Genomic DNA, 144,179 nt, shown 5'->3' with positions numbered 1-144,179 from the left:
AAAGAAGTTTAAAGTAGTTGTATTTATTAATAAAATAAAAATTCTGTTTCTTAGCCTCACCTCAATGTCTTTATTGAGAGTCTTAGGGATCTCCTCGAAGTTGAGCTCATAACAATTGGCACCCATCATCTTTAGCTCTTTACTGTAGGTGCATCGGCGGAATCCTGAGGCAGTCACCCATCCCTGCAGGGCTGCCACTACCAAATCTGCAACACAGAACATTCAGTAAATATAACATCTATTTCTGAGCAATAATCTTGAGTGTTTGTCAGGGGGGCAAGGGAGACAATAAGGAACAAAAAGTGGTTCATAACAAATCAAGAAAAAATAATAAGAGGTTGAGCTAAAGCCAAAGAGAAAGAATCAAAGGAATTTAAACTTAATGAGAAAGAAACAGAGAAGTTGGAAATACAGGAAAAAAGAACATAAATTTAATGATAAAACGGTTTAAAACAAGAAAGTAAGGAGATAGAGATATTAGACTATAATCAATATTAGACTGTAATTATAAGGACAGAGAAAGAGAAAAACATTAAAAAAACACAAGAAAAATTATAAAAAACACCTCTGCAACACAGATCATCTATGATCTTCCTAATCTTAAATGTGGTTGATCAAAAACGTACTTATCAATTGAGATGTGATTGTGCATTTAAATGTAACCTTATTTCATAGGAAATTATTAATAATAAATTAATAAACTGATATATTGCATGTGTTTTCCTTTTATTGTAGTTTAAAGCATAAAAACTTGAATTTATATACTATGAAAGAAATAAAAACTCTTAAGATTTTATAAATTTATAGATTTTTATTAATAAAGAATTGTATAATTATTAAAACGAAAGATCAGGGAGGAAAATAAACCATTTAGTTCTAACTTTCTCTACTTAAATAAAAAGTGATCATTATTATTAATTATTCAAACATGAACTGATAATTTCTTCAAACATCTAATTTATCATAATCATTGTAGGAATTTAATTACAAATCTCAGATTGGCAGATGGTTTGTTTGGATAAGAAATAGGAATTATTTGATTCTGCCTTCTTAAGGTACAGATGGCCGACATTGATCAGATGTTGTCATGTTCCAAGGCAAGCCTAGCACAGCACTGCGGCACGGATGATGTAATCAAACGACATCTGGCAGGATGAAGTGGACGGTCTACACACCACAGTTCCGACGTTCGAGCCAGGAACAGTCGCTTCATTCATTTTCACATCACATGTGTTGAAGTGATTAGCCCCTCTGACATCCAACTCTTAGACAAAATTAGACAGTATAAATTATACGACCCAACATTTCATTAGAGTCAATCTGAAATCTTCGCTGTAACAGAATCGGTGGATGCGGAATGATGTGATCCAGTCTTCCACGCATTTACCTGCATGAATAAATCTGGAACCTTCCATGGATGCTGATTTTGTAGTTCTAGACCATTGTGGAGCATGTGCCGGAACTACAGATACTTACAGTTATGTTACTTCCTCAAAGATTCACAGTGCACATTTGGTACCATATCCATTTTATTCAATAATCCGCGTTTAAACGAGATTATTCATGTTAGTTTTATGTTTATTAATAGGACGAGGAAATTGTTTTATATTCGAATTAAATAAATAAAATTTTTCTAGATTGACTACTTTAATGAACATTCCATAAACTTACAACTTAAATAACTGAAAACGCCGTTTGGACTGGCTGTCTAAAAGCATTCACAAAGTATAAAATTGTCCTGGGTACTTATGAATTCCGTTGTTTTCTTTTTACTTTTTAAGATTTTCAGAATCATGAAGACAAAAGATAGTATTGATAAAATGCTCAAAACATTCTTTTTGGTGAACAAACATTCCAGTAAGTAATAAGAATGTGCGTGAAAGTGTATGTAAGAGGATTTTACAGTAACTGCCGCAGTAAAATTAAAACATACTACAACGTATTTACATAGCCACCATTCTTCTGTCATTACTTCTTTTAACGTGTGAAGATAGATAATTAAAACATGAGTAATGTTATAATTAATGAATGAAAACTACTTTCTATTTTTAATTTAAAGGATAATGACCAACATTTTTAAGGAACAATCTTTTACTCCTGATCATTTGTTGGGATACACATGATGTTTTGTGAAGTACATACTCCTTTTAACAAATTCACATGTTCTATCTTTAGTTGTAAGCCTAACTCTCCGACTTTTGTCACCACCTCGAATTCACGAGTAGTCAGTCAGCTTTCGTTATATCAATACTCTTTGGTTTTTGTTTAGTTTTTATGTGCGTTTTGTAGTTTTTCTCAAATAGGCTACCAACATAATCCAAAGCCTTATTTCCATCAATTAACTGCGTTTAAATCGATTTATCCATATTTTTTATTGATTTCCATGCCAAAAACTGTTACGACAAATGTTATAATCCTGCAGACTTTTCTCTGTAGATTGGACTCATATTGTTTTCAAAATGGATATTCAATTTACTCTGAATATTTCAGATCAACAGTTAGCGTTCAATTTGTCTCACCAATAAATAAATTGCATTCAATTACTGCAGAAAATTTAATCGTTACAAACACGGTCAGGTCACCTTTGATTTAAGGCAGCAATTATCAAAATTAAGAGAATTTGTAAAGCAATGAAGAAGACTGCGGGTAACTGCCTTCTTTGAGAAGCCTGATTCATGTTGCCTGAAAATATTACACACTCAACGCTGCAGATGTGGTTAGCTCATTACGTCAGCAACGTCCTCAGCTCACTCCTGACGGGGAACAGTCAGCGTGGCCAGTCGCTCACGAGTAAACACTGCGCGTAAACAAACAATCGGATGGACTCCGGTTAAATTTAGTCCGGGAGACTTGAGCCAATTTGGATTGTACAACCTAGTTTTTCGTGATATCGATACAGGAGTTTCCTCTAAGAAATGAATAGCGTTTAGTAGGGTGGGTAGGTGTGGGAGGGAGTTTGAAATAGAAGGGACACACACAAGTGTTAACAATACAAATCGTTTTCTGGGCTCATATTTTTTAGCATAATACGCTTAAAAGTAACTACCAGACATACATATATATCGTAGTTAATCAATGTCAGTCAACGAAGATAAAAATTAACCTGAAGATCACAATTTAAACACGAGAACAGTTTTGTTCTACAATTTCAGAAATTTATTTTCGATATGAAGAAATAGTAAACACCAGAAATAATGTTGAAACATGGTACGATTCATTCTAATTTTGATTTTTAATTTAAATTTTTACAGAAAGTGTCATTCCATTTAATTGTTTGTGTTGTTGTTGTTAACCATTATTTTGGAAGAGGATTTTGAAACATCAGAACGGCATTCTTACATCAAAGTTTTCCCGTATTGCACAATCACTTGGGATTTGTTCGTCTCGGAGCGGGCGTATTTGGTAATTTTGGTGCTCACATACAAGTTTGGGAAAGTCACGAATACAGTTTTCCGAGATATCCTCATGAAACTCAACAAATGGAAGAATATGACACTGCGAGACCTGAGAAGGCTCATAATTTCGTCTACCCAACCGTACAAATCTTGTGAATTGATAAGGTAAACTTCAACATGGTGTATACCAGCCTTACCTGTACTCTCTGCCTTTCCTTATTTGTTCCTCATATTTTGTCTTCAAACATTGCAGTTTATATTACTGACTGTGTGTATTAAGTAAAATCAAATAAATTATTACCAAACCATAAAGACAATTTGTTACATATTTCATAATTTAAATGTTTCTTACAGCACAGTTGGGGAAAGATAGATTTCATGTAAGGCTGCCTTTTCGAAATATGAAACAGATGGTGGGTTGTTATATTAGAAGGTTAATTTATACGACTCTTTACAGGTCAATATAAAATTAATCTAATATTAATTTATATAATACTTCCAAATATTTAGAAACTTTATAATCTTGAATAGTAATAAGCATAGCCTGTCTTTTACAATGCACAAAAGTCTAATTAAACATTCACGAAATATATAAGTTCAGCTAACTGTTTCATGACCTCATTTGTGTAGATTGTACAATCAGTGGTTTCTAAAAATGGGGACATTTGATTGTTGCAATCAATTAGAAATTACGTTTGTGAACGTATTCATTTAAGAGCCTTAAGAGATATAAAAAATGTGTTATTGCAAAGGCTTTTTAAAATGGTTTAATGTCTAAAAAAACCATTCTTTCCTAATCGATAGGTTTTGAAAGAGTCGAGATAATGTTTTTGAAAACGTATAACGGGTCCCAAATTGAAACTTTTAGTTAGATGTTAATAGTTTCCGAACTTATTCAAGGCATACATTGAATAAGATTGTATCAATTAGATATATATCAATTATGGATCTTACCTTGCTCATAAACCCGTGATGGGTATATTGCATAAGAACATAGTACACGTATTTATTAATCATGGGGGTTTATGTTTTCGAAGCAGTGACCCGTGAAAATGGAAAACCTTTTCCTATTTTCGTTATGCAAGTGTTCGCATTATGCAGATTTCTATGAAATCTACCTTAAATGGGGATTATTCGAATAGGCTTTCAAAACATCTTTGCTTTCAACAAAAAGTCATGCATTGCAAAAATACTAAGTTCAAACAGTTTAGTATAATATGGACCGATTGTTGGGTCGTTGCTGATACTGTCTAATGTTATAATTTAAAACTATACAGGTATCTTTATATTATTGCTATAGAAGGTATTATTTTAAAGCACAAGGGGCAAAACCGTAGTTTTACCTGAGATGTACTTATGACAGGCTGTGTAGACTTCTAACAGTAGTTTCAACTATCTTTTTGAAAAAAGTCAAATACTTAAACCGGCTAGGCCTGCGCTGAATGGGGGTTTAGCTCAGATTATCTCTGTAATAGGATTACCGGTAAATCGTCGGCAACAGACATTTGACATAATGGATAACCACAGCTGTCGCTGCCCCATAACGAGGGTCTCTGCCCACAAAACACTCCGAGCAGTTCCACGCTTTTGTGACACATCAAACACCTAATTTACCGTCCCAGTTTTCTACAAATTTCTTGAAACAGTGTCCATCAATTACTCTTAGAATTCGTGAGACAGGTCAGGCAGGGATTCTCTTTGTTCTTGCAATATTGTTGCTTGAATCGACAAGTAATTCTAATATGCTAATTATATTCGTTTAGATACGCTTTCAACATAAAATCATGAAGTGTCGGATAAGTTTTATAGTCTCGCTATTTTAAAATACATTCATTCACTTGACACAAGGTGAAAGTGTTATTCACTCGCCCATTAGGTCTTAAAGAAAAATAACTGTATTGTCTACAATAAATCCTAAATAAATCTTATATATATATAAAAATCTTGAGTCACGATGTATGTTGCCAATAAACTCCAAAACGACTGAACCAATTTCAATCAAATTTCACATGTATCCGTAATTTAGTCTAACTTAGAAGATAGGATAGTTATTATCTGAATTATTCGCTTATGTCGTGAATATAAACGAATAAAATGAAGAAAAGTTTTCAAAGCGCCTGCACATTATAACCTGCAATTACGAGATAGATACGTATATTAAACAGTGAAACACTATTTGAAGGCGCTAAGTTATGATGTATAATTGTCTAAACTAAATTTTTGGTTGAACTTAAAGGTTGAGTGGTAGACCACTTTGTAATAAAATACATTATGCATGTACAATACATTTTTGACATATTTTCTTGATCGTGACATCAAGGTAAAATCTACATCGGGGTTGGAAATATAATTTACTTCAACCAGAAATGCTCATACGCGGGCAAAACTTACGAAAAGCGTGCGAAGCCGCGGGAAACAGCTAGTAGTGCTATATTTCAGGAAATCTTATTTTTATTCCAGGTATATGATTTTGGCTAGATTATTGTAATGTTTCAAAACATTTTAAAACAATAATCACAAACATAACAAAAAAAATTATCGTTTAAATTTCAAATATTCAAACGTAATCATATGTCACCCCCAGGTTCCTGTTGGGTTGATGAGATTAGACAGTCCCTAGTTAGACCTCATTAGCATCCAGTGTATTCACAATGATACCCACTTACACTGTGTATGTCCTCTTCAGTCCCAAAGAAGGGGATGTAATGATAACCAATATTAACCATATGTTCCTTTAGGGATGACCATTGCTGTTTTACAAAGTACAAGACTAGTGAAGCAGGCTCAGATCGAGCACGATAATTTCATTCTGAACTCTACAGAGTGTGGTAGACCTGCCGATCCTTGTATCCGTTTCAACAGGTAGCAATACCGTTCTCGCATTATAATTACAGACTGACAGGGTCTGAACAGAATATAAAACTGGTTGCCCTCACTCCCAACCGATCTCCCACTTCTGTCCAGACCTTTCTTGGTCCCCGTGTGAGCGCGCTTTAACCGGTTACTGGTAGTATCGTTGTTGCAACACTGCAACACTTGCGGAACCACTGCTGCGCACCACTTCAAGCCCAGACAACGAAGACTGGGTTTTCTATCTAAATTCCTATCTAGGATAACCAGTGATGGGATTTGTAATTTACTAAAAGTCCCTTATGCCACCCTTCCCTCTTATGCCTTGCAGTAAGGATATAAACTACATGTGAAATAAATGTATTGAATTCTTCAAAAAAGTTCCTTTAAAGTCGTTTTTAAAACTACCAGAGAAATGATTTGATTTTGGTTTTAGCGCTGCAATATATATGAAACTACAGGCTTTTGATAGAATATATGATTAATTTATAGACACACAAAATAAAACAATTAAAATTATTAGTTTATAAGCATCTGCCGTTACGTTTGGAAGGGTTGGAGAGAAAGCACAAAAGAGAGGATCAGGAAATGTTAGTAACCAAAACTAAGCGTCTTGCTATAGTGTATTAACAAAGAAATATTCCGGTCTAAGGATATATATGTCCATATTCAACATCCGGTGACTGGAACTAGGCAAAGACCGGAAGAGGATGCATATAATATCACAATCAATGTGGATATTAGTGTTGCAACGGTGTATGTTGTAAAACAAAATGTTGCTATCAATCTAACCGTTAGAAAGCCGTTATCTCTTGGAAAAATGAAGTTTGTAACACAATATTCTAGTGACAGTCATTTAATATTTACTTATTCCTGCTTAAATTGTTTTAATTAGTGAAATCAGCGTTTTAACAATAACTTTATAATATTTTATCAGTTAAAAATGTAAAGGCTTGAACATTTTATGACAGGGCAAGTGAAGAATTGGAGGCATCTTCTATAACTTAAACTCTTTAAGAACGAAACAGACATTAGGTAAGTTAATATTCAGAATAATAATAGTCATAATAATGTAAACTTTTATTGGTGTGATTTGTTATACTCAGTTCTCTAATCACAAGATCTCTACAATGGCTATGAAAAATGGCTGTTGCACTCGCAAATAGCGTTGCTGGTTTATTCTGTGGTGTGATTTTGTATTCCAGTTATTATATGGCCTATGCATACCTAAATAAACCCCACTCATTTGTGTGGTTAGTTAAAATCTCTGTTTATTCGTTCCAAAAATGAATTGCAGAAACATTTTGTCACAATTTCAAGCGTAGAACTGAAGTATATGAGGTTACACGCGCCACGTTTTAAGATAACCAAATCATTATGAGGCTATTCAATTACTGCAGTGGCGATACTGAGAGCACGTCTTTGTTGTGTTATGTCAGTTGGACATTAGACATTGCTTATTTCTGTCAACGACTGATAAGGTTGGTTACTGATCGTCGGTCAACTGACAAACGTTTGGTGGTCCTAGTGGTCGTTTGCTTCCACTCAACAAACTTACATAATTACATATGAATAATATTACAAGAAATATACTGTATACAGGCTTTTCGCTTCGTCTTTCCGACATAAACCGAAAGAGTCTTTTGTTACCAGTTCGTCTAGTTTATATTTACTATGACATCCAGATTCCAGCAGTTGTATCTATATTTGTAGACCTATACTGATAGACAAGTGAAATCCGGTTCCCGGCGCCGAATTCCATCCCTTCACCATTCAAAAGCGACCCCAATAATTTTACAACCCTCCAATTCTAAAACTAGTACAGTATCAAAATTCACTTAAGGGGATTACAACAGTACCCGCTATCCCAACCCCAGTCATTGTGATTATGAGAAATCAAACCACAATAAGAAGAGTTGAACGACAGAAATGCAAAAACTGGATAAACAATAATTGGATGCAGGGTAGTAGTAAACCCGCATGTAGTTATTTATATCAGGCTTCTTTGTATTGTCTTCCTCTGACGTTTTTCCATCTCACTAATAATTACATAATGTAGATGAAAGCTGATCCTAATCTTCCCTCATAAAACAACTAGAGTAATTAATTGATCTAAATCGGTTAGTTGATCACATAAACGTCTATCCTCAACCTCTAGTCTTCCAATCTTCAGATTAATATTTGTTATTTGTCTTAAAATGTTCGCCTATAAGCAAAGAAATAAGACTTGGAAATTCCCAACACATAAAACGTATCAGCTAAGAGGAAGTTAAGAATGCCACAAGAAGAAACTTCCATCCGTATCTTTACTGAAGTTGTTTGCGGTTTCAAAGTCGGTAACATCTGTGGTTCACACAATGAATAAGGAATATTTTTATATATTGTTGTTTTCAAGCTCTTCAAACTAAAATGAGACATGTAATTGACAATATTCATAGGCATACACAATAATCTGCTAATTATCATTACAACTGGCTTGACAACACATTACAAAACAAAGTTGTGACATTTACTTTGTGATTACGCAATTTTGAGGTTAGACAGACCTAACTTACAATTCAACACAAGATAAAATGTGCACGAGCACTCTCATCTCTAGATGTACTAAAGACAGTAATGATCTTGTCACCAGGCTTGTAGTGTTCTGTTATCTCTGATAATGAGATCTGTTCTGATCATTAAATTGGAATTACTTCAGTTTAGTTTCCTCTGATAACTACCATTGACTCACTTGTTGATTTCGAAACACTGGGAATTGTAAAGTCATGACATTTCAAGCCTCTAATGGTTTATTGAACAAGGTTAGGGAATTAACAGCAGTAAACCGCGGTATCGGACGTATTTTCCTGTCAAAAAATAAATTAAACATAGCTCAAACCAGTAACCAGTAATAATAATGGTAAACAAATAAAAATAATAAACAACAAATTCCCATCAGCTGTTATGTAAAATATTTGTAAGCTTCAACAAAAATTCAAATTTAAAAGGGTGAAAAATTATTCATCTTATATTTAGACCGTCAGCCTATCTAGATTTTAAAATTAGCCGATGTAAAATTTCAACATTCAATTTAACATATTATATCATGATTTGCTTCAAAATTATAAATTCTTTTACAGTTGAAGCAATTTTCGAAATTATTTTGGTTATGTTGAATACATACATGCATTAGGCTGAGAAGCCTACTACAATCAAAAACGTGCCGTAATTCAGGCGCCACTTATAAGGATAGATTGAAAGATCCTAACTTCCGGCTTTGCCTTCTCTCCAATAGACCTTTATTCTATTTGCCATGGCCACGTGGTCACTTCGCTCGCTTGTTTCTTAAATTGTACCCACGGAGTGAACATGTTGAATCATGTTAGTGCCCGATGGTTTCATTTTTGTTCCTTCATTTACTATAAGTATGCCGCCCCACAATATTTCGAGTACACTACATGTTTACGTTCATTATTTTGTTCAAGTAAAAATGGAGAATGGTCCACAATAAACTAATATTGATTTGAATTTAGTCACTGCTACCATTTACAATAACAATTATATCATTATTATTTCCATTACAGTACAACAGCTGATTGGTAATACTAAAATAATTAATTAATAACGCGTCATGTTCCGTTCTGTAATTGCGTCAGCTGTCAAACGTTTTGCCTACATTTACAGTAGGCCTACATATATTTTTTATTATATATAAAAAGCCCTCTTTTTTAAAAGGCCTCTTAAAAGCAATTTTATTTAAATTGCTTTTAAGAGTGTTTGTGGATGGTATTATGGAATAAAAATATGCCTATGTTTTACCTTATATAAGTAATGTACGTACCAAATTTTGTCCAAATCTGTCCTCTACGTTTTTTGCGAGTATCAAAACGTCCAAATATTCCTGACAAAATTTCGCATGTATAATATTAATATGATAGGCTATGTGTTTACGATTGACAAACCAACAATAATTGTCATACTATTGTGTTCGACTTATCAACGCTCCAACATATTTATGAGTCCCGAACCCGAACCTCAATTAATGTCAGTTTTTTGGGTATTGCAACTTCCGTAATTTTGCCTTAAAACTCTCAGTTGGTCGAACCCCTAATATTATATTTACTGTGAAACTAAGTAGATAAGTTAAACTAAAACTATAAGTTTAAAAATCTTAAATTGCATCTGCAGCCACAAAGGAACATCAATTCTCATTATATATACAGGTTGTATTGCTTTACTTGTGTTAAACTTACCATTAATGCTCATACATAGCAAAGTACGGGAATTAATGTATTTAATTGTATTGTATATTGACATTATTTGTCTTTCCTGATATGAATCATTTGACTGGAAATGAAGCAGTAATGTTTTATGGGGAAATCTATTTAGTCATGGAAACTTTGGTGAAGGCTGCGGGAGAGTGTGCATTTATTATTATGTTTCCTTATGTTAATGTCATACATATTACGTCTCAAAGCCAGTATTTATGTTTGTGGCTGACGGTAATTGTTACATAAATTTATATACCTTAATAGCTGCGTTTTGTAAATATAAAAACCCTTCTTAATGTGAAATAGAATATGATAGTTGCAAATTGTAGGATTATCGAGTAGTTATTACTATAAATTTTACATCATTTTCAGTATTTTAAATGGTACTCACGTAAGAAGTTTTTCCTACTGCTCATCACGCAAACAAAAACATGAATTTCAATTTTTTATAACTAATACTATCGTCCCATTTTTTAGTAGGCTAGTATTAACAATATATTGAGAAAGATTGATAATGGTTCTAATAACAAAAATAAATATGTTTTTATTATATATTTTTTTGTATAATTAGGAACCATTTAGTATACCAATAATCGAGTAGTCAGACATTGTACAGAAGGCGCCCATGTGGAGAGTATACCTACTGATTGTGATTGCCAAAGCTCGTAAACCACTTCATGAGCTACTGTGGCGAGCTCCACAAATATTGTCTTTAGAGGGCATCTGGCGAGTTAAAATTAGTTAATTACTTGCTAAAAGTTCTCCAAGAATGCATTTCAAAGTCTAACAAATCCCCAGACGTTTCGTGATGAAACCGTGCTATGTGAATTACACTGTTGAAAGAATTTAGAATTTTTCACTTATTTTAGAAAGGAATGATGCTTTAAAAAAATTGGAAAAGCTTTGTAATTCGATGAGAATGATCCAAAATGGAACAAAATAAAATAACATGTTTTATATAAATACACTTGCTTTCTTAAACTATCTAGGCTGTTTATATTAAAGTATAGTATATCTTCAATCTTTGTAAAGGCGGTTGTATTTATAGAGGCTCATGATTTAATATAGAATCTAAATGTTACTAATGGAATTACCCTAAAGATTAATTTTCCCACCGAATAAATATGATTTAATTATCAATGCGCCGTATTCCAGCGGAAAAGTTTGAGATTCGATACAATATGATGGCATAAGTGATATAACCACAAATTATTAAATTTTAGGAGTGGAGTATTTTTAGAAATACGAGAGTACGGAATATGTAGACAGTATAGAATATGGGAAATGTTATAGATTTCCAAATTGGAGGGAGGGGGGGTTATTATAACCCACGCATCGAACACGCCACTGAAGTGAATGGCTCTGGTGCGTAGGTTATACTGGATCTGAAAGAGGGAGTGAGTGACAGGAATGGAATGGCATGATCTTTTCTTTTTCTTTTTTTAAAAAAAGGAAAGGCCGATCCCCTTTTAAGCCTTATTCTGTCCGTCCTCATTGGCCACTGGCCTGTGCGAGGATATGATGATGTTATGCAATATGTAACTCAACACTGAAGGGGTCGGCGATCACTGGTAGCAATGCACTGGGGTAGACAAGTTTTTGCAACTCGTTTTTCCAATTAGAACGGGTTGAGGTAACTTAATATCTACAGGGCAGTCTCTTGCTAAAAGTTTAATAATTTTTCAATAGACGTAACTGAATACTACTACAGGGTAAATCCTGTAGATTTACCAAGAAGGAAGAAAAAGTCCATAATGTTAAAATCCACCACAGCAGAACTTTTCGTTAGTTTTTCTAATCGGTTGCCAAGAAATATGGACGTTGTACATATCGGACTTATTATTAATTAAATCAATTCAAATACCTAACTTTGTCGACATGAATGACTAACTTGTTATCAGTCAACACCCTAAATACGCTGAATAGACCACAAAATGTCAAGTAAAGTAGTAAAGTAATGATGTCAATTTATTTCACTGTGTAGCCTACTACAACGGAAGGCCTGCTTAGAATTGCATTTTATGTGTGCTTGAAAAAAATCATTTAAGCTGTTATAAATTCCATTCAGTCAAAATACATTTCACAACCTAAACATGTGATACCATATGATACTTTTAGCAACCGTTTTAAATCGAAGGCCAATATCACCCATCTTTTAGGTGCTACTATGTTGAAAAATGTATGTAACAGAACAATTACCCTCTGCACTTGTCAGAATACCCAAAAATTTACTACATTTGCAACGTTTGTCGATTAACTTCTCCGGAAAACCAACCTAAAATCCAAGAAACTACGTAAGGCCCAGTACTATCTACACCGATAATCACGTAAGATTGAGTTTCAACACAGGCAACAAGAACCATTTGAGATAAGACTTGTCTTGGCATGCTCTCCCTAATGGCAACTGATAAAAAAGCGATCTAAAGCCAATTTTGAGCGGACACGATAAACTTAATTGTTTTATCAGTCAGAATGGGTTTGTAATTGAAAGCGGGATGACCTTGAGATAGTGTTATCGGCAGGTGGCATCATCGCATCCAAGTTCTGTTCATGATCTGTTCTTGTCTCTAAGTTTCTTGTTGGGTCACGTTTGTCCATTTATAGTTACTAATTTAGTTTTTACTAAAACTACTACTATCTTTTACAATAGTTGTATATATTAAAAAAACTGTTTACCTCACTCTAAAAAAACAATAACATACAGTAGCAAAATACATCATCGTCCTGTTTCTTATATCACCATTGTGATACAAATTGTTAATGTAAATATCTCATTTCCATAACTGAACTGTAAAACTTGTAGTTTTCTAAACACATGATGAAAGAAAAACTTAATTTAATGTCACCATAATTTAGAATTAGGAAATCTTAATTTCTTACGTTACATTATTTCAAAGTAATCAGTGTGATGAATTTATGTAATTTTTTTAAGCAACGTTATCATATTTAGCTAGATTTGAATATTTTACAAATGTTACTCGATTTAATAACATGAGCCCATCTCATGAAAAACACATCTGTCCAGTCCATCCACTGAGGCTTCCTCGGACATTCATTTATTCGGCGCCTACTAAGCGTTAACAAAAGCATTCTGATTTTTCTTTTCAGATTCAAATAAATCTTAACTCAAGAGCACATTGACTCAATCAATGTCATATTCAATAACACAATTGATTATTTATGTTGAATCTATCAATAATTTTCTATCAATGCTTAGAGATGAAGAGCTCTCGCTGGGAACACGGCTCAAGTCTTACAAGTCCCAAGAGAGTACACGTAAATTATAAATCTTCCTTAGGACACGGTCTTTCATGATGGTTTGGACTGGTTGTCTGTATTTATATTTTATTAGGTGTATTGTATAAGAGTTTCGCCTCTAATTCATCCCAATAAAACTAGAAATCGTTGTTAGTTTTCCTTCACGACACTACATAGAGGTAAACATTGTTGAAGATTCTCATTGGCACCTACTTGGAACTTAAATGTGTTATTGACCTAAAATTATTCTACTTTAATCGGTTCTTACATACTTGAAAATCGTTACAGATTTGGTGTAGGATTTGTTATAAAGATTTATTTATTTGTTCTGAATTGATTATACTTTTGTTTGAATGGAGTTGTCTTTATGTATTTCATTAAAAAAGTCAGCTACATTGAAACGGGATGATATTAAAAACTCTGAAACTCACGTTATTTACAACGATTTAAGGAACAATCCTCCAAATTAGAAAAGATTGAACAAAATTGCTTAGTCGTGATTGCGTAATATATAACTGAATAAACAAAAGTAATTATGTACGATTAATTTAAATAACACCTCACCTCACTCAACCTATACATTTTAAATCATGTTTATGAATATTACTTTTATGGTAATTTAATCTACCCGCTAGTTGCAGCCATATTTAGATTTATGCCACTAATGTATCATGTACATATATATATAGTATAAATGGCCTTTACTGTAGTAAATGGCAGGCTTATATTTCCGAAAGGACTGAATGGGCTACCAAAGGGCACTTGTCGATCCTCCGAGGAACAATCGTGTCAGTGTCACTCAGTTCTCATCCATATGCATCGTGTTTATCGCGAATGGATGGCGGCTAATTTGTCTGTTAAGTACTCCATTGTCTTTTCATGGGTCAATTGATATTAAATAGTAAGTTATATTTACCGTTGCAATGTATCCAATATTTTGCATTTTATCGGGTTTTACACATTTAGTGAGAGAGAAAGAACTTCAAGTTTTAGCTTGAAAGGCAACTTGAAACCAAAATGTAAAGTGAATCTGGCCAATTGCTTTTATTTCAGGACTTTTAAAAGTGGAATACAGTACTGAGTTTGGTTTGCGCCAAGTAAATGATTTCTACTTTGTAATTAATTTAAAAACTGCGAGGCAGTCTTCTACTTACCCGATTATTAGTATAGGGAATAACGCGCAATGTAGCATTACATTATTATTATCATAGTATTAAACGGTCAGTACAAATCTATCTTATTAAACACTTTGATCCGTTAAGCTTTCAATTTTAAAGTTATTGTACTTCACCTGTTGCTGTGGCTACCTACAACAACATGGAATAAAAGTAGAATTCATTTCATATTTGTTATTTATTTGTATGCCTAAGGGTTTTAAGTTTCACTCTTACTCTATGATTTCATGCAATACTAATTTATTCGAGTGTTGTTGGTCCACGCCACAATACCATTGAAATACATCAACACGTGATAATGCGATTGTAACGCCTCGCAATTTCACAATAACCGTTATTGCAACCACAACACATTGTCATTGCATGGGAAGAGCCAAGCAAGTGAAGCCGGTAGGTGAACTATGAAAGCCCTACAACTATTGATTGGAGGGGAGAGTGTATTAGGTGTCCCTCGAATTTGCCGACTAGGGTTGAGCGGGGCGATTCAAAATGTGGACAGGATTCCTGCTCTGACTCTGATATGGTCTCCTGAATAGTTCCAAAATATCGAGGACACGGTGTGGCTGAAACGCTCGGCTGTCGAGAATACTCAAAGGCATTGCAAGCAGGAGATTTTATTTCTCCGTTAAAGTTACTTGAAAGTAATGTATAGTTACTAAATGTATTACGATTAATCTTAGGTGTTTTGCTGTAACATATTTGTTAGTCACACTGTTCCGAGAAAATCGGATCACGGACCAAGTCTGTTCTTGCAGCGAGTACTGTTTTGGGGAAGAAATTAAAAGCTTGCTTTATCTTCACTCTGTGTATAGTCAACAAAGCAGGATTTTTTATCAACAATGAAGTAGCTTACAATGTCAATTTACGTCACCATGATAAAAAATGATTAAATTTTTTTCCGTTTTACTGGTTATTATTTGAAAATTTCCATTACTAGGGCTACATAAATAATGCGAATATAGATCACTATCGTGGTATAATCTTCATTATCAGATCTGTTTCACTCCATTGCATTCATTTGGCGGAAGTATGAAGTTTGGATCAGGGGTGGAGCGGGGTATATAGATTAGGTGCGTACATAGATTAGGAGCATATATAGATTAGGTGCATATATGGATTAGGTGCATATATGGATTAGGTGCATACTTATAGTCTGGTACGAAAAGGCGCATTTATACTTAGTATGAGAACACAGCGTTAGTTTTTCGTGGTAAATAGAGCTATTTCCCGTAAAGAAGGAATTTTTATGCAATTCGTCATTTTAATTTTTTATAACGTTGGATGACACTGATATAAATAGGCCCTATTATTCTATGTCAGATGATTGATTTTAATTGTATAAATTTTTAAAGATTTACATAAGAAAACACTAAAACTTATCTTTTTGCATTTTATTCCTTTCGCAAATCTTTCATTTTACCCCATAAACGTTATTGCGGTTCCTTTCTTAAAGGAAATTCCTCTATCGATTTGACGAGTAACTAAGTTGTGTTTTCATTGGCTCTCGACTTCCGGACTATCTGAGACGCTTTGACTTACGTTTTGAGCAGGAGGATATCTCAAGATCTAATTGAGCTACAGGCTTGAAAGTTTGCATGGATCGAGTCCAATGATAATGATGATGAGCCTTCATGGAATTTTCCTTATTCTATTCTTCTTGAAGCTTGACACTTTGTCTAGCGTATTATTATAACCTGTAGTAACTCATTGATAAATCAACATGGAAGAAAAATTAATTTGTATATAATTAGAAATCCCTGTGCAACGTAACATTTAAGACAATTTAGAGTAAACAACATAGAATTGCCATTTCTGTTATCTGTACAATACTCACAAGGCTATCGATCTTTCGCCGTACCAGATATAAAAGGAAATGCTAACAAAAACGGAACGTGCAGAAACTCTGGAGTGGTTTTAATTTAACGGATCCTTGCACACATTATCAACCCAAGCATGTCTACAAATGAACGGATCATTCGATATGATAATCCAATTGGAGCTCGAAAGGTTGTTCACTGTAAATTGTTTCTGAACCAGTGAATCAAAACAACCTACGTTCTTTAGTAAAAGTAGGCGTTGTCACGTGTTATGGTTCTGATCTAAATAATATATATTTAGTTTACAGATGTGGGAGAACTAAAATGTTGAGACCAAAGATTAACTGTCATCCTGAGCATTTCGGTAACACCTGTCGCGGTCGCGTACTAAGGGAGGGTTCGAGCCCTAATAGTACTTTAGAAATATACAACTTCCCTTAAATGGATTGCGGCGTGATTTGATACGATTTGGTCCAATCGTTTACCCTAAATACGCATCTGATTGTGACGTCAGGTTTCCTCAGAGATAAAAAGTCCGATTTGCTAGGTTGGTACATTCAAAATGTTTACCAGCCTAAACTGTCTTCGAGTTTTCTTGTCGGCAGAAGTTAGCAAACCATCATCGAATTGAGCTACTTGATCGTCGACAGAAAGGCACTCTTTAACTTCAATTTGTCAACTCAAATTCTACAGTACAGTCTGGACAAATAAAACGTCCTCGAGTCTTGCAATATTGGAAACACTGTCCAGTATTCCACAGGGGAATTCCTCTTATCTTGATAAGATCAGTAAAGTTTCGTATCAGTCAGAACAGATATCAAGCCTTTTCTGAAAACGTCAAGATCTACATTTAAATTCTTAACGCGAGAAGTCCGAGAACAAATCTTTCAGCTCATATACTATAATCTTGGATACACAAAACCTCTAAAAAGAGGAAGTGGTAAAGAGAGAAAAGAGTAAAATATGTCAGGAAGTGGCTCTCACCTTTAATTCAACTTGATTTCCCAAATTCCTCGATTTAGATATGTGACCAGTTGTATGCCGAATAGCCAGTGATAAGCTAATATGCTGATATGCTAAATACGAGATGTCAAATCCAAGACTTGTGTACTAAAAAGATTCCTATCTAAGTTGTGCCTGGCAGACTAGAATATAACGTTATTGATCTTAACATGTATTATTATTATTGGAAATGATCACTGATCTCTAAAAATGAGTGACTAAGCGTAGGCTCTTGTTTTACAAAGTGTGTCAAGTGAGTGTCAAGTGAGCGCTAGCGAGTGTCAACAATAGAGATAAAATCGTTTTTCTTTGTTAGCAGACCAGTTTCAACATTATCGAATAGTTCATTTTTTAACATCCAGACAAGCACTTGTTACAACGGGAACATGTGTGCCATTGTTGTGATCGCTCCAATGGTTCGAGTTTAGATATAAGTTCCATATTCGTTTTGGTCGCGTATTCTCTTCCACGCATCTGATAAAACATTCTTAGGTCAGTACAACCCAGTGGTAACATAGAGACAGTAAAGCTTCAACTGTGAATGGGTCAAAACCATCCATCGGTTCTATTCCATCACTCCTTCGGGAACTCGGTAAATAGCCGTTCTGTGTTGTGTTTCCCGTGGACGAGCCGACACGACGCACTGGAATGCTCCGACCGTGATCGTGATCGGCGACCGGCTAGAGAGTGAAGAGGCCCGGGGCTCCAGGCCGGGTACCGGTTGGCCTTGTGGACCTCCCACTTCAGTCCGCTCTCAGTGGAAAGCGGCGAACGTTGAGGAACTATGCACGACCTCCTCAGGGATTTCCAGTCACCATTAGCCATTTCTCCGACCATGACACGACATAGGAAAACTTTTCCTCCACTGTGAGCACGAGCCACGAAATAAACTATAGCGTGTTGGTTAAAATTGTGTGTATTATATTAAGAACACATTATTTTAAGATTGTATGTGTAATATAAAAATGTAATACTAATATTTTTACGATTCTATTGCCATTTATATCTTGTACATACAATGTCTCTCTGTTACAGCGAGAGTTGTAATATTACTAGGATACTATAAAAGACGATCATGGGAAAATTATGTTGCCAGTGAATGCAGTAAATGCAGTGAACCCAGAAGGTATACACGGGACTAATCTCTGAAATACAGTTTTACTATATGTGTATTTTCAGTCAGATACAACTGAAACAATTAAAAATGTTAGCAATATATAAAATAAATATATATTAAAGTTCATAACATTTGTTACTGAACCTTATTTTTCATCGTAAACACTTGTATACTCATAAACCCCAGTGTAATCCCTAAGGGAGGGTATAAATAAATTCAATACTGACCCTGCTGTGCGTAACTGAAACTGGTACCAGCAATATAATTTAAAATATAATAAGATGTAAAAAGGCTGATTTCATTTTTTATATTATACCATGTTGGTATTGTATTTTTTGCAATACAAAAAGTATATCTGAAAAATTAAATGTAACTGAAGATCGGTAGTACATATTCACTCCAAGTTCACGTAGAAACGCTGATTTATTTACAATGAAGCGTAGAAATCACTACGTAATAGCTTCAAAACAATCTAATGTAATTTTATAAATATATATCCACGTAACTTAAAACTGTATTTTTCAGAAATTGTAAGATTTTGGTTAAAATAAGAGTTCACAATGAAGCGTAGAAATCACTACGTAATAGCTTCAAAACAATCCAATGCAATTTTATAAATATAAATCCACGTAACTTAAAACTATATTTTTCAGAAATTGTAAGATTTTGGTTAAAATAAGATTTCACAATGAAGAGTAGAAATCACTACGTAACAGCTTCAAAACAATCCAATGCAATTTTATAAATATATATCCACGTAACTTCAAACTATATTTTTCAGAAATTGTAAGATTTTGGTTAAAATATGAGTTCACAACTTCAACTTTTTGAGGATGGTAAAGTCATATTTTCCAAATAATAACTGACAACATGAAATTCCCACTTTAAGACTTTCTCAGCAGTACTTAAGCACTTAGGAGATATTAGGTGCCACTGTGAACCAGGCCTAAGACACTTAGAATTTGAAGAGCTGCTTAAACTTCACAATATTACATATTCGCTATTAAACACCTGATTTCCACAAACTTTAGAGTGCCCTTTCGAAGGAGTGTGTTTTAGAAAAATCATGACCGTTTTATGACAGAAAGTTTTATTTTTATAAAATGCTCCTGAACATTTCAGACATAACATTTTAAAATCCGATATAGTTCGAGGAAAGTCTATAAGGAAAACATATATTTGCTAAAAAATGTTTTTGAAACTAGAGTACTTTCTGAATCAAACTATGTATAATTTATATTTTTTAGTGTCCTTCATATACAAGATAACGTATAAAATGACCCCTTAGAGGCAGTTACTTTCAAGCAATACAACATTTTATAGAAAAGTACTTGCACTATAAATGATTTTTTACCAACTGCTGTATATTCTACAAGAATAATACTAAGTTTTTTTAAGTTAATATAATTTTATTTTTCTGAGTTATGATTTTCTGTATATATACCTACATATTTTGACAAAACCATCAATAAATAATGTGAGCAGATGGAATATAATTACATAGAAAAGAGAACACGTTGAAAGACTCAGTGGGTCATAAGAAATTATCATATAACTTAGATTTATTTGCATATCTTCACATTTTTCCGAAAGATGGAATCTTTATTGGAACATCGAACATGGATGGGAAAGTACTACAGCATCTGACCAAACTTTTTAAACATCATTCTTGTTAAAGTTGTAGAGGAGCTGAGTATTTTGGATGATGAGTTCGCACTTAAGTACCTATACAAAAATTACTAATACTAAAAACCAAATTTTTATCACACTCGGAAAATAACAGCTGTTTTTGATACTTAAGTTGGAAGTTTCTGTTATATCATAGTAGTTATTTTTCACTATTTTATAACAGGGATCTGAAAATTAGCTGGCGAATTGTTTTTTCAGGGCGCTAATATAAAACTTTGTAATTGTTTTAGTAGAAGTAAATGAAAAAAAAAACTGTTTTTTATATGTAAACTTGGCAGTATTAGTATGTTGAGTTATCAATTAATAAACGTTAAATAAAACGTGTTAGTTTTACTTTTGTTTCTCGTATGGTAAAAACCATTGTTCGCAACAGCAAAAGTTTGTTTAGATGCTAAATCGAATGTGCACAGAAAACAACTTCTTTGCTTCTAGTGATGAAAACTAATATTTAAAATATGTACCTAATAAAAAAATCATAACTCAAAATTATATTTAGCTGAAAAATCTCAGCACACGTCTAACACAATGTACAACAACTGGTAAACAATGCATACTGATACTGTTGGTACTTGGTATAGAGTACTTGGTATATAGCATAGAGTAACGAACTTCCCTTAAGAGTAAAACAACGTATTTTATTATATAACACAGATACAATTTTCTTAAAAACACAGCAGAACCGTTCTATTGGTTCCACCTCCAACAGGTGTATAGATGTCACAGTAACGGTTCCTGACGCTGCAGGAGATGTACGCGGCTGACCCATTCTGTTAACCGATTTTACGCTCTGGATTCTGATAGTTTCTTTCACTTACGGTTCTATAGAAAAGAACGCCTCAAGTATGGTTTTATTTACATGTTCAACGGCGTTTAAAAGATTCACAGGTGGAGTACATAGAATTAGTGATCTTACGATAACAAGTAAGATCCGTGAAAGAGGCAATGGGATGTCCTTCATACATGCTCGTACAAGTGATGTACCCTTCCACCAAGGGTTATAACCTAGCAAATGGATTTCATAGAACAATAAACCAGGAGCCAAGTGTGTGCAGACAATAAAGGGAAGTAACATACCGTAACGTAATGTTAGTGGCTGCGGCGCGGCGGCGAGACGTTGTGCGGAGAGATAGAGATGACGGACGGCAACACGAGAACCGAGAAGTGGAAGTGGGAAGCCATTGTAGCAGAGGAGACTGAACCGTGGCGTGGATAATGGTACGGAGCAACGCTCCTCCGGTGCCAGTCCGGGTGAGTGCTGGTCTCGTAACTGCAGTTTCCGCGTCCGATCCCTGTCAGACGCTACAAATTTTGAAAACTAATGTAGAACTCCAGATGCCACTTGATATTGGGTTGTTAAAAATTAAATAAAAAATATCATCCATTTTCTTTGCTGATTCGATTGACCGTGAAAGGTACTTAAGATGGAAGGATTAACAGTAGTCGGAATGTTACAATTACTAGATAACCATAGCTTTCTAGCACTTTAAATATAATGTAAGTGAAAAATTAATCAACTTAAGCAAAGTGAGTGAGAGGAGGAGATTCTCAGAATCGCGGAAGCTGCATGACAACAGTTATGAGACATGTCTCGTTTGCATGGGTACATTAGTTACAGTCGAATAAAAATATGCAGGTTAACAAACTGGAAATAATTCAATTAAAATTACACAAAAACAAGAGCCTCGCTCAAACCTAATGTGATGCAACTAACAACGCAATTTGGTTAACTTAAAAATCGGTTAATAATTATATACAAAAATCGCCCTTTGTATAGCGAAAACTTGTGTGCTTAAGTACGCCTGTAGATCTATAACATTACGTTGGAAAAACGTTAACGTTAGTTTTAGTCTACTTTTAATCAAGGGGTCGTTACATAAGTAAAACATTCATGATCTGTTATTCTAAATTGAATTGGTTAACCCAAACATTCGGCTCATCGTATTTTGAGTAATCGAGACTTTAGTGTACAATGAAGTATGAAAACGTGTACAAATACTTAAGACACAAAGCGAATGAACTAAATGTCCAACAGCAACAGTCTTGTGATACGTTTCGGGCCTATACGTGTCGCCCACACGTAGCTACAGACAAGAAATGCCGTATGTAGCGTATTCTGTACACAATTTTCATCTCGTCGTCCCTACCACTACAGACTTGGCGTAAAACATTTAAACTTCTTTTCTAGTCTAATATACTTAATACGATGCTAAAAATGTTGATTTTAAACCAGTCTTCAGTTTTATTTCAAAACTATAAAAACTGATGAACTGAAGCGGGTAGAACAGTCTGGAAGTGAATGTTTGTACGACTGCGTTATTTTTACAATCCGCCCCTCTCCCTTTCACTCCCCCTCGTCACTCGTTAACTGGCTAATTCCGTACTCGCTCTATAGTACAGTTAATATAGAACAGGAAACATTTTAAATTATTAAATGTTACAGTAAAGTCCTTTATCGACTTAAAACGTCTTTTTCTTATAACGTATTAGTGTTTTTTATTTGGTAAATTTAATATTTTGATTGGAATTCTTTTAAACCCCATTCACACAACTATGGTGTTTTTTTTTTTATTATTATTTATATATCATAATACTTTTATTATTCCGTCAGAAATCATTTTTACCACAATAATGTGTGTACGAGTACCATAGAAACCTGCAGGAATAAAATTAGATTTTACGTGGATATTACATTTTGTATTTTTTATACTTACGGATTGTTATTATAAATTGTATCCAATTCCGATACATCCGCAAAAAGTTCCGCATCTTTTAATATATTAGAAAAACTACATATGTTACCTACAGTAGTTATATCATACAGCAAAATACAACACCACCAGACTACGCATTAGTACGATCGATGTAGATAACGAGAAATATAAAATAATGATAAGAAAAAAACTGTTGTTTGATCATTTTTATCTAACCGTTCCTAATACTGTAGTTTTGAGCCACATGTTTTAGACCAATAGCGTGTGACATAAGTTACGCGCAATCAAGCTATGGCAAGTACCGGATATAATACTAACGGGCCTACTTCCGGAGATTACCTCCCACACAAGGCGCGAGAACATTATCTTCCGTGCCTTCTTAGAGGCTTCTAATACAATACTTATTTACCAACCAAATTCCATTCAAAATATAATCAATTATGTTAACACTGGTATTTATTTAATGAATTTCCTAAAATTAATAATATTTAATGACGTAACTTAAAATTTCCAAAATAGTTGCGGATAACATAGGTTGTATCGTTATAAAGAAGACAGGTCGCCATATGTGTTGTGCATGCGAAACTGTGACAAGAAGTAGCTGATACCATTATTTCACGTTCACAGCACATGCCGAAGAACATGCGCTAAACTTTTGTAATATCCCACCCAGGTTTTCCATCGCTTGTTTCCCGTCCAACTTGTTTCATATCTCTATTGGAAGTGTTACTCCCAATACACAACACTGTTCTTTAAAACAGGTATTATATGACGTGTTTTCACTATTGAAAAATACAGCCCAAAGTCGTACATTATTTAGTTTAAACACGCTTTGATAGCAGATTTCTGACATTGTCTATTGTTATGTGTTAACACAAATTGAAACACTACGTTTCAAGATCTGATCTGTCCTCTTCTTCAAGTGCCAAAAATGTTTTCTTTCATGCGTTTTTCCATAGGTATGAAATGACGTTAAGCATACGCGTAAATGACTTTCAACCCCAGGAACCTATATTAATTTGCATAAAATGTAATTATTTTGACCCACTATACTCTGAGAGAAAAGATAGGAAGAGTAGTTTTCAGAGTTTGCTAACACATAACGATCGAATGTCTCCAAAATCCTGCTATCCTTTGTAAATTATTCATTGTCAAAAATGAATTAACTTTAAACAAGGAATTTTCCTGAAGTTAAAATGAGGTAAAATTGATTAGGTCATTGTATGCTATTTTTTGATTCTCCTATATTACTTTAATGTTCTTAAAAATACTGGAGGAACGAATCATGAGTATTTATATATTAAAATGTAAATTCCACAATATAGAACAGTCACCATGGTTAGTGCGGAAAAGAATGTTGAATGTTTTTTAGATGCAATTGGAAATGTACCGCACACGTAGCATGAATTAATGTGAGGATGGTTAAAACCGAATCCTCATATTTTAGTAAATTTATAAAAGTATTATTTTCTATTTGTAATTTGAGTTCATTTTACTATAATATTCATTCTTGAACAAGTTGATATCACTTTATGGTATTGAGGAAGCTCAAGATGTTCTTCCCGGGGGCCCGAAACCCTCGATACGGCCCTTTTAGAAGACTAAGTGTTTGGGAGATTTGAGGTTTTTTGGTGTGACCACGATATGGTTACGGTTAGAATTCAACTTATATTTATAGGTCAATTTGAACACAAGTCTGGTATGTTAAAGTCGGCTGGAAGGAATCATTGAAGCCTCAGAGAACGTGATGAATGCAGTTCGGTAATATAAATGGCCGAACAATATCATTTATACCGTTATCTTTGGTACCAAAAACCCAAATGGTTTGGATGCCGTTGTAAATAAACTACTAAGAAAATAGTAGACTTACATATATTCTACACGTCATTAACCTTATAAAAATATTGAAATACTAACAAAATCTTTGGCTTTGAAACAAACTAAACTTTTATTGCTGAGAATTCAGTGTGCTAAGAGTGAATACTGAAACTCCAAGGTCAGCGATACCGACAAAACGGATTCGCGGCGGTGGAGGCGGCCAGAGAACGTGAGCGAGATAAAACGAACGAAACTACATCCAGCACATGGGAACGTGCCGAATCGCTTTGTGCGAATATTTACAACTAGCACACGAGCACACACACATTCGTCTTGGACTTGAAACAGCCAAAACAAGGTTTAGTGAATTTCCACAATAGTTCGTTAACTCCATTTCAATATGATTCCAAATGTATTAGTAACAATGAAAGAAATGCCCGTACTAAATCGTGTAGGCTGTGGATTACATGTAATAAAACAGGAATAAAATCTTTTATTGTTACCGTATGTTGAGCATCGAGATTGCATTTAAGAACTGTATTTAAGAAAAGCTGGCACGGTACGACTCGTGTTTGAAAAATCTCTTCTTACAGCGGATGGCCGCGGCTGCTGAGACCGATGGCGTGAACATGGTTGTAGCAGGCGGAATAAATGACTGAGTGAATGGGTTTTAACTATTTTTTAATTATATAACATGCATTATGCTTCAAATTAATATTTTAGTGTTAGTTTTTATTTTAATTATTAAAATACTCGACTTATCGGAATTCCGACTCGAGAAAGTCACACCCCGCGCCAAGTAATCGCCCGCGTAAAGAAGATTTTTCAGGCTTTAAAACCCACAGCCTACATAATGAGTATCTCGATATTTGAAAATTTAACTCCATTCAGTAAACACCTCAATAAATGTAATCAATTTATCCTCTGAATAGCAACGTGAATCGACGCTTTTTCGATGTATCACCGTTTTTTTTATATACCATATTCGAATACCTTATCAACGTTGAACAACAGGATTTTATAGGCTGATATGGTCCATGAGGCACAGCCCAGCATACAATGCCAAGACCATAGCAGATTTCTAAATCTTCTTTATACCTTCCCTACTATGGTCCTCTTTAGCGTTATTTTCTGACAGTAATTAGAAATAATGTGTTTTGACCACCAAATTCTGGTAGGTAGTTATCTCTACCTAGAAGTGCCTAAAATGTCTAGTTCATTAAAAAAAATAACCCCAAGACTTGAAAGAAAGTTACTGGCTCTCAGTACTTAGAAAACCTACGCTCTTACAAACTTAGCTGTTTCCCTTGCGATTCGATGGTCTTAAGGCGCCCTCTCATTCAGTATAGCTGTCACAAATCAAACCATCTGGTTATCTCAAACATTAAGCAGTCTAATTTGAACTGATACACTTTTACACTATTTGAAATCCATTTTCATAGATCCAGGATTATCCGTAAACGTTATTTCTATTCCAAACTATAAAAAAGACAAATTTGTCAAAGTTGTAGTAACTCAGCTGTTTTCTACACCGACTGAACAAAAGATACCGACTGAAGGGCAGACATAAAGACCTGCTTGTAAACCTGACGTGACAACAGGTGAACAAACACAGACGAGACGACACAGATAAGATCTTAGCCACCGACCGCCCTCCACGCTCTTCCGCTCTGACCGACCTTCCGTGTTGTTCTGGCAAACTGCTGCAAACTGGCTTATACTAGCGCTATACTCCCCTGCGCATGAATAAAGGTGCGGAAACAAGGCGGGAAGTGTGCGCTAGGCGATAATCGCCACCACTGTAATGTTTTCACAGACAATGTTGTTGAATGACTAGATTTTTGGTGCAGTGACTGATGTGTACGTGTAAAAGAGACAATATTGCTTAAGTAATATACAAGTAGAAGGACATATAGAGAGGTTAGATGTATTAATTATACCAAGATTAGAAAGAATCTATTATTTAAAAAATAACAATACTTCAAAGTTTTGATATTCAATGAATTATGAGGAAAGGAATTAAGTTTTCACAGTTTCCCGATTATATCTTCAGTTTTACGAGACTTAAAATATTATGACTGTGGTTATCATATTTCTGGTTCACACTGTGTCAATCACATCTACAATAGATCGCCCTCGTAGTGGAGAGCCATGTCAGCCCGGAGATTTTAAAGTGAAACTGAAAAATATAGCATTACCTCCACAAATCAAAATCTTTCACTGCAATTAAGAAACTTTTATTAATTGATCAAATATTGTGAACTTTGTACTCACGGGATTGTTGAAAAGATTTCCCATATGTATGTATTTTATTCGAATATAAAACGATATGGGAATTTTAAATTTGTTACATTTTCAAATATTAGCAAAATGATTAGGAATATTGACAAAAAAGCAAAAGTTTTTGTGAATCCTTTGTTTCTTAGTGCTGTAATTTCTTTCCCATGTCCTCTCAGGTATAAAAAATCGTCATAACTACCGAAAAGAATTGAATACGTACTACCCGAAAAGATCCTCAGCTCCCCATTTAGATATAGTATGAAAAATCAATGTAAGTTTAGTTAAAAAATAATTGTTTATTGAATTGCTTCTGTATTTAAACAATGCCCAATAGTCAAACCTTATAATGGTATATAATTGTTTTAAACTATTACACACTGGATCTTTAGTTTATGTAGAATACAATGAAACATTATATATTTTATTCTAAATGTTTATTCAAAATTTTTAATGTGAGTTCACAGGACTGACAGTTCTAACAATAATTAGTACTATATTTAGTGGCACAAAAAATTAACTACACTATCTCAAGTTATATTTACTAACGTAGTAAAGGTATAAAATTGGAATAAAGCGATATGAGCCTATATGTGTAATGGTATTTATAATTTTGCTATAGCTTTGGTTATACTCGTTACACAACTAATATAATCAAAGATTATAGATAAACGTTCAGGATATCCGTCTTCGTATCTGTACTGTGGTTAAGATAAGCAACTAAACCGACAAAGCAGTTACTGTAGTAAATTGTGGTTTCAAATTGGGTTGGTTTCCCTCTAACCAATTATATTTTTGACTTTAGCCTTACCGGTGCTTTATGATTTTGAAAATTATATATTTTGTTGTATATGAATATCTATCAAGGATTTGGAACACTACAAAACCCCATACCTTGTGATTGATTTATATACTATCCGGGCCCATCAATGGTTTGTTTATTGATACTAGGTATTTGTTGAGGTTATGCTCGTTGTTTGTCAGAAACAGATGTTTACAAACACAGCTGATCGACGCTCATCGGACTTGCCATTGCTGCCAACTCCACGCAGAGTAATACAAACAAACATCATAATGCATATCACCAATTTACATTCCCAGATGATTTATGTTTCCCTGTAATTCCTCCAAGTGATGGCTGAGCTGAGATTCAACCCCCTCCCCTCACTGCTCTGCGCTCTTACGTTTACCTCCCGAGAATAACACTTCACATCGTGAACTAATGTTACGGTTGTATCTAGCAATTTGAAACTCTGTAATTTGAAGAGATCAGAGTTTTAAATGCAAGGGAATGACAATGGTTAAAACTTTATTTGTTTTACTACAATGTAAAGACAAAAAGTTAATGGCTAAAACCTGTACGCTCACATCCCAAATAAAAAGCTCTATTTTTAATAACATATTGTTTATAATATTTTTTAAATATTTTTATTCATTCGAAAGTTGCGTAAATATCGTACTGTAGAGAGCCGATTTATAGTTAAGTTTGCCAGTTCTTACAGTCGGCAATAGTTAATTTTTATTTAAATCGATCTAGATAAATATACTATGTACGAAAATCTGGCACAATTAAAGTACTGTAACAATTCTACAATAGCACTTTCCTTTTTTCCACTAGAAGTGAAGAAATTCAGTAAAATGTAAGAATATACTACGAAAAGGTAGTATTAACGTATTCATGGACATTACTTGGAATTTGAAGGTGAACATTTGGAGTTTTTATACATTTTTGCTAAAACCATAGCAAAGCAAAAAGCCTTCAGACTTATTAAAACAATGTAGATATTATACACATTGTCGCCGATACATGGTTTCATATTGATATTTGAACATATAAGCAACAGCATCCTGGTGGCTTTGATTATGTACCAGTGTATGAAAAGATCGAATGTTAAAATCTTTTCCACTTGAAATATTGTGGTTGTGCGCTATCTGAAAGGAACAGATAGAAGTTGTTGGCAAGCGAAAGGAACAGATCATAAATATGTTACAGACTAAAATATTCAACTTCATAATTGCTTTATAATTTTCAACATCATACAGCACCGGTAAGGCTAAAGTCAAAAATACTCGTATCAGGTTAGAGGAAAACCAACATTAAGCACATGTTATATTGAGTAAACTCTGACAATTATACAATACTGAACATTTTAAATACGTACTTCATAAAAATTAGGTAATTACTGTAAGACTAAAACTCCGACCACAGATTTAATATAGTAGTGCTAGCCGAACTAGCTTTACAGAAAAACATTTTCTGACACAGAATACCCATATGGATTCAAGGTCTACTCTCTCTCTGGAAAAGCAAAGTTAGTGGTAGCAAATAGGTGGGCTACAATTGTGTCGATTAAATAAATGTCATTACGATGCTACTTAGAATGTGCTTCAATTATTTATTTGTATTGAATTTCATTTATTGTTTTCTGTAAATTTAATTTGAGTAAAGTAAAAGGCAAAACACGTTTATATGGAGCGTATAAATGAGAGTTGTGACAGAAAAGGTGACCACAGGCTCTGAAATTCCCAAACCGCTTATTCAGCAGTAGGCAGCAGTCGTTTAGACGGATAGTAGAACTGAAAATTTACTATCGCCGAGTACTACCACACTCTAACAGGCTGTGGCTGACCAGCAACGCTGAGCCAACAGAACACATCTCGGGCTGTCATTGGCTTGACGAGATCACATGACTTCCACGAACAGCTGACCCTGACACCGCACATTCTAGGTCTTGTAATTGATGCTGTTTTCCAGCTACTCTTTGTGCTCGGCAAGCAGCTTGAAGATTCATGGAAAAGTACGCAAAGTGCTGAATGAACCTATTTAGTTATCACTATTATCGAGCTGCACTATTCAATCATTGTTTGACAAACATTTTATATAATATTATTTTATAAATGATTACCATGTGACTAATTTTATATTTCTCCCCAAACAGTAAACAAATATTTTTGAACTTATTTAAATTGAGATTAAAGGTTAAAAGCAGGTGATTCACCTAAATCAGACCAATACATAAAACCTTCAGAATTACAATATGAATAATAAAACTTCACAATTACTATTGTCCATCGAACAAGTATCCTTTTGAGCAACAGAATCACTATTGTGTTAGGAATACAAATTCCATATTCAGGGTTTGAAGAATATAATTCCCTCATGCTGAAGATGCAATAAAAATCACTAAAACACAGTTTAGACAACATTTCTTATGGATCTTTAAGCGTTCAAACTCAGCTTTTACTGAAACTTCCCACCGAACTGGGGTACATAAATACAAATGGGTGAATTGCAAAGCCTCCATAGTTAATGACTAATACATAAAAAATGCACATGCTTACATTTTTCGAACAATCTGTTATGTTTAGTCTTTCTTTTGATGCTAACGGGGAAACCGACATTACTATCTATAGTCTAAATAAATAAGCAGGAAAAGTCTGTGAGCAAACAAAGTTGCATTTGACATGTGAAACAGCCATCTATCTAGTATGTAGTTATTGTCGACATCACGAGAACCTCCGTCGCTTACTCTGCCTTGCAGGAACTCTTAGGCCGGCCTCCACTTGCGATTTTTGTTGTCGCGCGATTGTTTAGTCGCAAAAATAGAACCTATTGTTTTAAATGCAGGCGCATCCACATGCGACAGAAATGCGACTGCGATTTAAAAAACGCAACTGGACCTATTTTGACCGCGACGGCGACTGTCGCGGAAATAAAATGAGTCACACGGACAGGCATTCGACATGCATCCACTGGCGATTATTTAGTCGCATTTTTTGACTGAGTACTGTCGAGCGGTGGCTGTTTTGTTAACTAAATAAATATGTCTGACAGTGAAACCTCTACTAGTAAATTAGTATTATCAGTCATTGATACTGATTTGCTAATTAGTGAAGTAGAAAAGAGACCGGCTCTTTATAATAAATAAACAATTAAAAGAGTACAGTGACCGAAATATAAAAGAAAAACTGTGGACTGAAGTGTGTGGTAAAGTGATAGAAAACTGGAATGACCTTACATCAAAAGAAAAGAAACATAAAGGTGAGTGATTTAAATATGATAGCATTAATTGGCTAAAAATACCCACCTACAGGATATCTAAAAAATGTAGCCTACACTAACTTATATTTATATCTTATCGGATTCATTGCAGTTCTATATGTTCCCGATTTAATCAATTTATTTTCGTCTTTGATATTGTATTATCTTATAAATCTATTATATTATCGTCTATTAAAATATTGTATGCTTTTTTAATTTATTCCCAACAGTTTTGTTTATTTTTTATTATTATTTCACAAGAAACATTTTTTCAATATTTCATTTTAATAGGGTCTACCTAATAGGTTTTCTGTAAATAAAACATCGTTCATAGTTTTATTAGCAATTTATTTAAACCAAAATGTAGTTTTGGCTAACAAGATATGGTTGTATAAATGATTAATAATGAAATTATTAAACTTTAGTTACTCTTAACATGTATTAAACAATTTTTTTAAACAGAGGTTTCTTCTGTAAATCACTTCCATGTATTATTATGCCAACTTCTTCTTATTGATTTAAACATGGTCGTATTGCCAAGGTAATGAGCCTTGAGGTGAAATGAAGTAATCTGCCAAGTAGTCTCTTGGCTTCGATACCTGAAGAGGTACCCCGTACACCCGACTTGTTGTATACATACCAGCGGACACTCATAGCATTCATCTTCAACTCGAATACCATCTTTCTTCTTACAAAGTTGTTGAGAACGCAGGATGATTTAATAATGTCATCCGCTAAGTTCGTTTGGACATTCAATGGCCGATGGAAAATTCGCCATTTGTTGGCTAAAATACCAAACGTGCATTCCACCATTCTTCGAGCACGGCACATTCTGTAGTTGTATACTCTTTGTTTCATGGATAAATTCTTCCTGGGATAAGGCCTCACTATATTTCTTGATGTAGCAAATGCTTCATCTCCAACTATAACAAATGGCATAGGTTTTCCATTTTTCGTCATTAGGAAGAGTTTGAGCTTGAGGGATGTTCAGTTTGCCATCAATCAACTTTGCACCTAGTGCGGAGTTTTTCAGAATATTTGAATCACTGTTACTACCGTAAGATTCCTAACATCGATTGCTGTAAAACAATAGTCTGCGTCTACTACAGCAAGTAACACAATCGAAAAGTAATTTTTATAATTGTAAAAAAAGAGATCCAGAGTGATTTGGCTTCTGAATTCTTATATGTTTGCCGTCAATGGCACCAATGCAATTTGGGAAGTTCGTTCGCAAGTAAAAATTGTTTTGCTATCTCCTTCCAATCTTCCTCTGATTTGGTAGGCATGTGTATTGGTTTGTAAACATGTCCACAAATTTTGAGCAGCAAGTATCTTTAATGATGTGACCAATTGTGCTGGCACCCAAATAAATATTCAAAGTGTAACGAAATGAAGCTGTTCCCAGTGCAAGGTACCTGAAAATAATAAATTCTGAAAATAAGGAGGGTACTTTATCAAAAGTGTTATGATGAAGTTATGGCATAGGTATTACATTTGAAATCAATAAAAAATATAATTTTTAATTATTCTAGGGGGGGTTAATACTAAAATTTGTTATTCCAGGTACAGGACGTTCAAAAAAAGTGGAAGAATTTAAAGGACTGCTTTTTGAGGGAAATTGCAGCACAACGAAAAACCACATCAGGCCAAGGAGCAACAAAAAAGAAGAAAGTATATCCATTTTGATGCGTTTGCTGTTTTTGGTTCCCTTTGTAAAAAGGAAGAGAAACTATTAGTAATATCTCCCTCAATTGAAACGGATGGATATGAACCAGAGCAACCACATGATACATCTGATGACATTCAAGAAGGTAATTCTACTGCAAGATGCTCACTTGGCATTAATGCACAGACCGAGCGTGAAAGGCGTAAAAATAGTAAGAAACAAAATGCAAACCTCATATGAGACATCTTTATTGAACATTTTGAAAGCAAGACAAAGTGACGAGGGTAATGAAGATAAACACTTCGCTTTAATGTTGGTTCCAATGTTAGGAAAATTAAATGAAGAGCAAAAGCATTATGCTAAGATAGAAATTTTAAAACGTCATGAGGCAAGGCTCGAAACATTAATCCACGCCCTGGTTACATCAGCTCTTCCCAACATACACAACAGCCACAGCATAGCCATTCTGCTTACGGACATAATTCTAACCAACCTGTGTATCCACAAAATACTGGGCCAATGCAGAATTTTACAACGATTTTGCAGGAAGTGTTTTGTCATCACCCTCTGCAAGTGGAAGTGATCTTTTTGATTTATCGTAACTCTTTTAATGGGTAAACTACTAACCCTTAGTTATTCCTATAACATTTGATTTTTATTTAATTTGTACTTGTGTTTTTTAAAATGTTTTTGATTTAATAAAGAGTTTTTTAATAGATAAAACAAATAAGATAATTTGATTTTTCTGTAATTATTACTCACCTCAAAAGTCACTGATAGACGTTCTTCTGGTGGTATAGACAATCTCCATTTTGTGTTTTTATATGTAATTGATGGACCAATTATTCTCAAAAGTTCATCAAAAACTATTTTTCGTCATTCGTAATACTGAAAGAATTTTATAGGATGTTCACTCAAATCTTCAAATAACTTGTGAAACTGCCCTTTTAGTAATCGCTGACTTGTTATTGGGTGAACCCCAGTAATTATGTTTTCGCCGTTTACGTCTAGCACGAAGTAAAAGCGCGATCACAACACTTGCTTCGATGTCATCCATGATCAAAATCTACAACGATTCTGTCGCAAGTGGATGCACCTCAATTAAGTTTGCGACTGCGACAAAACAATCGCGCGACAACAAATCGCAAGTGGAGGCCGGGCCTTACCGTACATAATTTTGTAGTAAATTAGTATAAAGCTCTCTCAGGTTCAAAGACGCCATTTAATTGGTTTAAATTTATTCTGTGACCAATTACAGAAAAAAGTTTATCTGGAACTTGCCAAATATCTATAGGTTGTGGTAGTACGGAATAGATACTCTCGTGCTCTAAGCATTTATAGAACAACATTAATAGAGTTCTACATTTTTAAGAACCAATACATTGGAGGGTTAACTTTGGAAAAAGTAATCAAATACAAACTCAATTGAAACAATAATTTGTGATATGGTTGATCACTTAAAAACTTACTCAGACAAAAAAGTGAAAACCTTTAAATTTGTTCCAATCACAAGATGTCCTAAAATCAATTAGTTATTCCTTTTTCCCTATATCTAATGAAATATAGTTTGTATACGGTTGTTCAAACGACCGGTGGCATACTACTTTTAGTGTTTAATGGTTCTTGCATCAAATGCGAACGGGATTAATCTACTTCATTCACAATGTCTCATATTTAATATTATCATCAAAATATAATATTATGAACAAATGTTAATTAAATGAAGAACTTTGCAACTCCATTCATTAAGTAATAAGAACAGTAATTTGGGCCCATCGATGTACAAACTAACAGTTAGCGTATACATCCATATTTTGGAAACCTTCAAATCCGACCCAAATGAAAATGGCTGAAGATAGGAATATAAATTTAACAGTATGTTAATACATTTTGACTGGAGGGAATTTATTTATGCTGAAAACACGTAATTTCCATTGGCGTTGGACTTCATTCAAAGATATACAATCCATTTTAAGTCATATTTCATAATACCAACTAAAAGTTATACTTGCTATCTTCAGGCATGTTTCCATATAATTTATTAAAACATTGCTCAGAATAGCATATTTAAATGATACTTAATAATGGAGATTGAAATAAACTAACTGTTTTGTCTGCCTCTAAGGAAAGTGTCTTAAAGACTTGTATATAAAAAACTTAAACCAACAACAAATTAATTGGACTATTTGAACTTGAGTACCTTGTCTCATAGAAAATGACCTTATATGGTAATATTCAGTAATGGAAAAAATGGCAACTCCTAAAAAACTGATACTATTATTCTTAATAATAAAACATATTCATTTCTTTTTTCAATAAGAAATACAAGTAGTTAATATAAAGTTTGCCGCGCATTGTCTAGACTAATTAACGCGATGGTTTGATATCAGTAAAGGAACACTGATAAGAGTTGGCAGGAAGTGAGTTGGACTCGACTGGTTACTATCACGTCTAGGTCCTACACGACACAGTCTACAGTGAGAGTGTCAATGTGATCTTTTTAATTGGTAGCACGCAGAGATGTTACTTTACGTATAAACTATCTTTTAATTCATTCATATTTCAATTAATAAAGTTGACAATGACTTACGAAAGAAAAGTTATTTTTGGAGAACAATACAAATTCACAGTAGGCCTATCATTCTCAAAACCTTATCGTTCTAATTGTCTGTTTTCTTTTGAAATTTCCTTTTTTAACGATTTTTTAACAGCCAAAGTGACCCAGACAAGCCAGCATATCCAAGAGCTGAGGCTTAAAAGAGGTATAAATAAGAAATAAATAAATTCACGTTCAAAAGTTTAGAAGTTGAATTTCAAGGATCGGTGAAGTGTAATTAAAACGTAATAGGAACCTTTGGAGATGTCTGATTTGGGCATGTAGGTACATTGTAGGCGATGACTTCGAAGAACCATCCATTATTTAAATTTTTAATATTCTTTGAAATCAAAATGAATTTGTTATTTATCTAAAATCATGTTTTGATACAAAGCATTTTTTTAAGTAATAATTTTAATTAAATTGTATGTACGTTAGTTCCTTAAATTGAGTGAAGTAGTATAAGTCACATTGGCATCAAAAGTAACTTAAAAATTGAAAAATATAAATAATACACCAGCTTTCCTAAAGTAATGTTGAAACGGAAAAATGATATATCTAAATATATAAAGCAAGAATTATTGCACAACACCCTTTTTATGAGAAAACATCCAGTGAAAGAAAATCTAGGAAGACATTTCAGGTGGGAAGTTCCAACAAAGAAATCCCTACATCTGGCCTCAATCTCCGACCTGTCCACTAATTACGTATTGTCCAGATCTCCTTCCTCCCCCCCCCCCCCACGGTACACAATACAGCTATACAACTGACTGTAGTGGAACGCTGGAAGAGAGGGGGGAACAACGAAGCGGTCGCGACTCTGCGAGGCTATCAGCATGACCCAGCGTTGTTGTCTCCGCGATCTGACGTGTGCGCTCTCCTCAGCAAGCCACACAAAACATCAATCATTCTATTCGCCACTTGAAAATGATTTGTCTTTAATTTTAAAAAGGTTCTCACCACTTCAGCAGCGATCACTGTTTCTTTTTCCAAGTTTACTTAGACCAACAGAACAATATACTCTGTGGTGAATTAAAGTCTGGATACTTGTAGCACAGGCACAGTCAGGATTTTCACAAGAGGAAGAGTTTACCGGAAGTCTATAAAAATACATAACGAAATAACACAACAAAGGCCCAGTGATAGAACGTCCCATTGTACAATGTTCTTTACTCTTTAAGACATCCCCATGTTACGGGACCTCATGGGTGGGGTGTACAACTCCCACAAACAATACCTACAAAATTACTAATTAAGCAGAAATAATTATTTAACTCCGTGAAGCATTGTCATTCTCTTGTATCTGATAACAATGCCTAACCCATCAGTAATTGGATTTTAAATCATGTGAACTATTCGTATTACAAATCTGATGACAGAACATTTTGATTCTGATCAATAAAGAGGAATATTCTGATCATGAGTGTTTGTTTTCACTTACAACGGTTCATTAGACTTCTTAATCAATTATGAAAGCTTATAGTAAGTAATCTAAGTTTAATTTATATTTTTTGTCTTGTTTTTACTCTTAACTTGATGTATATACGGCCTGTTCTTACTGTAAACCTCGACACGACGACCAAGTTTAAAGACCCCAACCGCACCATCAACAAGCATCCGCTTTTTAATCCTAACTTTACCTATACAACAAAGACATTTTTCATTTCGTTTCTCACAGGACAAATTATGTAAAACATGAACCATTTGACTCGTTTATATAATGTGGCAAAGTATTGGGATAATTAAAATTAAAAAACATGACTCAATAAACACTTCTAGTTTTGGTAATTTGTATAATGTGTAGACCTAAAGAATTTCCATGATTAATATGATCATAAATAAAAGCCTATGAAGTACAATATTAAATAATCATATAATGAAATGAAATCAAAACTCTCTCTACCACTAAATCTCACTCTAGGACTTCAATATGACAACTCCATGATTTCAATATTATAGATGGAAATCACATCTGATGGATGCGTAAGATCTTTAAAATTAACTGAGAAGTAGTTACATCGTATATAACTGCTAAATATAAACAAGTAAATCAGTTTTAAGTGTTACAGTAGAACCCCTCATATCCGGCCACCACGGGACCGAGCCCCTGGCCGGATAACGATTCGGCCGGATAAACCAACCTACAGTACACAGCACTTGACGAAACAAAACAATTGTACTGTACTGTACTAACCGCACTGGATATAATCAACGAACTGTTTACAGGTTAAACCTACTAGCTCAACTGAGGACAACACAGGAAAATGTAAACAAATAGATACACCAAAATAACGCAAGAGTCGTGGGAGATTAGTGCGTGCAACTGCGCGTCTGCAAGCCGTGGTAAATAAATTTCGATATTGGCTTCCGGGAAGTGGCCGGAAAAACCGAGGTGCGGTAAAACCGAGGCCGGATATGAGGGGTTCTACTGTACATTGTTCTCATGGAAGAATAATAGAGATAGGCTTCTCTACAAATAGATAGATTCCAACTAACTTCAAATAACACATATCCAAATATATAAAAAAGCTACGTTGGGGAAAGTAAATTCTAGCATATAAATCCCAAGTTCTTATGAATCGTTCGTTACAATCGCTAGAACCTGATGGCACGACGCGGAACTCCCGCCATTTCTGTTATCAGCTGATATCACCGGAAGTGCGTGTGTGAGTGAGTCAACTGCGGAAACACATTGTGTCAATAGAGACTAATGAAAGCAAAGCTGACGTCACTAAATGATTAAAAACAGGAGCATGACAAATGATTTTGTTTTCCTTATAGCTTAATGCAAGAAAGAAGAGGAAAGAGACTTAAAAAATCAAATTAATTTCACTGTATCATTGATTTATAAAGTATGTATAAGGATTTAAATCTACAGAAATCTAACCATTTACATAATTAGATATTTATTTTATATGTTTCAATCGTTTGATGAGTTAAACAAAAGTTCATTGGACCCATTGCTGAAGTAGGTATCCACCAAACTCGAAACTATACAAGAAAAGGACAGTTATTATTCCAAAAGAAGAGTGTATACACGATAGAAAAATTTATTTCGAGTATCAAGATATTTTGAACGGACTTTTAGACCCTTTAATTCCTACATTCGATTTGAAAACTTTCTTTTCAGTCCGTATAATATGCACAAAGAGACAACGAGATTATTAAGAAAATTAATATAATATTTTAATATATCCCAATCTGAAGGTTGGTAATTTACGTAGTGTCCTGAGGTTGATAGTCATAGAACATAAATGCTTTATTATGAATCTTTACATATGCAGTTTCTTCAAAAGTACCACACAGTAAAATTCTCTTAGCTGATGCTGGACACACGTATAGTTTGATTTTTATAAACCTGTGTTCACCGACACGTTTTGTTGATTTCTTAACTATTTTCGTGCATTCTTAATCTGATACCTTAGGCTCTCACACCTGAAGATAATTCCAGTTTTCAATACGTAGTGATGTATTATTTTTGTACCACAATGTTAAGAAATGCCCAAAGTCTGTTTATGTTTTAACTCATCGTCAATAAAGAAAGGTTATATAAAGAGTACCTACGTAAACTTTGATATTCCACTCACAAACATAACGAAAAGGTATATACAAGTATACAGTAGTTATGACAACTATAAATACGTACAGGTGGTAGAGAACAGTGATCTCCAGGAACTCACCACTGGTCATTTGTCATAAGAAACCTGAAGCCTGGCGCGGTTGCGGTCTACGAGACTGTGAGGGCGGTTGTTGTTTTTTTTTTTTTTTTTTTTTTTTTTTGCACAAAACGTAATTAGCATTATGTATCTAATTTCTTCGTAATGATCATTTTATCTAAACAGTTGCAAATCATCTCACTATAGAAAAATAATGTCCCTTAAGACTTGTAAACAATGCCTCTCTTACTGTCCTTGTGTTTTGCAAAAAAAATTAATAACAATACAGATGTCGAAGCCAACTAAATCCTGTTCTAATTTGAATAATCTGTCAAAAGTTTTGTATTGACCATAGATCATTCCAACATTTAGCTTATTCCTTTAATCAAGTTTCAAAGCAACTTAATTGAATATCAATTTTGAATCCACAAAATCCATTTACAATACAATTTGTACAACATATTAAAGCAAATTCAAAAATTGATATTATTTTCAGTCCACAAGTTACCAACGTTTGATTGTAAGGTGTTTAGGACTGTTGTAAAAAAGAGATAATATCTCAAAAATATATATAAACTTAATCAAATTTTTAGACCTTAACGTAATCCAAGAAGTTATATGTCGTCCTAAAGTTTGTAGACTGTATGAAATGTACAGATTAGGAAATCGATTTGGTTTCAATATATTTTAACTTTGTAAAATAGTTATACCATTGAATTAGAATAATTATATTGCACCATGGTACCAGTTGACGACTTTTCGGTACACGCTCAAATTTGGTACAATTCAGGGACATTCTGTATAAATACGAGAAAATATATAGTTCCTCGAGTCCCGGCGGAACAAGTACTTTTTGTGGATTCAATATTTATTAAGTAAATATCGCAAAGAATTGAAATCTGTTGAAAGTTGTGGTAAGAACTGGAGCCGTCCAACTAAGAAGCAATTGTTTCTAGTATGCAAGAGAATGTATCAAGTGTCATCCTGGGATCGTTAGGATTTTTTTAGTTCGATAAAAAGGTATACCTCTTAAACTATTTATTCCTTTCTTTATTGAATGCAGTGAAAACGATTTCACAATATCACAAACAGTTCTGTTAAAGGTACATTATAGCAGGAAACACATCACCCATCAGCAGTCTTGAGTCTGACTAAGCAGCAGCAGCGCAGGTGACCGCGACCGCGACCTACTCCTACACTTGCTCTGTTCGTGTGTTTGTATAGTGGTCAGGGTCTACAATCCTTCAGGACCATGGCTCGCTAGACCCACTACTATAAGTATACTAAGTAAAATCTTTTATAAAACGCAAAGCAATAATTTCGTAGTATCGATATAATTATAGATGAGGAAAAAATCACTATAATACTATAATAAGAATAGAGGGGGAATTGTGGAAGAAACAACTACCGCATCTCCTGTTATAAACTAGTGGCACTTTGACAGTTGCCTTCTCAGGCTTTTTGGCAAACTACACAATTGAAGCCCGAGCGTAGTTGTGAAGGCGAACGAAATGGCGAGAGACAAAGGCTGTTAACGTTAGGGTAGCGTGAGCCGCAATGACACTGAATGGATTTCCCGTCAGTCCGTCTGTCAGTGTGATGCGGGTCTGGGCCAACACCTGCCTCTCCTGCGGGTCGATAGTTGGGGGCCATAGGCTCGAGTAATTACAGGGAAAATTTCAAGTTTAAAATAAAAATAATGTTAACATGCACAATTGTTTAGGGACGAAAAGTAATGGAAACAAACAAGGACTTTGATGCAGCAGCAAGGAATGAATGCAACGTTTAACACCTTATCACCAATAAAATTGTTATTTCTTGAAATAACATCGAGTTTTCAAGAAATTTAAATTATAGTTGGAAAGGGTTAACAAAATCTGCCAACCATTTACTTGAAATGAAATGGAACGCTGCTTTTTTGTCAGCGATTTACAACTATGAAGTTCTTTCTTTCACTTAATCTCAATCTACGTACGTACTGATATGGAATATTTCCTGTTCAGCCAACTTTAACTTACAGTGCCTTCATAAAGTTTTAAACGCACTAAATGAATTGGAAATGTTTTTTTAGTTGTTTTTGAGTAATGATTGTGTGAATATTTTAATAAGTAAGGATATGCCAAATGGCATACAAAACTTTACTGGTCTTCATAAAACATGAAATGTTATTAAAAAGTGTGAAAATTGAACTATTAAACCCAATACCTTTAAAAATGGCAAACCTTTACATTTATGAGCCTTGAATATAATAACAGATTATTGCACAAAATGTTATTAACAAGAATTTAACTGGGGCGATCTTTGTCAAAAATTGAGTAGAAAATTATTTACCAAATAAACGAAAAACGTAGCTTATATGACTAAGGAGATATTTCTACTCACGTTTTATTAATTGGAATATTTCTACACTCCATATACTTTGTGTACATTGAATAATAAAACACTCTAGGCGTAATGAGTATACAAATCGGCTTTGTGACTATATTTTTATCTCTGAAAAATGTAGATGGGCGTTATTAAAAAACATGAACAATTTAGCTGATGAAGTCTTTGGATTCCACAAGTCATGGTCACAATATTTAATGGCCCATAGTGCTCACATAAAATCGAAATCGGAGCTGTAAAGTTAAGCCATAAAAGTAATTAGTGTTGTGGGGTGATTTTGCGTTGAAAATTACAGTACGTGATACTAAAATTCGAGCCAGCATGCAATGCTCATATGTGTTTTTAGATGTAATAAATTATCTCTAGTAACGTCATTGGGATTATAAAATTTTCCGAAAGTTCAAGAAAGTCAAGAAAGGAAACAATGAGAAAGTAACGAATATTTTAGGAGAAAGTTTCTTATTTTCGTGCACGACAGACTTGTCCACTTCAGTTTAGTAAAAGTAATTTCCACAATGCTCACTTCCTCCACCACCACTGTGTCGTATTTTACCGACACTCAAGTACAAGATGCCGCTTTTATGTCGACCGTCACTTAAAACAGACCGACCCCCTCCCCATGCTAATTTGTAGTCGGCTAGGGTCTAGGGCAACGCTCATTAGGGGACCACATCCTTTCCTAGGAAACCGTCGCCACAAGTCGTATTTTGGACACGTCTTCCTTTCACGACCATCCTATACTAACGGGCACATGTCTGGATATGACTGACACGTTCTCAGTTCTGTCTGTAACGGGAAGACACTAAAACAATGCAATTCAATAGATGGCACATATGTTGGTGTTTGTAAAAAATTAGATACTCAATACAATTAAATAGTAATACAACAGAATAGGTACATAGAGATCTTTCTATTTCATTCGCTCTGACAATAGAGTTGTAATGGAGTAATAATCTACAAACAGTAAAGATTGCAGCAAGTCGTACTTATCTTTAGGACAGAAAGTGAAATATTACATTAGCACACAGAACACAATTATACCGCATGTACGGTAGAAGACATCACAATCAGTGGTAGCTAAACGTGGCTTCAGTAATCTACTAACATTAAAGATTGCAGCAAGTCGTACTTATCTTTGGGACAGAAAGTGAAATATTATAGTACCACACAGTACACAATTATACCGCATGTACGGTAGAAGACATCACAATCAGTGGTAGCTAAACGTGGCTTCAGTAATCTACTAACATTAAAGATTGCAGCAAGTCGTACTTATCTTTGGGACAGAAAGTGAAATATTACAGTACCACACAGTACACAATTATACCGCATGTACGGTAGAAGACATCACAATCAGTGGTAGCTAAACGTGGCTTCAGTAATCTACTAACATTAAAGATTGCAGCAAGTCGTACTTATCTTTGGGACAGAAAGTGAAATATTACAGTACCACACAGTACACAATTATACCGCATGTACGGTAGAAGACATCACAATCAGTGGTAGCTAAACGTGGCTTCAGTAATCTACAAACAGTAAAGATTGCAGCAAGTCGTACTTATCTTTAGGACAGAAAGTGAAATATTACATTAGCACACAGAACACAATTATACCGCATGTACGGTAGAAGACATCACAACCAGTGGTAGCTAAACTTGGCTTCGTGGCTTCAGTAATCTACAAACAGTAAAGATTGCAGCAAGTCGTACTTATCTTTAGGACAGAAAGTGAAATATTACATTAGCACACAGAACACAATTAGACCGCATGTAAGGTAGAAGACATCACAACCAGTGGTAGCTAAACGTGGCTTCAGTAATCTAACATTAAAGATTGCAGCAAGTCGTACTTATCTTCGTTACAGAAAGCGATAACATTGCTTTGTAAATAAAAGTTTGAGTGATTTAGTTAAGGGCAGATATTTGTACAAAAATTGTACAGTACTTTTATGATTGCACGTGTTTGCAAATAATGACAACAGATTCAGCTGAATGCCATTTTTTTAAGTTCTCTTATTCATAAATCTGATGGAAATACGGATTCACTCTGCGTCGAAACCTTGCACAACATAAAGCACCACGACCAACATATCTCTTATATTGATAAATTATCCCAATACTCGCAGTAGACTACTTTAGTTAAACCCATTTTCACTTTCTACCTAAAAATTTGTAATTTATTATACTAATTTGGTTATTTAGGCACATACTAAACTTTGTTTGTTTGGCCCACGAAGACAATGGGATACGAATATCTTATTCTGTACATAACATAACTTGTATTAATAGCCATTAGTTTATTTTAAATAGGTATGAATAGTGACAAATATAAAATCATTTGTTATACAGTTTTACAAGTCTGTTTTACCTGGTTCTACAATGTAGTTGAACTATTCAAAAAAGTGTATTTAAAGTATAAAATTGGATTTAAAACGAATGTGTAACGAATTGTGTAATAAATTTGTAACAAGTATTGGATGTACGTAGTTATTGTTCTATTATTAGTTCGTTAATTGCTAATCACATTTTAGAACAATGAAATTCTAAAATGTTCAAAATATCATTGGTTTGGTCTATAAACCTTAAGAGACAACATAAGCAAAACTTCTTAGTAGAATCAAATCAGTTATTAGTAGAAATAATCCATTAATTACTGATGCTATAAAATAAAGAATATGCTCATATATTCGTATCTTAAGATAACATAAAATGCCTTCCTATCTATTCGCGCTTTTTAAGTGACCATGTTAAAAGCTAATAATTATTATTTTGAACCAGAAAATATTTTTAACAGTACTGGTAAGATATACTTTCCAACCAAAGCGACTTGTATTTAGCAGTCCATTATTTTATGGTGGACCTTTACTTTCCTTAAATTACATATTTTAAGAAACCTTATTCAACTACATTACGATTATTACTTTAATAATTTTTTGGTAATATTCAACAGTATTTACATTATTTTGTATAGTCAAATGATCTCAAGAAACTGTTTATACAGTTGTATATTCAAGCAATCATTGAAAACAAATGATAAATAATATTTGAATAATTACTCATTACTGATTAACGAATTTGAGAATACATTTACAACACGCAATCCAAAATATACATCCACAAAAACTGTTTACACAGCTTTATTTTCGTGTATTAAATAATAAACTCTCTCTTAATAACATACAACTAATTATAATCAGTTTAATTTTCCAAAGAAAGCCACGTACCCCTTTAGAAATGAAAGGATTTAAATTTATAAGAACATACAAAATTAATGTTTAACTCTGTAAGTGAATCAGCTGAGCGGCATGACTAATTATCAACTTAGTTTGTTGTCAATGGTTATGTTTTTGTTTTTATTATATACGAATGGTTAGAAAAGTAATAAAAATTATTCAAATTAATATTAATATATAGTCTATTATTCGGTTTTTACAGACACATGTCCCCTCCAACACCTTTATTTCAAATTATTTAGTTCCGTGCCTCACGTGGCACTATTTCAGGTAAACTTTCTATTGAAGTAGTACGAATAATATTATAATCTTCCGAAACAATTACACCAGCTACATCGTGTTCTTTATTATCTGACGATATTGTTTAGTAAAAAGTAAGATAAATAAAAATATAACCAACGCTTTAAGTTTTGTAATATTTGTTTGGTATTGCTTACATTCCTGTCAGTACAAGTTTGTTGTCATAGCTCTTGGTGACAACGATAAACAAATTACTCCTAAAATGTTATATTACTTACAGAGATAGTGTATATCCATTGTCACATTACGCGAAGTTGAGACACACACACATGAACACACGCGTATATCCTACCCCACCGCGCACTTGAATAACACTGACTGTCTCTCCATCTCTCTCACTCTTCCCCCCTCTCGTCACACCCCCCCCCTTCGCTCCGCAGCTCACCTCCCCTGCGTGGTTTGCATATAAACACCTTCTATAACAAACCGGTCCTGGACTCCTGCAGTCTTGCAGGCTGCAGTTCAAAGTTCCTGGCACAGATTTGCCGTTCTGCTGTTCCCTCTGTCGGCATGGCGGGGGATGCAGATGCCACCTCACCTGTTGTTTGGGTCCCAGAAAGATGTTGCTCTGCATCTGGCTGACACCGTGGCAAAACATAAATTTGTTCTATCTTTACAAGGAGACCCTTATTTTCATAGAAAATACATGTTTAGTGTGTACCATGTAAATTACAATTTTAAATTTATTCAATTAAATATTAAACTACTGTAGTTAAGAAATTTAACTCACCAAAATCCTAAAAAAGCAATATTTTTTACAACAATAACAATTTATAGCAAAGGCAATAACAAGTGTTACACTTCTTTTCGCAATAATTGATATTTAAGTTATACAAAATACATGTTAGAGTGCATATCGTAAATTACAATTTTTGTATTAATATTAATTATCTTAGTTATCAAAGTTAAATTGATAATTATTACAATAATACTTTATTTCCGTTATATTTGTTTTCAGACTGTGAAAGTTTTATACATTCATATACTACCAAACTACTGTATTTCAAAATCAAAAATAATAATTTTTCGTTCCTAAAATATTGGAATATATAGGTTGTATGTGTTTTGAAAATAATTTTTCTTTGTGTGTGAAAATCATACTCTTGAATTAAGTTAAACATGTAAGTCTTTTCTTCTTACCCTTTATGCAGTACTGCTGCTTTCCATAAAATAAGTAATTTAGTGAAATTATTAGTGATTTATTTGTTCAGTTGTGGATTTTATTTAATGACTTTGCATATTTTACTTCAATGTTCTGAGGAAGAACTAGGGCAAAGACAATGGTAAAAGTAGATAAGACTGCTAGATTGTCTTGTCTGTAATAAGCAGATAATCTACAAGTTATTTCAAAGTAACATATTTCAAATTATCAGTTGACAATACCATATAGACAATCTAATACCATTGTAAATCGAGAAAATAATTTTGGACTATGGACGTTAGAGCTTCAGAAATATTTCTTTTGATTTTATCTCTTAATTTGAACCGTCCCCCATAGGTAATTTAAAAAATTAAATTAGTCACATTCCTCTAAAATAATGGCCGGAGTTACCCTATACCCATAGTATACTGGACCACAAACCAAAAACATAAATTAGAAACTTATTGGGGAATTATACTTAAACCTAGTTTTTATTGTATTTTTATTTATCTTCGTCAAGATGTATTCAGTTAATTTCATTTTACAAACTTTCAAACCACATATTACGATTTATTACAAACCATTCTCTTATTTAATCAATACAGATCAAAAACTCTCTCTGGAAGTCACGTGCAAATGTCTATTGTCTGTAGAATATTTTCGGTGGATTTTTAAAGATATGTAGATATCATACATAAATATACACAAATTACTAGAAATTTAGACAATCATAAACGAGAAATTAATTATTTGCTATTACCTTAACGAAGCGGAAGGCAGCTGTCAATGAAAGAAATAAAACTTATTCGTTGCTCGTGTTTAACTGTTTTAAGCCAGTGCAATTAATTTTGGGTTACAAAAATATTGTTTTATGTTAAATTCGTCGCTCTTTAAGGATCTCTGAAGAAATGTACAAAAGTCTATTTTGGAATTAAAGTAACTTAAAGTAGGAAATATGGGCAGTTGTGTAATCAGTCCCAAATAAAAACTGCTGAAGATAAAGATGAGAAATTTTTACAATATGCAAACGAGTTTATATCTGCAAAGAGTAGAGTGTGATGTTTTTATTAATGTATTACTTAAGGAAATAAATTCTTTCTAAATACAAACATGTCACTCCCTCTAGTCATATTTCATATTTCATATTTCACTGACAGCTAGAATAGCCTCACGCTTTATATGTGCTGCAGTTAATGTGTTAAACTACTATTCACTACTTGTCTAGCTACAATACACATAGTTAACACCTTCACAGCGACTCTGTGTATACTGACAGCTGGAATAGCCTCACGCTTTATATGTGCTGCAGTTAATGTGTTAAACTACTATTCAGTACTTGTCTAGCTACAATACACATAGTTAACACCTTCAGCGACTCTTTGTATACTGACAGCTGGAATATCCTCATGCTTTATATGTGCTGCAGTTAATGTGTTAAACTACTATTCAGTACTTGTCTAGCTACAATACACATAGTTAACACCTTCAGCGACTCTTTGTATACTGACAGCTGGAATATCCTCATGCTTTATATGTGCTGCAGTTAATGTGTTAAACTACTATTCGGTACTTGTCTAGCTACAATACACATAGTTAACACCTTCAGCGACTCTTTGTATACTGACAGCTGGAATATCCTCATGCTTTATATGTGCTGCAGTTAATGTGTTAAACTACTATTCAGTACTTGTCTAGCTACAATACACATAGTTAACACCTTCAGCGACTCTTTGTATACTGACAGCTGGAATATCCTCATGCTTTATATGTGCTGCAGTTAATGTGTTAAACTACTATTCAGTACTTGTCTAGCTACAATACACATAGTTAACACCTTCAGCGACTCTTTGTATACTGACAGCTGGAATATCCTCATGCTTTATATGTGCTGCAGTTAATGTGTTAAACTACTATTCGGTACTTGTCTAGCTACAATACACATAGTTAACACCTTCAGCGACTCTTTGTATACTGACAGCTGGAATATCCTCATGCTTTATATGTGCTGCAATTAATGTGTTAAACTACTATTCAGTACTTGTCTAGCTACAATACACATAGTTAACACCTTCACAGCGACTCTTTGTATACTGACAGCTGGAATATCCTCATGCTTTATATGTGCTGCAGTTAATGTGTTAAACTACTATTCAGTACTTGTCTATCTATAATACACATAGTTAACACCTTCACAGCGACTCTTTGTATACTGACAGCTGGAATATCCTCATGCTTTATATGTGCTGCAGTTAATGTGTTAAACTACTATTCAGTACTTGTCTAGCTACAATACACATAGTTAACACCTTCAGCGACTCTTTGTATACTGACAGCTGGAATATCCTCATGCTTTATATGTGCTGCAGTTAATGTGTTAAACTACTATTCAGTACTTGTCTAGCTACAATACACATAGTTAACACCTTCAGCGACTCTTTGTATACTGACAGCTGGAATATCCTCATGCTTTATATGTGCTGCAGTTAATGTGTTAAACTACTATTCAGTACTTGTCTAGCTACAATACACATAGTTAACACCTTCAGCGACTCTTTGTATACTGACAGCTGGAATATCCTCATGCTTTATATGTGCTGCAGTTAATGTGTTAAACTACTATTCAGTACTTGTCTAGCTACAATACACATAGTTAACACCTTCAGCGACTCTTTGTATACTGTATACTGACAGCTGGAATATCCTCATGCTTTATATGTGCTGCAATTAATGTGTTAAACTACTATTCAGTACTTGTCTAGCTACAATACACATAGTTAACACCTTCAGCGACTCTTTGTATACTGACAGCTGGAATATCCTCATGCTTTATATGTGCTGCAGTTAATGTGTTAAACTACTATTCAGTACTTGTCTAGCTACAATACACATAGTTAACACCTTCACAGAGACTCTTTGTATACTGACAGCTGGAATAGCCTCACGCTTTATATGTGCAGCAGTTAATGTGTTACACTACTATTCGGTACTTGTATAGCTATAATACACATAGTTAACACCTTCACAGCGGCTCTATTGTATACCGACAGCTGGAATGGTCTCACGCTTTATATGTGCTGCAGTTAATGTGTTAAACTACTATTCAGTACTTGTCTAGCTATAATACACATAGTTAACACCTTCACAGCGGCTCTATTTTATATTGACAGGCTAATTACTTTACTTCTTATAAAAGATTGTTGATATTTTGAGACAAACAAGCGAACACTTCTGGCAACAAGATGGGTTAAGGTTAGTCCTATTATATTTTTCTATGCAATTTCCATGGATTCAAATATTACTAAACGTAACCTACAATTATTATTTTTTGTCGTATTGTACTACAAAGTAAATCCAAATTAACCCTTGATAATTTTACCTAAATGCCCTGTGTGATATCAAATGTCACACTAATACTGTATACAAATATTGTGTACACTTTCTTCAGGATTTATTTGTAAACGTAAATCTTTATATATATTTCTTGTGTTCATGTGTATGTGACAACTCCTCCTAAAAGACTGACCGATTTTGATGAAATTTTATGTGCGTCTTCAGGTAGATTCGAGAATGGTTTGGAATCACAATTTGGTCCACTGGAAAATGTTTTTTTAATTAATTTTTCATTAATTGTAAGTAGTTGTTGATTTTGGAGTGTTTTACATTGGATCCGGCAGACTGCGCTACGGCACATAATACAAAGTGAACTGATATTAAAAGCTGTTAATAATGTCAGCTGAAGATCGTCAAAGAGGCAGAAACATTTAATATTAAGAATTATTATTGTAAAGTGCTTGATCAGTAGTGTAATGCAGATTATATAAAAGAAGTTATTGCCTAATTTTCAGTTTAGATTGCTCCAATGGTCAATAAACTATATAATGCGATGAAAATACTATTAAACGCTGTTATAAAACACCTCATTGCACAAAGCCGTGAGTGTTTGCACATAAGGTAATCGAATTTGGTTAGATTTAAGGTAAATGAAAAGAGCCGCTTTATGATTAAAATTGGTTTTCTTTGATACATATTCTTGATCGGATCACAAGGCAAACTCCACAATAATACTATAAATGTCTTAGACAGAAAACTAATTTTAACATACCGAATTTTATTCTTTATAACCTAATTAGTGCATCGATGTTCATCTCTATAGATGAATTGTACTGAATAACTTATCAAAGCATAAACCACGAAAGATAGAGGCAGGGAATATGGTACATAATACGCCCAAGAGGCTCACGACTATCAATTATCAGCAATGTTTAGAATATAATAGAAAAATAATACGTGAATATAGTGTACTGGTTTTCAACAGGAAATTGCGTGCGAAGCCGCGGGCAACTGCTAGTATTCATATATTGTAAATACATGTTTTTATGTATATATACTGTGTGTATATATATATATATATATAAACATATATATAACGTATTTAATTTTGGAATAATCAATGTTTAACCAAACCTAGAGTAGTATTTTTACATTATAAGAAACTTGCATACAGCCAAAAAAAAACTTTTTACTGAATACAGAATTATATCATTTATAGATTAAATTTGTACAATACGCACTTTTTCTTGGCCACTGCAACACCGCTTTACTATAATTAAAAACCTTTCGCCAACTAACCCCACATTACCTTGGAGTTAACCAAATTTACTTACTTTAAATAATACTATCCTGTATTTTATAACTTTATACCACATTAGATGTACGCGTGATATTTTAGAAGTAGATATATCTTTATTTATTTCATCTGAATCGTTCTCCTGAATATACTATTACTAATCTACGAAAATAGTAGGGACTGTGAGCAAATATCTCTTTCTGTTTATTGATACCAGCTGCTCCGGAGATTAAACGAAATCTTCCCTATTTTAATGGTATTAGTTATGACCGGAGAAATACTTAAGTGTTTTAAGGGACCATATTTTACCCTGTCACGTTAAACACTATGCCAAAGGCAAGGTGCGGCCCGTGCAAGACAATATTTGGTGCTCCCTCCCCAATCACCGCCCCTTCAACCAGCCTTCAATTTCGCACATTTTTTTTAAATTTTTGAAATACATTCCTGTTCCGTAGCGACTACATCTCCAAACTTCCTAACGGCTTTACATAGTTTTAGTACACGTATTTATTAGGAATGTAAAGTTGAGGGATTTGATAGAGTATGCAATTACATCATGGATTAAGTTTTCAACTATATTATTTATGAGTATATGTAATATAATTTATATATGTATATTATTTTCAAACAATCACATTTATACATTACTTACTTGATAAAGTGTATGAAATCATGTCCCTTTTTACTATACAGAGCCGCATTTAAGCATAGGCGCACGCCTAGGGGCCCGCACTACAATTACGATCACAAAATAATGCCACTGGTCATGTTTTGTTATCGTAGGTAGAATTTTATATGGAGCGGGTTGGCGTGCGTTAGAAGCAGCGACCAATTGGTCGCTGGTTAGAAGTCTCTCACCGGTGCGAGGAGCGGGCAGCGGGTGTCGACCTGCCTGAGTGCGGGCAAGGGTACATGTTGGTGGCTGCTGTTGGAATTGACGTGAACACGGCCGTACCATTGTTGAAATATTTGAGGTTCAAGGTAAACGGAAAAGTTTCGAGGAGTATGAGCAGAAAGCTATAAAAGTAACTGAGTGTAGAATATGAAGTTGAATCAAAACTTAAATGAAAAAAAATGTAGAATACGTTTAGCTCCTCTTGATTGTGTACGAGCTCCGGAAGTTGATCTAACCCCATCTGATACATTCCGGCCCTAAAGCTTCATTACAGTTATAGATGAACTTGAAGGTGCATTGACAAAGAGGTCTAAATCATACGTACTTGTCGATACGAGGTTTGGGTTCCTTAACAAATTGGACATTCTCTTTAATGATGAGATGTATCAGCAAGCAAAACGTTGGTAGACAGCTACCATGAAGATCTAAATGAATAATGGGGCAATAAAGTTTTACAATTCAAGAACTCCAACCATTTTCAGAATGAATATGAGAAAAGTAAAAAGCACATTAGTAAAGAAAGGTGGACGTATCAACCTATGTTTGAAAACAACGTAAAAGATTGCTTTCCTAATGTAGAAGTGGCGTTAGGAATGTGGTGACGTACTGCTCTTAAAAAAGATCATTCTCTAAGCTGAAGATGATAAAGAACAGACTCTGAACCTCTAATCAGAACACAGGCTAACAATTTTGGCCCCGCTTAGTGTAGTAAACGAAATTCTGAGACAAGTCAACCATGAGGTCATCATAAACGGATTCCCTGCGGAGAAGCTTAGACAGTAACCAATGAGCAAGAGTGACTGAAGTGAATCATGATTTGCAGTACATTTAATTTATAGCTAAAGATATATTCATAACTACTTAATATTGACTTTAGCTATAAATACCTTTCTTGTTGACTTACCAATTTACACTAAAGTGTTAAAGCTAAGTTTATTTTTGTGACTTGTCTTTACCTAAAATAACCTGAGTTATAGAATTACGATAGTAAAGTTGTCTAATGTCTTAAATGTTCTCATCCATATGGGTACAAATATTATGTTATAACTAACGAAACATTAATATTTTCTGGCCAGACAATACAGATTATTTGGCGAAAATTTTCTTAAAAATCACATTTTGCATCTAATTTTTCAAAACCCCCTCAGACTTTCTTTTGTTTGGGGGTATTCCATACCCCCTACATCACAAGCCCAGGATCCGCATCACAGGTGGAGCCTAGGGGCCGTATTTTCTAAATCCGGACCTGTTACTATGTATTATGCATAAGGTGAACTAACGAACAAACATTCCGAATTATCATATCAGTGACAGTCGGCTCTGAAAATATTTCCGAATTGAGTTCTACCTATAACGTAATTCCCAACTTAGTTATTTTAACGAAACCAGGTAATGAATAATGCCAGACTTAGACTAATATCTAATTGTAAAACTAACAAACACGTTTATAACGATTTGAGCGATTTGAGTTGTAGTCATAAGTAGAAACCATTAGATTAATAATATTATCCGCTATCAAAACTCGTTATAAATGTACTTTTAAAGTGAAATCCACTATTACATTGTATATTTCTTTAGATTCAGTGCCCCTCCCTAAGAGCGCCCCGTTTAAAATCTTATACGAACCCCCCCCCCCTGTAACCCTTGTCAAAGGCATGACATCGTGCTAATCACATGTACATCGGTACTAGTTAATACAAGTATTCAAGTTAATTTGCGTGAATAGATTTCATTGTTCTTTTTAATAATTTCAAGTTGAATATTATTTAGATTTTTATCAAACAGCAAAATTTAAAAATCAATAAATATTACAATATTGAAATTTAAATTTTAGTCCTAATTTAAACTAAAAAGTCATACGAGATAAGAATTGAAGAAAAATCACAAAAACATACGGCCATAAATGTAAACATATTTTTTACATCAAATACCATAATGATTAATAATAACTCGGAAGGGCCATTACATTGAATATGAAGTAATGGTCAAGTTCTGTTTGGGGAAAACTTTTATTTTTCGGTCTGCCTTTGCAGCCAGCGACAATATTGTTTTTAGAGGCGATGGAACAATTCTCAGTTTCCCAACATCCATTCTAAAACAGACAAATGTTGCGACAATAACGCCAAACAGGGTTGTGGTGAGAAACATGTCGCAACAAATAAATCTGTAACAAACGTTTCCGCGGGCAGTTAAGAGTTTTATGTGTAGTGGTGCCAGATAACGACGTCTTATCTGATTTTATGTGACATAATGTTACATCACTGGAGACAGTGGCGTATCCAGTATTTATTTAAGGGGGGGGGCATCACCTCATATTTGTGGAAGAAAGATCTCTTTAATATACATGTTGTTTACAAAATGTGGACGAAAGTGAAGAAATAGTTAAAGTGATTAGGCTAAATATTAGTGTTTCTGCCATTTGTGGCAAATATCGCTTTGTTAACCGTATTTCTGACTTCAATATTTTGAAATTAAGTAACCTTAAGCCGTTTAAATCACGGTTAAACCGTTTTAAATTTGCATGTTCAACTAGACCCAATTTGTAATGCTAATAACTGACCTTTTGTATTTTATCAGATTTACAAACGTATGCTCGACAATTGCCAGACTGGGAGAGTTTTTCCTACACAGGGACAATGAAGAATTCTCTCTGTGTGTTAATGGAACCTGAACTATAGCCATCGTATTACTTACTTGCTCTAGGAAATCGTTACAGTGACTGTGCACTCCAGCACGATATCTGGTTAATTTATATCTAACAAACCATTTTAACTTAACCACTTAAGGTGTTTATATAAACAGATTTAATTAAGACTAATGATTTCTGAAATATTCTACAGAACACGTTTTTAATAAAAATAACACATTACTGAAGAAAGAAAACTAATGGCGAACACTGCGATTCTTTTGATATAGCTTTCGTTTCATCGTTTTATCGTTGGTCCATCGCACTCACTGCTGTACCCATCAAACCGTCTCGGGGGCTTTCAATTGGATTTCAAACAACGCAAATTCTTTCCTAAAGCAAAATATTTTAGGCAAGATATTTTAAAACTGAAAATACACGAAATGTTTAATTCTATTTCGTGATAAAACTATAAATAAAAACAAACTTGAGTCACACAACTGTATTACTATTCACTTAACTGCGGCTGTATACGAGTGATCTTGACTAGTGCACGAAAATAATGCTCTCTAGGGCGTATGTATGTTGCAACCAACGTGTTAAGGGTGGGACCTGAGGGGAGGTAATACCCTGAACATGGGGCGCATAGTGCTTCTTTTCCACCCCATCCTTTTGTCATAAGCCGTATAGTGTTTACACACAAAAATTTAAAAAAAAATACATCATTGGAACATTAAAATCTTTCTAAAATGTTCCATAAAATGATCAATGGACACAACATTTAAGCTTTGTTATAGCTTAATCCGTTTAATATTTTAAGTACAGGGTAAAAGCCACATTTATTTCAAGGTTGTCCTCTAAAGGTCACATTTCACTTATGACAGACATTCCTGCGGCAAGTGTAAGGTCGACAACCTCTCTCATCCGTGAGGAGTGACACTCATATAACCACTGTTTGTGGCAGTTAACCACATTTCAGTTCCGCACGGCCGCGGTCCAAATTGTGCGTTCAATCGACTGATTACTTTCATTTTTGTGCTCACGTTTATTTAAATTAATTTAACGTAATCTTTTCCTCAAGAGAGTTCACTTCTGGATGGCTTATACCTTCCAGTTAAACCTTCACGTGGTGCAGCAAAAACCGCTGTCATTTAAATCTAGGCAACACCATGAATGTTCACAAGCGGAACATCTCTAACTGCAAATATATATTTGGGTAAAAGGGATGATTGATATTTCTATTTTACTGCGAAGAATAAATTGTTGGAGTAGGTGAGCTCCCTTAGTGTTGTTGGAAGCCTAAACACGAGAGAGAACTGGGAGATGCTGGACTGAGCTGGAATGACTGAAATACAGTTCTATTCTCCTTTTGATGGATGCAACATGGGATCTCGACAGGAGACAGCTGTCCCCAATCTTACCTAGGGTATCCTGAATGTTCCGTTACTACCGACGTAAACACAAGGTTTTCTTAGACTAAATGCAATAAGAGGAACCCTCACATTTTCGACCTGAGTGAAGAAAACAAAAGTCGCAATTCTTACAACTATATATCACCTTCAGAAACACAGTTGGATACTTCTGAAATTTTAAGTAGCAGAAACTTTAATGAATAAAATACGACTATTCATTTAAAATTTCTCAGCAATCCAGAAGAATATTCAAGCAATATTGTTAGTAAACATTCTAGGTGAATGTAAAAAGTAGAATTTGTATTATTTAGGGAATAATAAAAATAAATTTATTTGCACATTCATTTTGAGGCTCCGTTTGAAAAAGTTTTATGAATGGTTGTGTACGAGTCCATAAGTACATCGTTAGTCTTCAAACTAAATTATTTCGACCTCATTTTGCAAGTGCCACAAGTGAATTCCTTATGAAGTAAATAAATAAACCATGTTTGTTCCTTTTTAATCTTAATTTTAAATAATTATTAAAAACATAAAATATTTTAAAAACCAATCAGTCGATTTCGATAAAAATTGTAATTTTGCTAGTCATAGGCCATTAGACGTTTAAGCGAGTATGTCTGACAGTACAAACTGCATATTTAAAAAATTTTTATTCAAACGATATACATAATTAATGGAAAAAATCAAATTAAAGCTGCGATTAGACCACACAAATAGTCTCATTTTGATACATTTTAATATGCTAAAATAACTTTATTTTTCTTCAAACAACTCCCTTGTGAAATTTTTCACTCTAGATCGAAATTTTACTTAAAATAATATTTTTAGTATCTTTATAATAAAAATGTTTGCACTGAGTAGCTTATGTTTGCATTTTATTTGTATTGAGTAGAGCAAATATAAATCAATAATGTTGTATTATTCGTAATATGTGATATGGAGAATCAGCGTTTAGTAAGGACAGACAGATCGGTATTCAGTATTCAGATATACAGGAGGAGCGGACTTCAGCTGGAATATTAGGCAGCAAATTCAGCATTGCTCCCCAAGCAAGTGGACTACGATCATCATCCATCTGACACCGATACTTAAAAGTCTTTTGACCTGATAATGGAATGGTAATTGATGATCTAATTCGAACTATTCTACAATCAAGACTTAAAATTAAGTGGTAATGAAGAGTTGCTACCAGTAACAAGAGTTGTAGCATTTGATCTAATCATGTTAACGTATCTAAGTGCCGAAACGAACTGTTTTATACCTGAAGAGTAGTGTATTCCCTAAAGTAAATGACGAGTCAATATCACAACATAACTTGCCACATTTGATACAATAATGTTAACGTATCTAAGCGCCGAAACGAACTGTTTTATACCTGAAGAGTAGTGTATTCCCTAAAGTAAATGACGAGTCAATATCACAACATAACTTGTCACATTTGATACAATAATGTTAATGTATCTAAGCGCCGAAACGAACTGTTTTATACCTGAAGAGTAGTGTATTCCCTAAGTAAATGACGAGCCAATATCACAACATAACTTATCACATTTGATACAATCATGTTAACGTATCTAAGCGCCGAAACGAACTGTTGTATGCCTGAAGAGTAGTCTATTCCCTAGAGCAAATGACGAGTCAATATCACAACATAAGTTGTGACATTTGATACAATCATGTTAACGTATCTAAGCGTCGAAACGAACTGTTGTATACCTGAAGAGTAGTCTATTCCCTAGAGCAAATGACGAGTCAATATCACAACATAATTTGTGACATTTGATACAATCATGTTAACGTATCTAAGCGCAGAAACGAACTGTTTTATACCTGAAGAGTAGTGTATTCCCTAAAGTAAATGACGAGTCAATATCACAACATAACTTGCCACATTTGATACAATAATGTTAACGTATCTAAGCGCCGAAACGAACTGTTTTATACCTGAAGAGTAGTGTATTCCCTAAAGTAAATGACGAGTCAATATCACAACATAACTTGTCACATTTGATACAATAATGTTAATGTATCTAAGGGCCGAAACGAACTGTTTTATACCTGAAGAGTAGTGTATTCCCTAAAGTAAATGACGAGTCAATATCACAACATAACTTGCCACATTTGATACAATAATGTTAACGTATCTAAGCGCCGAAACGAACTGTTTTATACCTGAAGAGTAGTGTATTCCCTAAAGTAAATGACGAGTCAATATCACAACATAACTTGTCACATTTGATACAATAATGTTAATGTATCTAAGCGCCGAAACGAACTGTTTTATACCTGAAGAGTAGTGTATTCCCTAAGTAAATGACGAGCCAATATCACAACATAACTTATCACATTTGATACAATCATGTTAACGTATCTAAGCGCCGAAACGAACTGTTGTATGCCTGAAGAGTAGTCTATTCCCTAGAGCAAATGACGAGTCAATATCACAACATAAGTTGTGACATTTGATACAATCATGTTAACGTATCTAAGCGCCGAAACGAACTGTTGTATACCTGAAGAGTAGTCTATTCCCTAGAGCAAATGACGAGTCAATATTACAACATAAGTTGTGACATTTGATACAATCATGTTAACGTATCTAAGCGCCGAAACGAACTGTTTTATACCTGAAGAGTAGTCTATTCTCTAAAGTAAATGACGAGTCAATATCACAACATAAGTTGTGACATTTGATACAATCATGTTTATATCGTGTTCAGCACTTGTTAAAACTTTCAAATTTTTTGAGAGCCAAACCACATTTACTATTATGGTGTGAGGAGACTAAAGTTTCACAAAATCTTGTAATTGTCAAAACGAATATCACGAACAAAACAAACGCGCACCATTTAAACCATTTTTAAATTTAAAACAATAACACAATCAACCTTAATAGTGAAAACAGGAAAAAAATTATATTCTTCCATTTAAAATGTGGGAGTAGTAGCAAACCGTAGCACTCAGCTAAAGACCATGACGCGGTAATTACCAGTACGTGGTACTAGTTGCTATTCTCATGTTTCACCACACTTACTCATGTTTTATTGTCGGAATACTTTCCCAGTTCGTATACTGGGTGCGGTGTTATTGCTAACATTTTTATCTTTTACAAGGGTTTGAGAATTTGCAAACATATTGTTTGCTGTTTATTGCTAACACACTTTACTTACTTGTAAGAGAAGATAATTATCGAAAAACTATATAATTTACACGATATTTTCGCATCATGAAGACGTTTAACGTATAAGAAACAATTACGGGCTTTGCTATTAGGTATTGATAAAAAAATTCGACGGTATATAAACAAGTGCGGAAATTAGCCATCGTCGTGAGCGTGTTAAAAAGTCTCATTGTATGGATTAATGCTGTGGACATTTCATCTTATCTTTGTCTTAACGATACGGTGACACAGAGAATTATACTTAGTTACCGCACGTTCCGACATGATTTTATTTCTATAAACATATAAAATAAAGAATACAAATATAATTTTGGAATAGTCACTGTCACATTTACAAGTACTGTGCCGATAAGTAACATTAATTTTAGACTCAGAGACTCAGCCGCTTTCTGTGTCGTCCGTCAGCTAACGAGAAAAACTGCAGGCCTATCTGTAATCACTGACACAGATTAGATAAGAAATATCTGACTCACAGAACAACAGGTGAGCCTCTAAATTGATGTTTAAACACTTATTAGTGTGTAATATATCTCAGCAAGTGCTATGCATGTGCTTTGAAACATTATACAGATATTTGATAGAATGGCTTCAATGACTTCAGAAACACTGTGCAGAAATAATCAAGTGTGTAGTCCTTTTAGTAGAAGCATATACATTGTAATGTAATATGATGAAGCTCTATGATATTAAATTGCGGAAGTAAGTACGTATCAAGTGGATATTATTACAGTGTACAGAGCAAACAGGATCAGAGATTAAGGAAACTTGCGACAGGCTCTCATTAATCAGGTTTTGAGAGTGTAGGACCACTTCCGGTTCTAGTTGAGTTTGTCTTCTTGTTCAAGAAATATAGTTCAGTTAAAAAGCCTACTTCGGTAATGTACTTTCGCAGTTCGCAGCATGTACTAAGATATAAGGGGTAGAGTGGAAAACAAACATTCCCGAAATGTCTTACTCTTCAGTATATCAACTGGCAACACTGATGGTAAATATCACCACTGTACGTTAAGCGAGTATCGGTGTAATGTACGAACACACGCACATACTCAGCAAGACTTTTTCTAACCGTCCCTATGTGCTAATAATATTTATGACTATTTTAATATCTCTGCAACAAAACACTTCGATAACTCATGCACCTATGCAGAAGATTATGATGAGCAAAGTTGTCATCAGTACGAATCTGGATGAAGGCTACCTATATACAATCGGGAGTGCCTCAGGGCTCGAGCTTAGGCCGGTCACTGTTCTCGGTGCCGTTGGACGGGTGTGACCAGACCGGACTGTCGCGGACCGCTGGTCGAGCCGACCGTGAGATTGCTGAGTCAGCTCAGATGTCGTCTCCGGTGTCAGGTTCCAGCTAAGCTCACATAATGTGTTCGTGCTGCCTTGCCCTTGCTCATACTCATTTATACGTCTTCCTACTTCCATAATGGGTTTTATAGGTACGACTTCTCCGATGACATGTGACACCAATAATTCTGAAGTAAACATTACTAGCACGTGCTGAAACTCCAAGCTAAAACCATGAATTAAGAGTTGTAGCCTAAATATACTAGTAAAACCAGAAAGAAAAAGTTGCTTGCACAGGTATTAATAGTACGTTTACAACACGTTACAAACTAGCGCTGTTATTCAATACAACTTACTGTTAACTGACATCTTAAAACGAAATGACCGTGTTTTTGATATTATAAATTGTATCTAGAATTAATCTATATAGTTAATTGTAATCTTCTCACAATTCTTACATAAGTTATTGCATATAAAAGGTTTTTGAGAATTCCTGGAAAGGTTTCATAGTTTTTAACAGTTCGATTAAAAAAGTAAAGTTTGCTTATAAATACATCGGCCAAATACTAATTTTTATTTCATAAAGTTTATGAATAAATATAAACGTAAACGTAGGCCAATTTGCTTATAACTTTAATGTTGTTAACGATACAAATAATGGCATAAAAGTATGAAATTCGAATGACCCAAAACAAAATGGAAGCTACGAGTATTTACGGTTTTTCAGCTTACAAACTAAGTACCGGTAGTCCGTATACTCGTAATTTAAACGAGAGATTTTTCATAAGACGAACTCTGCATTTAGGATGGAGAGAGGTGGAAATGTTATTTCTTACAATTAAATGTCCTTGAAACTATATTTTTACTTTCAGAGCTACGAAAAGTGTGTGACAAATTTGAGAGAACCTCCATAATATTAAATTCCGCGATAATGTGTGCTGAGCCGTACACAGCTCTAGCACATGCATACAGCATATGCACAAGATGGTGGATATAAGTTACAAGTTGCGGCATGATCAAAGTTTACACCAGGAATTCAAAAACATTAAAAAGGCTATGTTTTTTATTCACTAACTACTTTTTATATGGGGTTTCTCTCAGCTCAATAAGACTTTTTCTGCCCGAATTGCCATAACCCAACACTTGAAACAATACGAGATCTAAGATATAATATCCCTTCATAATTGGTTTGCTGTGAATCGTGTTAGAAAAATAAAGTTCTTCCCCAACCCATCCTCACTCACATAGTCACTCTACATATGTAAAATATGAAGTGTAGGATTGTGTAACATTGCCAACATAAGTAGAGGAAATAGTAGATAGCCATATTCCTTCAGGATAACAAAGCTACCTGTCTCAATATCCCATTCCCATGAGAGACAAGTGGTAATATTCGTTTCTCAATCTTCAAAAGTGTACTTGTCTCTGATACCAGAATGTCCCCAATCACACCCCTCCCCCACCCACCCTCCATATATTGAGCACGTGGAGACTCACCCCAAAAAACGGTAGCCTTCGAATTACTCATTAATTCTGATGGGGTGAGGGGCAATGCACTCTCCCCTTGTAAAGGGTTGGCACGCACATGTGCACATTTGCACATACTTGGCTAACATAACCAGTACACCAATACAATAAATGATCTATTTTTTATAATTTTGATACATTGATCTAATCTTTATAAACAGACATATTTCATCGGAGTTTCACCTTCGGGGGAACAAAACACTAAATCAGAATATAAAATATAACTATATATTTTCTTTTTAACTTTCAACTTGAGCAGTAGTTACGCAAAAAGGACCGTCACATTAGGCATGCCAAACGTCTAGTATACCTTATGCTACGAAGACAATACGGCCAGTTAAATTATTAGTTCGAGCGGTATCTGTAACAGTAACCGTCAGACGCCATATAATCTGGGGAAGATCAGCTGGCGGGATGTAAAAACAGCTGTTTGGCGTTTCCGGTCACGTGGCCATTTAATTACCTCTTTCCAGCAGATTCCTGTGATCTGCGGTCTGAGACAGTGTTTTACTTCTGGTTATATTTCATAATTAATTATGTTGTGCCCTTTGCGAACCCGGCATGCCTTGTTCGTTACAATTAAACAAAAAGTTACCCACACGAAAATCACATGATATTTGGGGGTCGTCCCTGGAGGGGGGCGTAACACCCAAAGGGAGAAAGGTGGAGATTTTCGGCTGCGGTATGTAACTCTTAAACTTCAATTATTAATTGCTTGAATTTTTTCATAAAATTTGCTTGGTTCCCCAAAAGAATATAAAGTTAGTATTATATTGTCCTCCCATACAAGCAAACGGAAAGAAGTTTGAACTCTCCCATATACATACCCCTTCAATGGTAAAGCACTTTGTTTAAATATCTTTTTTGGCTGTTTTTGGCCGAGTAAGAGGTTTTACCGTTTTAGCCAAACGATGACAGTGTTTCCTCACGTACGCGCTCAGTTGTAAGGGTAATCATATACAAACCCAAAAACGAAAGAAAGTCAACAGGAGAAAGCCTTGGCATTCAGGACCTATTTTATCTTTCGGTACATAGGATACGAACAGAAATTTGTATGCCGTCAGACGCGTTAATAAACGCCAAGCGACGGACGCCTTGATTCGTCGAGCTGAAATTCTAGCAGAACGTAGGCGCTCCATGCAGTTTTAGATCGAACCACAGGTCAAAATACAATAAGATGACGGTTATTGTTCTTTTGTATGGTTATGATGTAGTTTTAATATACATGTTACATCCAATACAGTTTATTGCGGAAGTGGAGCAACTCTAGCTGTATTACACTGTCAGCTGCAAAAAATATAGTAATACAAATAAAAGGACAGATGTTATGCAGATAAAACTTCACCACATCGTGCAGACAGTTCGTGCATCAACACTAACGATTTCCTCCTTGTCCATTTTGACACTTAAAATCAAAATGGATGAGCTTTCTGTCTGCCTAAAAAATAACTGTATAGTTTCACTCACCAAATTTGGGTGTCATATTGAGTACCGGAAACATCTGCTTCACGAGCACTTCTCTGCTTCTGAGTCACGGTAAATTCGGCCGGGTAGAATTGCGGTTTTCCTGTCTGTACAATATTGCCTTAACGGTGCGATTAGTCCCGTGTTGTGTGTAAGTGATTGTCTTACTATGTTATTGTTCCATTTAGATTTTAGTTGAAATATTAAATGAAAAGTCAAAACTGTTTCAATCATTGATTTTAACTTTCAAAAATGCACAAACCAAGAAGAAGCAGCAAACAGTGCAAAACTATGTTGTACAGTTAAGGAATACCAGTTGTATACAAATAAATCACGTTTTACTTTGGATCTTTGGTGTTATGTAATTATTGAGGGGGGATAGTATTACCGTAATGTCTGTTACAAGGGGGAAGGCAATCTGAAAAGTCCGATTTTATCGTAACGTAATTAAGGGATGGCCCCCTAGGTTCTGATTTGACTTTGAACAAAACTTGGTAAGCTCTAATCAAACCTGATTTCAGCCTATCAAGTTTGTTCTAGATCGATATGGATAATAAATCGTGATAACGTGGTAAATAAATGTTTTAAAAGTGTAATCTGGAACTTGGCCATGTTTTATATAAATCTTTATATAGCTTTTTCTGCTTTTATTAGATTTTTGCTTATAGAGCCACTTGTGGGTCAAATGTCAGAAAGGTGTGAAATTTATTAATGTATACTCTGCCATAGCTTCTTGGAAATATCACATGGCGTAAGCCATCAGTTGGCGCTATAGCATACATAATTCATTAAACCGAGATGATAATATGTAAATAAAGAATTTTGAATTCATCATATTCTCTTTGAGAAATAGTTTATATTCTAGTACTATGCTGTAACCCAGTTACCTAAGGGGTGAAGTGTTTAGGAAGCGATAATAGTCAACACCAAATATATCACAAGCATTGGTGGTATGCAAGTACTCAGCAGTACACGATCACACAGCAGCATAGGCTACGCTGCTCTCACATATCCCGCAAGTGGGGAGCCGGGGAGGGTGCCACTATGTTCGGGAGCTGGCTGTAGTTTTGGCCATCTTGATGTTAACTCAATTAGAACAAAGATAAAACACATACATTTTTACGATCTAATTTTTAGTAGTTAGAATCACAAGCATTGGTGGTATCCGAGTACACAGCAGTACACGATCACACAGCAGCATAGGCTACGCTGCTCTCACATATCCCGCAAGTGGGGAGCCGGGGAGGGTGCCACTATGTTCGGGAGCTGGCTGTAGTTTTGGCCATCTTGATGTTAACTCAATTAGAACAAAGATAAACCACATACACTTTTACGATATAATTTTTAGTAGTTAGAACCATGGGAGATGTATTTTTTAAGTTAATACGAATCCAAACGCTTCTATAGCTTTTCGATATCTACATTGGGTATTTAGGAAACAATCTCAAACCAAAAAAGTTTGAGCCTGTTCTGAATTTTGTATCTTTGCTAATGTAAGATACTAGCATACTGGACTGTCTCTGCCATCATAATAGCTGAGCAAAGACGTAGGCAGCGAGGGGTCCAACGGGTCCGGACTCTCCCCCCCCCCAAATTTTCAATCTTTTTCCGTTACTTTTTGAGCGAACAATTATTATTATTGAAATAATTCAGTATTACTGACATGTACTGCTGAAAGATCGTTCTCAACACTGAAACGGGTCAAGAACGGTTGACTGCAATTCTCTTACTTTCTGCCCACTACGAGAAAATATCAGTTTCTCCAGGGCAAGTACTAACTACGTTGGCTCAGAAGTCAAGAAGAACTTTTGTAAAAGATTTTTTTCATATTATCATTCCTCAATATAGATTTGTATACTATGTACTTTGTCTTGCAGACAATAGAAGCATATGTTTTGTAATTACACTAATAAATAAATCTAATCTATTTAAAGTATTGATCCTACATAGCCAACGAAAGCAGTGCAATGCCTCTAAAAACTTTAAGCAAATTTATATTTCCCTTCTTAAATTTGAAGGTTAAAAAAATGTGAATGTTTTCAGAGGAGGCCCTCCAATTTAGTCTTAACCCTCCTCCAATTTTATTCTGGCTACCTTCTTGACCAGGAGGTATGGTCAATTATAGTACAGATAAAAACGTGCTGTTTTTCCTTATTTATGACTATATTAGACAACTTTTTAGGTTCAAGTCCGAGGGAATTGGAGATTTGTGTTGTCAATTTAACCAATAGAGACTAGTAAAGAAATAATTTAGAGTTCTTATCTTATATTAGAAAGAATATGGAGAGATATAAGTTGAGGACATGTCCTGTGAGTACTCGCTTATCTAATGTAATTGCTATTGAGACTCCCATTTATTTCAAAGAGATAGGAAGGAAACAGTTTTGTTATTCAGGAATAAAATGTTTTAATGAATTCGTATCACATTTTTGAAATTATATATTAATGGAACGGAAACCTAAATTCAAAATGAAAGTTTTAGAATATATTAACATTGGATCATAATGGACAGTTTATATATATAATTTATATTTATTTATATAATATGATTTGTACTATCTAATAATTTTTTTATATTTGTTAAATATAGATTTATAGATTGTTAAATATGGATTGTTTTATAGATTTTTATATGGAATTAATATTAACAGAAAAGCACGTTTCCTGAATGTATTTATATAAATTTGTATGTGTTTTTCCTGTTTATTTATTTATTTAGACATGTGTTATTTATAATGTTGATTGTGTTGTTTATGTCCTTATAGATTTTTTCTGGTTTTGTTAAAGAAAGTATTTGTTGTTATTGTAATGGAATAGAAATCTGTTAGTATTAATAATATTCACTGTTATTTAGTTTGTAAGGTTGTAATTGTGGGATTGAGTTATGGAATGGTAGCTGCACCAGCAAATAAGTAACTGTAAAGGACTAATTGAGAACGATACGAAAGACAATATAAAATAAAATTAAACGATGTTTTTCATTTCGCACGTGCTGTACATAGGACATGAAATGTATGTATTGTACTGTAATTTAATACGAATAAAGAATTTTTGAACTTGAACTTGAACTTATATAACAATTCCCAGCACAAAATCCAAGCGATGTGGGGAAAGGTAAGAACGGGGTTAATAAAGCCATTGCGTTAGTGCCGATTAAAGTAGCACGTTTTTACTCAAATGACTCCAAATTCCTAGATATGTATATAGAGTGCAACCACTGCAGCTATAGATAATATCGTCTTGTTCCATCCAGTGAAGTTTACCCGGATTGTCGACGGATAATTGAAATACTAATCGATATTCTCTTAACAAGTCATATATAATGACTCATGCATGTAAGTGTCATGCACGAAAAGATTATATTGTGTAAGAAAAACATCCGCTTAGTTTCCCTTGCTACAGGGATATTGATTAATACATACATTTTTAGAGACTATTTGACCCTATATTATACAGGACCTTTGATTATGTATCAGCCTATGAGAAGATATTACATCCAATGGTAAAATATGTTGTGGTTGTGCGCTGTCTGGCGACAGACGAAGGAAACAGTGATTATATATTATTAAAACCATGTTATATTGATTAAATTCTAGCAATAATAAAAACGATCAATGTGTTTTTATTATTAAATTAGAATTAACATTACTACAATTTAGAATTTGATGTAAATACAATCTCCACGTGGATGCAAGGCTATTCTCTGTATAGTCAAAGACACAGTCATCTACACATAATTTCAGACATGAAATAAATCTCGGCATAACAAGATCGTAAAAAAAGAAAGATTGAAGTAAGCTTAGTGGAATTGTTATAAGAAATAAAGCATAATAAAATAAAAAGCAAGTACATGAACTAAATAGTAAACCTCATTTCCGATATCCCTTAATACCTCATTACCGAAAACCCATATAAATAATAAGGCACCTGAAACCATGTAGCCCAATTACTTCCTCGAATTTTATACAGGATTGCAAGCTCTTCAAGATAAGTGTATAAGTCAGATAAGTGTATGTCAGATAAGTGTGTGCACTCTATACTTAACATTGTATAGCATTGTAATAAATGAATTAGTTTATATAAATTCATAATTCTTTGCACACATTAACTAGTGCTATGTACTGTGCTACGATTATGATGTTAAATTTATAATTTATTAATTGTAGTAACAACCATTTCATTTTTGTAAGTTTTAAACAATAATGTTCAACTTACTACTAGAAGAACGTTTTGCAAGAAGCTCGTCACATCTCCAGTAGGGTGGGTAGCAGTCAAAGGTGCGGAACAGGTAAAATTCTAACCTATAAAATATAAAGAGCCGATCGACAAAGAACCTTTCACGTTTATAATGCCGTGCCGGTGCGTGGTTTTTTCCGCCTACTTTCGAGGGGAGACCCTCAGTTTTTTGCTCTTGTGGTCCATGTTTCTCCTCTCTGTAATAAAACTACGTCATGAAGTCGAACTGAGTGTGGTTCGGAGTTTCAAATTGCCACGTTTTCAACCTCGACCTAGTCTATTGCAGTAACCTCCTCTGTCCCAGACGACCCCCAGGTCTGTGAATAATCTATGCGCTCATTGATAATGCCCCCTGGAGGCGACACCGAGACTGAAGGGGTTATAGACTAATCGTTATACCACCAGCAAAGCACCTTGCAATACACGAATTGGACAGGCTCATTAGATTTTACTACACACACTAGGTGGAGTACCCAGATATTGAAGTGTTATTGTCAGTCTCATACCCTTGTTTGAATTTGTGCAGCCAAATCCAGGATCTCGTATGAAACAGAGGTTGGAGGGAGAGGAATAGAATTTTATTTTATGATTATATTTTAAGTATTAAATATGCACAGGGCCTGGAAAATGTGGTTCACAGCTTCCTGGAATATTAAAATAGATTAGATAGCAACAATATGTCTTCCTTGTCACCTACTTAGTAAGAGGTATACGCATATGTTCCCATTTAGTACATTACGAACAATCCGACCTATACCCGTGTAGTGTATTTACGTTATCTAATTTAAATTATACTTTGTAAACTCACGGTATGGGACTAAATGTTATTCAAATAACAAACATGGAATGTAATTTTACATTTATTTCAAACAAGTCACACAAAAATAATATTATAGAAAAAAACCACGGTCGATTTGAGACAAGCAGTCCATACCCAACGGAATTGATAATTCTATTGTGTTGAAGTAAGTTTAACTGTGGCCATGGCATAATTCACCGAAATACGTGTCAGTAAATGAAAATGATTTAATGGTACTGTGTTGCTTGTCTTAATATATTCTCTAACTATTAAGGAGTACTGTCTGGGGACTCACCCAATGACTAGTGCTAATAAAAATGTCCAAACTTCAACGCATGCAATGTTTTACAATTAATAAAACGCCAGATTTCATTCTGTCTATTATTTATGAGACTCGGAATATCGTGTTCGTAATAAGATAAACAGGATATTGGCCGATTAATTGAATGCGCTGTAATAATATAATTATAGCTCTTGTTTAATCTACGGCTATTCTGATGTCGGTTACCAAGTATACTGTATAGAATACCGATAGTTGTGCGAGGGAGCCCTTCTGCTGTTGAACTGTAGCTGCTTCTGTACACCCACTGATTTCAGGAGCCAGCCTAATGGTGGAGATCTTGATAAGAGAATCAGCGATAGAAGTACATAATTGAAAATTGCCTCTCATAAGTCAATACTTTTCATTATTTAAAATGTTTGTAATATCCAATTTGTATTTATTACTGAAGTTGTAATATAAAAAAAATTCTTTTCAAAGGATTAGGATTATTATTATTAAGGTTTAAGGGAAGAACCTGTTTTTATGGATTCCATTGATATTTATCATAACTGACTTGATTGTATGTACTCTACAACACGTTAAAACCGGGTGACATGTCGATTAGACAGTGCCTACTGACTGAATGCACTTGATAATACATGCTCTATTACAGTATCCAGTAAAATGTATATGACCTTCATAGAAGAGCTTAAATGCCCTCCAGAGATACAGGGGCTGCGCGTTCACCTTTTCTACGTGTGGAAGTTGGATAAATTACTCGTAAGCTGGGGTTAACATTATGAGTAGGTTCCCAGCTTCAGCCCTATTTTCATTCTCCTTTCCCGTTGTATTCTTACTCACCTTAGGTTTCGTTTATGCATGTTGTGTTAATAGGTAAAATAGAACATTGTAAATGAGTAAACACGTTAATAAGCAAGACATAAGTACTCCATATAAAGTGTCTGCTGCCCTACAAACCCACAGGACTCCTTCACGAAAACGTCGGTAGATTTTTCGCTTCTAACCGGCCTCACAATATTCTTAACTTTGTTTTGATCACAATGCACACTTCCAGTTTCTCGAACACGATCAACTGAGCTTCGAAATACCTTTCGAGTAGCGATATCTTTCAGGAAAACATTGAGCGTACAATGCAGCTGCTGCAGTGAAATTTTGATAACACTCACCCAAAACCATCAACATATCAAATGCCTCCGTACTTGAGTAAACCATTTTAAAATTTAAATAAATAAAATTACAAACTAAAAAGAATTACTGTAATTGTATGGAAAGTTTCAGAAACTGAGTATTAGAACTGTTTCTAGCTACCATTTGCTTGTTCGGCACTGAATTGGCTTTTTCAAAATTAGTACACCAGGTTATTTTGTAACAATAACAAAACCTGCAGTATTGTTATTATTTAACAGAAGAACAATGCACACCATATCAGCAGACAAAGTTTGACGGTCAAATTCCAGAGAAGGTAAATACATAAGAAAATGAAGATAAGGAAAACTGCCTTGTATCTTCATGAACAGACATTGAAATTGGGCCAGTGGACTCTGTATTAGAGCCAAGATAACTTCTCACGAAGTGAGATAGCTTTGTTCTTTGGAGGAAAAGGTTAACCAATGTTTTGAAGATTCTTACCCTTGTACTCATTCCTCTTGAATTCCACTTAAATCTTGAAGTTGTCTTGAGATGGATGCTGAAATCTGCATTCCATACTCTCCTGGTGAGATCATAATAAAACCGAAACCGCTATAAAACTTCTGTACCGTTATAAAACACTTGTCTATGACGAGGTGGTAATCCTTGACGGACCCAGGCTACTCAGCGAAACTTGCTGTGTAGAGCGCAGGTCTTGTGTCAATGACGAGTTGGATCTAGTGTTCACAACAAACACTGGTAACATATATTAACGATGGCGGAGAGCGACAAAGTAGACGCCATCTGTTAAATGGAGGAGTATGACCACATACTCCAAGCATTCGGCAATCTCATTGTCTCATCAGGTGCACAACTGAGGGCACTGCTATGTTTCTGACACGATCTCTAAGCACGGTGGAGCAATCGAATTTTCTACACATAACGTTGCAAAGGTAGGAAGGGTTGATTCAATTTGAATGTTAAATTTAATTCCAATTTTCCTTCCTTTTATTACCCGATGGACCTTCCAATTGTGCATCTGATGAAACAATTAGACTGCCACTTCACCAATTTATAGGTGTATCTGATGTCGAAACGATGTAAAGGTTCGTTTTGAGCTTCTTCGTTGCCGTCTTTCTTTGGATCTCTTCAGACGGTCATGACTCCAGATTCGAGCCGTCAAATCTAAGACAGCTTCAGATACCAGACGCTGCATTAAAAGGAAGGTGAACTGGAGCTAAAGCAGGTATTGTGATTGTGGATAGTAGTCTCGGTGAGAACGTGCATACACAACCACTTGCAGGAGATATTGCCTCGTCTGCGTCAGCATCCTCAGGCTTCGGGTTCTCGACAACGTCTGCATCTCCTTCAAGCATGGTATGTACTGCTCTCTCCTGCAAGACGAGTAGCATTTTTTCCAGCCAAGCCTACTTGCTGATATAAACCTCATGTACAATAAATTACACAAAAATTTATATATTTTGAGTTGGTGTGAATATCATATGAAACCGTAGTAACCTAAAGAACATGACACCACAGTATAGCTCTCTTGCTTATTTTATTTTATTGTAATGCGGGACGGCAAAATCAGCGTCATCAGTAAATGAAGTGTTCATGACAATTTTATACCATTTGTTTATACCAATGAGCCGCGTGCATGTTTCCTGTGTCGGAAGCGTTCTGTGTCCAATGTAACATCTGATACAAAAACCAGTTTCCGGTATGAGTTGTGAAACAATGAGTCTGATTATTCGGGGAAACAGAAAGCCGGAATGGTGAAATACTCTACAGCAGAACACGGTCAATACAGTGCCCAATAACATTCACGCGTTGGGTTTATCGTGTGTTGGCTGGGTCCACTCATGAAGCGGATTTTACGCGATGGAAAACGCGCGATATTGAATTTCTGCAGGCTTAGTGTCATGAGTTTGCAGAAGTCACGTAGAAACGCAGAGAAAGCTTGCTTGTCTTTGTTTGATTAGAAGAAAAAGGAGGAGACGGAATGGGAACTTTTGGATTGATCCAATTCTGGAGAGACGCTCTGAGTACGGATGTTTTAGTGCTCTATTTCAGGAACTTAGGGAAGATGTAGCAACATTTTTGTGACCTCTTTTGTTAAACTAAATGGATTCCTACGAAATTGGTTACAGCGTGAATCACAAAAACGGGAAATTGTATACAACACATGAAAATAATAGCTGTTGCAGTTTGGTTACATTTTTAATTTTGTTTAATGTAGTTCTAATAGTGAATCATTTTATGACCAAGTCTATTCTAAGATATGATAATCTAATATAAATAATCACGTTTTATTGCTTTAATCAACATACATTCTGTTCATAAACATCATTTGATTCCATTACAGGCAGCTGTGACATCATCGTCCCACACCACTGAAAGGCACCGAGGACTGTCAGCCGCGTATATAATTTCCCTCCCGTGTGAACACTCCAGTTACAATTTGCGCCTCGGAGATTTATCGGCCCCACTCGGAAACCGCTTGTTATTGAGAGTACGCGGTGTTCGAGTAAGACATCGCGCGGAGGTTCGTGTGGAAGCTCACATGCTCTCCAATGCCTAGTAACATTAAAGCGAGTTCTGCGTGGGGAAAATTCGCGTCGTGCGAAAGACGCCTAAAAAATTACATTAATTTACCAGGACGGTGATAACATTATTTTTCACATCTTATAAGTAAAAATGTATTGCTAAATGTGATGTTAAGCGCTGATCTCGGGAATGGCTGGACCGATTCGGCCTCTTCTTTTATTTGTCATTCATTAAAGTCCGAGGATGGTTTTTTATGGGAAAAAAAATAGGAAAAGTTTCCCGGATTATTTTAAAATTTTGAAAAAAAAAACGAAAATATTTACAAAAAATAGTAAAAATGTAAGTAATAGTAAATAATTGACAATTTCAGCTGAAATTTGCAAAAGTGACAGAAACATATGTTCACACTTAATGGTGCTCAGCTGATACATTAGATAACGAGACTGATAGTCTCTAGTTTAAGGTTCTATGGTTAGCTAACGCTGATCAAACATTTATTTATGTTTTTGACAGTTGGTTTTACATGTGAAGCCAAGAACAATATGATCTGAGAAAAAATTTCATATTTTTAACCCTTTTGATACCCTACCATTGTAACCTCCACCAAAACTAGAGTGGCTGTCTATTAGTTTCTTTCTAAGGGTAATTTTTCTATTGAAGAAAAACCAGATTGTACGCTTATACAATGTAAATTTGGCTTTTAGCTCCTGGACTGTTAAGGAATATGTCTATAGACGAGAGCTTAGCTGTTGAGAGCTGTGCTATCGAGACTTGTAGCTTATAATCATTGCATGAACAGACAGATGGAGGTAAACTGTTGTGTATACATAAGTTGTGTTCTTCAAAATTGGAAAACGCGCTATAAAGGATTTCGTGTTCACGAAAACACTCATGCTCATAGAGAAGTGGTAACCAAACAAACTGTGAGTATTGTTAGAACAGCTGGGCAATGAGCAGAAAACTGCACGCAATATATAGTACTGAGGTGCCATTTTTACAGAAGTCAAATGTTTTCATCATCAAGTTTTAGCTATTCAAGGTTATTGTGATATCTCAAAAAACTTCTGGGTACTATTAAATGTACAAAGGCTCGAACTGAACGTTCAGGTTATAAATGGACACAACGTGATGTTCAAAAGAAGTGACTGATGTATTAGGTAAATCTCTCTTGTGCTCTGTGATTAATTCAATTTCAATCCTAAACTAGGATAACTTTGCTCTTATGGTTGATGACATGTGATATTCATCCAAGAACAAATAGCTTTTTTGTATTCAAACAACGAACAATAATTTTCACAGTTACTAAAAAAAACTCCTTAGAGTTTTAGTGTTTAACACAAAAGCTAAAACCCTGATCAGTATTATAAAAAAATATAATACATAAATAAGTTATTAATTGGTACAGTTTGCAGTGAATAAAACTAAACTTTTCTTTGATGTGATGCACATTTCTTTCCTAAGACCACATTTCGGACATAATGGTAAAGGGTTTGTATGCCTGGTACTACCTTTTGAACCAGCTGTCAACTACGCTCCGTAATTTAATTTAATTCAATACCGTCTTTAACATATTAAGAACAGTTCTACATAAGAAACTCTAATTTCAGTACATAGAGCGAAATATAAGTGAAGTTTGACAACGCTATATTCTTCCTAAGTAAGTACTTATGCTAAAGTTAACCATCCATCTAACAACGTTACACTAGCAGTACAATCTTGCACTTGGATTAACTATTTTATTTTTATTAGTTATTTTAAGATAAAACACACATCCATTCCTAGTCAGAATGTATCTTTCGCATACAACTAGTAAAAATCCTTTATCCTTTTTACTTCGAGCCGAATTATAAGACAATGCATAGCCTCGTCGATTGATCAATTTATAAATTTTTTTTTTTTTTTTTTTTTTTTTTTTTTTTTTTTTATTTTCCTGCCTCTACATTTATATATAGATAATTTATTGATTAGACTGTTAGACTGTTTATTCTAACCTGACTGATTACAATTAGAGTAGTTTTTCTTTTTATGTTATGTCATCGGAGAAAACGATATTTTTCATTATTCTTTTACATTACCGAAAAGAAAAAAGAATGCAACATTTTAAAACATGTATCCCAAGTCGCGTAATGCGCCCTTGTTGTCAAGAGTTGTTCTTTCAATCCACTGTAATTTTCACATTTAACGATGTTTTGAATGGTTTACTTATTTGAAACGTATTAGTATAATATTATATACATTTTCATGTATTTTAATTCAGAATGTAATTAAATAAGTGTGCTCAGCTTAACACAAACAAGACTCATAGAGATTGATTAGCCTTGTTGTAAAACTATTTGTTTGGGTATGATAGAGCCGCGAACTGAGACATCAAGTGCAGAGCAAAAGTAGACAGAAACTAATTGAGGGCGGGCTGAGGGAGATGTCAGTAAAAGGACTGCCTTTTGATGGGGAAGGGCGAGTGCGCTCCTGCTCGTGCATCCACGAGCAGTGCGGCAAGAAGCAGACTGTAAATCCGAAGACGCGCGCGGTATCTTTTTAAGACAGACTATACGAATGCGTTTTTTTACAAAATTAAAAACTCCAAATTTTAGACATCATTTTCCCCGAGGGAGTAACACATTTTTAATTATAAAATATATCAAATTAATATTTTTTCCGTAACATTAAACATAGTTGCAAAATTAACTCATGTCATATCAAAAATATATCAATCCCTCCGATCATATTTCACATACTTACTGTAAAAAATTAAAATCCTTATCCTCAGACGTTCTCCATTGGGCCTGATTATAAAGATACCCAAAATGATTACTTTAAATGTCTATAATTTCTCGTGACGTAACCCAAAATTTCGATGTTCTTTTTCTGTCTTCACGAAAGGTATCTTGAAGGATTGAGACTAATATTTTTTTAAATGTTACTTAACCCAAAATTGATTGCACCACCTTAAAAATCTAAAATCATCTGGTTAAAAATGAATGTTTCAATGAAATTCAGGAAATTGATTGAATAATATCTGCAAGATTGACATACTGGACGTTTTATTTCCAATGTTTTTGTTGACAAACATTGGAATATTACACGGCCCCTTCAATACGACAATAAGCAATACAACTACTGTTATGCATTACTAAATTGCATCAACCAATTCTTGAGGGCGTTAATAATCGTTTATCTGCCAAAATAAACCAATTTTGAGATGACGTAAGTAACTGTATAAATTTACTGAACAAATCAGGGATGTCAAGGTGACGGAACCCTTCACAGTGAAGCATTTACAAACGTGGGCAAAAAGGAAAACTTAAGGAAAAAATACAAGTCAGCTGTTTAAGTTTTGAACCTGTTTATAAGGAATACTTACTTGACACATCTCTTGGTTCACTCTATAAGTTATTTATAATTTTGATAATATCCTGAAATATAGCAAATCTTTAAGGTTGAATGGAAATTCTCCTACATTATTTTAAGCCTTATGTAGGATTGCCAGACATTGTTGGACTTCAACTGGCATGGCATTGTAATATTTAACAGGGCTAAAACAGTAGCAAATAATATTTTCCACTATTTCCACCTTACTTTACAAAATATTTTCAAACTATAATGGTTTAAAATATATCTAATCAAAATATGCAATGTGGTATAATGTACATGTTATTTTTTTACCCCTAGAAAGAGGCATATGAAGAAGCATAGAAGTACATGTAAATAATGATATATGTCTAAGACAAGAAAATAACTATTAAATAATTTTTGTACATAACTTAAGTTTATTAGGGGCTGCTGAAGCAAAGTAAAGACTGTATGGGTTGTGTAAATTATCCTCAGAACTTGGTTTTTGTTGTTTGTTTGTGTAATTTTTATCCCCAGTTAACACGTTTACTGCCATGTGTATTATACCAGGTGTACCACGAAGAGGTTTAAAACATTTGATTTTATATTAACTTATTACTGCACCGAACATTTTCAAAATTCCACAAAATTCATTAAATAGGTTTTAAAAATATTCTGTGAAATTTTCATCTCTCTAGTAGTTGTTGAAACAAAATGCGGGCATTTTGAAAAAGTATACTTTAAAAACAGTAAAAAAACAGTATTTTTGGTTTTGTAAAATTATTATTGTCATATTCTAGAGAAATAAAGCACTTCAATGAGAAAATTAGAACATAGCCTATTAAAGCACCCTACAATACAGCCTACAATTATTTGAACTGTAATCTATCCACAGCGAAAAACACTGATAACAGTGCTTAACAATTGAATCATAAGCTCTTACAAAGAAATTCTGTAGTATCTGGAGAAGTTACAATTCAATTAATTGTTTTAATTCCTTATCATTATTGAAGCTACAAGTAACCCCATCGAAAGAAATCACAAATCTGGGGATCGGGGTGGTCAATCTAAAAAATCACTTCCACGACCAATCCAACGGCCATGAAGGTTGTAATTTAGTAATCATTTGACAGGATTTGCGAAATGAGGAGGAGCACCATCTTGTTGGAAGATTGCTTGATCCATTTCTGGAACTGTAAAATGAGGCAAGGTTCATTTAAAACCTGTTCATACTTATTCCCAGTCATTGTACTGTCTGAAATGTCATAAGATAAGCACCCCATTACAACTGACAGCTGCCCAAACAGTCATTCCTTTTGATTTGGGTAGAGTCTGTTCAAGAATGTGTGGATTGCCGGTGTTGTAATACTTACAATTATGCCTATCTACAGCTAACAGCACCATTGCAGTAGAAAGTGGACTCTGCTGAAACATCAATTTGAGTATGCCAATTAGGATATAGCTCATGAAACTCAATGATATGAGAACAAAGTTCCACTCTCCAATTGTAAAATTTAATTTCCTTTTTATTAGTTATTCTCTGTACTGAAAACTTTGGAACACCAGTTTGAAGTTCAACCTTCCTTAGTGATTTCGGTTTACCTGGAGAGCGGAGCAGTGATGCACATACTAGTACTTTTCTTTCCTCATTTGACCGTCTAGACTACTTTTTTACGTCACTTCCAGTTCCTAACAAAAGATTTTTCCACTTAGTTATTGTTGGATTGCTAGGTCGTTCAACTCCTGGGTAGACAACCTGCAATTGTCTAATTGCTTCTGTAATGTTGCCAAAGCAATAGCCCATGCACAACACTTCACTTTTTCTTCAAAATTAAAAGCCATTTTTCGAACTTCAATATCAGTAAAACTGTAATGGAGGAGGTTAGGTTATGTTTTTATAGCACAAGCAATATGTTTAAACCAAACAGCTGTTTTCAACAATGAGCGTTGTTAAACATCTGTTCTTTAAAACTGCAATGCAGTAATAAAATCAAGTAATTCAAGAAATACATTTTTATAGGAAGCAAATGTTAAAATTTTCAATATGTCACCATTTTGTTTCTACAATTGTTAGAGAGCTTTAATTTTCACATAATATTTTTAAACCCTACTTTATTAATTGTGCAGAGTTTGAAAATGTTTGGTGCATAAATGGGCAAGTAATATAAAATCAAACGTTTAAACCTCTTCATGGGACACTCTGTATATGATATACTAGTGGATTGCTACTGGAGCCTTGTGCATCATGTATATAAAAAATTCACTCATATAGGTGGGATTTAGCTTTGAAAACATATTGCTATGGTCAGGGGCTATAAAAAAAATACCACGAATTTCTGCCCCAGCTGTATAAATTGGGCTATAACTTTTTTATGCTGTAAAAAACTAAATTTTTAAACTTACACATTTCATTACTACAATCTAAAATAATGGCAATACAAAATTGTATACTGTTAGTACTAAATATGTCAAACAATACAATTGCATAAAATGAACTAAGAATTGTCGTTTGTATGTTATTTTGTTCTCAATTTGCTTGTTGAAGCAAGTGCAGGACATAAATGGTCTAACTTCACAGTTATCGCAAATTGTGAAGACCTGCTTTGCCATTGACTTTTTCCCATCAGGGCCAGGTACAACTCATTTTCCTTTGGCATCATAGCAGCTTCGGCATTGGTGCTAGTGTTCTGTACCACTTCATTCTCCGATGCAATGCAATGCCGTAAATGACAATTTCTTCATTGTAGAGCAAGACATATTTTGGGTTTTCTGTAACTTTTCCCTTTCCAAAGTGACTTCTATGTATTCATTGATATGCATAGAAGAGAGCAGAGACACTTCGCATTTGTCCTTCTATTTCAAAAATACAATACCCTCTGCTGTTTCTCTGTGTGAAAAAATTATACACATGGTCTCAGAAGCAAAATTAGAAAAGTTGGCATCTGCAGGGTCACATGTATTATTTTTGTACACATCAATAAAACTATAATAACAAGAGAAACTTGTATATTTATGTTTGAAATGACTTGTTAGACCTATTTGAACAAAAATCACACTTGGCCTTGTGAGATTAAAAAAAAATGTTTTACATCATGGAAGTCGATGTGTTGTTTGTGTGTTTTCATAACTGTAACTTCGTCTAATAAAATAAGTAGGTAGAACACAATTGTTCAAAACATCTATGGTTCATGCAAAAACACTTAAATTATGTTTTATTTGAAGCAAACTCAATAAATGAATAAGTTACATGATTGCTTATCATTTTCGTTAGGGCTTCTTTTGTAAATAAGTCTGATATTATGTTTAGGGTGCTGAATGGGAATTCCAAGTTTGCTGCAGGCTAGATGATCTTATATGCAACAAGCATATAAAATAATATGAATTCCAATTTAAAACAAAACTAGAGAAGGTGAGATTTTTTACTTGTATATCAATTTCAACTCTGGGTATATTACACGATGTTGAACTTGGCTCGCAAGCGTCATAGTGCCCATATTGTACTGAACATAAAGTTTGCTTGTGTAAGCTTTGGGAGTACATGGGCAAATGTTCTAAACTTTTTCAGTTTTATCACTTTTATTGAAGAAATATACTCATCTTTGCATTCCATCCCTCATAACACAAAGCTAGGTGATATTAACCAAATACAGAGGTTAAAAAAATCCTCTAGCCGTTCTGGTTGTTACAACTATCTTTTAAAAAGGATGGCAGCCTGATGGTTGCAAGTGGCATTACTAGAGTAACTAATATAATCAAAGGTATCACTCTGTCAACATGTTAAAATTTGACAGCTTCAAATTGATTGCCAACAATGCCTTTTAAATATATGGATAAGTAACAGGTGATTTTAAGATCCTTCACCCTGTTGCTGATTGATATTACTTCGGAGAATTTATAAGGAAAAGGGGATGTAGAAAGTAATTTGATGCTGGGAAATGTCTCTCACTTTGTTTAATGGGTAGTACAGACAAGGTGCCTTGTTATATTCTTTGAAGAAATTAGCAAGTCACATATTACTGATGATTGTACCCTCAAAACAACTAACAATAGCAACCCATAGGGCAAAATATGCAGATTACAGGCAAATGCATTGACTCCCACCTACATTGACATTAAAATAGGGAAAACATAATTTCATTTTAGGAAGGAAAAGGTAATGTAATTTTATATGGCATAGGAGTTTTTATTCATAACTTTTATACTTCTCGATTTGCAGGTGGTGAAAATGAATGTTTTAACATTTTATTTGCAGAAGTACCGTATTGAAAGAGATGATTTAGATTTTTGCTTTCGAAGACATAATGATTTGCAATCGAAAGCGTACACAAAAAAATAACCTATTACTTGTTTATGTTGCAAATCCACACATCAAATGGCAATGGTCTTTAGGATACTTTTTTTGATTATTCTGGTGGAACAGGGGCACAAATGTTTCTCGAGCCCCATAGCGTGTCAAGTGCTAACCACGGCCCTGAATAAAATCTGCCAAAAATTATTAAAAGTTAATTTCTACTACATCTAAATTATTAAGAGTCTTTGCATATCTAATTATCAGATCACAGACTCTAAAATAAGGGACTAGTAAATGTATCTTTCACAGAAAATAAATATCTCAAAAGTCTTAATTAGACAAATATTTTACTACTGTATTTAATAACCATATGGAACTCTATAGAAAAACACCATGTCTACCACAGCATGGCCAGCTGAAAAAGCAGTTGAAGCTCCTTGTAAATTCCCTACCAGAGAACTTTTGAATCTTCCATCAAAGTAAGTTGTTTGAACAATTTGATTGATATACCTGTGTAACCTCTGTTATTACCCACAGAGAAAGGTAGAGTAGTCAATATAGCTTCTGATCCAATAATTGTAAGCATCAAGCAAAAATTTTGAAAAATCAGGAAATCCGCATCACAAGACCCTAATTCCTCTAGCTCACCCTAGAAATTTTCTTGCAGACAAAATCAATATGGGTTACCCAATTCAGTTTTGAATCATTGTGAATTCCTAATAGAAAACTGATCTATTTTCTATGCTTTTTGATAAACCTATTAAAATTGATTGAGTTTTTTGTGGTTACAAAGAAGGTTATTGGCCAAGAACCAATTTAATGCCACTATCAAGAACTGATTTCAAAATAATCTGTAAAGTTGTAATATCTTGGTGCTTGGAAAGTAATGTTTTGTCATCAGCATAACAAACAACTGCATCAGCCATGACACTGGATGAAAGATCATTGGCAGCCACAATAAAGAAAACGGTCAAAGAGCTGAGCCCTGCAGAACACCCATCTTAACATTAATATTCATTTCGTCAAAGCAACAGGGATGTATATGACTTCTTTTGCATGTTTTTTTGTTACTTACAGCGTATTAACTAAAAAACTGATTTAATTTAGCACATAGAAGTAACCAATTCTGTTAGCAACTTTTGATTGGATGGATGATGTACTACCAAGCTAAAAAATGTTTACTACCAAGTGTTTACTTACCACTTCTAACTCAAATGCACCAAAAACATCACATACTTCTCTCAGATCAAAAATATTAGATAGTACCCAAATTTGAAAGTTAACCTCATACTAAATAGTAAAGCTACAATAACAGGAGTTACAATACATTTTGCTTGTTTCCTTATCCGTTTAGACAAATAATAACATGCAGTTGTATATCAATAAAACAACGACAAAGAGTTTTGGTGCTTTTCAACCAAATTGCAACTTTCTAAATTCATAACTGTGAAACTTGTGATTCAATTAACACCACAAGGCATTTGTTTATAAAGATAGGTACGAGTATGTGGTATTAGAATTTTAGAATTATATGAAACATTATTATTACCATATTAACTTTTATTCTTGACAGGGCGGTTTATAAACTTTGTTATTGGTCATGTTGTGAAGTCCTTAAAAATCATTGTCTCGGTTATATAGTTCTGTAAACCACTTAAAAAATTAAATTTTGAATACAGATTGAATTGAATAAGTTTTGTAATTTACAGAAACCAGTGCTTGCTCGTTTGAATGTGCAAACCACCAGATAGCACAGGGTGGTGTTGCCAAGGGAGAATTACTTTATCGTGATGCTGTAAATCCCCAGCTGTGTCACAACCCTTTGCTTTTAATGATTATTGTATTTCATATGGAAAGACATCTTCCGATTTCGAATTTAAGAATTGAATCAGTAAATTAGAAGAAAATCCGCTAATAATCGAATTAAACATACATAATATATGTGACAATTCGTGTGGCTCCATGCCAAGGCCTAGTCGGACTGGTGGTAAACCCAGTACTGGAGACATTGTACTTGAAATAACTCATGTTTTTCCTAAGGTTATGTCATTGTACACTTACACAAACTCCTGGTAAAACGTTCTCTTTTAACTAAACCTAACAGATTTATAGTTATAAGTACATTTCAGGTTTTCCAGAAGTGAAGAGTAATGAAGAAACTTTAGCTTTCTATAAGTGGGTTCATAACCTAGATAAAAATTAATATAAAATCACACTATTTAAATGTATTAATCTTTATTGTCAAATAACCGAGAAAAATGTTCTATAATTTAATGGGTAAGGTTGCCTAACTGAAAATTTCAGTGAACAAATCAGATTTAGTTGCTATAATAAGTAAGAAATTGCATTTTCACACACACCTAAATACAAAATATATGTATACAAACTTACACAAAATATGCACAGTACATGCGTACTTGTTTTGCTTTTTTTGTGATGATGGTGAAAAAGCTAATGCACAATACAACAATACAGAGGCTTTGATTATGCACCTGTATTGTGTACCTTGTACCCTTATAATACATCATGTGCAAATAAAGAATGACTAATGACTACAGAGTGGGACTTGCACCCACTGAAAACTTCATTGTTTTCCACATTACTTGAAGAGGAAATGGAAGTTTTGGATTCTAGAGAAGTAACTGGTTAAAATTTAGCAAGTCTTTTGGAATTTCTGTCATGTGGGTGGTTACAAATTACAATTTCAAAGATTTCTTATTAAATCTATCACCTTCTATTAACAAACATAACAGAAAACAAATATTTGTTTATACTTATTTTAGTTTATAAGATTTCAAAAGTTTTTTTATTTAGGTGTGTTGCTAACAAGCTTTTTTATATATAAAAACTAAAAAAATACTTTAAAATGAAAAGTTCTTTTGTGAAAAGGGGAGTCAGATAACCCTATGGTAACAATTAATCTTTTTTTTTAAATTAGTTTTCAAATCTTTAGTTTTATTTTAAGATTAATATTATGCAATTTTGATGACTAGAACTGTATATAAATTATTTAGTGAAGCACTACACACTAATTTAATTTCTGTATGAGTTAAATGCTACGGGTGCTACAGAACTACTATAGTAGTTTACATGGTGTTACTTACAAGCTGTGAATGGAATTATTTTATTTTATTCTGTTGGTTAAACTAAGCCAAATATAATTAAATCTACATTTAAGAAATTATCTGCAACAGAACTATTACAAAAGGTGTTTTATAGAAGAACCCAAAACCAAAATTAGTCACTAAATAATATGATTCGAACTTGTTTACCCAAACTCACTCTTGTAATGAAAACCACTCTGCAAGTGGGAGTGCATGACACCATTGGTTGGTTTCACAAAAGATATGAGATGAAAATTTGTATAGCATATGGGAATTGATTTTCCTGCAGTAATCAATGTGAAATAGTTGGAACAATCTGACAGGTTGAGAGTAACAAAAGCTCAACAGCCCATCCAAGATATTGTAAAGAAATTATAAAAAAGGCAAAATTAAGAGCAAGGCAACTGGAGTTGAATATAAAGTGGCCCTGATAAGCCATGTTATGAGGTATATACTAAAGTATGAAAATGTAAAAATATTGAGTGGGTGGTGAAAAGATTGTTGACTTTAAATGACATTTTCTGAAAACTGTTTTTTGCAAAAATGTACATGTTTCTCAGAACCTAAAATATATATCGTAACACTCTTTATGTTATAGGTAGAGTTAAGGAGTATTTTTGAGATCAACCACCAAACCATTTTTGAGAGATATATTTTAAGCTCTAACAAATTTAATACGTGTTTAAAAAAAATATTTCATAGAGGTAAATTAAAATTGATTAGATATTAGATAAGGGCAACATACTTCCCTTTTTAAAAAAGCTGTGTAAAAAAAAAACAAATAATTCACCAGCCTTATTTCCAAATTAAAGCGTATTTTCAGAGTAAACAGTTGAAACTTAACAGTTTTTCCTCAAAATCAAAATGTTCAAAACATAACATTTTATGGCTTAAGTATACTTTTTTATTATATTTTTATAACTGTCTTTAAGAAAACAACAAACAAACGTGCAAATGAGTGGCAAGGAGCATAATACCATAATAGGGAGATCAGGAAAATCTACAACAGTGCAATGGCGTGTTGAATAATCCGATGGGTAGAACATTTACTGAAGAGAGGAGATATATTGATTAAAAAATATTATGAAATTTAATTTAGAAAGAAGATGATTCTATGGAAGACTGAGACTGAGAAGATGGAACAATCTGAAGGCCGATATGGAGAGGATTAGAGCTGCTAAAGAAGATACAGAAAAACATTCAAGAGCAGATATGGTTTGGTTACATTTTATCTTCAATATATTATGGCCTTGGGAGCCAAAGTATGAGTATCATTTTTATAATTACTTATGCATTGTCTTCTTTTTACCCTCTAAATAGAGTTCCAAAGACCAAATATAGCACAATCTGGTATCATCTCTAAACAGAATAAAACAAATGTAAATAGGTGTCTAGTATTGGAGCTGAGATCCAATTTGCATGTATAATCACACAACCTGATTTTTCTCGAAAATTATAGAGACATTTTTCCTAAGAAAGAAATCAATCATCAACCAAGCTAATTTTGTTATATGTTGAAATAAGACTGGAAGGGTATTGGAGGGTTAAGGATATGAAAGAATAATGTTTTCTCAGTTATTATCCTATTATCTCAGATTGACACTTAAAACAATGCATCAGATACATTAATAATAGTTATATTATCCCCAGATAACTAGATAAAGAGACTGAAAGTCATTACATTAAGGATCTGTTAATAGTTAGCTGATGCTAATTTAACATCAGATACATTAATAACAGTTATATTATCCTCAGATAACTAGATAAAGAGACTGAAAGTCATTACATTACATTAAGGATCTGTTAATAGTTAGCTGATGCTTAACATCAGATACATTAATAACATGTTATATTATCCTCAGATAACTAGATAAAGAGACTGAAAGTCATTACATTAAGGATCTGTTAATAGTTAGCTGATGCTAATTTAACATCAGATACATTAATAACAGTTATATTATCCTCAGATAACTAGATAAAGAGACTGAAAGTCATTACATTAAGGATCTGTTAATAGTTAGCTGATGCTAATTTAACATCAGATACATTAATAACAGTTATATTATCCTCAGATAACTAGATAAAGAGACTGAAAGTCATTACATTAAGGATCTGTTAATAGTTAGCTGATTCTAATTTAACATCAGATACATTAATAACAGTTATATTATCCTCAGATAACTAGATAAAGAGACTGAAAGTCATTACATTAAGGATCTGTTAATAGTTAGCTGATTCTAATTTAACATCAGATACATTAATAATAGTTATATTATCCTCAGATAACTAGATAAAGAGACTGAAAGTCATTACATTAAGGATCTGTTAATAGTTAGCTGATGCTAATTTAACATCAGATGGTTGTTTTTAAGTGTGTCAAGTTAAGAAGAAAAAAAAGATATATATATATATATATATATTTCTATATATATATATATATATATATATATATATATATATAATCTGAAACAAAAATGATAATTTTATCTTTATAACCTTTCTGATATCTTCTCATTTCGATCCCTACCAAAGCTATTATGGGATCGATTTCTTTCTTAGAAGAAATTTCTCTGTTGATTTGAAAATAATCCAGGTTGTTGTTCTCGGCTCCTGGACTACAAACAACAACCAAAAGATTGTAGTACAGCGTTGGGGCCATTTTGATTTTATCCCATAAGAACAATGTTAAAACTCAAAACACTTTTATAATCTTATTTTTGTTGTAGAATTGTAGGTGATGTCTCATGTTAAAGGTGCAATCCAAACTTGTCTAAGCGCATTTAGTTTTTCGATATCTTTATTAGTTATTCAGAAACAATTTTCAAACTTTTTAATACTTTGTTGTTTAGGTATAGACGAAAGTAATGAGTTTGGATGTGTATTTATAATAAGACATCTTTCATAATTCTATGTAAAAGTGTTTGAAGTTCTTTGTTAGGAACACCGCTCTTATGGGATGAAACTGAGGGCTGTATCAATTCAGCCAGCTTTTAACAACTGCATGGTGGCTAGTAGCAGTGGGCTGTGTTACAAGTAAATACCCTATGAGGAGTTGGGATAATCTGCACAGTAACATTTTGTATCCTTCCAACATTGCTAATTCTATAGTTAGCAAGGGGAGGGGGTGAAGGATGAGATCTTACATTATACAAATGTTTAGGAAAACAGAAATATACATTGAAATTTAAACAGGTGTCTACAGATCTCATTAGTTCTTTTGTAGAGGACGCCTGTGCCTGAATTTCCAGCCAACATTTATGTATTATAAATCTACAATTAGACTACATCAAATGTTTTGGTAGATTTGTTACAACCTATCTTTTTTTTGTGAAATGGAAATGAAAAAGTGCGTTCATTATTTGTATAAAAATTCTTTATTGTTAAATAACTTATGCACAAGCTAAATACAAGTCTGGAATCATCACACTCCTATAAGAGGACAAACATAAGTACAAGTAGACTTAATAAACTAAATATCTAGACCACTACAATAGATCCATGAATGTTACAATAGTTTGATTGTGAGGTTAGAGTCTGGAGATGAGGAGGAATGCTGCGACAAGAGGTAGCACTGCTGTCTGCAGAGAAACTGCAGCACTTTTCATGCACTCGCTGGGCTTCACTCCGGAGATCTTGCTGCAAAGTGCTTTCCTAAAGTCGGAGACGGCCATCTTGCTGTCTGCCTCCACAAATTTCTGTAGAAAATCATTCATTTTTTTATGTCCTCATTTTTGAGTTTATTTCAGACTAAAAAATTATTACATGTGAAAATTATATACTCATTGTGTCATAAATTTCCTAATAGTGCAAATTAGACAATGTTTTGTAACATTTTAGAAAAAAGATGAAAACCTAATTGCTTAAAGTCTAAATTATAGTACGGATGAATTTTGAACTAAACAACAATCATCTTTTAATTACAATAATTAATGGTAGGAATATTCCTGTTTGGTATAAATTACTTCTATATTTAACCTTTGGTGAATAATGTTTGGTATTTTATATTGTATTTATTACAAATGCTGTATAATTGTTTTATATTTTAAATTATTAGACTAGATGTTTTAACATACTGCCATGTCATCTAACACAGTTTTCTAATAATATTGTGTTATGTGACAACATGTAAAATAAAATCCAAGAACACCAAACCGTGATTGGAATTGAGGTGATAAAATAATCAGTAAACATCCATTAGCACAATGACGACTGCATGAGATGCCTTACGGCTCAGAGACAGAGTGGTGGTACTAAGATCATTCTGCAGAGTTGCAGTGAAGGTGTTCATCACATCACTGCACTACAGATTTCTGTTCTATAGAAATATCTATACTCTGTGATTGCATGTACAAGTATTACAGCCATGTATACAAATTGGCCATTTTTGTGGAAGTATATTTAAAAACCTTAAAGATAAATAAAAATAACTTAAAACACAGGAAACGCATCATTTACGTTAATCTGGAGAGAAGAAGATGATTAAAATATGAAAGAGATTCAGTGTAAGTGAAAGTGGGAGAGTAGTAGTGGTAGGAGATATTAAATAACGAGATGGATGTTTACACTTCTTGTCCCACGTTGCAAATCCTAAAATTCCACTACCTTTTAACACCCTGTCCATCTTATATAAATAACTATCCTTTTCTATTTAGACAAAATTAAAATATTGAACTTTGTTCAGAAATTATTATTGCCCTTTGTACATCTTATTTAAATAAGTTTGCTTACCCTCCAGTACTAGTTCATTGTGGTATTGTAATTGTGATGTGAAATGTGTGTGCAGCATTATGTAAAATATGAAAAAAGTATAAAATGAAGATTATTATTATTATTTAATTCAAAATGAAATCCTTTAAAAAGTTTATCAGCCTACTTAAACAGTTCTGTGGCAAGCCATATGTTGCATTGTTAAATATACATAATTATCACTATAAACAAATTATATCCATATTAAAACTGAAAAGATAAGCTGTCATTGTTAATTTTGAATAAAAAAAGCTCCTCAACTTTAATTTGTCTATTGTTTTCTTAACAAACACAATGGAACTGAGATACCAAGGGATGGTCAATTGTCCTTCGCTTTCCGTTCAGAATCTCAAAATGTGTATTACTGCAAAATTTTACGCTGATGTTCATTTTGAAATGGTAAAGGTGCACAATCCAGCCTCTCGTAGATTAGGAGTTTGGAGTGATGAAGCATAATCTCACTGACTCAAACTCTAGGTTGGCTATGGCAATCATTTGAACTTTTAAAAATGTGATGGTTGAGGTTTATCTTAGTAAATTACTGAATTAAGAATTCAGTCAACCAATATGTAGGTACTGGTTTTAAATCCTTTTACGTTTTCTCCTTACTTGTGTATGGGAACAAAGTAGTGTGAATAAAATTGTTGTTTTCATTCATTTTTAAAAATCTTTCCCAATATTAAAAAAATCCATCCATATGTGCACATACAGTTGCATAATATACAGACCAATTTAGATCTATTTTGACATATAGATATGGTTAATACGTCCTCAAATAAGTTTGTTAGTTGTTATTAGTAAGTTGTTAGTAATGAACCAAAATTTAAAAAAAGTTACAAGCATATTGAAATCTACACAGCTTAAGTTGCATGGGAAAAGTAGTTTGTAGTAACAAGAGCAAGAATTCTAGACAAATACAGTAAGTTAATATCAATTCACTTGGCAATAGACTTATACAAACCTCGCCCAAAACTACAGTTGGCACTGAGGTTAAGGGAGGAGTCAGTTCACTGGTTCTGTTTCCGTACTCATCCAAATATTCAGTACCGTTCACGCGCCTTCCATACACATCTGAATATCATTGGCCTTGAAGATGCTTCCAGCCGCACACTGCACAATATAAGTGTACAAACTTTACACAAACATTTGTGGAAAAATTACAAACTAAATTCATACAAAATGATTTTTTTGAGGTGATAACTTATTATTTCATTAATAAATTGTTTGTATCAAGATTTCTTGAAAGTTTGTCACTAACAGGTCTTAAAATATCACAAAATCTCAAACCTGTCATCAATAAGAGATTTTTCAATTTTTATATAAGTTATTTATTTTAACCTAAATTAGTATGTATTATCTATAATACAATATCTTGTTACATATAATCAATGTGTAGGCCACACTAATATAAAGTACATTTCCATACATGTTAATGGTTTTATTAAAAAATGTGTTTTAGCATTGATGATCTAAAGACTTTAGTTTTAATATAGTTGATATATGAGAGGGATATAAACATTTCTCCGCAATAAACCGTTCCACATGATTGGGACATTATGACTAAACGTAAAATAACAGATTCATAAAGTTAAACCAATCAAATTTATTACTTTTATTCATTTTATTATTAATTAAATAACTTAATTAATTGTTAAAATGATTTAAAATGAAGAATGTTTATTTTTCAATCTTAAAGGTAGCTTAAACACTTTTTTTAACAAGAACACAATAAGTATAGGTAATATTATTTGTTCATTTAGTTTCTAAACTCATAGATCATTTTTATATAAATATTACAAAGATAAGCAAGATGTACATAAAATAGTATTTCTTTAATAGGCAATAATACGTCTTTTAAATGTTTTGGAACTATTAATTAAAATATATTTGCCAAAGTACTTGATAAATTAAGACTAACTTGAGATTTCTTGAAAATAGAATTTTATTTTAAGTAGAAATAAAATATTTTGTTCTTAGCTGTAAAACTTGTGAGTACCTATAATAGATACAACATGGAATTTTAAATAGCTTAATATACAGTCTTTATGTTCTAGCAATGTGATACACTAATAAATTTGAACATGGTATTATGACTGATTATTATATTCAGAAAACATACTTTAGATATTAAAGATTTTTTAGACATCAGGCCACCAAGATTGGTGTATACCCAATTACTGACAAAGCTGGTGTATTCCTAATACCACCTTCTGGCTAGTGAGATATGGATGAATCTGTTACATTCTCAGTAGAGTTTTGAGATTGGTGTATTGCTAATACCACCTTCTGGCTAGTGAGATACGGATGAATCTGTTACATTCTCAGTAGAGTTTTGAGATTGGTGTATTGCTAATACCACCTTCTGGCTAGTGAGATACGGATGAATCTGTTACATTCTCAGTAGAGTTTTGAGATTGGTGTATTGCTAATACCACCTTCTGGCTAGTGAGATATGGATGAATCTGTTACATTCTCAGTAGAGTTTTGAGATTGGTGTATTGCTAATACCACCTTCTGGCTAGTGAGATATGGATGAATCTGTTACATTCTCAGTAGAGTTTTGAGATTGGTGTATTGCTAATACCACCTTCTGGCTAGTGAGATATGGATGAATCTGTTACATTCTCAGTAGAGTTTTGAGATTGGTGTATTGCTAATACCACCTTCTGGCTAGTGAGATACGGATGAATCTGTTACATTCTCAGTAGAGTTTTGAGATTGGTGTATTGCTAATACCACCTTCTGGCTAGTGAGATATGGATGAATCTGTTACATTCTCAGTAGAGTTTTGCGATTGGTATATTGCTAATGCCACCTTCTGGCTAGTGAGATATGGATGAATCTGTTACATTCTCAGTAGAGTTTTGCGATTGGTATATTGCTAATGCCACCTTCTGGCTAGTGAGATATGGATGAATCTGTTACATTCTCAGTAGAGTTTTGAGATTGGTGTATTGCTAATACCACCTTCTGGCTAGTGAGATACGGATGAATCTGTTACATTCTCAGTAGAGTTTTGCGATTGGTATATTGCTAATGCCACCTTCTGGCTAGTGAGATATGGATGAATCTGTTACATTCTCAGTAGAGTTTTGAGATTGGTGTATTGCTAATACCACCTTCTGGCTAGTGAGATATGGATGAATCTGTTACATTCTCAGTAGAGTTTTGAGATTGGTGTATTGCTAATACCACCTTCTGGCTAGTGAGATATGGATGAATCTGTTACATTCTCAGTAGAGTTTTGAGATTGGTGTATTGCTAATACCACCTTCTGGCTAGTGAGATATGGATGAATCTGTTACATTCTCAGTAGAGTTTTGAGATTGGTGTATTGCTAATACCACCTTCTGGCTAGTGAGATATGGATGAATCTGTTACATTCTCAGTAGAGTTTTGAGATTGGTGTATTGCTAATACCACCTTCTGGCTAGTGAGATATGGATGAATCTGTTACATTCTCAGTAGAGTTTTGAGATTGGTGTATTGCTAATACCACCTTCTGGCTAGTGAGATATGGATGAATCTGTTACATTCTCAGTAGAGTTTTGCGATTGGTATATTGCTAATGCCACCTTCTGGCTAGTGAGATACGGATGAATCTGTTACATTCTCAGTAGAGTTTTGAGATTGGTGTATTGCTAATACCACCTTCTGGCTAGTGAGATATGGATGAATCTGTTACATTCTCAGTAGAGTTTTGAGATTGGTGTATTGCTAATACCACCTTCTGGCTAGTGAGATATGGATGAATCTGTTACATTCTCAGTAGAGTTTTGAGATTGGTGTATTGCTAATACCACCTTCTGGCTAGTGAGATATGGATGAATCTGTTACATTCTCAGTAGAGTTTTGAGATTGGTGTATTGCTAATACCACCTTCTGGCTAGTGAGATATGGATGAATCTGTTACATTCTCAGTAGAGTTTTGAGATTGGTGTATTGCTAATACCACCTTCTGGCTAGTGAGATATGGATGAATCTGTTACATTCTCAGTAGAGTTTTGAGATTGGTGTATTGCTAATACCACCTTCTGGCTAGTGAGATATGGATGAATCTGTTACATTCTCAGTAGAGTTTTGAGATTGGTGTATTGCTAATACCACCTTCTGGCTAGTGAGATATGGATGAATCTGTTACATTCTCAGTAGAGTTTTGAGATTGGTGTATTGCTAATACCACCTTCTGGCTAGTGAGATATGGATGAATCTGTTACATTCTCAGTAGAGTTTTGAGATTGGTGTATTGCTAATACCACCTTCTGGCTAGTGAGATATGGATGAATCTGTTACATTCTCAGTAGAGTTTTGAGATTGGTGTATTGCTAATACCACCTTCTGGCTAGTGAGATATGGATGAATCTGTTACATTCTCAGTAGAGTTTTGAGATTGGTGTATTGCTAATACCACCTTCTGGCTAGTGAGACGGCTCTGTTACTTCTCAGTAGAGTTTTGAGATTGGTGTATTGCTAATACCACCTTCTGGCTAGTGAGATACGGATGAATCTGTTACATTCTCAGTAGAGTTTTGAGATTGGTATATTGCTAATACCACCTTCTGGCTAGTGAGATACGGATGAATCTGTTACATTCTCAGTAGAGTTTTGAGATTGGTGTATTGCTAATACCACCTTCTGGCTAGTGAGATACGGATGAATCTGTTACATTCTCAGTAGAGTTTTGAGATTGGTGTATTGCTAATACCACCTTCTGGCTAGTGAGATACGGATGAATCTGTTACATTCTCAGTAGAGTTTTGAGATTGGTGTATTGCTAATACCACCTTCTGGCTAGTGAGATATGGATGAATCTGTTACATTCTCAGTAGAGTTTTGAGATTGGTGTATTGCTAATACCACCTTCTGGCTAGTGAGATATGGATGAATCTGTTACATTCTCAGTAGAGTTTTGAGATTGGTGTATTGCTAATACCACCTTCTGGCTAGTGAGATATGGATGAATCTGTTACATTCTCAGTAGAGTTTTGAGATTGGTGTATTGCTAATACCACCTTCTGGCTAGTGAGATATGGATGAATCTGTTACATTCTCAGTAGAGTTTTGCGATTGGTATATTGCTAATGCCACCTTCTGGCTAGTGAGATATGGATGAATCTGTTACATTCTCAGTAGACTTTTGCGATTGGTATATTGCTAATGCCACCTTCTGGATAGTGAGATATGTATGGATGAATCTGTTACATTCTCAGTAGAGTTTTGAGATTGGTGTATTGGTAATACCACCTTCTGGCTAGTGAGATATTGATGAATCTGTTACTTTCTCAGTAGAGTTTTGACGTAGGTGTATTGTTAATACCACCTTCTGGCTAGTGAGATATTGATGAATCTGTTACATTCTTAGTAGAGTCTTGAGGCTAGAGAGTTAGAATTGCTGGTGAAACCGTTATATTTCCAATATCACCATTGAAGTGCCAATTAGGATTGCTCTCTAATTTGGTGTTCCAAATACGGCCTTGGTCTATTCTCAATAAGCACGCCGAGAGGGTGGAGATATCGGATTACTAAGAAAGCCAGTCATTTTACACAGTGTACAATGTAAAATATTTGACAAATAAACCTGATTTTCAAAATAATGCCTTGTAAGTGGTGCGATAAGGTTGCCATTACATGTATATTCGTAATCACATCTTAAAGCTGACAATATAAGTTTGATAATAAAACTGGTAAGTTTTCTATACTGCCTTGAGGTTGGTAAGATTGGTTGCTTATTGAGGGAGTTGTGTTCCTAATATCACTTTAAGGCTGATGAGGTAATGTTCTAGGTAAACCTCAATATGTTCCTAACACAACCCTAATAATGGTAAGGTATAACTCAAAACGCGTAGATATTCTTCCAGTGCATAGAATTGTCTGGTCACCAGTTCAGTGCCATCTTTAGGTTCTTCCCCTACTGAGTCTTTATCTCGGGTGACAGCAGGTTGTAAAGCGTGCGTTCCATGTATGACAGCTTCCTCCCATACAGTGATGGATGGTGTGACAACTACGTCCTGCCAGCATATTGAGTGTTGTACTGGTGTACATCAGTTCCCCAAGAGAATTATTCGTATCGGCAAACATTATTATTTCCTGGATGTAGAGGGCAATGCCTTTCAAGATGCAAAGATCCTTGAAGTCTTCATGACAGCTGCATACTTTATGGCTAAGCCAAGGTATAGAGATTATTTCTTGGAAAAATCAGTGTGTAAATTAGAGAATGCTGAGATGTTTTCTTGGCAAAGCCAGTAGGAATTGCTTTTCTTGGATGAATTTCTTAGTGCATAGTTTATAGGCTGGCGAGATAACTTTTTAGTTATGCCAGTATTAAGAGCCTAAGAGGCTGGCAAGATGATATTTTGACAAAGCCAGTAGGTATTATCTTCAGGCTGAGTCTGGTTGGACTGTGACTTATGAGCAGATGTTCAACATGAGTGATTCACTTACTGCAAAAGTGGCCAATATGACAAGAGCCCCTACACAGCATATGGAGCTCTAGTGGTCATTGTATTTCACTTAAAGACTGCCTTGCAGAATCCTAGGTATGGTTTCTCTCAGCAACAAAGATGTGGCACTCAAATATAATAATAATCATTGTGCTCTGATACTATCAGATTTTGTGTCAAATGACTGTACTTGATGACAAGATGATTGTATATGATTACTTATTCTGTAATTTCAACAGAAATCGAAAACTGGTCATAGTAATAGTTTGCTAATTTTGTGGTATAAGAAGTGTTGTAAACCACTCAATATAAGAACACCACTACCTAAATCTGAATGTCAGTAGCACTTATATAACCTCTTTTGAAGCCTAATCTTATCAGATCCTCTGGTGCCATAGTCCAGCCAGTAGTCCAGGATAAAGGTGAAGCCTCCTGTCACATACAGAATCATGACATGTAATGCAACTACACATGTTCTGTGACAACTTATTATCACAAGCACAGCATTTTCTGATACAAGGCAACAGGCATAGCACTGAATAACTGAGTGTCCTTATAATGCATACTATGAGACTTGATTCAAACAAAGACAAACTAACGTAATCCTGAGCTAATACTTATAAGGAAGCAAAGTCCATCAAGGCTATTGAAGATATGATAAGTGGCATTTTGACTCTGAAAGTTTGTTTCCACTATGGCTTTTTTCATGCGACTTGCTAGTTATGTTTAGATGGATGAGACACACACAATGTAGCATGTGCTCTCCATGGCTGATGGGGAGCATTTTGCAAAACTTATCTCTGTCTAGCAGTTTAGTGTATCTGGTATTCCTTTTCGCCTGTTCATGTAGTATTTTTTTGTATCAATCAATTGGTTTTTTTTTACTTTTTAATTGATAACAGGGATTGAAGTATATAAAAAACCCATAATAATCATCAGAAAAGGTCTTAGTTATAGAGAGTATAGCACGTTGATTATAAAAATTGCATGAAATGCCAAGATGCTGGAACTTGCTTTGTTGTATACATTAAATTATCAAGAAATATTCACCAAAATCAAAAGTCTAAGAAAATATTTCCAGATCAAACTACCTTAAAGAAAAAACAAATCATGGGTTATCTGATGATTGAACTTGAAGTCTATGTCGAGATAATACCAATCTTCAATCCAGAAACAGACTAAGGAATAAACACACCTTTTCCTTAGTTGAATGTAAGGGCTGTAACTTCTTTGATTTTGATTACTATTGAAATTAGTGGCCTTAAAATTAAATAACATTTATTAAAATTCTTGTTGGCCTAAGCTACTCCAAATTAAAATGTTGAATTTCCCATTGACTGGGATCAGATCTAAATTTCCTCTACACATATCTACTTTGCATTATCTATAAAGTTTACTAATAGTCTTCAGATTACTGTTTATACCATACATACATCATTTATGGGGTATTGCTCCATATTTATATTTGCTGCTATGATCGAACTGGTACAGTTGATGAACTTGAACTGGTCCTCAAAAGTCGATGATGGGCTCTTGAGAGTACAGGCTATCGCTTTGTTGCCTCGACACTCCTTCTCCCCGTGATGGCAAGAAAATGTGACGTCACCTGATTCTGCCCTTTGGGTCTGTAACAAGTGTTAACATTTGCAAATAATTATGCCAGTGTTTACAGTTACATGATAGAGGAATTTGAAAATGTGTATAATTTCCATCAATTCGTAAAGTTGATCAGTACCATAACACATTAATAATATCATCACCAAGAATTCTCTACAATTTTATTGATGGAAACCAAACCATTACAGGACGTTTTACAGGACTGTTATAGCCAATGAAAAAAGATGAGCCAACATTACAAAGTTATTAATTGAAAAAATATCTTAAATCTTTTTGAGAATACGATCTTTCTAAACAGAAAGTCAATATTTTGCTTTTCCCCCTTATAAATGTCAAATTTTAAACAGAATTTGTGATGAATTAAATACTTACTCATCAGAGAGAATTATTATCCAATAAAAACTATACTACAATTCTCAGAGAAATGGATGAAATCTCTTGTATATCTAATAATTTTGTTAGAAGCTAACACTTGTTGTATGGTTCACAAAATATTAAAACAGAATAGGCATTAAAAGCGAGATGGAAAAAATTAAACTCAAAAGTTTAAGGCTAACATATTTTAGTCCCTATTATAAAAATAGAGAAGGTTATACAATCGCAATTTAAATAGTTTATTTAATGTTATTTCTTGTAATTGCTATGGACAAAACAGCAATCAAATAATACTTGGGCTTACTACATTGATCACTTGAATATAAGAATGAAATTCAAAATAAGAATTTAAATTAAATCTTAAGAAACAGTGTTACAAATATCCATAGTTATAAGAAATAATACGAGAAATTCCAAAAATATGTATGTTAGATTTATACTTTATTTTACTTAATGATCAAAACTAAAATTACAATGTTAGATTAAAATAGTGATTGCTATCTAAAGATAATAATTTGATATGCATAGATTAAAAGTGCTGTTATATGTAACCAAAGCACTATAGAAGAAAGGGGGTCTGGGAACTTATACTCACCTTAGCTTTGCCATAGGGTATCAGGGAAACCGTCATGTACTGGCCAAGAGGTGTCAGGAAGGTAGGGTAGAGTTGCTTGGTGAGGAACTTGACACTGTCCGGGCAGTACGACTCGAAGTACACTGTCACAGGGATCTTCTCCTGAGGAAAGGACAAAAAGTTAGGTCAGACTCCGGAACTAAAGAATTTATCATTAAAAAGCAATGATCAATTTTTGAGCTGATAGCACACCCACCCCACACACATATAAAGTTATGGTATTAATTAATTGGTAATAAAAGTAAATAATTATCATATTCCACTGGAACTAACACATGTTTGGACGAATATGTCATCTTCACAGCATGCAAATATCATCTTCGATAAAATAAAAATCAAATAGATAAATATTTTATAATGGAACTATTTGAAGTGTATGTTACACATGTATTTTAGTTGCATAGTTATCATTAATATTTTTTTCTACATAATTTTTCATATAGGGTTTATGTTAACTTTTAGATTTGCATTCAGAATCTTTTGAAGTTTTTTACTGTAGTTGAAACAATATGTAGGCTAATCCTTCTTTCATATTTATTTTTCACTTAAATTTCTATAATTTATATGTTTTTAAATTTGGATACAACTATAATTAGTTTCTAATACATTTTCAGCAAATTTGGTGTTTGTATGTAGGCATGTTATTTGTTTTCAATGCTTGTGTTATATAAATTTTGTTCTATAATTTTAACTGATACTTCCAATATAATACGAGTAGCTGTTACAGTCACTGCAGTTACTTTTGTGTACTCCAGTCCTCTTATATAATATTCATAATAATCATTTTGGATCACTTTGCTTTAAATTAATTTAATCTATTATCTTCTTGTTCTGTTAGAAAATCATAAACTTCTAAACTTTTTTGGAAAGTCTTGTTTAATTTAATATTAAATTCCACACATACATATATTTGACTTTCAATCAATGTGGGGTTTGGCTTGTTTAATTTGAATTTATTTATTTTTAATTTTTTCTTTTTAATAATTTTATCTAATAACTTTAATCTAATGATATCCAGTTTTTATTTCTAAACTACTCCCATGTATCTAATTTTTATTCTCATCACTCATTGGTATGCCTCATTTAATTGGTAAGTGACTATTTGCTAAGGTTATATTCTGTTTCTTTGTCAAGCTCAATGACCTGTGTTAACCTAGGAGTATTACAGATTTATGTGAAGTGTTAATAATTGATGTTCCAGTCTTGATCATACTGATAACCTTTTAAATCCATTTCCCCCATTCATTTATAGAGTTGTGTATCATGTGGCAAAGGAAACCAACTCTAGTACAGCATAACTTCAAATTAACCATCCTCAAAATCTGATTTGCCAATATTTAGAATACAGGACTACTCTACTAGTATAGTCTCCAGTTATTATAGTCTACAACTTGTACTACTATCCTGGATTATGGAACCTTCTGGGTTACTTAATTGAGGCTAGTATCAGATGAACTTTTACTAAGATAAAATAAAAATTAATAGATTACAAGATTCATGTGTGTTGTTACTTCAGATAAAAATTATATGAAAGTGGTTTTAAACGAGGATAATGTTTTCATAGCCAACTAGACTTTGCATACTTAAAGGATAAAGAATTTGTAAACAATTATACAGTTCGATCTATACACACGAAAATTATGACATATGTTGTTTATATACATATAAATGCTGTAAAAACAATACTTACTCAATCATATAGTTCCTTATTTAAATTTGATGATAGTGGAATGTAAATACCATTTCATTACCATTAAATACCATTGCACAACTGAAATTTTGAAAACTTTAATATGGAAAATGAGAATTGTAAACAAGTAAATGTTTTGGAACTTTGTACCTACAATGCTTTTCTATTATATTCTTATTCCAAATAGATAATTAGCTATGATGGTTAGGAACAGAAGTTTCAACAACCACTTTAAGCAAAAAACCAAATTTTAATATATTTGATACACCCTCTTCTAAACGAGACATGAATCTTCCTGAAAGATCTGCTTCCTCAATAAAACACAGAGATTTGGGTTGCTGCATAATGTATGTTGTATAGATTTTATTCTGTACTGTAAGTAAATATGAAAGAGGTGATTGATATACTATGCTTGTTGTACTAAAAATGAATCACTTATTTTTATAAAACTCTGTTTATGATGTAGGTATTCGGGTGAAGTAAATGTTCTTAGTATTAACATTTACTCCTCATAAATTCTGTTACTTGTACATGATGGCGTTTCTAATATTTTCAAAAGGTTTCACATAGTTGTAATGCATGTTTGAGTAGCCAGTTTGATTAGTTCATATCTGACTAAAATTATTTGCACATATTCAGTAGTCATTTCCTAATCAAATGTTTAACCTCTAGTTGACAAAATAGAATATTTTTACACAGGTCTAATTCTGTGGTACAAATCACAACATTTAATTTGAAATATCATCGACATATGTAAATGAATATTATTTTAATCCTGGTTAACTCATGTCAAATGTTAAATAAACTTACTGGAACTTATAACAATACTCGCTAAGTTTTAAACTAAAAAAATTATAAAAATCTGCTAAACATGGCTGCATTGTTTTATTCCCTACTACATTTATTATCAACAAACAATATAGCATGACAAAACGATCTAAATTTGTAAAAAATGTTTGTTAAATCTTTTCTTTATCAAGACATATTTTAAAGTATGTTATGGAAAATAAAATATTTAAAACCTTACGTTGATATAAGATTTTGTATTTATTACAATTTCAGCTTGTTGAAGTGGTATTATTAAATTATTATTTACTGATATAAATCATAATTACTGATTCCATTTAATAATCTACTGGTACAATATTATCGTGGACAGACTTGACCATGTATTATTAGTTCTTAGTAGGAATAATACTTGTTAAGGAATCCAAACCAGAGATAAATATGAACATTTATTGTTTTATAGGGTACTCAGGTGACAATGGCAGAAAACAATAGTTGTTTAAAATAGTACTTTAAAGTTCTACAATCATCTTTCCTAGGCCATATTTTTTACTATAATATAATGTTAATAGTATTTTTTTAAACCGAATTAAGAGCAATAAAACTTGAGAATACCAGTGCAATGTGAGCAAATGAAACTAACTAGTAATTAAATAAATTATCGCAACTACAAATTGTTACTTTTATAATGTAATTTTACGGATATTATGATCTCCCACGAGTGTGCGAAAATGAGGTTTGGCTTGGAGAATCAGATTGCCTACATTCAGGAATTCCAGTTGCGTTCATTTCAGACACAAACATTGGCCAATCTGGCAGTTTCCGGTTGTCCGGTGCGTGTCCGGCTACGAGTGCGTGAGCTGTTGTTTGTTGGCTTAGCTTGGCTATATTCCAGAGTCAATGACTCTTCAGTTCGAGGTCGAGGTGGCCGTGGATGAGCCGCTGGCGCAGCTTCTAAAATAACGACACGACGCTGTTGGATTCGAAACAGAGTATCGATACTTTTATTCAATATTGCTTTCCCGTGTTGGTAGAATTTTACAAGTTATTTTGTTCCTACTTGCCACATTAAATAGTCAACGTTCCGTACTAGCTGGGTTAGCATCACACAATGAAACCGGCCGTTTGAACACGGTGTTTTTACACTGGTTACAAATAAAAAATCGATAGCGAAGAGATACCGAATGGACGTGGATGGGACGAGACGAGACCACTTTTAGCTACTTCTGCACTACGACTACGTGGCAACGCCCTTATTGGCTCTACTTTCCTTTCCACGAACTGATCGCTTCACTCCACTACTGCCGCAAGAGAAAGGCAGAGGGTACACGCCTCGCCTCCTTCACTGATCTTTCTAGGAGATACAGCTTTAGTAAATTTGGGGTTCATTTATGGCTTGTTGTATTGTACAGAAACGCAGAACTCCAGTTGATAATTATTGAGATAAGCTCACAAACCTTTCTTGAAAGAGACATCAATGTTCGGTTTTAAGGATTCCCTTACACAAACCCACCGAGAAGAAGGCTAACTACGTCGATATATAAACCAGTATCGATGTTGATTATATATCGATGGAAGGCTACAGACTAATCTCTTATTGCAGTATACCAATTATTCTGTTAAGACTAGTTGTATAAATCAAAGTTTATATAAAAACCTGAAAATTATTATTTATTAGCCCAGCTTTTTTGATTGCACTGTTAACATTACCAACACTATCTAGCAACTGTATCTTCTCTCAAAGCATCCAATAAGGTTCTAGTTATAATTCCATATATGTTTTTCTATTCATATTCAATATTGACTTTTTATACTGAGCATATCATTCAGTACGTAATTTTACATAAATGAAGAATGAACATTCATGTAACAGCTACTACTAAAAACTAAGATAGCCAACTTTATCACACTATTGTTGTTTGTTTCCGCATCTATAAAGAAAGTGTAGATACAATTTATATACATTTTATCTTTTTTACCGCAGGTTTCCATAATATTAACTTCAAATATAACAATGCACTGAGTGAAATAACTATAAGATAATATTATCAAGTTTTTAACTCTTCAAGGATTTTAGCAGCTGGGGCCTGCAGTAAGATGGTTGCTATATATTTTCAACGCCTTATTTACCAACAGGCGATCAATACACATATTGGCTATTAAATAACTTCTAATGGGCGGGGCGGCTTTCAGAACATTTGGTTTTTGTGTTAATTAATTGTTTTATACACTACCAAATAAAAATTTGGTTTTTGCAAAGCAAGACAACAAAAAAATCAAGTTTTAAATTACAATCCATAAATAATTTTTATAACCATCTACAATGATTTATTTTACAGCACCCAACGGTATTTACCATTCTAGAGTTGGAACCGCTATGTAGAGTAGCATACGATACTATTTAACTATCTCTTCAGCTATGCTTTTGTTGCTGAGCCATTTTTAGTACTTAATTTAGCATTCTCGAGTTTGCGGTTTAGCTTTGCTTTCGTCTTTAAACTGTAACTTGTTTTAGCGTATCATGTTAATCGTTCCACAAAAGACAGTACTTTCAATGCTAACTATCCATGCTGTTTGTTTTTGTATTTGTAAGATTTAAGTAAAGAGTTCAAATAGTAATAACAACAGTGCTCAACAAAAACTACCTCAACACCAATGTAATAATATAGAAAATAAAATTGTTAAATTTTCTTAATACTCGTATGGTTTCCAGAAACGAAACAAAGGCGAGCTTTCGAGTTTTAAAGCTATATTTTGTTTAGTAGTAAATTGATAACAGTCTTCTTTTTACTACTTGTCTTAGTTTTAAACAATCTTGTTTTTGTGTTCTGTTTGTCTGTTATATGGTGTAATATAATCTTATTCTAGTCACAATAATATATATTTGTATTATTTGTCGTACATTCTGTTAAAACTTTCTAAACTGTCACTTGTGTTTGTTTCGATGATTTTTTTCTGTTTAAATTAAGGCATACCATGAATAATATACAGAATGCGTGTACATATCATGTGTACTCTTGTTAATATATTAAAAAATTATAGGGTCCAAAAATAAATCATTAGTTAATGGAGCAGTTAACATACGATATGAAGGGATAAGGAACATTGTGAAAGTCCATAGACACCAACCACTTATATTTATCCCTCTTAAGATAATTTTTCTGATAACAGGGATAATATTAAAACGCGTTTGATTGTTCCATGATTAGTTTTACAAATTTAATTATCGTATCTTGTAATCGAGCCCTCATAAAACGTCTGAAGATAAGGATGTACATTTTTAATACAGTAGATGTTTACATTTTGTACATTTGGGAGTGAGATGTTTATTATTGTAAACAAAGCAATAATCCAAAGGTATGTTAAAAAATGTCATATTCTTAAATTCTATTTTTAAAAGCATAATTTACTTGTCATAAATCATTACCAAACATATCATTCTCTGAAGTGTTGACATGGTTAATATATCATTAAAATTTTGCATTTTTATATTCATCGCTGTTTTATGGTCATAACATTGTTAAAAATCCTACATTCACTATAATTCGTCGTGGAATGATAAACAAATTTATACTTTTTAATATATTCAGGAAAGTGATATAAAAAGTTATGGCTCTAAACCTTATTTAAAAATGCATCCAACCAAAAACCAACTGCACCACAACATCAAAAGTCAGTTTATACGTCTCCAGGCGTCTAATTGTTTTATGTATTATTATTGTGAACTTCAAATGTTTCACTTTAGCTGTAAATCGAGTGTGTTTACTGTTAAACGTTTTTACTCATCGTATGAGGACACAATTAACATACTTCGTCTTACAAACTCGTTTTGGAATTTAATCACATTTTACTTACCCACTAAAGTATGTTTACATGTAATTATTTATTAGAGGAATATACAGTAGAATACTGGAAGACTGCCTTATAACCGTGGTCTTGAAATTACTAGGTTGAGGCAGTTGGAATGCCAGGAGGGGAGAAATAGGTGTTTTAATCAATGTTACAGATAATACCAAGACTGATACTTGCATATTTTTGTTCTCTGTACACCTAATGAAATTTCGCAAAGTCAATAAGATGAACGCCATCGCTTGGCTGATCACGGAAGCGCCGCAACTGCGTTATTTCGCCATCCTTGGGAAACTAAAACCACACTTGTAACGTAATTTCACTTTCCGCGCATAAACTCCCGCGGTCCACTTTTTCTCATTGCCCAATATTTACTTCATAGATAGTGCACACGTTTAAACGTCATATCAATTTCTTCTTCCTCCTCACTTATATTGATAAACTCTTAAAATATTTCTGTAAGATTACTTGTATGAATAAACAGTAGCTATACAGGTTTATAAACAAACAGCCGGTTTACTATCACGCGCCTGTTGATAGTTATGTATCGCATGGTTTAGATATGTAAGTTGATAATTACTCAGTGAGATTATTGTATAAACGAACTGGTTTAAATAGATTCCGTGTTACGAAATGTACTCGTCCTGCCTATAATCGCCATAATTAAGTCCTTAGATAATATATAACAGAGATAAGATTGAAACTAAAACAAGCACAAAAATTAATTTTTAAACCAACGTAAATTGATCAATGCCTGTTCATTGCGTTTCTTGAAGTTGTTCATCGGAGTGCGTGTTTCGTCCAAATAAAAAATAAACTTAAACTACAATTTATTGAGAACATCTTTTCTTATTAAAAATCACTTTGATCAACTTGGAACGCTGATAAATGAAAAATAACTAAATGATAAATGAGAATGTGCTTTCAAAGCATCACAAAATTTAAGACATAACCAGAACATGTAAATATGTTTTTACATAAGTTGTCTAAAAATGATCTTTTAATTCAATACGATGGTTAATTTCAACGTATACAATATGTTTCACCACAAAGAATAACATGTTTTTCTAAATTTGTCCTAGATAATGTACATGTACATCAAATTAATATATATTTTCTTTTGCAATTATCCTAGTTTTCCGTTTACACGTCGTCGAAACTTTGTTAACACAGTTTAATTCTTGAAATATTTCGTCCTTACTAAGGAGGGGAATCTGTTTACTGAAGACGAATCTCCGCAGTGATGTCCACACATTTCTGTTTTAAGTGTGTTAACAATGTTATTTAATTTAAATTTTAAATAATTGTATACATCATTACTGACATCAGCTAGTGTAAATTTCTAAGACGTGATTAAGTTTAAGGTTATACTGAACATAATTGCGATTTAATGTTTCACCTAAACATTAAAGAATTTGAAATATATTTACCTATTTAACCTGTCAGTATTATCCTTACAAAGTATGTGGGAGAGATCGTATTGATTGTGCGTAAATTTAATTTGCGAGTTGTGAATTTTGTTGCTACGATTAAATTTCCGAAATAATTTGATGTACAATATTGTGTGTGTGAATCGACAAAGGTGTGACATGAATGATATGTGTAACGGCTAGGTCAGTTTTCCTCAGATTTAGCATGCGTGTGGTAAAATCCTAATATTCCCAAACAATATTATCGAGGTAGAGGAAATACGCCACACCACGTGTCGTAACAGGCTTTGCTGAGGTTGCATGCAAAATTTAAATCTAATTTAATTGAATCTCATTTAATCAATTTAAATAGCTCATTTCTTTCTCGAGCTGTACTGCAGATAGGTAGACACACAGACAATCATACTAAAAAGAGGTTAACACGAAAATTACGCATCATAGAACCCATTATAGTAAGAAATAAAGTTATATCCAAAATTTAAAGTCTACATATGACATCGTTCTCGACATATCTTGCCATATAATACATTGGGCTTCATCTCAGCGTTTAAATAATAAGTCTACACACCGAGTCACAATAAAATGATGTATGTATTGGGATAGTTAGGCGTATGTTAATATATCACAATTTTGAATCTCTTTGTGGGTGTATTGAGTTTGTTACTAATTTATTTATTCTAATATTTCCTCGTTGCCATCATGATCACCCATAAGACCGATGTAAAAATATCCGCTAATACTCAGCCCAATCCCTTGGAGTGACATGGACCATCATCTAAAACAGTGTTCCTCGTATATAAATGAAGATATATAGCACAATTTCAAGTCTATGGGTCAGTTAGTGTTTCAAGGTATCGTGCGGACAGACAGATAAAAATTAAAACTTTTCAGCCCCACAAATGACAGGCTTCGCTAAATCTCAGCCAATTATTAATCATACACAACTCGTTTTCTTATAAATAAGCCAGAATAGATCTACTACTCTATTTAAAGAAAGACCACTGATGCCATATTTTGCACTATTTATTTTAAAGAGATTGCTTTAGAATTTTCCATAACTGACGCTAAAGGTAGTCGATTCCTAGCCAACAAATAGTATTACTGACTATCTCAGATAAGCTTGACATAGGTATGTCTTACTACGGCACTGATTATTTTAAATGTCATACCCTTCATATAATTTTAATCAACGTAGTTTCTTAATACTTACTACTTCGTGGTTACCATGAATTATCAAGAGAAAGTAAATAATTTTAATTCAACAAAATCTATTGTAACTCTCAGATTTATTTTTCGAGATGGTAAAATTACAGTTCTCAGATTTAAATTTGTTTTGGTGATATTTTAACTCTAATGCTCTAAGCAAGCTCTTTCAACGTATGGCATCATAATGGGAATACGATCGAACGTTTTGGACTAAGGTATGTAGGAATATGCGAGAAGAGTTTAGATTGAACTTTAGTCTGTGGCCAGATGGAAAGGTGGTTTTGTGGGTTTTTGAAGCCAGTCACCTCACCTCACACATCGCACAGGCCGGCGTATCTTCAAGAGTCGTTCAAAAACCGGATTTTGCTTGGGTATGCACGAAACCTGGAGGCCGGTAAATTAGTGAGGTGCCTGCCGACCCCGACCAATAAGTTCTAGCAGCTTACCAGTCCAGGGCCGTTGTCGTTTTCTTCCCAATAGAATTAAGAATTTAAAAAAGGTGAAGAAAAACGTAGAAATGGTTGAGCAATAAAATTATTAGATGAGAAAAGTTTTGGTGACATCCCACATTTAGTCACGTTTCACCCCACTTACAACTCCTATAATAGTGAGAATATATCGATATCATGTACTGTCTGTACCCCCGCTAGCATTACAGTGACTGCCTCGAAGCTCGGAGAACACTGGTAAACACCATGTGTTTAACCACGATAAAGAACCAGAGACGTGAACAATTAAAACGCTAGAGTTGCACAATTTAGTGACAAAGCTCGCTTGTAACATCGTACTTGATATCTTACGTAGAACTCTTACTACCCGAGTGCCAGTGAGACTTGGACCAAATCTCGCTTGCAAAATGCATCGGCTTTACTCTACAGCATGAAAATTCCAGTGTCTCTTTGGATAAAACCAGTGATAAAGCAGCAACCCTGTGAACTGTAGCATATTTTATTGCATAAGTGACCGACTGCAAGATAGTTGATGTGATGACGAATCTAACAACTGTAACATCCACTCAGATCGTGGAGGCAGTGACATTGAGACTTGCCCGGGGAACAAACCTGTCAGTCTAATTATACAGCTGTTAAAACCCAATTCTTCAGCAGAAGATTCGTAGTTTATCTCCTTCACGAGGAGATCAAAATGAATACAAACCCATAGTACTTAGTTTGAGCACAATATTAGGAGATTTCGGTAAAGTTAAATTCTCGAAGTTGCAACTGTTTCAGCGTACCCAATTCTTAGCTCCGGCCTTACGCTACGGCCAGATTTTATAATGAACTGATAGCAAATTAAGCAACTTAAAAAGAGTACCCCATGTGAGTTTTATTATGTTCTATTCAGCTGTCAACATACTGTCAGCATTGGTATTGTGGACAGTCTGACAGGTTCGGCCTTGTGTTGGCGCAGTGTCTCTCCCCTCCCCCCACCCATCTACCATCTGTGCTCAGGTTGTGGTATGAAGACACACGAACACGTCCGAGTTTTCGTTTACCGTTAAAAGTTAATGTACTCGTTAGCTCCATACTCGTTGGCTGTTCTCATGGAAATGCGCGTGACCTTTGTTTGTCTTAAAGTGCATTTTTTTTGCCCATTTTAGTCAATTTGTTATGGAAAACTTGATAGATATTTCATTTCAAGCTAAATCTTAGTTTTTCATCCGACATAAACATAAATTTTGGGAGTGGGGGAAATTCAATTGAATAGGCACACAACATTTTCAAACATGAACATACCACGTTTAGTTTAAGCAGGGCAGCCAATCGTTTTGATGCCGAGAGCAAAGAGGTTCTATAGGTGTAAAAATAGAACCTCTTTGCATCGGCCCATCTTTCTATCAGCGGCCACTTTCTCGCAAGTAAACAACATAACCTCAATAAACAGGGACACTGTTCGTGAGCGACCCGAACCTCACTTCCGCCGAGTCGTGGAATCGTGAACTTTCTGATCGTTCATTGTGGATGTGGGGTGCGTGAGACGGCAGACATTTTTATTGCCAGAACTGGAATTTTATTCTATCTATATTCGATTAAAATAAAATTGATAAACATATTTATTAAATTAAATATATTAAACTCTTTTACCACCAGGTCGTAAGCCTCATGTTGGTGTGTTAACCGCCAAGGTCATACGCGCAGGTAGATGAATACAGGCACCGTCGTTTTTCCGGTTACGTAAACTTTGTTTAGGATACCTGGTATCTAGCCATTTATGGTAATTTATATTGAATCAGATTGTGAGTTCTACATAAAGGAAAAAGTAAAATAATCCAGTCCAATTATTTTTGTATTCTATGTCCATCCATAGGGCCCCTTCAGAATTTTCCAGAACTCATTACCAAAATGTATAAAACATTGTTTCTGGACCAAATGCAAATCTAAATATTGAAATCGTCCGAAAGTTTCCAATTAATCGTAAAGGCGTAAATTTATTTTCCCCTTTTATTGTAGTTAAAAAAACATCATATAATTTTGTATACATCTTATTAACAAAAGTTAGGAAAACCTAAGACAAAATGGTCAACATTTTTCTAAATCCAAAACCATTCTTATTGAAATCTATTGACAACTCATTAAAAAGATTGGTCAAAAACTAAACGAGTTTCGCCACGTTTATGCTGTGCGGCTGTCGGCAGTAGATTGCAGATACGCCGATGTTATCCTCTATAACAATGCAACTATCACCTATCGCTTACAACGGTTTCAAAAGAAATGCAAAATTGTTTTTCTCCTAAAATTAAAAATAACAGAATATGCCTTTCTTGGTTTTCTGCAATTATTGTTACAGCTATAAAAAGCATTTTCATCAGTTAGTTTGTCAATTTAAATACCATTTATAACAGAGCTAATACATTTATAAGTGTTTTATTCTTGTAACCTCAGTAGGTGAGGGGGCGGGCGCACGGTACAGTAACTTTAATATACTGAGTACTCGAGTAGGCTACACACTCGACCTGTATTGACAGACCTTGTGCTGCATGCGTGTCCAGAGAGTCTAGCTATGATAACGATCTAAATGCCACTCCTTGTTAAATTATCTGTTGTAAGTTGACGCATAATTCACAGCACTCAACTTTATTAGCTTTAGTAGTTTACTTCTGCAAAGTGACCTATTTAAAGGTTTTAATGCTAAAATAAACGTATAGTCCAGAAGCAAAGAGCAAATTTGCATTGATTAGTTCACAATATAGTTTTCTTGAGATCGATAGAGGAATTTTTCCTAAGAACGAAATCGAACCTCAGCCGCGCCAGTTTTGGTGGAAATCGAAGTAAGGTTATTTTATTTTCAGCTCATATTTTTAGGCTTGAAACACTTAAAACTAACGTAACGTAAGTAAAAGTAAGAATCAACGTCAGCCATCCACATCGACTATTTTGCAAAAAATGGCGACTTTAAATCATTCCATTCCGTTGGCTGGTGATATAACTATTGTTACGTGTCTAACGAATGCTTTTAACTTTTAACTGGAAACTAAAAAATATGATCGAGATAAAAATTAGTTTTTATACTTTTAACCCTTTTGATACCTACAGCTAACTTTTGAGTTCCTTCTGAGGGGAAATCCCTCAACCATTTTCACGAAACACCAGGCTGTGCTAATACAACGCAGATTGGCAGTCAGCTACTAGACTAGTAACACAAGATTCTCTTGTACAGGGTTATATCCAATTGTACAGTTCCAAAATTAACTATGAAATAAGTTGTTGAAACTTACAAATTTACCAGCTATTCTTTTTTTAAGAATTACTACCACGGTTTGATTTGCTTTCTGGGACGTTTATCTTAACTAGTCTTTAGATATTAATAAACGTGACCTAAACGAAACGGGTTGATCACAAACGAAAGGAAAATAATTACTCATTGATTAAAAAGGGAAATCTCTGATAACTTAGATAAATTTAGCATATCTGAATACAAGAAAATAATATTCCCATTATTGCTATACCTATTCCATACAAGTAAATACTTATTTTTAATGCCGCATTGAAACTGTGATTCTGATACTAAGGTTTTAGTTTAATTTGAAACACGGTTTTAAAACAATGGACATATTGAATGGAAGAATTTTATAATTGTATTCTTAACTAGATAATACTAAAATCAAACAATCAATCTATGATAACAATTCCCATAGAGTTTTGATAATATTTTTTGTAATTCTAGAATAGCGGTAATATTATATTTAACACTTCAGCATTATTTCTAATTTTGAGGTCGGATTTCAATTGTTGGGCTTGAGCAAAGGTTTTTATTGTGCTTTACATTCTTGTTGTTCTCGAATAGAACAGTTCTCAATACACTGTGTAATATGTCTCGAAACTATCGTGAAACTAGCTAGCCACCGTGTTGGCTATGGCCAACAGTAGCCTACACAGTATACTGTACTAGTCGAGCGCAACGTTCATGTCGTTCAAATAATCCTTTGTAGATTATCAACTTTACATGTAAAAATATATGTTATTGTACCAGCAGTATGGCTACCCATAATACAATGTAATCATTTGAAAAAATTATACTAGTTGTTTGATTGAATATGAATTTTATTACAATATATCCTAATCCTAATATCATAAATGTGAAAGTGCCTTTGCTTATTTTGCTTTTACGCATAAACTATTCAACGGATTGAACTGAAATTTTACATGGGCATTCTTAAGCTCTCTGGGATGAATGTAGGCGTATTCTTATTTCGAAAACCCTTCCAGGCTGCGCCCCACTGGTCTTTAAAGCAGTAATAATTCCATCTCTGTAAGTTGTGTGATTGTACTCTTAAACTACGACTGTTTATTTAATTTAACCACTATTTTCAATTTGTTTAAATTTATAATGTGAAACCTTAACAAGAACAACAGCAGTTCTTATTTGAACATTGTGCCAACAAGGCAAACCAATTAATATATTCTAGATTTTATCTAATGAACTAGATTGTGAATCCGTACGAGTAAGGTATTGAATATTTTTTCTTTACATATTGTGGGACGGTATACTTACAATGCTGAAGGAATAAAACACGGAGGAAACTTCAAGGAAACAAGCGAGCGCAGTGAGTCTGTGGCTGTATCAAGTAGAATCACAAAGCAACACACGAAACACTAAATGCAATTTTTATGACAGAAAATAGTCGAGGGGGACATCGCATCCATTTTTCACTGATAAAATATTGAAGGCTGATTAGGTATGCTGATGTAATTCATATATATACTGGACTAAGGTGTATGATATAACAAAATATAGATTGGGAAGGAAGAACATGTACTTTACTGAATCATATATCATCTTTCATATGGATGACAACTGTCTTATTGTAAGTATTAAAATGTGTTAGTATTATTGATTTTTATTTCAGTTTTTAATTTTAATAACAATACCAATATCCATACCATGTAGAAAATTACTGTTTAGAACCCAACGCCATTACAAAATGTGCCTATACTAACTAAAACTTTTCTTAACCTCTGGTCTTCTTAATCATGAACACTGAAAAATGGGTACCTGATGCATGGCATATGACTAATTTCATTTGGAAATATCATAGGACCTTATCTTATTACATCATAAGAGCTCTCACTAAGAAAGCTATGATCTTCGACTTTGGAGTTTGTCTAGATTGATCTAAAATAATTCTAGAGTTACTGAAAATCGTGGGAGCTAATCAATAAAATTCACGGAATGTTGCATAGAAGTTGCAGGTACAGCCGCGGGGATGTAAAGCGTTATAAAGGCAGATTCCATAGTTTAGTCGAGAACTGAAGGATAACATTATCATTGTAGAATGTTATGATGGAGTCTACTAAGTGATATACTTATGCTCTATATCCAACTGTTTGTTTTTAAGATGTCTTAACAACTGCTGGATAGTACAATTAGTCACAGGAATATCGGTAACATCCTAATAGCCTATCGTCAATCGTTCGTTATCATCCATCGTATCATCCTAGAAATCAGTGATTATGGCTGATTGCATCACAAAATATTAGGCACTTTTTATTGAGATAGAAACTAAAATAAAGATAAAAACTATTTTCTTAACTAATTGTAATCGAGAAAAACACATTAAAAAGTAAAATTTGTTTGACATTATCTTTAAACTTAGTCCTCGCCTACCGGTCTTCATGTATGACATTTACAATAAACAAATTATATATAACTAATACTGTACAGACGACAATGTCTACAATTTACAATGTTCCAGCGCTGTATCAATTATACAGTTCAGACAACAATAATAGTAAGGATAACATGATTACGGACATTTGCCATCGTATTATAGTAAAAAGGTATTATAGTAAAGGACATTTGCCTGTTATAGTAACACCTTTCAATAACAGTAACTTACAACGTTGTATCAGTAATACAGTTCTGTCAACATTGCAAATAACGTACAGAGGTTTACAATGGTACAATCAAAACTACAGTGACTACAATTTATAATGCTCCAATGCTCTCAGTCAATATTGCCAATAACTTACAGAGTTGCACAATGATACAGTCCAGATGACAGTGACTACAATGTACAATGTTCCAGTGCTCTATTTATTTTGCAGTTATAACAACAACGACAATAACAATGTTGTATCAGTGATACAGTTCAGTCAACATTGCCAATAACTTACAGAGTTGCACAATGATACAGTCCAGATGACAGTGACTACAATGTACAATGTTCCAGTGCTCTATCTATTTTGCAGTTATAACAACAACGACAATAACAATGTTGTATCAGTGATACAGTTCAGTCAACATTGCCAATAACTTACAGAGATCCACAATGATACAGTCCAGATGACAGTGACTACAATTTACAATGCTCTATCAGTGCTGGTGCAGTTCAGACAACGACGATTTTAAATGTATAGAATTGTAATAATGTAGCAGTTGAGAGAACAATATTTGTGAAATGCTCTATCGATGCTATAGTTCTGATAACAATGGCAGTAATTTACCGTGTTGATCAATTATACAGTTCGAAAACCAGTGCCAGTTATTTATGTATCAAATCAATGGAACTGTCTAGACAATAATGACAGTTTTGTCAGTACCGTGGTCGTGCATAAATCAGCTGACTGCTGTAGCATCGATAGCGTGTTCTACATAGGATAAGAGCTGGCTAATGCATTAGTAATTGCGACCTGAATTGCCCCACACCTAGCTGTTACATTTTTAGTCTCTCCTATCTTTCCTATCGCACTTCCTCAAATTTTCGTTGGAATAACACATCTCTGTTAAACGTGATATCGTGTTTCAGTATAATCTACTTTTAGTTTGAATTGAATTGTAATGTCGATATGTGATTAATCACATCAGATACCTAATACATGTTTATATTATTCAAAGATCAGTTGTTTCACCGGTTGATGAAACAACTGATTAGTTAACACTCCATACATCTTATGACTTGCATTTTGTTAGATATCATCAAAATACAGACATTACACAGCGTGATTTCCAAGCATACTATGATCGAGATGCCAGCTCTGTAATTTCCTTTTTACATGGGTAGCTCAGATATTATTTCTGTGTTCGGAGTCAAATTTTAGAAGGAATTACAAGAGACATAGGAGGTTTTAAGTTCATATAGTGTTCGAAGATTAATACGACTAATACAATAATTATATCTAATTATAAAATACGGAATCATGGAATCCGGTGGAACACATCTTTATCAAGAATTTGTACCGTAAATTAGTTAATAAAATTTCATACAATGTAAATTTCGCAACCTAATCAGCCAGTATAATATAATATTATTTTACATCCAATGTTCCGGAACTAAATTATTGGGCGGAGTAACTACCTAATTGGCACGCGTATGAATTTTTTTCTTCTAACCCTTTGTAGCAGCCCAACTACGTAACCGATCAGGCCTCGCGCGCTTTGTCCGTAAGTAAAATTTATCTTTTCGTATTATTAAATTAGCCCTTTGATGCCAAACGTATAAAATGAATGTAACGTAAAGTAAAGATGTGAATAGTAAAGTAACTTACCCTTGAAGATCTTTTATTTGCTTGATGGAGATAGATAAAGGTTGTGGCGTCGTCCTTATGGCGACGAGCACGTTGTTATAAATAGTAATTTGTATCATTAAATGGCTAATACCGTCGCGAATTTGTTTTAGGCGAGTTTACGTAGCTGATGTATCTCACGTGTTGTTTGAATAGATGGCTACCACTTCTCAACTTCTACTCCTCTTCTAGAAATAACCGTTCTTAGACTACAGGGTTGTGAGTCTACCTATTGTGAAGGGAAGTGAAATATTATTGTTCTGTAAAGTAAAACGTCGTACGCATAATCCAATAGAACATTGGATATTTTAGGCCCACCTAGAAGATATACTTTTTAGTTATTATATTCTAATTGGCAGCAACGTGGCAGTACATAACTTTTCCTTTACCATCTAAAAGTGGTGCTTTTAAGTTTTCGTAATTAAACTGAACTTATAAGTACACTTTGTATTTCTAGTATTTATTACTACGACCTCAGAAGTCACCACCCCCTTGTGTTATCGTCATACGGTACAAATTAAAAATTTGAACATTTTTATATACTAGTAATTTACTGTGTGCTGTCTTCAGTGTAACCATTAGCTTGTAGCTCGCCCGCACGCACGCACGCGCGCGCGCTGTCCACGAGTGGGTCAGCAATAAGCGGGAATATATTTTGTTATAGCTGAATAAGGATGTTCCCTTTTGAATTACGTGTTTTATTTAGAATATAGACTACTGCAGTCGACCATAGATTATTGCGAAATATTGCATAACATGTTTGCTCAATGTTACAAAACTTGCTATCTTAAGAATGCTTACTTTCAATTATCACGTATTTTTTTAAATATTTGTCTAGATTTTGAATCCCTTCATCTTTGTACCTGCAAATGTGTGCAAATTCCACAAACAAACCACGCCTAAAGTTGTTATAACTATTTATTATCTTGTAAAAAACGATTGTGTATTATTGGATTAATAGGTCACAACAATTAAATTCGTCTTGCAAACTCGTCAATTAGCAATTAGCAAAACGAAATTGCGATCTAAATTAGTTTACTTCAACTAATTTTTAATTGACGTATAAGTAAATTCCAACTAACAACACAATTTCCTTCATGTTCATATAGTGACAATCTTTCTATTAATAGAAACATTAAGTGAAAGAATGTTAGAGTGTTTAGATCTAGTAACTTAGGTAAAGTTTAAATAAATAAGAGACACATATCAGTGTTGAGATTGTCCATGGTAGTAAACTAATCGTATTCTTTTTTACTGGATGTAAAAGGAAATCGCGAAAGAAATTGTTGACTTGGGTTGCAAGTAGGTGACGTAATATTCTGCTTATATAATCTTAATCTGTTTTCGTTGTGTTAAACCAAAGAGAACGCAGGAGACCGATATATAATCGATATCTTGAGCTTAAATATTCAATATATAATTTAAAACAAAAATATTGAGTAAAAATATATTACATATTTTCAAAGATCTACAAATAGTGTTGAAAATTACAAGAGTTTAAGTTTGATTTATTATTAATAACAACAAAAATATTTTTTTGTAATAAAATAATATTACATATTATATACATATATCTAGTTCCACAAGATTGGTATAAAATAGTTCGTGTTATTGAAATGGTGGGAGCTAATCAATAAAATTCACAGAATTTAGAATAGAAATTGCAGGTATGTGATATATTATATGTATATATATAAATATATATATATATATATACGAGGTGTGTTAGAAAAAGTAATGAGATTGGTAACACTGCGGGAGATCTGGCAACGTTGTGTCTACCGGCTGACGCTAAACCTGTTTATTTATCCCTTCCACTTCCTCAGTCCGAGTTACAACTCCGTACAGTTAACACATTAGTTTTGACAGCGCCATTAGTAAAGTTGTGTTTTAATTGTGCGTCACAGAAATGGAGCATCGAAATTTAGAGCAACGTTGTGCAATAAAGTTTTGTGCTAAACTTGGTGAATCCGCGAGTGTGACTTTTGAAAAGTTGAAACAGGTCTATGGGAAACAGTGCTTATCGAGAGCACAAGTTTTCCGCTGGCACAAATCATTTTTGGAAGGCCGAGAACACGTTGAAGATGAACCTCGCTCAGGGAGACCTTTGACTTCAAGAACGGACGAAAACATGGATCGTGTGAGGGCGCTTGTGAGATCAGACCGTCGTTTAACAATAAAGATGATCAGTGAACAGCTAAATTTAAACACTTTCACCGTGCATCAAATTGTGACAGATGATTTGAACATGCGAAAGGTTTGTGCCAAATTGGTGCCGAAAAATCTCACAACTGAACAGAAGGACAATCGAAAAAATGTGTGCGTTGATCTTCTTGAGAGGATTGCTAATGACCAAGAATTCTTCAATTGTGTGATCACTGGTGATGAATCCTGGATATTTGAGTACGATCCTGAAACAAAGCGGCAAAGTAAAGAATGGCACACTTCGTCATCTCCTCGGCCGAAGAAATGTCGAATGAGCAAATCAAAGATCAAGACCATGCTAATTTGTTTTTTTTGACAGGAAAGGTATCGTACACAAAGAATTTGTTCCACCAGGACAAACTGTCAACCAAGTGTTTTATAAAAGTGTCCTTGAAAATTTGAGGAAAAGAGTGATCCGTGTGAGACCGGAAATTGCAGACAAGTGGATGCTTCATCATGACAATGCTCCATGTCACACGGCCATTTCCATCTGTGAATTTTTGAACTCAAAACGCATTACTGTTGTTCCTCAACCCCCCTATTCACCTGATTTAAGTCCTTGTGACTTTTTCCTCTTCACGAAATTGAAACATGTCCTAAAAGGACGTCATTTTGGAACTCTGGAGAACATTCAAAAGACTGTGACCGACCAGTTAAAAGCCATACCAATTGAAGACTTCCAGCGCTGCTACCAAGAGTGGGAACGACGACTCCGCCGATGTATAGCTGCCCAAGGAAACTACTTTGAAGGGGATAACATTGTTGTTTGAAAATAATAAAAACTTTGGTTAGTATGAAATCAGTCTCATTATTTTTCTAACACACCTCGTATATATATATATATATATATATATATATATATATATATATGTATATAACTGCAGTGATTGACGGTTATTAATGTCAAAGATTATGTAGAAATAACAATTTATAAGACAGGCAATTCAAAGTGTCGTTAGAAGGGTGTCTGTAAAAACTTTTACAATATATGTTTCATATGAACTGATCACATCTCACACAGAGACTCAGAAAGAATTGACATGATTGACGTCATAATCATCCCCTTACAAGAAGGGTAAAAATCTAAATTCGGTTAAAAACTTCAAAAACAATTAGATGTTGAAAATCTGGAAAAACGAAATCTATGGTTATTTCATACCTTGCAATGGAAAGAAAATACCACAATATATATATATGCTTGGGAAATAATTTGGAAAATTTCTGGCAAAATAATTTCAACTTCACAAATAATTAATTCTAGAAAATATTGATGTATAATTGCGTAGTACAGAGGAAATACAAAAGGATAAATACACTCAATGGTTACTATGTTATAACATACATTTCTAAAATAAACTTTTCAAAAATATTTTATAACTACACAAAATTTTATTTTTTTAGACAGACATTAAATTTACTATCAAAATGGATTTTATTTCAATAATAACTAGCAAGAACTACACTACTAATAAATGGAATAAGCATTTTTCACTTTATGAAAAAAAAAACTATTAAAATAGTTTTTATTTGTATGTAAAATAGTTAATAGCAATTCTAATGGACAACTAATGGTAATTATTCATATTTGCACTGAATGAGCTAATTATTGGACCAATCATTGTATATATAATTGTAATAATACTTATTCTCCGATCATAATCAAATTTAGGTCCATAAAATGCCGAATTCTTAAACATAATTATCTCCAAATGAAAAAAACACAAACGTTTTAAACCACTAATATTACAACCATGCTACAACTGTCTATGCTTATAAGTTATATTGTCTGCGACACACATAACTTAATTAATTGGACATAAAAATGTGTCTTTATCTGAGAAATAAGTAACACAGTTGAGTATTATCAGACTTAAATGTTATTTACTGGGACTGTGTATTAATACCTCCATCAGCTTATATGAGGAATTACGATCAGATACGATGGTGATCTGAATAATCGTTAAAAGTGAGTCGCTCCGCGTAATTTCTTTATGGTAATACAGGGTGGCGCCGCGACGGGCTTCGATTTTCGCCGAGATGCAGACGTATAGAGAGGGCAAGGGTTGTATTTGTTCGCCACACCTGACGTAACGATTGTCCAAGCATGAAACAGGTGACGGTGAGTCACAGGTGAGTCAGCACAATGGGGCGTGGTACATGCGTGCAAGCCCCACGACAATATTAATGATCCAACGCCACAATTATTACACACTAAATTATTACCAGGTCGATTTTTACGAGTAATCTCAGATATAGTTTAGCCGCGATAAAAACGCAAAGAAAATAAATTCTTAAATTAGGTCCGATAAGTATTTAAACACATGGGGAATGGTGGTTGTTCGTAATAAGACAAGTTGTATAAAAGTTTGAATATTCTCTTTACGTTAAAGTTTGTGAAACTACACAAACCAGAATGGGGTAGAACAAACATATTGAGTAGGATTCCTTGAGGAAATTCGATGAGGAAAGAGGTTCAACTGTTATGTCTAATATGTTGTGGTCTGCGTCAGATCATGGATGAGGAAAAGTGGAGGTTCATTATACATCACATTCACAATCCCGGAAAACAAATCTTCTTCTCAGAAATATTTTCCATGACAAAAATATAATCGCTGGATCAATTTCCTTCCTCACTTTTACATTACTTACAAACTACAAGTTCTGTCGATTAAATTAAATTGATTCAAAAAACTATTTTTACAAACGTATACAATGAAAAGATTACAGAAGTTACTTTCGCATAGACTATAGAGAGGAAATCATTCCCTTTCTTCACACATTTATTATTAACCCTCCAACTGTTGTTCATCAAAATTTTGATAAATATAACCCATTGATGATTGTTGTTCATCAAAGTTTTGATAAACAAACATTCCCTTGCATAATCACTCATTACAGTATATTCCGGCAACGTATCGATTCGATTCATGTACCATTGGATTCGGGATAAAAAAAGCCTAAGGAATACTATAGTTTTAAATATGAAATATAACATGTATTGAAGTAAAACTGTATTAGTAAAACTTTTATTAGCAAACTCTTACATATACACCCTATTTTCACAATTTATGCGCATCGCTGCTTTTTGTTATATAGTGTTATTATAGTTTCATAAATTTGTATAATGCTTATGGTTTCTGAAACTAGAATAAATTTGACACAAAATGGTAATCTCACTTTTGTAGTTTTCTTACTATAACTTGGTTTTGCTAGGTATGGTCCCCCCCAAATTAAAAAAAAGAAAATGTAAATTTTGAATTTCATGTAAAAAAAATTTTAGTAAACATTTTTTTAAGGCCAAATTTAAATACTAATATTATTATATGTTTACTTCTGAACACAAATATATATACTTCTATATATATTACTTTTAATTTATATTTTTAATAAATTTTTAAAAAAACCCTTGCACGAGGCTCGAAAACATGCCGCCACTACAGGAAAAAATGACCGCCAGTTGGAGGGTTAAGATATATCGAGTTGTGTGTCACGAATATTAGAATTGCCAAGATCACTCCAAATACAGACCACAACCAAATAATGTAAATAAAATACGATAGTAACAACAACATTAATAAAACTATTAAAGAATAAAACGAATACGCAGGCACAATACATATTAGATTATGTGTGAGGTAGATTGACGAAATAAAAGTTAGGCAAAAGTAAAGTGTACAAACTTACCAGTACTTTCGTTAAAAGATTTGACTTATTCAATGTTTTAAGTATACGAATAAAGAGAAATTTTTAATCTGCTTGAGACCAAGACGCACCCCTCTTCCGAAAAGCACCAACTTTGAATATATATTACGAGAAACATTTGTAATTTCACAAATAATTTTAATTCTTTAGTATACATACACTGATACTTGTAGCACAAGTTCTAAGACCTTATTAGAATTTGCATCTTATAACAACTGAGGGTTCCGGAAACACTTGCAATTTAATTTTTAACTTCCTTATCCACTATTCGAAGCTAACGGATCTACGACGATCTTTTAATCTTCAATCACTTATAAGATTAAAAATTACACGATTGAAAGGTCCATTATTAGCAATTGGATTATCAATTATTTTTATTTCCTTGACCATTCAAGGAATAGAGTGTTAGAGTTCTGTGTACATTTTAGGTAAAAAAATTGAAATAACTTTGTTTTTCATTTTCATCACTTTAATAATATGGAAGAGTTGTAAAATATTAGAGATGGTATGGTTATTTTGTATCAAGAGAGATCAATATTTGTGTCACACCTAAGTAGACAGCACGTCACTTAAATAATTAGCAAAGCGCCATTTTTAATGACACAGGTGCAACTGGGAACATCTGCCTAACGACTTGCACAACGCCGTTAAGGCGGGAAATGTGAACTCTCAGCATTGAAACTGTAACTGGAACTACTCGTATTGTATATTTCTGCGATCCTGTTACAGATCTAGCTCGAGTCCGCACCGACTGCACACATCACACAAAATGGTACACAAAAAATACTAATTATTACTTTCCACCATAATTGTAACACAACGCAAAACTTATATTAGTTTTGTTCTAGGTCTACTACTTTTCTATGTAAAACTTGCGATTAACTCCCACATTGTAGCTTAATAAGCTCAACTTTGTGTGTTCGGTGTAGTAGAAGGCATGTATCATGAGCGAGTAATTTGACTTTTGTTTGGCATTCTTCCAAATTGTGACATTGGAATTCTTATTCAGATATGAACATATAAAATTTAATTTGTGAAATGTTACCTACTCTTAAAGGCCAGGGCGTTTTAGTTTTCCTTGTGTATAAAAAGGTCGAAAATGAGTATAAATAGATAAATAAAGGAAATCAGCAACTTTTAAAGTCAAGTTTCATACAGAGGCTAATAGTACAATTAAATGCCAATAAGACCAAGACCGAAAATAATATGGTTCGGACTCCACGAGATACTTATGTTAATTTATCCTTCCACAGTTCATTAAGGCAAGGACTAGAAACATAAGCATAATGTATTAATTATACTCCATAGTCCGTGTCTAAATATATTGTTCTTTAACATGAATATTTTCAGGTTTGGATTACATTTTTGAAGAACTTCTGGAGCAACCCCTTCAGTGCTGGCATTCTTTTTGCCGTAGAATACAATCGCTAATAAACATAAACAATTTAATCCAGACAAAAGATTAAACACTGATGTAAATATGAAAGAACACTACGAACAGACAAAATGGACGATAGTCGATGTGAATTCCCTGAGATTTGGAACAGTGATCAACAACTATATTCAGATACTCCTCTTCAGTTAAACAATCCTTCAAATTGAGTTTGCCCGTCAAGGATAGAAGATAAGACGTTAAGGAGGTGACCATGATTTTTTATTCTGACGTAACCAGTATTGATCTGTTGACATAAACTTGTTTGCCGTTATGTCAACCCTGAAATCATCTACTGTCCATTGGAGCATTTCTTTTTGCAACGTCACAGAAAGTGTTATAGTGACACAGATTTTAACAATTATTACATTTCGAAAACCAACCATTACGTATAAACCAATTTTATTGGGCACCTAACAAGTCATACTATTGAAATATTATCAAAATTTTCAATCTTTAAAACTAATTGTAAACGAAATCATCAAAGCTCCTATCCGTGTATCAGGATTGAGGAAATTAAAAGAAAAAACTTGACTCGGTACGTTTTAATTTAACGCTTTAAATATTGTTATGATTTAGTTTCAGAAAATTAAAGAGCATAAACAATAGGGTAATTTTAGCGTTATCGTTTGATTTTTAACTATCTGTATAGTATGTACCTGTATAGGGTCTCAAATATATGTATCTACATAATTATATATACAGGTACATGAGAAAGTAACGTCTATAAAATACCATAACTGCTCTAACTTTGCTTGAGATTTGAGATCAAAATTTAGAAGCCATGTGATCAAACTACGCACAACCTGACCAGGCCTATTGCATGTGTTATTTTTTATAATTGTAACTTATACACTTGAGACCTAAGGCAAGCTCGCCACCTCAAGTGTTGCCTAGTACACCTCCTCCCCCAGAGCTGGCTAGTGGTGTCTTCTCCTTCATAGCTAGACTATGATTTTCGGGCTCTCTATGTTTCAACTGTAACCTTTATGTGAGCTTAATACTGAAATTAGATTGCAGTCTTCAGCCAGTGTTGCCAAATAGTACGTGTATCCTTTAAAGGTCGCCTATTATCACAATTATTTGACAATATTATCTGGGGACTGCGAAATCCACCTGAGGTCACACTCAAGCAGGTGACAGCTTAGACACATAGTCTCTTCCTATGTGCCAGTAGTCTCTTTCAAATTCACTCATTATATAATAGGGAGATTAGAAGAAAATGCGGGCATTACAGTATTGCTAAAAGAAACATATTTAGAAATCTTATACAGAAATAACTTTAGATGGAATGGATCTTCTCCACTTAAGATATAATTCTTATACTCGACAATTAATTAAAAATTTCTCATTTGAACTTTACAGGCCATGATACCATACAAAACCTATTTTATTCTACCCCGGTTAAATAAATACAAGAGTATATTTTCTAAAAACATTCTACCGCATTTCTGTTTACTTAGAAACAGTTTGGCGTCTGTGGTTAAATTAAATAACACAATAATAATATAGAAAGCACTTTCTAAAGTATTCATACTTAAATGACTCAGTTAATCGTGATGGATCTAGTCAGCTGGTTATAAAATACTAACTCAATGCACTTCTTGTTGATGGTAACACCTTCACTACTAAGTGAGTGATCATGACTAGTTCTAACAAGTAACACACACTGTGGCGCATGCCGCAGTCAGCATGTTAAAAAGCATGTTCATTATTAACAAATGATTTTAAATCATTATATGGTGTCACAAATTCTAATAAACGTCTGGTTTGGTCTATGCAATAATCTTCATATTATTTTTAAACAAATTGTCCATCAAGGCATATTTTTTAACTGTCAGTGTTCACTGTCTAAAACCTTACTTTGTATAAAAAAAGCATAAACTTCAATCAACTAGGCGTGAAATTGAATCAAGTACTTGTGAAGAACACATGCTGCACTCAAGTCCTTGAACAGTGAGTGCATCTCACGCTGTTGCCTGGCAGCCTGTTTTTGAACGAAAGCCAAGATTCAAGACTGTCTGAGCAATTTCAAGGAAGTCACTTACTTGGCCGCTCGGTAGAATACGAACACTGACATTACACAGGTGTTACGCAATCGACGATCGGGTAACTGGGACTTGTTCCTCCAGAGCTGGTCGAGTGAAACCAGAGAGGAAAGCTGGAGGAGGAAAATATTTACTCCACAAAGTATATAATAATGACATATGTTCAAATTCCAAAAGAGATTATTCAAAATTCTATTATGATTAAGCATAAGCAATCGATAGTTGAATACCTAGATGTAGTAATTTTCCCGTATTTAAGACTGTTATAATAACTCAATAATCAATATCCCACTGGCATACATTGACAATTTCAGTCATACTTTGGATAGAACGAATTCATGAAAGCAAACAAAACCGAAATATAAAGCTCACAAGAACGTTCCTGAAGAATGCTAGATCCACAAGTGCTGACCACAAAAGTACTACAACGAGATATTGGTTAGTTTAAGTAGTACAAAATATTAATAATAAGTTTGTACTCTTAGACTAGTTAGAAACCCCAAAATCACAAAGCGGATCTATGGCAGATGACCCCATTATAGTACACGTATATGAACTCCCTATGATTACAAACCTGCAGTATACCCACAGTTACTCTGAGGTTATTTTTATTAAAAAGGCTTCTTCGAAATTTAGGAAGCCATGATCTTAGACCAACCCCTACCACTAGGAAATACAAACTTAGTTCATCACTGAGTTGAGGGGTGGATGTTCGTGTTGTTTTCTTGCAGGGTTTTAAGGTCTCTACCGTGAAAAACTGTAAAAAAGCTTTAGTCGTTTTTCTGTAAATTTACATATTCAAAATTAAATTAGTAAACATTTCTTTAACATTAGATTTTCCATGAAACGACGATCCAGGGGTGTAGGCAAATAAATATATCAGGATGTGTACCCCTTTTCTAAAGTGTTCAAAGCACATTTCGTAATGTTTTCCACCCCTAATGTAAAAGGTGTACTACTTCATATTTCACTCTTCAAACAAAACTTTGAACATCATTATCCATTAGTTCTGTCAGTGTACAAACACTATCAGTCCTCCTCAAAACGTTTCTCCGGCATGCCACGTCACTGTCACATGGGAACTGATGTGATAGCCGCGACAGATACAAGATGGGAACACGGCTGTTAAGATAAGCAACGGGTGCTGGAGATAAGCTATCGAATGACAAGTACAGACGTATAGTCCACTCCAGACAAGTGGCGCGGGAGATTTAGGGTCCGGAAGTTTAGATATCAGTCGACAGACACTTGAGTCACTGGACCCTATTGTTTGTTTGGACAAAACTAATTGAGTGACAATTGGACTGATGGTAAAGTCTTTTGATCCAGTACCGTGCATAGCTCTAAAATTTTGAAAGCGTCCACTCATAGAGTAACATATTGTAGACAATATACTAACACGTTACTCTGTGCTCCAACCTTCATGGTGTATGGATGGATTATCCTTAGTGCAGAGAAGAGTACCAAGGAATAATTTGTTGTAATCAAATATTTAAATAAATATCAGTTGAAAGAAAATATAAAATCTATAAGCCTACTCGTTTGAAGCTCTCATAAACCTCGTAATCAAACTAAATTTGACTAACTGATCGATTAAATAAGATCAATCGGACCCGAATATGACAAGCGATAGTCCGCTCTTCAATCAGACTATACGGATATGCCTGTGCCAAAGTGTTACGAAGTCAACGTTAAGTCCCTTAGTTTCACAGATACAATTAATAACAGTTACTTAAGATCTGTCTATCTTTGTAACAAGATTAAAATAACCACATTTTGAAGTTCATACCATCATACGATTCTGGTATAGCTTACGTCAATTCAGGATAAAGAATAGTAGGTAAGTAGTTTGTGCATTTATATCCTTGTTTTGGGTTCCTATGCACAAAACCAGAATTTGAACGTATAAAAAATTAAAATAAACACTAAAGTCTGGAAAGTTTTAATTCATATTAAAAACTAGTTGATGGATTACCGGTCGGATCATGAGTCTAACCTAAGTTTTTTCATTATTATATGACCAAACAGCGATTAATATTGCTTTTTATTACAGCCTATCAGCTTTTTTATCATTTTCCTGATTATTTATAACGTTTCTCCATTGACCTTAGATAATAGCAATTAACTCATTAATCTATTAAGCAAAGGTCATATCCCTTCTTTAAGTCATCCTGTATTAGCAATGTTTTATTGACAGCATTGACTAAAGATGGTTCTACTATCGAGTTAAAAAATGTCAGGTACCGTACTTGATGTTGACTACGTTTAGGGGGAAATGTTGTACTTTACAGTTAAACGATAGTAACGTTAAAATTAACGACCGTATTAAATAAATAAGAGAATACATCACTCACAGACAACCTACGTAAACAAAATGTATAATTAAAAACGTTATGTACAAAGTTCGGATTTTGTTATAAATTATGTAATGTTTTGTATGCACATTCTCAAAATGATACTGTACAATTATCAGTGTTCCAGGTCGATCAAAATTACTGTTAACAACACATTTTAATAAATATTGTTATTAAGTTTCCTAACAGCCGAATCAAAAACCACCAAACACCTGAGTAACTGTCACGTCGATGAAACCTATGTATTGATTGCACGGACTTGGGTTATTTTTGCGTTTTTTTAGTTTAAATCTTATCTAGTGACATAATTATAGCGGCAGTGACAGTAGCCTACATTTCGTGATACGGAATTAAAATCAGTTCATTTTTCAACTAATCTCACGATGTAATTAACAACCAGAATACATATCTTAATCCTTACGATAGCTAACTACCTACCTTAACTTATGCGACAAACTTCTAAAGGTCAAATAATTAATTTTTTCTTACATTTTATTCTCAAAAATATTTCCTTAGGAACTAGAAAACCCTTAAAACATGAAAAATAAATTAATGTTTCAACGTATTTAGTACTAATTTTGAGGCGCTAATCCGGAAAATTTGAATACAAAAAATAAGTAAGAATATTACGCCACTTATATTTGATCAAGCACCGCAACCATAATTTATTGTTTACTTTGATGTAGAACCTAATTTAGTCCTTATTCAACTTTTAACTTAATTTATAAACATAACATCTGGAAGTTTAGTGGGAAGATTCAGAACTTGTAAATTAGTAGACTATTGGTTTGACCCTAAGGTTACACACGCTTAACTAGTACAAACGTAAAGATATGGACGAAATAGTAATGCAATATAGACTATGTTCATTCTCATGCAGGTGTAATTCAATTCATCTATAACCATAAGACGTGCAGAATAAGATAGTACGAACAACGTTCTTGGCCCGAATCTCCACCCTTCGGCTAATGAGTGCTAATATTGTCCTGCAGTTACATTTATTCCAGAAACAAGCGTACCAATTTTAGTTCAATTCGTGTATACATGAAACGCAGGCGAGTAGTATAGGAAATGAATTTGTAACCTGAGGCAATAAAGACTGGTCTCTGTTACAAGTTGTAACCATATAAATATGATGTCCATCTATGCTAATTTTAAGGATAATCCATTCTAATATATTATGGATTATTCTACACAATGTGGAAGAAGAAATTGGCTCCTGCTTTGCAGCTTCCAAACACGGACTAACAATTCATTGTTCACATAATTGAAGTATTATATTCACAAGAAAGAATTTACACGTACTTCACTCTATAACCGAACATATTTACACATTTATATAATACGATAAATAATTTTATAAACTGGATCAAATTTATCAAAAGGATTTCAGGTGTTAAGGTGAAGGAAAGTCAACAATAACAACAAAGACGCCATTAGCTGTTCTAGTTAGCGATGGTAACGAGAGGGCGCGCTTATTGCTTCCACTGACGGAAACGGAAATAGCAACGCGAGAATAGGTGTTGGCGGAACCGAAGTCTGATGGTCAACTGGAACTACTCATCTAAACGTGGTCAATTGTCGGTAATTATTTGTGCTTAATTACCTGTTATATTAATTAGTCAACCCATAGTTAATTATATTAAACTAATCTGATCCACAAATATATTTTTAATATCTGCCAATTACCACATGTGACGCCGACATGCTCAAATACGTATTTCGAGGCAAACACAAAGAAAGGATTAGTATGATGAGTAATTAATTGAGGTAGTTTTGTTCTAGCTACGATAATCATATCTTAAACATGTCAATAGTTAATCATTGTAAATCAAACTTGTATTTCAATTTTAGGAATAGTCCGAACCATGAAAGTTCAGAGCACAACTGTTCAGATAATTTTGTAATTGCTCAAATATAGTCCAAATTAAAAATTTCACTTTCTTTTTGTGTTTTCTTTTGTGAGTTTTTCTTTTTGTGCGTGATCAATAAAAAAATAACAATTAACAGATTAAGAAATAATTTACTCAATTAAGGACTCTAGGAGAGTTAAAGTTAAAGTCATAGAATGTATATACCAATTTTTGTTATACTTTATGTATCAATAAATCCGTCCTCATGGCTCCAAAGGTAACACATTTTCCTTGGTTAACTCTTGTTATGTGAATTAACAATGTAGATTTTGAAAATTACTAGAAGTCTTTCTGAGTATTTTTTTCTACTAAAACAGCTTTGTATAAGACCATTAATTAAATTTTCTTCCATCGAAAATAAAAGCGAAAGTTAAAAATATCTTATATAAAAACAAACTTCTTGGACGTTGTCAGGTCCTTCAAGTCCATTTCCAGAAAGCACACAAAAAGGTTTCAGAAAGCACATAAAACGGTTTCGAACTCCTTGAACAAAAGTAATGGGAGCCTAGAGATTATTATTGAATTTAAAATATTTTCAACATGAAACAAGAACGCAATTAAAACGTATTCACCCTCGGATTTAAAAAAAATACAGACCACGTTTGGCGGATCTCCTGCAACCAAGCCTCCGTATTGTGTTGAATTTTTTAAAACAACCATTTCCAATTAACTTGTGATAGAGAAATGCGATGAGAAACAGCGGCGCGTGACGCAAGAATAGAATAATCAACAATGCAAAACTGGATGGTTGCAACAATAACAATGTCCTTCACCAGTGTGTAGTCGACATTTCCTGGCTGAGTATAAACACACTATGTCCTCGTGTTTATCATGGCTATCGCTGCTGCGTCTACCATTATAATAGCTTTCTGATTTGTGTTATTTTATTACACAATTTAGTGGTTCGTCCAGTCCAAATAACATTTTGTGCAAACAGTGTACACAGGGTTTACATAAAATAATGGTGCGAAAAGAGAAATAAAACGATACGAGTTACAATAAAACCACTTATATATTAAAGTGGTGCTCTATGGCTTCAATATGGTGCTCTACTGTCGTCCAGAACATGGTCTATTTCAACCCACACGTTGTACTTTTTTCTTAACACAGTGGATATAGCGTGTCCAATGTTTTCTCACAGATGAGCCAAATTGAAAATTTTTGGGAACACTGTTTTTAACATGTTTCCAGAGAAACAATCACGTGGAGTCAAGTCAGGACTCCTTGAAGGCCGTGTCGTAGGGCCACCTCTGCCTAAGCACCTGTTTGGAAACTACTCGTACAATGGTTCAGTAATGTAGAGGCGCTCCAACTGAACTTACATTTCCGACTTCAGATCACGTGGACGATCTGGCAAGTGATCTGAGTCGGTAAAGTACTGATCGGAAATCCCATGGCCATCTTTGCGGGCTCGTGGTGCCTTCGGTGTCACCTCGCACTTTTGGCGAAAAAGAAAAACTTCTCTCGAGATAGTAACAAAATTCAAGCTCATATCACGTGAGCGCTTCTGAAGGCTAACTTTAATTTTGGTACTACTAGTAATGATTGATGATAGATAAGGGACAGGAGTGACCTACAAATAATAATACCAAAGTAACTTAATATAATATGTTAGCTTCAGGATGAAAAAATGTTGTAAAGTGTACTTATTGGTATTCTTAGTTTAAGAGATCAAGAGTCGCTATGGGGAGAGCGTTCTGGGGACTTCTAATACAATATAGACTTATCTTTTCAACTGCTTAGATTAAAATTGGTGGTCTATCAGGCTTTTTAAGTGATCCAGTATTTGTGAATGCTTATCCCAATGCACTATGTTATTTCTGTGAGATGAAGCTTTATTAAATGTTCTTCTAAAATACCGCTGCGCTAAAGTCACTAACAGCTTTTTCGTAATTTAGAATAGATGGGTTGAAAAGAAACCACAACCATAAAGTTTGTTTCAAAGAATGGGATTATCAATCATTGCAGCGGTTTTAATATATGTCAACAAAACTCTTTAAGCTGCTGGATGAATTGGTACGAATATGAAAATTTGTATTTACCTCATAACAGTTTTATACACAGTGAGTTGAAACTGCAGCATTATTTTATAAAAAATCCTGTATATATTTACTGTTTATACAAATAAAGGAATGCAGAAGTTCTGATGAGGTTCCCTCTCCCTAGGTAAAAAAAGTATATAAATCACTAATAACATTAGCTATTTAACAATTTTTTGGTTTGTTTCTTAGTTTAGTGTTAAAAAACGATGGCGTGGAAAAGTGCTGACTTTTATGAGCGACTAAATTCAATTGTTGGATTAGTCCATTTCTATGTAGTATAGGAAAGGCAGTAAGATTAGAGGATTTAAGTAAAAATTACTTTAAAAAACACTTTTTAGTATATATAATTTTAAAAATCAACTAATAAAAACTGTGACCTTTGTATAAATTATCTGACAGTTAAAAGAAAGGATCGGCATAGCCGAGAAGAAAGTCCCATAGCACAGCCATTACATGAAAATGTATCTTCCAAATCTGAGTTTTGTATTAAACAAAGAAAAGCCTTTAAATTGAAGCAATCTTAAACAACCCATAATCCCATCCTCGATAGAGATATAAGGACCGTTTCTCAATTGTTTGATAGTTATTTACAAAATATTTTTACTTTACATATATTTGAAAAATATCACTACTTATCTATTAGAGAGAGTTCACCACAGAACAAGTGCAATGAGAATAAACTGTTACTGTCTTAGAGCGTAAATAAAAGTTAGGTTTAACGATTAAGTCGTTAAAGAGTATTATAGACTGTTTTACGACTTCTACATAAGTCTGTTATTTGCATTTGTGTGGGCTTTTTATTAAATAAAAGAAACTACTTATAGTGTTCAAGCACGTGAAGCAGTAAAGTGTTATTGTGAGTGTGCGTAGTAAATTCACAGCCACGTATTGTGTTACAGTTTATTATAGTGTGTTGTAGAGAAAGGGGTGATCACCCAAGCACGATAGCGATTGGCGCCACATGATGGGGAAAACCACACCCACCGAGGATACGAATCCCGCGTCAGGTTGGTGATTCACCGTATGATTAACAGTGATTTTCCGTTACGTATGACGAGTGTATGCGGGAAGATGTCCCATCCGAAAGTTTTATTTAATATTTTCGTATGGTTTATTAGCTGTAGATCAAGGAAATATTCATATTTTACAAATCCACAGGCATAACAAACAAATTACTTCCTAGTCTCACATTTAAATGGATTGCAATTTCTACAGGCTTTGCCTCATAATCTAAAATTGTTCCATTTCTCCCCTATATTTTCCTTGGTGATTTGCTGTATCCACACGTGTTGGAGAAAATTCTGTAGGTACTATATATATATATATATTGAAAAATGAATATATATATATATATATATATTCATTTTTCAATACAAAACTGTTATGTTGAGAATAGAACAAATCATACTGCAAAAAATAACAGAGTAAAACATTCGTTTTTAATTCATGAACTTTATTCTTCGGACTTATCTTAATACTGTTCTACTTTTCATCTCGTTTAAGTACGAAAGTAGTAAGTGGATTTTGTATTGTGACATAAACTCCTTTACATCTAAAGGCAAAGTTATACAGCTAACATAAATAGCTCAAGAATCCCAAAAAACATTTCCCAAGGTAGATCTTTCCAAGTTTGATTGTAAAGAATTATGCACTTTCCCAAATACTTGTGGAGAGCAAGATACGATGACCAACGTATGGTATGAGATAGCCAACGTTTTGGTCGGAGCTGGTATATACAATCCAAGGACTGAATCACCCAAGCGTCATGCAACATCTATAATATCAATGAAATAATTAATCAAGCGTTATTGCAAGTGCACCTTGAGACTGTTGATTGCGTGGTGAATAATTCTGCCAATGCCAATTTCGAAATTCTTTAAATACTACAGAAGTAACGCTAGTCTTCAGGATGTTCATCCTATAACTGTGTTGCCAGTCTTAGTAAAGGCTATTAAAAATATTCTTGAGTACAAAACAAGTTTTTTGACAAATTCGACATTCTGGAATTTTAAAAATCTTAAAAACTTAATCCTTTTATCTAATTGGATTGTCCTCTTTTAGAGTTAGCAATCCGTAAAGTTCTTAGGATTAAATTTAGGTCTAGGTCTAACCTGGGATTCTCTGATGATTTGGTACAAGGTACCTTACATGCTAGTTTGCTATAGAATTTTACATCTTATGTAATTGTTTTGAGTTCTTTCCATCACTCTTGAATTTTACTCAACACTAAAGAATGAATGTGCTCCCAAGGAAGACAAGGCGTATGTTTGCTTATAGCAATAGATTAGATAGGACGATTGCAATGAAACGTACATATTGTTTTTGTACAGTATTGACTATAGTCTATCAACGACTAAAAGAGCGATTTTTATACTTTGGTACTGAAGGAATACGTATCGTTAACTAACAATAACGTCGTAGTATTGAACTATTGGAAATTGTATGCTAAATAAGATATTTGTTTTGAAACCTCAACCATAGTTTTATTAGCGTGATATGAGATTAGTTTGTAAAAAACTCTGCAACACAAAAGAGAAATAATCCAGAATTGAACAAAAAGTCTATAACTAACAGAAATTATGAAGACATAATATAGATTGTAATAATTCTAGTACCGTATTAAGAACGAGGTTGAGATGGAGTTCCTACTTGAATAAAACAAGTTTTACATGCGAGGGGAGATTATGGTTTTTGTGTAATTTGACCTAATCGGTAATTTTATCCTGGGCATTTACAGGCAGGCTGCCTTCACCAGACGAAGGCAGCAGCGGATGTAAAAACGTCACACACCTTTAAAAGATTACTATTTTCTATTGAATCACGAAAGTTTACAAAAATTCCGACCAGGGCAGTGGTGAGCCAATTTCGCACCACCAATACACACAAAAAATATATTAGTGTTTTAAACCATAAAAATCATAGTACGTTTATATTTCTTGTTAGATCTGGATTTTTCTGGAGCAATTTCGAGAATAATATTGTGTACAACAACACAAAATTAGAAACTCTTATTTAAAAAATTAATACGATACAATTACGGTAACAGACAATAAATACGTCTTTACAATTTGTATTGAATAATTAATACAAAGGTGCTAAGCTCAACATAATACATTTTTACACACGTAACTCTGAATACTTTTGTTGTTTTATTTTGGGATTACAATTGGCCTTCTGAGCTTTTCGTCGTTTCGTACCGGAAACAGTATTTTAATTTGAGCAAAACCCTGAGTTATAAATTAACATAATCTATGTTTAGATCCAAAGGAGCTATAGGTAGTAGGCCTATCGTCCAATTACGTATTGCAGTCAACACTAGGGTTGACATCTTTTTTAATTGTGATCAAATTAGTGTGATACTTCCTCAAATTAGTTTACTTATACTTTTTTACTAATGGATAAGTCACCATTGCTAACTGAGAGGTTGCGGGTTTTATCATCATAACAATACAGATTGCACTTATTTGATATTATCAGTAAAACAAATGAAAACTAGTGCGTTCCGAAACTCACATAGCTCAGAGAAAAAAGTTTTACATTCATTAATATAGCACTTCTTTTGATATCAAATAAATATTCCCCCAAATTTAGTTCAAATTAAAGAATAAACTAGCCTATACGTTATATAAATATATATTAAAAAATATACTTAATGTGAAGTAACTCATACCGAGATATGTGTGTGAAGAAGCGGTTTGCATAGGGTAATATGAGGTGAACTATTTTTCATCATAATATAAACAATGTACTACTTAATACATATTTTCCATTTAATTCATTATCAAAAACAATATCTAATCCCAACGATATAAAGTATAAATACTGGTTTTGCTTCCATGTAGTGCTTCTGTGTCTAAAAAAGGATCCTTTAATTGTGATGCTACACAAATTATTAATTAGTAAAGAAAGAACCCTCAAGTTGTTCAGCCGATTCTAGAATATCGTTTACCGTAGTACTACTAAGTAATTAGTATTTTAGTACAGCTTCCGGGAGAAAAGGAATCTGTATCTCTAATTTATACAGGAAGGGGGTAAAGAAACGCACGATTTTTATTGATTTTAGTAAGCTATAACATCATCATTAAACATCGATGCCTAACCATCTTAATGACAAAACAATAGACTATTAAAAAATATAATTAATTACTCTGTGACTAAAGAACTCCCTAGTCGTATAAAACCACTAGGCAACAAATTGAGCAGTCAGAAGGTCTCGTTACTCACTGCTACTTTCGTGTATAGTCAGGACCAGGCACGAGTATAGTAAGCGCTCTAGTCGATCGGTTGTGCATAAAAAAGTAAAACTTTAAAATCCAGGAAGGCTCGATCGAGACCACACTGTCGATGCGGCTACATCCGGTTAGGACGGTTGGAACCGGTTGTGACGTGGCATTTGGCATGACTGACTCACGGTAGCTGCTGTCGCTGTGGCAATGCTGACTGAGAGTACTGTATGCCCCCTGTTCCTAGTGCAGTATCTGTTATCTGGCAGCATAGCACGGCGGTGCTGCACTAGCTGAAGCAGAAACGTTGCTAGACCAGACTGACAAAGACAGACTACTGGAATTGGCTGTGTGGTTGTATAAGTAGGCTATGGCTGTCCCTAGTTCCTCGTACACAACCTGTCATATGCCACCCAATAGCTGCACTAGCTGAAGCAGAAACGTTGCTAGACCAGACTCTGACAAGGACAGACTACTGGAACTGGCTGTGTTGTAGTATAAGTAGGCTATGGCTGTCCCTAGTTCCTCGTACACAACCTGTCATCTGCCACCCAATAGCTGCACTAGCTGAAGCAGAAACGTTGCTAGACCAGACTCTGACAAAGACAGACTACTGGAACTGGCTGTGTTGTAGTATAAGTAGGCTATTGCTGTCCCTAGTTCCTCGTACACGACCTGTCATCTGCCACCCAATAGCTGCACTAGCTGAAGCAGAAACGTTGCTAGACCAGACTGACAAAGACAGACTACTGGAACTGGCTGTGTTGTAGTATAAGTAGGCTATTGCTGTCCCTAGTTCCTCGTACACAACCTGTCATCTGCCACCCAATAGCTGCACTAGCTGAAGCAGAAACGTTGCTAGACCAGACTGACAAAGACAGACTACTGGAACTGGCTGTGTGGTTGTATAAGTAGGCTATGGCTGTCCCTAGTTCCTCGTACACAACCTGTCATCTGCCACCCAATAGCTGCACTAGCTGAAGCAGAAACGTTGCTAGACCAGACTGACAAGGACAGACTACTGGAACTGGCTGTGTTGTAGTATAAGTAGGCTATTGCTGTCCCTAGTTCCTCGTACACAACCTGTCATCTGCCACCCAATAGCTGCACTAGCTGAAGCAGAAACGTTGCTAGACCAGACTCTGACAAGGACAGACTACTGGAACTGGCTGTGTTGTAGTATAAGTAGGCTATTGCTGTCCCTAGTTCCTCGTACACGACCTGTCATCTGCCACCCAATTGCTGCACTCCCTGAAGCAAGAGCGTTGCTCGACCAGACGCTGACAAGGACAGACTTCTGGAACTGGCCGTGTAGTGTAGAAGTAGACCATGGCTGTGGCAATGCTGACTGCGTGTCTATCTCCAGTTCTTAGTACTCAATTTTCTGCCAGTCAATTGCTGCACTCGCAAAAGCAGGAGCGATCCTAGACCAGACGCTGACAAGGACAGACTACTCGGACTGGCCGTGTGGTTGTAGAAGTAGACCATGGTTGTGACAGTGCTGACTGTCCGTCTGTTCCCAGTTCTTAGTACTCTATATGTTTTCTGCCAGTCAATTGCTGCACTCGCAAAAGCAGGAGCGATCCTAGACCAGACGCTGACAAGGACAGACTACTCGGACTGGCCGTGTGGTTGTAGAAGTAGACCATGGTTGTGGCAGTGCTGACTGTCCGTCTGTTCCCAGTTCTTAGTACTCTATATGTTTTCTGCCAGCCAATTGCTGCACTCGCAAAAGCAGGAGCGATCCTAGACCAGACGCTGACAAGGACAGACTACTCGGACTGGCCGTGTGGTTGTAGAAGTAGGTGTCAGCTCTATAGTGTACACCCACACCAACATCTGCATACTGTCCACTCCGCAATGTCGCGCTGGACGCCACCGACACTCGTCTATCATGACTGTAATCCATCCACTGACTACCGAGAAGGGAGGTACTTGAGAGGTTTTAAGGTAAGAAAGCCGCCAAAAGTAATATAAAGAATTGAATCAGTAACAATATGTTGTACTGTGGTCTCTCATTCACTCATTCACTGGCCTGTTGACCACTGACCTTTTCTCAGGATAAAGGGCACCATCATAAGGAGGCATTTACTTCACCACATACCTAGGTCAAATCGGGTGCGGAAACTAATCCGTATCGACGAACTGACAACTCGATTTCATATATTGGCACGACACATATCATATAGTGTATTTGGTTTATAAAATGTTTTTATACAACAAATTAACCGGCAAATTTAGTAAAAACATTTGTGTTTTTCTATACTATATCTTTCCAAACAATCTTGTTTATACATAAATAAATAAATTTCATTTAAGTTTCGAAAATAAGTCACCAGTCTCTCCAAGGGCTAAAGTTTTTAATTCCAAAATAATCACCTGATATTACAAAGGTATATATGTGTAATCTAATGTGGTATATATGGACAATTGATCCTACTGAACTATTCAATAGCTCTAGAAGTGTGACGCAAACATCGCTAACTATACGGGAAACCCGCTATTACATTAAGCAATCTAAGATCGTAATAGGAATTACACTGCCCATTAAGCTACTCCGAGAAGATACGCTATCATCGCCCATGGTGACAACAGGGCGATGACACGTCAACACAAAATAACCGTTAGTCATAAAGCCAACACATTTTCATTAATGATAATTAATCATTCTGCTCTGTTTTTTACAAAATTTACTTCTGATATGATTTTAATATCAGTGACAAACGTAACAAAAATATACTTATTTTTTAAATATTCAAAACCACTTAAAAATGTATTATTTTCATTTTATCAATCCGGAATATTTGAAAATAAGAACAATGTTAATCCTTAACTATTATTATTACCTTAAATTGCCTTCAAATTGTTACAACAAATCTCATATACTTTGAAACGTATATTTCTTACACGTCCAATTTTTTTAATGTTGTCGACGTTGGTATTAATTAAAAAAAAACAAACAAATATCAAAATATACTATTTACTTAGTCGACGCATTTTTATACATATATTGTGTCGTGTTCGAATACTTGGATATGATTGTATTGATGAAAATAAGCCAGACATTTCCTGTGAATATATGTTTTAATATGAACTCATGGATATCTTTATCTCATGGAATATTCTCCCGGATCATATCAGAGGTATTCGTAGTCGGGAGCGGTTTCGGAGGGTGCTTAAGGGGGGTGTTTCGGGCCTCGTCGGGTTGACGATATCGTGGCATATGGTATGGGACGATGGCTTTGTATAAATGGTGATGGGTGAATGTCTGTTAATTTCCTTGTAAGTTTTATATTATTTATTTATTTTCAGTTTCGTAGAGAACCTTCATTTGATTTTATTACTTTATATAAATATAGATTATAATTTTAGATTGTAAAATAGAAAATAATGTAGACTATATTGTGGCTCTTATTTTACACTAATAGTATAGTTTATTAATTTATGGTTAGGTGTAAGATAGGACTTAATAGTCCTAACCTCGCCAATTGAATATATGTTTTACGTTGTATTCAATAAAGACATTTTTCATTTCAATTCATTTGATTTACCTTTACAAAATGTAAAGTCTTATTGACCTCTAGAGGCATAAAAGAACCAAACTTGGTACATGTATGGATGATTATTATGACCTATTTAGAAGTAGTGTATCAAATTCTTTAATTTATACCAATACAAAATATTGGCCTTTTTAATTGTTGAAGCCTAATATTCCTAAAGCAAACAGCGGATGGTGATTTAGGACACTCTGTACAGATCACATACAACTGTCTGTAATACAGTGGGAACACACAGACGTTAATTCCATGAAACAGAGAAGATTAATCCAGTAGGCAGATTGAAGTGAAAAATGATAAGTTTCTAGCGACGCTGTGTTTATACTGGAACGTGCCGACAACGTGCACCAATAACCTCCGATATCGCACGTTTTGTGTTTGTGCACACACTTACACGAACCATGTCACGTATGCCATAACATATTAAATAAAAACCATTATATAGTATGAGTATTAATATTTCACACAATTAGGTACAGTAGCGTATTCAGAATTTGAGTTTAGCGGTGGCGGCAAAAACCATCATCCTAATCTCTGTACTGTAGAATTAATACACATTCCTAATCTCACACCTTTACGAGTGGATTCAAATGCTCCGATAAAGTATTACAATATGCCGCTGAATTACCAGTGCCAAGAGTTTCGTCCTGCGGAAGTAAGCGATGAAAATTGCCATTTTCTGTAGCACATATTTATTTTAGTTATAGTTCTTGAAATTGTTCAATAACATATTCTCTACAATGCTATCGGCATGCAGGAATGTATTTAATTTTCAAGTTTTTAGAAAAGGTTTATATTATAACCTAGTTAAAGGTATTTTTCTACGTCAGTTGCTTGGAGGAACTCGGCTCCCTCCTGAATACGCCCGTGATTTAGCATTTTTATCAAGCGCATCCTGAAATGTAATTTTTAATATACTCAATATCTATTTCAAGGCATCTAGCTCGAAAACGAGCAAAGTGCCGGGTATGATATATTAACTAGCATGAATGAAGAAGAGCTCTAAATCATGTCATCATGCGCGCTTCGAAGGCTTCGAAGGCTAATTCGAAGGCTTAAACGTATGGCCTCGACAAGTCTCGATGAAAATGTCACAAAACGGAATGTGGGGGTGTCATTTTTAACCCAATACAAGAACTTAATATCGTGTATATATCTTTTGTTTGATAAGATGATAATTACAATAATGCATCTTTTTCAATCTTTTATGGATTTTATGGATTTATTTTATATCTGAACGACTCTACACAACCTAAGTAGCAGCAACAGCAGTCATGCAGTTACTTTCAAAAATTAAATAAAGAGGGTTAATCTGGGTGCTGACTTTTTGCAAAGCAGCGCAGCGGCAAGAACCGGTCGAACCCCGGGAGAAAGCCGGCCGGCCCGCGAGCTACTTTCACAAGTGACTTATACGAGCGAGTGGTGTGCTGGGAATCACGACCGGTACACAACTTGGCTACTTTGGCGCCTTATACACGTATCCTCTGCCCTAATTCTGCTGGCTTCTGAAAATACACAACTACGCTGAATTTTTCCACTACCAAGGTTCTGTTTTCCTACAAGCAACCATTTCGTGTCATTACGTCTCATTTGGCAGGAGACTGCTGTAGGAGGCACAAATCAAAAACCCCCCAATAAACAGAAATTTTCTCCAACAATTAGTCTAACTTTAAACGTGCCACTATGCTACTTATGTAATAAAAACATGGATGTAAATCATATGATGCAGTCTAGTTGAATACGTTCGATAATGCCAGTTCAATGACATAATTTGTTTAATTTTTAAGATTCTATTAAAAACTAGTTGGAAATACATTGTTTTGTTTTGATAAATGCCATTAAAATATTGTGCTCATAACCCCACAGGTAGCAAATATGAAAATAAAACTAGGTTATATAAGTGTATTATAAGCCAACAATAATATTCAAAAGGGGAGTAGGGTAAGGTGATACAATCGGTTTGGAGTGAAAATATGTTTTAATGTTAAACTCATAGTCTTTTAAGAGAATATATCTGAATTTAGAGAAGTAGAAGCAATTATTTTGATTACTACGAGAAATAAAAGCCATTAAAATATGAAATTTAAACATTTTGTGTTCAGAGCCAAATGGAAACGGCTGAAATTAAAACTGTGATATGTTTATAGCATGTACATGAGTTATCGTTTCAGGGAGTTAAATATTTTTTATTTGTAAAAAAAATAATTTTTTAAAGAAAAATGTCATTTTCTTAAATTATACTTCATCAAAAAATATAATGTGATTAAATCATAAAGGAATAAAAACATATCTGTCCCTGAATCTATAGGTCATGTAAATGTTAATCCTATGAATAAAGTCTATAACTCATATTTTTTTGTAAATGCCTGTAATTTCACGTGGAGTGATAAAAACAAGTTTTATGCAAATTTTCTACATTCGGGGAAGCTATTTTAAATTGCTTTGAAATTGACCATAAAAACTTATTCTCCATACCCAAAATCGATAACACCTTGATTAAATGACAAGCCCAAAGTACAAAACGTGAGCGTTTGATTTGACCTATCAAAGTCCTTTTACAAAATTACAAACACAATTCTTGATGAATATTTGATATAATACTGATATTATAAAACTAAGAATATCTTAGCCTACTTTTTACTGAGATACAATCATGATACTAGTAAATCAGATACAGTTCAAAGTTCATTATTATTTTCTCTTTTAACACTAAAACAGGTTACGGAACCTTAGCAGTCATATGATGCTAAGAATGGTTTGTGAGGGTCTACCATAAAGATTTGTAAAATTTAAATATTCTTTTTATTATTATCAATATGGAGTAATCTCCCAATTCAACCGGTTTGACTTTCGCCCCATGAGAACCAGGTTAAACTAAAACAATAGACTACTGTTTTGAGCCAAACAATTTAAAAAATTCCCATTTCACAAACACGGCTCATACAAAATAGTTTCTCCTGATTGATATTACATGAATTGTTTATTAGTTCCCTTGATTTATTGTCCGCCATTGAATACAAAGATAAACGGCATTTTTTAATTAGGAGCTTCCTTAACATTTAATAAAATGTTACATTTTTTTATACAATCGGCCGTTTTTGTTACAAAACGGCTTTACAATACATTTTGCAGTTTGTTTTGAAATATAGTGAGCAACTGTCTCTTTTTGTTAGCAAAACATTTTGTTTTTATATGTCCTATTGGGATCCCAAACACTAATTTTAACAAATGTTGTTTCGACGAAATAATAAGAAAACGTGCAGTGTGTGTGTGTGTGTGTGTGTGTGTGTGTGTGTGTGTGTGTGTGTGTGTGTGTGTGTGTTTCTTCTGCTCGCATGTGTAGCTAACGCTCATACATAACAACAGAATCAGTTCAGATTTCAAAAGTAAATACGGAGATGCAAAAATTGAACACAATTGTAATATCAACAAAACATTAACACTGCTGTGTTAAAATCTGAAATGTCCGCTGGTAATTGAAACAGGCACTACAAATGCAAGTGCATTTTTATGCGATACATTAGTATTTTATGAACTTGATATGGTTCAAACACAATGTGAGAAACGCGATGAAACTGTAAATTTATATCACATTGCTAGACGTGTTCTAGAAATGCTTTAACTTTTGATGAGTCCCTATGGATTATGATGATATTAAAATAAAATACAGAAATGCATTAGTAATTATCATTTTGAGATTTAATTTTTATGTTTATTTTATTCTAAATACTATTGATCAAGAACATACTGGCGAGTATAGTAGATGTTTTAATAACCTAAATCGAGCATTTCTTGAAAAGTATAGTTTATTAATAGTTTAAACTCAAAAATACTACAGTGTACAGGAAAAAACGAAGAAGCGAAACACGTAGATTTTGCTCTTGAGTGACATCAGTAAAATACAGATATCAAATTTCAATAGAAAGGAAATGATAGTGTCGACCATTAGCTCCTATATCAACCATTCCTTACATTCAACAATTCTGAATTCTCGTGATGTATAGCCTATACCTATTGAGTACCACAAGAGACCAAGAAAGAGCGATTTCAAAAATCCCCTATTTCAATAATGTTTAATTAATCCATAGTACAATAAATAGCAAAATTTATTACGTATATTACGTTGATAAAAATACAGTATTGAAATGCGAGTGGTAGATCTATATTTCAGAACATACAACAGTGAAATGGTATTGTCATTTCTTATGTTTTACTACTGAACCGAGGAGGGCGGTATAAGTAAAAGGATAAAATGACTATCAATCAAGATAGGCTTATACAAAGTGTTTTCAACAACCTACCGTATTTAAACGTGTAATATATCAATGACAAATTTTGTATTATTAAATAATAACCATGAATATTCATCCTCAATGTGGTCACATAAACGCAACGGTTGGGTAAACTTGTCAAAAAAAACTTTAAAATTCCATTCTTATCTGTAGAGAACACCCCTCCCCTCCTTTTACATGTATTATAAATAAAAGAACTTTAGACACAAAAAAGTATTATACATAAAGTACCTATGTCCAAAACTAAAACAAAACATATGCGGAATTCTTTACTGCTTTTGTACTGTGAAATTGAGAGAGAGTGTTCTGCAAGAGCGGGATTTTTCAAATATTACGAACTACGAGGATCCCAAAACACTTACTTGCGTCATGGGGGCGGCGGCGAAGGCGGTGGCGCTTAGAGCCAGGAGGGCGAGGCTCGAGAGCAGGATTGGGACGGCCATGTTGCTCACTGTAAGACTGTAGGCGAACTGAGCAGTGAGCAGGATAGAAGAGAACAGAACACAGAGCAAGGCGGAACAGTACAGAAGAGTGGCGCGGGGCGAAGTGGTGGCGGTCGGTGGAGTTGCACGGAGCAGTACAGTCGGAGTCGGGACAGTCTACAGTGGCAGCCAGTTCTGGTACACTCTGGTCACGTCACAACAACCAGTACCAAGGGTGGGCTCAATTTATTGTTTTCCTGTACCTGGAACAATCTATACACTCAATATATTATTTCAGATTTCAGAAAATTGTGATTTTCTAAATACAGTATCAACATTCAACACCGAATTTATACCCCCCCCCCCCCCGAGTTGTCAAAAATTGCCTTGATAATTTCGTGATTGTTAAAGGCCCAATAAAAAAATTAAACATGGACATAAATATAGAACTGATGCTTACTTTATTATTATGCTTATAATGCTTTACGCCTTAAAATATTTCAAATTAAATAGTCCGTATAGCTTTATATAGGAGGTTAAAGAGAACTTGATAGACATGTTTTAGCACGAGAGTAAGTAAGACAAGTATGTCACAGAACTGTGGTCCTCCACAAAAAAAAATGTTTACATGCTTTTTAGGACATTACCTGTACTCAATACGTATTTAAAACATACATCCATGAATGTATCAAATTGTTAACTCCATTTGCGTCACATTTGTTTATGTTAAAAGTTCCCCACCTCTCATGGAGCCAACCTGTTGGGAAGTATTAGAATCTCTGGTAACATAAAAATAGTTTTGGTTCAAACATTATCAAGCAAATTTAAATCTAAAACCGTGAAATATTATAAAGCGGTCTGTGGACCATTGGGAACAACATATAAAAAATGCATTATGTAATATCGCTAATTACAAACTGTATCATAATAAACATCATCACAACTACACAAAATTCGGTAATGTTATTTTTATATCAAACTTATACAATTAATCAAATTGGTTAAGTGAATACACCAATGTTTTACAACGCGAGTGAAGAGGGAGACGTAGACGGACGTGGCAGCTATTATTTCCTGCTATAGTATGGGATATACTGGGTTTAAATAGCTCAGATAAAATGTTTTAAATATTTCAAAATAATATTTGTGTTTTTGGCTCAGTGTTCAGCGAAGACTTTCATCACTAGTTGCTGATGAACGAATTTCGATTCCTATCAATAATACAATTGCATCACACTAGTCAATAGTTTTACATTAAATAAAAAGAGATTAGGCCAATAAGTCCATTGATTCAGATTCTTACATACTGATAACTCTCTCCATTCATAAGAAATCACTTTCAATCAACAACAACAGTTTCATCTCCGTTCGATATACGATTACAACCCGTTGTTAGGCAATTAATTTGAGTATTTTATCAGCGACAAAACGTGGAATCTTCAATAGAATAGAAAGCCTAAAAACTAATAAGTGTTTCAATAGAGATCTAAATTGGTTAGTATTTGTAATTATTGTTTCTTGCTGTCAGGGAGCTTGTTGATCATCAACTTGTGCCGACAGTTGCTCCAATGCTTTCGTCCTGTGCTGTTGAAGCAAAAGTAGTCCTTACATCGTGTCCCGTACGGGCGAATATCCTTACCTCTCACCATTTAACTTAGTATTGACAATAAAGTACCAAGTCAAGGATATAAAGGCGGGTCAAAGGCAGTAGCGTAGCCAGAAATTTCGTTCGGGGGGGTCCGAAACCGGGGGATCCTAGGGACGTTTTGTGTGTTATTTGTCAATGAGTTCACTGGTAAAAGGTAAATACCAAAAATATGGAGCTTTAGTAACTACGCCTTATAGAAAGTGGAAAGATGTAATACGCAAATTCAACTCTCACAGCAATCTAGTAGGCCTAACCACAAATTTTCTTGTATAGCTACAGAAACTTTACGAAGTTCGATTCTGGCCGAGTAGAAAGCACCAAAGTGATGTTGAATTCACTGGATAAGAAAGAAAAAGAACAAAACAGAGCTTCTCTCAAGCGTATAATTGACACGACTATATTCTGTGGAGAAAAATGAAATACCCCTTCGGGGACATTGGGCCAC

General features: G+C 34.1%; 2 protein-coding genes across 2 annotated transcripts in view; both read right to left on the bottom strand.

Annotated features, from left to right (window-relative positions):
• The window catches only part of LOC124368814 (decorin), a 58,325-nt gene extending 12,740 nt beyond the window's left edge, over window positions 1-45,585 (bottom strand). Inside the window, exons 1-2 of the mRNA XM_046826218.1 lie at window positions 45,455-45,585; window positions 61-206 (exon numbers count right to left, since the gene is read on the bottom strand). Coding sequence (XP_046682174.1) covers window positions 61-206; window positions 45,455-45,473 — 165 coding nt within the window. The 5' untranslated portion in view covers window positions 45,474-45,585. The remainder of the gene's footprint in view (window positions 1-60; window positions 207-45,454) is intronic.
• Window positions 45,586-86,475: 40,890 nt separating this feature from the next.
• LOC124368808 (GILT-like protein 1) lies at window positions 86,476-142,262 on the bottom strand. Its single transcript, XM_046826206.1, has 5 exons — window positions 142,027-142,262; window positions 96,894-97,034; window positions 95,740-95,931; window positions 88,828-88,976; window positions 86,476-86,815 (listed from the first exon to the last, which is right to left on the bottom strand). Exons 1-4 carry the CDS (start codon window positions 142,105-142,107, stop codon window positions 88,917-88,919), a joined length of 474 nt encoding a protein of 157 aa, XP_046682162.1. The 5' UTR covers window positions 142,108-142,262; the 3' UTR covers window positions 86,476-86,815; window positions 88,828-88,916.
• Between the last annotated feature and the right edge of the window lie 1,917 nt (window positions 142,263-144,179).

The sequence above is a fragment of the Homalodisca vitripennis genome, chromosome 1 (genome assembly GCF_021130785.1).
Source record: "Homalodisca vitripennis isolate AUS2020 chromosome 1, UT_GWSS_2.1, whole genome shotgun sequence".
In the NCBI taxonomy this organism is placed as follows: Eukaryota; Metazoa; Arthropoda; class Insecta; order Hemiptera; family Cicadellidae; genus Homalodisca; species Homalodisca vitripennis.
The sequence above is the reverse complement of the archived record's forward strand: the minus strand, read 5'-3'. Positions and strand labels throughout refer to the sequence as shown.

Coding starts and splice junctions, on each gene's coding strand:
- LOC124368808 (XM_046826206.1), bottom strand. CDS start 142,107: ATGGCCGTCCCAATCCTGCTCTCGAGCCTCGCCCTCCTGGCTCTAAGC. Junction 97,035..142,026: donor CCGCCGCCCCCATGACGCAA/GTAAGTGTTTTG, acceptor TCCTTTCCTCAG/GAGAAGATCCCTGTGACAGT. Junction 88,977..95,739: donor AGCAATACCCCATAAATGAT/GTATGTATGGTA, acceptor TATATTGTGCAG/TGTGCGGCTGGAAGCATCTT.